At 43.7% G+C, this 138,217-nt stretch overlaps 1 protein-coding gene across 3 annotated transcripts; it reads left to right on the top strand.

Annotated features, from left to right (window-relative positions):
• Nucleotides 1-33,913: 33,913 nt before the first annotated feature.
• cd99 (CD99 molecule) lies at nucleotides 33,914-124,210 on the top strand. 3 transcript variants are annotated; one of them, XM_067985716.1, is made up of 13 exons: nucleotides 33,914-34,232; nucleotides 60,384-60,413; nucleotides 78,582-78,641; nucleotides 84,204-84,230; nucleotides 89,848-89,901; nucleotides 95,331-95,369; nucleotides 98,406-98,459; nucleotides 100,202-100,276; nucleotides 105,406-105,432; nucleotides 114,435-114,458; nucleotides 115,640-115,753; nucleotides 119,651-119,713; nucleotides 121,828-124,210. In XM_067985716.1, exons 1-13 carry the CDS (start codon nucleotides 34,172-34,174, stop codon nucleotides 121,869-121,871), a joined length of 672 nt encoding a protein of 223 aa, XP_067841817.1. In that variant the 5' UTR covers nucleotides 33,914-34,171; the 3' UTR covers nucleotides 121,872-124,210. The 3 variants fall into 3 exon arrangements, with proteins under 3 accessions (XP_067841817.1, XP_067841816.1, XP_067841818.1); XM_067985715.1 differs by having other exon boundaries at nucleotides 33,915-34,232; nucleotides 100,199-100,276; XM_067985717.1 differs by lacking the exon at nucleotides 60,384-60,413 and having other exon boundaries at nucleotides 33,915-34,232; nucleotides 100,199-100,276.
• Nucleotides 124,211-138,217: the final 14,007 nt, after the last annotated feature.

Here is a 138,217-nt window from a genome sequence, read left to right as displayed (position 1 = left end):
CAGACCCACTCAGCTGAACAACAGAGGAGAAGCGTTGGAGGAGGATGGTGTGGTCAACCACGTCGAAGGCTGCAGACAAGATGAGAAGGGCTAGTGCACGACAGAGGATGTTATTTGTGACTTTGATTAGGGCTACAGCGGTTAAGACTATGTTATACTAGTTGAGCTATTTATTAACAAGACGAGTCATTTGGAGCTTGGTACATGAACAAAATGATTACATAATCACAGATGAGAAAGGCCATCTTACTTCATCCATTCTGAAAGCCCCCCCACCCCCACCCCCACCCCAACTCCATTGCAGCATTCAATTATTATCATCTAAAAAACTTAACTCATCTATCTGGCAATCCATTCCATATATTGATCACACTTTGTATGAAGAAGAACTTCTTGATATCAGTCCTAAATTTGCTTTTTACTAATTTGAACCACATATCCTTTTGCCAGTTAGCTTAATGTCGGTGGTAGGAAAGTTAATGGAATCCTTACTCAAAGATGTGATAGAAAAACACTGAGAGAAATGAAGAATAGTCAAGATGGATTTCAGAAGGGTAAATCATGCTTGACCAACCTTATTGAATTCTTTGAAGAAGTAACAGAAAGAGTAGACAAGGGTAATACAGTAGATGTAATATATTTGGATTTTCGAAAGGTCTTCGATAAGATACCGCATTGTAGACTTACGACTAAGGTCAGAGCATGTGGAGTCAGGGGACAGGTAGCAGAATGGATAGCAAGTTGGCTACAAAACAGAAAACAGGGAGTAGGGGTTAAGGGTAGCTACTCAGACTAGCAAAAGGCGAGAAATGGGATCAGTGCTGGGACCACTGTTGTTCACAATTTACATTAACGATTTGGATTCGGGAATCGGAAGTACAATTTCAAAATTTGCGGATGACACCAAATTGAGGGGTGTAGTTAATACAGAGGAAGAATGCATCAAAATGCAAGAGGACATTAATAAACTTGCAGAATGGGCATGTAATTGACAAATGAATTTCTATATATATATATATATATATATATATATAAGTGTGAGGTGGCGCATTTTGGTAGGATGAATAAGGAGGCCTGGACAATAAGAGTCTAAACGGGATAGAGGAGCAAAGGGATCTAGGGGTATAGATACACAAATCACTAAAAGTAGCAACATAGGTTGATAAGGCCATTTTAAAAAAAAGGCAAATCATGCGCTGGGATTCATTTCTAGAGGGGTAGAATTGAAAAGCAGAGAAGCTATGTTAAACTTGTAAAGAACCCTGGTTAGACCACACTTGGAGTACTGTGCACAGTTCTGGTCTCCATATTATAGAAAGGATAAAGAGGCATTGGAGAAGGTGCAAAAAAGATTCACAAGCATATCCTCTCAGTTCTGGTATCCTTATCAGGAAAGGCTGAACAGGCTGGGGCTCTTTTGTCTTGAAAAGGGAAGGCTGAGGGGTGACCTGATAGAGGTCTTTAAGATAATAATCGGGTTTGATAGGGTAGACGTAGAGCAAATGTTTCCACTTGTGGGGGAGTCCAAAACTAGAGGTCATAAATATAAAATAGTCGCTAATAAATCCGATAGCGAATTCAAGAGAAACTTCTTTACCCAAAGAGTGGTAAGAATGTGGAATGCACTACCATGAGGAGTAGCTGAGGCGAATAGCATAGATGCATTTAAGGGGAAGCTAGATAAGCACATGAGGGAGAAAGGAATAGAAGGATATGCTGATAGGGTTAGATGAAGTAGAGACGGAGGAGGCTTGTGTGGAGCATAAACGCTGGCATAGACCAGTTGGGCCGAATGGCCTGTTTCTGTGCTGCAGTTTCAATGAAACCCTACTCACACAATTTAATTTAAGTAATTTTTTGGATTTACAATTTCTATACAATTTACGAGCTGGTATACTTCAATAAGATTACCTCTGCGATGCTTCCTTTCAAGGTTGAAAAGCCTAACTTTATCCAGTTTGTCCTCATAATCCAGACTTGTGACACTTGGGATCAGCCTCTGATCTCTGCTCTTGGGCTGCTTCCGGGGCTTTAAAGTCATCCCTTATGTCTTGGTAATCAGAACTGGATGCAATACTTAAGGTGTGATTTGTCCACAGCACCCTACAACAACAGCAACTTGCATTTATACAGGGCCTTTAATGTAGTAAAACATCCCAAGGTGCTTCACAGGAATGTTATCAAACAATATTTGACACCGAGCCACATCAGGAGATATTAGTACAGGTGACCAAAAGCTTGGTCAAAGAGGTAAAAAAAAGACTTGCATTTATATAGCACCTTTCACAACCTCAGGACATCCCAAAGTGCTTCAGAGTCAATGAAATACTCTTTGAAGCGTTGTAATGTAGGAAATGTGGTAGCCAATTTGCGCACAGCTTGCTCCCACAAACAGCAATGTGATAGTGACCAGATAATCTGTTTTAGTTGTGTTGGTTAAGGGATAAATGTTGGTCAGGACACCGGGGAGAGCTCCCCTGCTTTTCTTCAAAATAGTGCCAAAGGATTTTTTACGTCTACTCGAGAGGGCAGATGGAGCCTTGGTTTAACGTCTTGTCCAAAAGACAGCACCTCTGACAGTGCAACTCCCTCAGTACTGCATTGGAGTATCAGCCTAGATTTTGTGCTCAAGTCTCTGGTGTGGCACTTGAACCCACAAGCTTCTGACTCAGAGACAAGAGTGCTACCCACTGAGCCACAGCTGAGTGTCTTAAAGGAGGAAAGAGAGGTAGGGAGGTGGAGAGGTTTGGGGAGGGAATTCCAAAACTTAGGGCTTAGGGCTGAAGGCACGGCTGCCAATGGTGGGGCAATAGAAATCGGGGATGCACAAAAGGCTAGAATTGGAGGAGCGCAGAGATCTCGGGGAGTTGTACGGCTAGAGGAGGGTACAGAGATAGGGAGGGGCAATAAGAAGAGTGCACAGTGTCTCTTCCACAGAGACCCACTCCACTTACCTAACCCAGAGAACTTAGGTACAGATTGCCAAGAGCCATGTTTTGGAGACCCTCCAGTATGCAAAGGATACTGCTGGAGTTTAACAATCTAAACCACACAGCTTATCAGCACTGTGTTTGTCCAGCTAACTGGCTTGCAGTGATCTGGAGCCACTTGGAAAGAATTCCAGCCCTGAGTGTCAGATCTACTCTCCAGGCATCAACAAAGGAATGGGCTGGCTGACCAATCATAAACAATGCCTTTCATTTATCAACTGCTTCAAAGGATCAACTTGGTTCCACTCTCTCGTTGCCAGACATATATTGGAGCTAATTCCGCCTCAAAGGGGCCCCCAGATAGAATAATCACTAGTTGATCATTAGATATCTGACAAGTATGGGTTTAAGCCCTCATTGGGTGGATAGCAAATACCAGGAACTCTTTCCAAGTGGTATAATGAGCACCACAACTCACAAAAATGAGTGCATTGTCACGAACTTCCTCACACATGGGCTGAAGGAAGTCCTTGCTTTGTTTGCCTAGGAGCTCCAGACTATGAAGGAAAACAGTTTGACATGTGTCTGATAGACCACAAGCCTAACATGCATTGGAACTTTACTGTCATTGAAAAGGAAAAGACAAAAGTGCCCTTCATGTCTTATAAATTTACATCTGAGATAGATAGCTTTTTGGCAACGAAAGGCATTAAGGGATATGGGCCAAAGGCAGGTATATGGAGTTAGATCACAGATCAGCCATGGTCTTATCAAATGGCGGAGCAGGCACGAGGGGCTGAATGGCCTACTCCTGTTCCTATGTACCAACAGGGTCCAAGAAGTGTGTCCAAGTTAAAGCCGACAGCTACAGAACCACCATGCACCAATATGAACCAACAATTGGGACAATGTCCCTTATATCTTCCAATAAATACCTTTAACATACTCTCTTGAATAGAGTCATAAAATTTCACATGGGGCACCCACCCTATGTCCCTTGGGGGAGCCTTGCTCAAAGGGATCTACAATGTTATAGCCCTATCTCTAACCTATATTCCTTTTGAAGGCAGCCTTGCTAGCAGTGCAGGTTCAATGAATTTATCCTTACGTTGTCAAAGACTTGTATTCATTCTTGGCACAGGCTTACCCACTGGCTGGGGCTAACATCAGAAAGCAGGGTAGGAAACAGAGCAGCAGCCAGAAGACCTGGTGGGTTCAAACTAGAAAAAACTGGCCTCCATTGATCTTAGGACATCGTCCAGGACCACAGCAGATTCTCCGGTCCACAGAGGTTCTGGTGCAAGCCCCAACTCCTGGTTTCTTCAGGTGGCCCTTCCGCCGGGGCACTCAACAGTCGGACCATGAGCAAAGTGAGGCGAGAGACTGAGAACACAGTCTCCCCCCTCATTTCCATGCTTATGCTGGGCCTGCAACTTCTTCAGGCACAGGCCCAGTCAGAACCGAATTACGAATTCTTGGGATCCTGGGTAGTAAGAACATTGGGAGCCCTCTTCACAATCCTCGCATAACCCACAAATCCATTAATACACAAATATGTTTTACTAGGGGCTTCATATTTGCACGAGGTCTCTGGGCCTTTGGGCCTAGTGACACATTGGTCTGGATTTTGCTGTAAAAATAACACTGAACCCAACGGCATTCACCGTTATTTCAGTGCAAATGGTAGAGGAACTTCCAGCGACCACACATACGCAGTTAAATGAAGAAATCCGAAAGTTCCTCTACCAGATCCCCTGCAGCTTCAGAAATTTCGCAGAGAGGTCAGCTCGCCGGCTGACTCACTGGTCAAATGAGACTGCAACGGCGTGAAGTTGCTCTCCTGCCCTTTGGGAAACAAACTAATTGTGCCAGGAAAAGGTACGTCAACTTTTTTATGTGTAACCAAAATTTTATCGGCATAGTAAGTCTTAATGACCACTAAACAACCTCTCTGGCACTGAAAAATTACTATTACAAGTATGGAGTCTCATTCCTTTACGTTTTAATTGTTGTTGGACATTTGAAAAAAATGATAATTTTTCTTTTTCTATCTGTCTCTTTTATCTCTGTCTTTTAATTCAATATTTCTTACCCTCTCTTTATTTTGCTTTCTGTAACTGATTTTACATTGAATTCACTATTCTAATTTACATTTCCTGGTTCTGTGTCTGCGCTGCTTATTAACATGCTTCAATCTGGTAGGTTAAGGGGATAGACAGTTCCTTGCCCCGTTCACACAGGTCCCAGATGCCTGGGAGAGGGTGCCGCGCTGGATTAAGGGCCCGATAAGAGGAACTTGCAGTGCAAAAGCCCATGAAAAGTCTATGGGCATCTCCAAGCCTGATGAGCGGCAGGCGCTGCTTGTTCACCGCTCAAAGCAAATTCCGGCCCATTGGAAACGCAAGAAAGTCCTGGCGTTTGCACAGTGGGGGACGGGACCTGATGTACATGTCTCCTCCACTTTTCTCTCTTCACTGTGTGTGGGAACTCAGTCTCTTCCAAATGCAATGAAAAGGAAAATGCACCCTCATATCTAAATTCAGGACTTTTTAAATCCAGAACCCACCCTTGTTACTCGTATAATGGTACTGCCCTTCCAGAATCTTCTTCGTATTAACACTCTCTCTGCTGTTCTTGTTCATGCGTTGAAATAAATTCAAGAGTTTCAATTGCCCCAACCACTCAGAACATACTGCAAAAATAATCAAGCAATGTAAAGTTAACTTGTCAATCAAGTGTCAAAAAAGAACATATTTATCCCTGAGCCATTAGGGTCATGTTGAACTGCTTTTAATGAGGCATCAAGTGTGGGGCATTGCATATTTAAGGTACTCTGGGAGGTAAATTTTCACCTTTTCTGCCAGGCCAGTAATCTGGCAGAGCAGATCGCCCCCGCCATTGTAGAATCCATCTGATTTTCATCCATTTGAAATCAATAGGAGGAGAATCAAGCGGATTCTGCAACAGCCAGGTGATCCATTACACCAGATTACCGTCCAGCAGTGAAGGTAAAGATTAATCACTCCCCTCCTCAGGTATCCAGCAGTAGGAACCAGAAAATTGAGAAATAGAGAAAATGTTTCCACTTGTGGGCAAATCCAAAACTAGGGGTTATAAATATAAGATAGTTCACTAATAAATCCAATAAGGAACTCAAGAGAAACTTCTTTACCCAAAGAGCAATTAGAATGTGGAAGTCGTCACCACAAGAAGTGGTTGAGGCAAATAGCATAGATGTATTTAAGGGGAAGCTAGATAAATAAATGAGGGAGAAAAGAATATAAGGTTATGCTGATAGGGTTTGATGAAGAGGGGTTGAAGGAGGCTCATGTACAGCATAAAAACAGGAAGCAAAGGGTAATGGTCGACGGGTGTTTTTGTGACTGGAAGGCTGTTTCCAGTGGGGTTCCGCAGGGCTCAGTTCTAGCTTTTTGTGGTATAATGTAGGGAGCATGATTAAGAATTTGCAGGTGGTTGATAGTGAGGAAGGATGCTACAGACTACAGGAAGATATTAATGGTCAAGTAAATTATTAAGGAAGTAGTAGCAGGACATATAGAGACTCATAATACAAGCAAGGAGAGTCAACATGGTTTTATGAAGGGGAAATCGTGTCTGACAAATTTATTAGAGTTCTTTGAGAAAGTAACGGGCAGGGTGGAAAAAGGGGAACCAATGGATGCTGTATATCTGGATTTCCAAAAGGCATTCGATAAGGTGCCACATTAAAGGATACTCATCAAGATAAGAGCTCATGATGTTGGGAGTAATATACTGGCATGGATAGAGGATTGGCTAATTAACAGAAAACAAAGAGTCGGGATAAAAGATCCAAAGAGGAGTCATATAAAGTTGCCAGAAAAAGTAGCAAGCCTGAGGATTGGGAGCAGTTTAGAATTCAGCTAAAAAGGACCAAGAGATTGAGTAAGAGGGGAAAAATAGAGTATGAGAGTAAACTAGCTGGGAACATAAAAGTGGACTGTAAAAGCTTCTACAAGTATGTAAAAAGAAAAAGATTAGTGAAGGCATTTGTAGGTCCCTTACAGTCAGAAACGGGAGAATTTATAATGGGGAACTAGGAAATGGCAGAGCAATTAAACAAATACTTTGATTCTGTCTTCATGGAAGAGGACTCAAATAACTTCCCAGAAAAGCTAGGGAACCAAGGGACTAGTGAGAAGGAGGAATTAAAGGAAATTAGTATAAGTAAAAAATTGTGCTGGAGAAATTAATGGGAATGAAAGCCAATAAATCCCCAGGACCTGATAATCTGCATCCCAGAGTACTAAAAGAGGTAGTCATGGAAATAGTGGATGCATTAGTTGTCATCTTCCAAAATTCTACAGATTATGGAACAGTTCCTACAGTTTGGAGGGTGGAAAATGTAACCCCACTATTTAAAAAAGGAGAGAGAGAGAAAATATGGAACTACAGACCTGTTAGTCTAACATCAGTAGCAGGGAAAATGCTAGAATCTATTATAAAGGATGTGATAACAGGACACTTAGAAAATATCAACGGGATTAGACAAAGTTAACATGGATTTATGAAAGGGAAATCATGTTCGACAAACCTTCTGGAGTTTTTTGAGGATGTAACTGGTAGAATAGATAAGGGAGAACCAGTGGATGTGGTTTATTTAGATTTTCAGAAGGCCTTTGATAAAGTCCCACATAAGAGGTTAGTGTGCAAAATTAAAGCACATGGGATTGGGGGTAATATACTGGCATGGATTGAAAATTGGTTAACAGACAGAAAACAGAGATCAGGAATAAATGGGTCTTTTTCGGGGTGGCAGGCAGTGACTAGTGGGGTACCGCAGGAATTAGTGCTTGGGCCCCAGCTATTCACAATATATATCAATGATTTGAATGAGGGAACCAAATGTAATATTTCCAAGTTTACTGACGACACAAAACTAGGTGGGATTGTGAGTTGTGAGGAGGATGCAAAGTGGCTTCAAGGCGATTTAGACAAGTTGAGTGAGTGGGCAAATACATGTCAGATGCAGTATAATGTGGATAAATGTGAAGTTATCCACTTCAGAAGGAAAAATAGAAAGGCAGAGTATTATTTAAATGGTGATAGATTGGGGAATGTTGATGTACAAAGGGACCTGGGTGTCTTTGTACACCAGTCACTGAAAGCAAACATGCAGGTGCAGCAAGCAGTTAGGAAGGTAAATGGTATGTTGGCCTTCATTGCAAGAGGATGTGAGTACAGGAGCAAGGATGTCTTACTGCAGTTATACAGGGCCTTGGTGAGACCACACCTGGAGTATTGTGTGCAGTTTTGGTCTCCTTACCTAAGAAACGATATACTTGCCATAGAGGGAGTGCAGTGAAGGTTCACCAGACTGATTCCTGAGATGGCAGGACTGTCGTATGAGGAGAGATTGGGTCGACTCGGCCTGTATTCACTCGAATTTAGAAGAATGAGAGGGGATTTCATTGAAACGTATAAAATTATGACAGGTCTAGACAGACTGGATGCAGGGAGGATGTTTCCCCTGGCTGGCGGGTCCAGAACGAGGGGTCAGAGTCTCAGGATACGGGGTAGGACATTTAGGACTGAGATGAGGAGAAGTTTATTCACTCAGAGGGTGGTGAACCTGTGGAATTCTCTACCACAGAAGGCTGTGGAAGCCAAGTCACTGAATATATTTAAGAAGGAGCTAGATAGATTTCTAGACACAAACGGCATCAAGGGGTATGAGGAGAAAAGGTGGGAAAGTGGAGTTGAGGTAAAAATCAGATCAGCCATGATCTCATTAAATGGTGGAGCAGGCTCGAAAGGCCAAATGGCCTACTCCTGCTCCTATCTCTTATGGGCTTATGGTCAGGTGGGCAGAAAAGTGGCAAATGGAAGTCAATCCGGAGAAGTGTAAGGTAATGCATTTGGGGAGGGCAAACAAGGCAAGGGAATACACAATAAATGGTAGGATACTGAAAAGTGTAGCTGAACCTTGGAGTGCGTGTCCACAGATCCCTGAAGGTAGCAGGGCAGGTTGATAAGGTGGTTAAGAAGGCAAACAGGATACTTTCCTTTATTAGCCAAGGCATAGAATTTGAGAGCAGGGAGGTTATGCTACAACTGTATAAAACAGTAGTCAGGCCACAGCTAGAGTACCGCGTACAGTTCAGGACATCACATTACAGAAAAGATGTGATTGCACTAGAGAGGATACAGAGGAGATTTACGAAGATGTTGCCAAGACTGGAGAATTTTAGCTATGAGAAAGATTGGTTAGGCTGGGGTTGTTTACTTTGGAACAGAGGAGGCTGAGTGGAGATTTAATTGAGGTGTATAAAATTATGAGGGGCCTAGATAGAGTGGATAGGAAGGACCTATTTGCCTTAGCCGAGAGGTCAATAACCAGTGGGCGTAGATTTAAAGCAATTGGTAGATGGATTAGAGGGGAGTTGAGGAGATATTTTTTCACCCAGATGGTGATGGGGGTCTGGAGCTCACTGCCTGAAAGGGTAGTAGAAGCAGAAACCCTCATCACTTTTAAAAGGTGCTTGGATATGCACTTGAAGTGTCATAACCTACAAGGCAACGGACCAAGAGCTGGAAAGTGGAATTAGGCTGGATAGCCCTTTTTGGGCCGGCACAGGCATGATGGGCCAAATGGCCTCCTTCTGTGCCGTAAATTTCTATGATTCTATGAAAAACACTTGTAAACAATTTTACAACACCAAGTTATAGTCCAGCAATTTTATTTTAAATTCACAAGCTTTCGGAGACTTCCTCCTTCCTCAGGAGGAAGTCTCCGAAAGCTTGTGAATTTAAAATACAATTGCTGGACTATAACTTGGTGTTGTAAAATTGTTTACAATTGTCAACCCCAGTCCATCACCGGCATCTCCACATCATGAAAAACACTGGCATAGACCAGTTGGGCCGAATGGCCTGTTTCTGTGCTGTAAATTCTATGTAGTTTTGGCTCCAGAGTGAATTACTGTTCTCAGACTTAAGGAGGCTTAACTACTTACAGATGCCAGCAAATACAAACTGGAACACCCTGCTGGGATGGTCTCAGAATGTAATTTAACTTGTTTCGTGTGAGAGCCAGCGATTGTTTTCTTCCTACGAAGGGGAAGAGTCAAGAGTTATCCTCCATGTCAGGAAGCAGTGAGTTTCGAGGTCAGTTCAAGCAGTACGCCCGAGTTGATTCAAATGTAAAGAATTGCCACAACGTTTTGTGACTTGGTAAAATTGAAGTGGTGAAACAATATTCAGGCCTTCCATACCTAAAGATTTTCTGTGATTTTTGCATGTCAAGTAATGAGGGTGATTCAGGCTGTTGTGGGGTTGGAGGTTGCTTAGCCAATCTCTCCACTTTAAAAGATAGGAAAGTTAGGGTGGGGTGATGTTAATTTGTTTCAGCTTAACACCAAGCATATAGCTTTCTAGATCACATGCCTGTTATTCTGCTAGTGATAAATTCCTTTCTCCTGCCTCAGACAGCTATTCTAAACAGAGTTTTTTTTATATAAAGCCCTGGTTGCCTATTCGCCTTTGCAGTGAGCGAGACAGTGCAGTTTGATTGTCTTTCTTTTCTTAATTAGGTATCCGCTCCCAGAAAAAAAATCACCCAAGGTTCCTGTTCCCAATCATTTTCCAGCAAATACTTTTGGACAGTGTGTGTGCTGGGGGGGGGGGGGGGTGCGGGGGGCGCAGAGTATTTAGAAAGGACATGATTGGGCTGGGCTATTGTGCCATCCATAGCCAGATAGTCCCCTGGCATTTGTAAGAACATTAGGATCAGTAAATTATTATATTAATCCCATTACTTTTATCAAGGAACAATTTAGGGTTTACTGTCAGTCTATTTCCGGGAATTACTAGATGTCTAAATTTGGCTTGACGAACTATCTTACATTAACCTGATCGGATTATATTAACATTTATATGATCAAACCCCTATTAGGACATACATAAGCTATTTGAGTGAAAGGGCGGTGGAAGCAGATTCAATAGTAACTTTCAAAAGAGAATTAGATATATACTTGAAAAGGAAAAATTTACAGGGCTGTGATGAAGGCGTGGTGTGAGGTGGGGGGTTTGGGGAGTGGGACTAATTGGCTAGCTCTTTCAAAGAGGTGGCACAGGCATGATGGGCCGAATGGCCTCCTTCTGTGCTGTATTATTCTATGATTCTATTAACCCATTCTTGCCAAAACATCAATATTGAAGTCAGACCATGAGGTAATAAACTACATTTCTTTATTAACAGCTTTCAATGGGAGGGGAGGGACTTGTTTATCACAGGGTAGACGGGAAGGCTGATTTTATGTTCGGGAGCTTGTCTTCAGTGTGTGGGGGCCTACGTTTTTCTTTGACGCAGAGGGCAAGGTTTTCTTTGACCTCAGTGAGGAGGTGGTGGAAGGCAGTGTTTGTTCTCACTGGTGATGGCGGGGTGGTAGGGCCTCTTGTTCCTCAGTAGTAGACACGGGGAAGGCTGAGTTTGCCTTTAGTGGAGCAAGGAACGTTCAAAGTTCTACTAAGTGGGGCAGATGGAGGGGTTGTTATCCAGATTTCTGCTCAGTGAGATGCAGTGTTTGCTGGCAGCATTTCTGTTCCGTTGGGGAGGGGGAGTGAGGGGATTCTGTTCAGTGGGACAGAATTTCGAAGGCCTACTCTCAAGGTGGGGGGCTGTTTATGTACTGATTTATGCTCAGCAGGGTGGAGCTGGAATGTCCCTGTTTTCTACTCAGTGAGGAGGGGAGAATTACCTACATGCTGCTGAAAGAAGGGAAGAACTTGCATTTATATAACGACCTCAGGACATCCCAATTGCGCTGTACAGCCAATGAAGTAATTGTGATGTATAGCCACTGTTATAATGTAGGAAATGGGGCAGCCAATTTGTGCACAGCAAGGTCCCACAAACAGGAATGAGACACATGAGCAGATCATCTGTTTTACGTGTTGGTTGAAGGATAAATGTTGGCCAAGACACCTGGAGAAACTCCCCTGCTCTTCTTCAAATAGTGCCTCGGGATCTTTTACAGCCACCTGAGAGGACAGACGGGGGCCTCAGTTTAACGTCTCAACTAAAAGATGGCATCTCTGACAGTGCAGCACTCCTTCAGTATTGCACTCACATCTCAGCCTGGATTATGGCCTCAAGCCTCAGGAGTGGGGCTTGTAACCACAACCTTCTGACTCAAAGGCGAGAGTGCTACCACTAAGCACAGCTGACAGTTGAGTGGGAGAGGTTGGTGTCATTGCTTCAGCTTAGTAGTTGAAAGTAGACAGGTATATTTCAGCTCAACTAGAGGGTGGGGGATGACTGAATTTCTGTTCATGGGGTGGAAGGAGTGGTCCATGCTTCCTTTTTAGTGGAGTGGTGGGGGAGGGGATGATGCTCGTTACAAGTTTTTCTTCAAGTCACATAACATCCTGGCTTGGACATATCATTCATCATCACTGAGTCAATATCCTGGAATTCCCTACCTAACACCATTATAGGAGCACCATTACTACAATGACTACAGCGGTTCAAAGAGAAGACCCATCACCATTTTCTCAGGGTGACTAGGGATGGGCAATAAATGTAGCCATGGCAGTGTTGCCCACATCCACAGAACATTTTTTTTTTAAATGTTGGATGAAGAATAAAGGTCTCTCTGCTCCCCCCAGCAACAGGCCTCAACCCCAGCTTTAGAAAAGCACCCTCTACTGCATCATTGTGATATTTTTCCATTTTTGAGTTAACTTGTGGACTCTTTGAGCAAGATTGGCAATCAGGGTCGGATTATGGGCAGTTTTGTGCTACGGGCAGACTCAGAGGTGGTTTTTGCCTTCCAGGGACCCTGGGCACAGGTTTGGTTTGTAGGGGGGGGGGGCGGGGTTTGGGGGTGGCCCCTATATTTTACTCGACAAACTCATCATTGGATCTGCTCAGGGTCCCTGATTGGCTCGGGACCCCGTGCAATTCCATGCGTTGCACGGTCTTAATGCCGTCCCTGACCAGACTAGGAATTCAATTGAGACTTGGCGAACTCATTTAAGAGAAATTCAGCGCAGGTCATGAAACAAACCTGTGACCTTCCTGATCTGAATGCCTCAGGTCCACACAGGGCAATGGATTTAACAAATGAGCCAACTGATGGAGTTTTATTTTAATCTGGTTTGAGGTGGGGTTCTTGTTAAATACCCATTTCCCACTTAGCTTCCTTGCACCATTTTCAGGCTGAGATTCCTTAATCTCTATAGGTACTTGTGTATTTCAGCTCAGGTTTTGGGAGAATGGCACTATACCAGCCTCCATTCTTCCCTACTTATATTGCCACTAGGCTTTAGCCAGCAAATCTGGCAAGAGCTCCTAAGACCCATTAAAAAGAGAATTGCCAGAACAAGACAAGTAAGATACGTAACATTTATGCTACTTATTCTAGCCAATGCTGAGAAAATTGTGTGAATGCCATCAAATGCAGCTTTGAAATGTAATCAAGCCTTGTCAGTCTCCTCGGTAACCAACTGCTGGGAGTTCCCAGTAGATGACTCAACTTCCCTTCCCGTGGGGAGGTGACTCATCACTACTTGGTATTCCACCGCCCAACTGAGACTGGAATTTGATTTCGTAGAGACAAGCACAAACTTGGATGCTATCATTCTGAGGCCCACTCTGTTATATTATCAATGCAGTGTGTGACTGGACCGTATTCTGGAGGGATGGTAGACTCTTTTTTTTTTAAAAAACAGGTTTTTGCAATGCTGCTGGATTTGCTAGCGCCACATCTGTCTGGTGTGTAATGGAAAATGGCAATGGGTGGGAATACACATGGGAGAGACTGACGTCTGGAGACAGGTGTACAGTCCCCACCGCTTTCAGTGGGCAGGTTGGCTTCAACGCAATTTGCCCGTTATAGGCGGTGGACGGTAAAGCCAAAAAGCAAAGTAACCAAAATATATATTTTTTTAAAGTCTCCATTTAACAACTGTCTCTCCTAATCATTAGAAGGAATCTTACAACACCAGGTTATAGTCCAACAGTTTTATTTGAAAATCACAAGCTTTCGGAGGCTTTCTCCTTCGTCAGGTGATGATATAACCTGGTGGTGTAAGATTCCTTACATTTGTCCACCCCAGTCCATCACCGGCATCTCCACATCATGTCTCCTGATCATTAGCAGTTGCATCCGAAACCTCATCATTAAGGTAATCGCAGTTTAATGAGGTGCGAACAACTGACTGAAACTGCTTGAAGATCCGACTGTGCCTGAGATCAGCAGAGCCTTTTTAAAGTGGTGAGTACAGGGTAAGCGCTTATTGAACTGCCCGAAATTGTCGACACGTTATAAGCAGTGCCTTTGTAATTGCCTCCTATGGTAATGGTAAATGGTTAGTGCCGTTTGCCAGATATAGGCAGTTGCCTGTGATAAGCGTGGATGATGTAACTGGTGGGGACTGCATTGCCAAGTAAAGAAATATCATTAGTTGCTCTCAGCTAGAGTAGTGGTGCTATAAGGGATGCTACAATTGAACTCAGCAACCCAGGCTACGGCGAGGTAAATAATCAGATCCACTTTGGGCTTTGAATTCAACAACTGAGCCAGCAGGGAAGCACCCTGGAATGGCATTCTGTCGTCTAGAAGTAACATCCCTTCACTTGATGGGCATAAATAGACAGCTTCTATCCCATAGAATCCCAATTGCCTGCACTTAGCCCATATCCCTCTATACCCATCTTACCCATGTAACTGTCCAAATGCTTTTTAAAAGACAAAATTGTACCCGCCTCTACTACTGCCTCTGGCAGCTCGTTCCAGACACTCACCACCCTTTGAGTGAAAAAATTGCCCCTCTGGACCCTTTTGTATCTCTCCCCTCTCACCTTAAATCTATGTCCCCTCGTTATAGACTCCTCTACCTTTGGGAAAAGATTTTGACTATCTACCTTATCTATGTCCCTCATTATTTTATAGACTTCTATAAGATCACCCCGAAACCTCCTACTCTCCAGGGAAAAAAGTCTCAGCCTATCCAACCTCTCCCTATAAGTCAAACCATCAAGTCCCGGTAGCATCCTAGTAAATCTTTTCTGCACTCTTTCTAGTTTAATAATATCCTTTCTATAATAGGGTGACCAGAAATGTACACAGTAATAATTTTATGTATAGAAAGAAAGAACTAACATTTATTTTGTACCTTTCATGTCTTCAGGGAACCCCAAAGTATCAATTAATTACTTTTGAAGTCACGATTGTCACATAGGCAAATGCAGAAGCCTTTTTGTGCAAAGAATGGCACCTCCAACAATGCAGCACTCCCTCTGTACAGCACTATATTTGAGTGTGGGCATTGATTATGCACGCAAATCCTGGAGTGGGGCTTGAACACACAACCTTCTAACTCAGGAGCTGAAGTGGCAAGCTGAAACAACCTAGTGGGCCAAGGCCCTATAGTGGAGGACATCATTAGGGTTAAAAAGAGTAGGAAACGAGATAAGGGAATGACTCATTACGATTACCAGGTGTTTGTTCTTTCTCTTCAAAGCCGCTGCTGTTTCTCAAAGTAATTCTCAGCTTAAAACCTCCCCCCCCCAGGTGCCATAAAAAGCAATGAAATGAATCACAAGCTAACCTGTTTTGGTTGACTGGCAACGCCTCGATTTTAAAATTCTCATCCTTGTTTTCAAACTCTTCCATGGCGTCGCCTCTCCCTATCTCTGTAACCTCCTCCAGCTCTACAACCCTCCAAGATCTCTGCACTCCTGCAATTCTGGCCTCTTGCACATCCCCAATTTTAATCGCTCCACCATTGGTGGCCGGGCCTTCAACTGCTCAGGCCCTAAGCTCTGGAATTCCCTCCCTATACCTCTCCGCCTTTGAGAAGCTCCTTAAAACCTACCTCTTTGACCAAGCTCTTGGTCACCTGTTCTAATAGCTCCTTATGTGGCTTGGTGTCAAATTTTGTTTGATAATTGCTCCCATGAAGCACCTTGGCATGTTTCACTATGTTAAAGGCACAATATAAATGCAAGTTTTATTGTTGGTCGAGGGATGAAGGTTGGCCTGATCATGGGAAGGGCTCCCCATTCTTCTTCAAAATAATGTCACGGGATCTTTTAGATCCAACTGAACAAACAGGTAGGAACTCAATTTAACGTTTCATCTGAAAGACGGCACTGGAGCATTTTACCCAGATTATATGGTCAAGTCCTGAAGTGGGGCTTAAATCCACAATTGTTGACACAGCGATAGGATTGCTACCACTGAGGCAAGTTGACACCGTTACAACAATGGGGTGGAGATATCACCTGTGTGTAAGCTGTTGCAAAATCATAGAGAGCAGGCTCAGTTCATTGACAGAGAGGGTATCTGCCCCCCAGCATGAGAGAAATGTGGCTGACCCTTTTAAGTTAAACACGTTACAGGTAATTTCATGGGACTCAGCTGAGGGCGTGGAGCCTTGCTATTGGTGAGCACGGGTTGGTGAATCAGGTCTTTCATGTTCGGCCCAATCTCTGACCCATACCTTCAGCTAGCGAGGCTCTGCGCCTTCAGCATAAACTCACCCTTGTAGTATTAACGTCAAGAAGGGAACTTTCAATAACTCCACTACTAGGAGAAGAAACTATAAAACAGGTGAATTATAAAAGAAACTGACAAAGAAAATAATAGGATATTACTCAGCTCTGACTATGAGGCAGCCCACACCCTGTGCTGAACACAGACCTTTGCAAAATCAGACTTGTCCTCATTTCCCTCCCTCTTTGAGGGGACTATCCAAGTGCACACAGCAATGATGTCCTGCCAAAGAGTAGGAAATCTACGAAAACCCTAGAAAGACTAAGGGTTTTCAGGAGAAAATGCTTATTTGTAAAATATGCAAAAGATAGGTTTGCCCTCACAAAGTAGGTATTATTTCTGGTTTATGCAATTATTTCCTCTGGATACTGGTTGGAGTAGCACATTGCAGCAACTCGCCAAGGCTTCTTCAACAGCACCTCCCAAACCTGCAACCTCCACCACCCAGAAGGACAAGGCGACAGGTACATGAGAACACCACCACCTGCACATTCCCCTCCAAGTCACATACCATCCTGACTTGGAAATATATCGGCTGTTCCTTCATCATCACTGGGTCAAGGGAAAGGCAACCGTTTAGAGCCTTCCCGCCATTGTACACAGAGGGGCTGCAATCAGGGAAAAACCCCCTCGGGCAGAATGTAAAATTCAAGTTGCTGCAATGTACCTGTAATGAATCTGTAAGCAATAATCTGTATTGAGTATAATGCAATGAGACACCCCAGAGTGTGATGAGCTGTAATTATGTACAGTGTGTTCACTGAACTGTACTTGATGTAACCGGCAAGTTGTGTGATCTGTGTTGTGTATGTTTGATATGTGATAGGACAACTGTGTTGTATGTTTTTTGCTACAAATTTTATGAATAAAGTATATTTTTTGAATAAAAATCATCACTGGGTCAAAATCCTGGAACTCCCTACCGAACAGCACTGTGGGAGAACCTTCACCACACGGACTGCAGTGGTTCAAGGTGGCAGCTCTCCACCACCTTCTCAAGGGCAATTAGGGATGGGCAATAAATGCTGGCCTTGCCAGCGACGCCCACATCCCATGAATGAATAAAAAAATTGCTAGCACACTGACCTCCAGCTACATTACACCTCCGCTAGCTGGGAACACAGTGACAACTATTAAACCAGCATGTGTACTGCTGAGAGTTTGGCATTGAAGCGATACGGAAAGGGTCAAAGGTTTAATTTAAAAACTACTGAAGGATCAAAGGCTTTAGTATGATTTGAGTTGCACCTATCCGTACACAGTAGAATTTCTAATATGCTCTCCTTTTACAGGGGTAGTTTTTGTCTTTGCTGCTTATGTGGTAAACCAGGTTGCCTGCCCATTATAGAACTCACCGATTTTCATTCCATTGATTTCAATGGAAGGACAATTGGGCGCGTTCTTTAACAGCTCCGTCGCTTTACCGCCCAAGCAGTTAAGTTGGATATTACCCCCACTGACTCATACAGGCCCACAGCTCCTATTGCACTCCAATATCTTCCCCAAGTAGCCATTCTTCATATGTGAACGTACACCTCCAGAGTGCCACTGGACCGGTGTTGTCCAATATGTTAGCCACTAGCCACATGTGGCTAATTGGGAATCCAGATGTGGCTAATTGCATTTCTCATTAGTAAATAACTAATGAGTAACAGACACCGTCGTTGGGCATGTGATCTCAATACTCATTTTTGCACGGCATTGCATATGCACTTTAACCCTTTTGTGCGTTTGTTCGTAAAATGGTAAGACAAAAAGCAGAGTGTGCAAGTGTTTTTTTGATTGTTGTGAGTGCTTTACTTCCTTTACTGAATGGTGGTAGATTTTTTTTAAAAGTGTGTATATGGATATATATATTATATATATGTGAAGTGCATTTACCGATATTGTGTGAGCGTTTGTAAGGTGTTTTCTACTAAAATTAGTGCATGGGGCTAAAACAGTGTCACCATAGCCACACCTGTGGCTGGTCAGCAATTTCTATTGGTCAACAGTGAACTAGACTATCTGACAATGGAGAGGAGGCCCAAGCCTGATTTTGTCCTCTGCTTACAGCTGCACGCATAAACTTTCCAGAAGGGATCATTGGAAAGTGATCAGGAGCAGAAACTGTAAATGCTTTTACACCTCCTTGGTTCAGGCACATGGAGGTCAATCATAACACCCAACTCCTACCCGATATGAGATTACCTTAAGAATAGCCTTGGCTCAGTGGTAGCACTCTTGCCTTTGAGTTAGAAGGTTATGGGTTCAAGCCCCACTCCAGAGTCTTGGGCACATCATCTAATCTGACGCTTCATTGCATTATTGAGGGATTGCTGCACTGTCGGAGGTGCCAGCTTTCTGATGAGATGTTAAACTGAGACCACATCTGCCCTATCAGATAAAGGTGTGGCTGAGTACAGAGAAACATGAGGACATTTAAAAAAACACCATGGCACTAATTGAAAAAGAGCAAGGCAGTTTTTCCCCAGTGTTCTGGCCAACATTTATCCCTCAACCACGATCACCAAAGCAGATTATCTAATCACGCATGACACTGTGTTTGTGGGACCTTGCTGTGTGCATTACATTTACCTACAGTACAACAGTGACTACATTTCAAAAGTACGAAGGAGATGAAGGGTGCTGTATGAATACAAGTCCTTTCAGTACCTATTCAGGACAAGCTAACAATCACACTTCGGGCTCATCTTGGTCTGTAGGCAATGCACTTACAATTAGAGGTTTATTTGCACTAAATACCACTCACCTATCACTCCTGACCTCCATCGGATCCCTGGCCCATAATGCGGTGGATTTACAAATCCCATCATATCTTTTCATCGTCCTCCAGGCCTACATGCCAGTATTTACTCTCTGGTCTCTTTCGCATCTGCCCTTCCCTAAGTCTACCTTTTGGTGCCATAGCCATTCAGCCATCTTCGACACCACACTCTGGAACTCTCTCTCTACACCCCACCTGTCTTCAAAAGCTTCCTCATCACCTACCTCTTTGACCATATCTTTTATCAACCTTCTCTAACTCTTCTACTGCTGCACAGTGTCCTTCCTCACGTTTGTGATAAGTCCTCCTCCATGTTGAGCACCACTTGGAGGAAGCACTGAGGGTAGCAAGGGCACAGAATGTACTCTGAGTAAGGGGACTTCAATGTCCATCAGCAAGAGTGGCTCGGTAGCACCACGACTGACCGAACTGGCTGAGTCCTGAAGGACATAGCTGCCAGACTGGGCCTGCGGCAGGTGGTGAGCGAACCAACACAAGGGAAAAACCTACTTGTCGCAGATGCATCTGTCCATGACAGTACTGGTAGGAGCGACCACCGCACAGTCCTCGTGGAGATGAAGTCCCGTCTTTGCACTGAGGACACAATCCAACGTGTTGTGTGGCACTACCACTGTGCTAAATGGGATGGATTCAGAACAGATCTAGCAGCACAAAACTGGGCATCCATGAGGCACTGTGGGCCATCAGCAGCAGCAGAATTGTATTCCAGCACAACCCGTAACCTCATGGCCCGGCATATTCCTCACTACCATTACCAACAAGCCATGGGATCAACCCTGGTTCAATGAGGAGTGTAGAAGAGCATGCCAGGAGCAGCACCAGGCGTACCTAAAAATGAAGTGCCAACCTGGTGAAGCTGCAACACAGGACTACATGCATGCTAAACAGCGGAAGCAACATGCTAGACAGAGCTAAGCGATTCCACAACCAACGGATCAGATCAAAGCTCTGCAGTCCTGCCACATCCAGTCGTGAATGGTGGTAGACAGTTAAACAACTAATGGGAGGAGGTTGTTGTGTAAACATCCCCATCCTCAAATATGGCAGAGTCCAGCATGTGAGTTCAAAAGACAAGGCATTTGCAACCATCTTCAGCCAGAAGTGCCGAGTGGATGATCCATCTCGGCCTCCTCCCGATATCCCCACCATCACAGAAGCCAGTCTTCAGCCAATTCGATTCACTCCATGTGATATCAAGAAACGGCTGAGTGCACTGGACACAACAAAGGCTATGGGCCCCGACAACATCCCAGCTGTAGTGCTGAAGACTTGTGCTCCAGAACTAGCCGCGCCTCTAGCCAAACTTTTCCAGTACAGTTACAACAATGGCATCTATCCGATAATGTGGAAAATTGCCCAGGTACGTCCTGTCCACAAAAAGCGGGACAAATCCAATCCGGCCAATTACCGCCCCATCAGCCTACTCTCAATCATCAGCAAAGTGATGGAAGGTGTCGTCGACAGTGCTGTCAAGTGGCACTGACTCACCAATAACCTGCTCACCGATGCTCAGTTTGGGTTCCGCCACGGCCACTCGGCTCCAGACCTCATTACAGCCTTGGTCCAAACATGGACAAAAGAGCTGAATTCCAGAGGTGAGGCGAGAGTGACTGCCCTTGACATCAAGGCAGCATTTGACCGAGTGTGGCATCAAGGAGCCCTAGTAAAATTGAAGTCAATGGGAATCAGGGGGAAAACTCTCCAGTGGCTGGAGTCATACCTAGCACAAAGGAAGATGGTAGTGGTTGTTGAAGCCCAATCATCTCAGCCCCAGTTCATTGCTGCAGGAGTTCCTCAGGGCAGTATCCTAGGCACAACCATCTTCAGCTGCTTCATCAATGACCTTCCCTCCGTCATAAGGTCAGAAATGGGGATGTTTGCTGATGATTGCTCAGTGTTCAGTTCCATTCGCAACCCCTCAGATAATGAGGCAGTCCGTGCCCGCATGCAGCAATATCTGGACAACATCCAGGCTTGGGCTGATAAGTGGCAAATAACATTCGCCCAGACAAGTGCCAGGCAATGACCACCTCCCCTTGACATTCAACAGCATTACTATCGCCGAATCCCTCACCATCAACATCCTCAAGGTCACCATTGACCAGAAACTTAACTGGACCAGCCACATAAATACTGTGGCTGCAAGAGCAGGTCAGAGGCTGGGTATTCTGCAGCGAGTGTCTCACCTCCCAACTCCTCAAAGCCTTTCCACCATCTACAAGGCACAAGACAGGAGTGTGATGGAATACTCTCCACTTGCCTGGATGGGTGCAGCTCCAACAGCAGCAAGAAGCTTGACACCATCCAGGACAAAGCAGCCCGCTTGACTGGCACCCCATGGATCACCCTAAACATTCACTCCCTCGACCACCAGTGCACAGTGGCTGCAGTGTGTACCATCCACAGAAATGCACTGCAGCAACTCGCCAAGGCTTCTTCGACAGCACCTCCCAAACCCACGACCTCTATCATCTAGAAGGCAGCAGGCACATGGGAACAACAACACCTGCACGTTCCCCTCCAAGTCACACACCATCCCGACTTGGAAATATATCACCGTTACTTCATCGTCGCTGGGTCAAAATCCTGGAACTCCCTACCTAACAGCACTGTGGGAGAACCTTCACCACACGGACTGCAGCGATTCAAGAAAGTGGTTCATCACCACCTTCTCAAGGGCAATTAGGGATGGGCAATAAATGCCGGCCTCGCCAGCAATGCCCACATCCCATGAACAAATTTAAAAAGTACTTCAAAACTGAGGAACTCCTTATTTCATCCTCTTCTCCCTCCTACAATATTCATGCTTTTAACACTCAATCTTAGTGCCACACTATTTAATTCTCCCGCATTTACCATGTTTCAATCTTGGTAGAGTCCTGCACTAAAATGAACAATAATTATATTCATATCGATACAGCATCTTATCATGTTGAAATGTTTCAAAGTACTTCACGCGGAGATTTATTTTTGGAATAAGTACTGTATTGTTTTAACTGCTGTTGTGTCGGCTTAATGGGAACTATAGCCCCTGGCCCTCCACCTACATTCTTCAAGAAAAACTACACTTCATGGTATGCAATGCAGACCAGGAAGATTCCAGGTTTAATTCTTTACCTGTGTTCAATTAGCTAATCGCAGGTTGGGGTTGGGTGAGCTGTGGGCGTGGAGATACAGTTGGCTTTTGCATTTCAACATTCCTGGACTAGGAAGGAGAAAACCAACCAGGGTTCCCACTTCTGATTCTCAAGCAAGAAAAAAAAAACACCTTTCCTGAAAATCCGTGCATGTGTCTAAGCACAGGAATTAAAAATAACTGCAGACTGATATATTCTCCGTGGATTACGAATGGCATGAATGGGTGCGATAAAGCTGCTTTGTAAAGATGCAGCGGCTCTGACAATCCCCACCCACTGCATCCTTCTATTTTTGCGCCACTGAGAAATAGGTCTAAATTTGCCTCAGACAGAGATTCTGCTTCTGATCATTATCTTCCTGTTTGAGAGTCCCATGTGAATATTACTTGAAGTCAGGGCCAGGCTCAGTCGAATCCTAAAAATCGTCTGGCCTAATATAAAAAGAGTGGCCACTTGGGCAGATGACCAGAGGGCTGACAGTGCATGTGGAAATGCCCAGTCAAACTCATCACTATCAAAAGCACATGGATTGAAAATTGGGAGAAAATTTTACTTTTGATTTGTCCATTCAAAGGAATGAACACAAAAAAAGACTTGCATTTATAGGAAACATAGGAACATAGGAAGAGGAGTAGGCCATTTAGCCCCTCGTGCCTGCTCCACTATTTGATAAGATCATGGCTGATCTGTGATCTAACTCCATATACCCGCCTTTGGCCCATATCCCTGAATACGTTTGGTTGCCAAAAAGCTATCTATCTCAGATTTAAATTTAGCAATTGAGCTAGTATCAATTGCCGTTTGCGGAAGAGTGTTCCAAACTTCTACCACCCTTTGTGTGTAGAAATGTTTTCTAATCTCGCTCCTGAAAGGCCTGGCTCTAATTTTTAGACTGTGTCCCCTACTCCTCGAATCCCCAACCAGCGGAAATAGTTTCTCTCTTTCCACCCTATCTGTTCCCCTTAATATCTTATAAACTTCGATCAGATCACCCCTTAAACTTCGAAACTCCAGAGAATACAATCCCAATTTGTGTAATCTCTCCTTGTAACTTAAACCTTGAAGTCCGGGTATCATTCTAGTAAACCAACACTGCACTCCCTCCAAGGCCAATATGTCCTTCCGAAGGTGCGGTGCCCAGAACAGCTCACAGTACTCCAGGTGCGGTCTAACCAGGGTTTTGTATAGCTTCTGCATAACTTCTGCCCCCTTGTACTCTAGATATAAAGGCCAGCATTCCATTAGCCTTATTGATTATTTTCTGCACCTGTTCATGACACTTCAATGATCGATGTACCTGTACCCCTAAGTCCCTTTGGACATCCACTGTTTTTAACTTTTTACCATTTAGAAAGTACCCTGTTCTATTCTTTTTTGATCCAAAGTGGATGACCTCACATTTGTCTACATTGAATTCCATTTGCCACAGTTCTGCCCATTCACCTAATCTATCAATATCGCTTTGTAATTTTATGTTTTCATCTACACTGCTTACAATGCCACCAATCTTTGTGTCATCGGCAAATTTAGATATGAGACTTTCATCTAAGTCGTTAATAAATATTGTGAATAATTGAGGCCCCAAGACAGATCCCTGCGGGACTCCACTAGTCACATCCTGCCAATGTGAGTACCTACCCATTATCCCTACTCTGTCGCCTTTCGCTCAGCCAACTTCCTAACCAAGTCCGTACTTTTCCCTCGATTCCATGGGCTTCTATCTTAGCTAACAGTCTCTTTTATATATATTATTTATATAGCATCTTTTACTAACCTCAGGACATTCCGAAGCACTTTACAAACAATTAAATACTTTTGTAGTTTAGTCACTGTTGTGTGTATTTTGGCTGCCACATTTCCTACAAGGTCCAAAGAAACAGCAATGTGATAACGATCAAATAATCTGTTTTTAGTGATGTTGATTGAGGGATATACATTGTTCAGGACACTGGGGCGATGTACCCTGCTCTTCTTTGAAATAGTGCCATGAGATCTTTTACGTCCACCTGAGAGGGCAAACAGGGTTAATGTCTCATCCAAAACACAGCACCTCTGACAGTGCAGCGCTCCCTCAGTACTGCACTGGGATGTCAGCTGAGATTTTGTACTCAAGTCTGTGCGGTCGGACTTGAACCCACAACCTTCTGAATCAGAGTTGAGACTGCTACCCACTGAGCCATGGCTGGCATCAAACAATTGGACACAGTTGGACCAGTGAAGGTGAAATCCTGCCCCAACAGTTCTGGAATTCCAGTGCAACAATGTTAAAAAAAAATGCTGGAAATCTTTTTAAATGAGTTAGTTTCAATGCTCAAGGCCAAATGGAATTAATGAGTCACTGTGAGCTGGACTGCAAAGGAATAGGTTCAGCACTTTATATTTAACAGGCTTTAAAATAATGTAACTTGTTCTGGGACCATACATTCGTCCATTCCAAAAGTCCCAGGATGGACGTTTGAGTAATAAGTACATTCGACCTCTCACAAGGGATCAGTGGGTAAAGGCACCCGTGTTCAGAACAAAGTCGTACAGACCAGAAGCTATCAGGTTGCATTTCTGAATTAGTTGATCTCAGCTGAGGCAGCAGTTTGCCGGGGACCGTCGGCTTCAGTGTTCTCGGCTAGGGAAAGAAAAAAAAACTGACCACATCCCCGTTACTAACCAATAATATGAGAAATGCCCACTTGTGCAAACTACTGGAGGGTTGCTGGCCCCTTTGAATCTCACCCCAACATTATTTTAGCTACAATCGACACTAACTGATCATCGGCTGTGAAGCACTTTGGGACATCCTGAGGTCATGAAAAGCGCTTTATAAATGCCAATTATTTTCTCCCTTTCTTTCCTCCTTTCTTCTTTACAGATTCCATAAACTGGTGAGCTCTGACCATTGTCTTTTACTAAGATTTGCAAACGTGCCTTCCAGCAGGAAAGCTGCAAAGCTTGTCACATGATGACTTGTTCCAGCCTGATGCAGCTGTCTTTGTTTTGTGTTGAGCATTTGGTAAAATGCCATGGTCCATATTCTATGTACCTGTACTGTACGTCTGGGAGACATCTGCCAGCACCAGGGAAACAAAAAAACTTCACAATTTACAGATGATCTCTCTTTTGTTTACCTGGCTATACATTAATTAAAGGTGTTACAAGTCATGGAGAAGCTTCCTACCCTCCCCCACATTGATTGATACTTTTATTATATGCAGGTCTGGATTAAGAATTTATTTGACTATTTCCACAATTGAGGCCCCATGCCCCGGATTAAAATTTATCAACTGTGCCTTGGAGGAATTTTACTGCTCCCGGTGTTATTAGGACTTGTGGAATGCTCCGAGGTTTAACAAACAGATTAACGACTGCGTTAAAATAATGGGAAAAGGAATTTTTATACAAACACATTAATCACTGTGCTACGAGATTAAATTAAATCCTTCTTCAGGTGAGTCACAAACCAAATGACACCAATGAAAATGATGGGTCCGAAATTGCTCGACCCTTTTTGGCTCACAGCAGAAGGGCCTAGAAATAGGCTAGGATAGGTTGGGTCCCGGCTGACTTTTGGAATTCCTGCTTGGCTTCATAAGAGGTAAAAGGTTGAGTGTTGCCCATCTCTTACAAGGCTTGTGATGCAAAGGAGGACAGAGTCTAGGGTGGGGGCTCCCTACACTGGCAGTTTCTGCCTCCCAGACCTCAGTGCGACCTGGCGTAAAGTTGGAGGCTGGTACGCCCAGTGAGATGAGGTGCAGTTGGGCCCCACATGGAATGTCTAGACCAAGTGAGTGGCCTGGATCTCCAAATGATGTGAAGCAGGGATCAAGGCTGTGGGTGGAGACAGTGCAGGTAGTTTTAAATGCCTATTACATTTTTATTTCCCAATTTTCTCCCTCCCCCTCTCTTCTAAAGGTACGGAATGCTGCAGGGGTACAGTTCCAAACACACCAGGTGGCCTTCAAGTACCATGTCCAAGTTCCCAGAAAGTGTTGGCAGGTTATTGACAATAGAGGGCATCACAGCAGAGCCTGAATCTGTCCTTGCCCAATGTTCACACACCCACATTTCCAGAAAGGATCAATGGATAGAAATCAGCAGGGATATTGGTTCACATTGGATTCTGGGGTTTTTGCAATGATTCCAAGATTACATGCCACAATCGCAGTCTAGTTAAAATTAGGTTGACTGGCTAGTGGTGACCGATTAAGTCAAATTCTGTTTTTACAATATGGAATTACAGGATTTCCTGGATCTTTACCATCTATTTTTACCATGAAAATGGCAAATCAGTGGCGTTACTGATCAGAAGCAAGAATCGTAGAGTATTTCTCCCTTCCCTCAGCCAGGTGCACTGCGATCATTTGTAGAGTACCCAGTGCTGCCTCAGCTGTTATAATGTTACGCAAACCAAATCAGGAATCAAACCTGGGACCTTGCTGAACTGTACAGCTCAGTTCCACACCGGATTACATTTATAACAGTGTCATCGGGATGCACTGGATCAAACAAAAGAAATCCAAATGAACTGCTAATTTATTAATAAGTCGAACATTATGCGAGTCCCTTTTCTTGCCTTAAACAAACGACATTGCCTGAAACTTGACCCTCAGAGAATGTGTTGGGATTGGTAATCTCATGCAAGTTCTTGAACAATATCGCCGTACTGAGATGGCTGAAGTACCATCGGTCAGGAACGAAAGTGTTCCAGTGAAGTTTTGTCTCAGTTTTTTTTTTACAAAGGTATAACATATACCTGAGAATATTTAACCATTGTTGGGGAGGAAGCAGGGGGGAGCAACCATTCCCCAATGGTCAGTATTTCCGGTGAAATTGTAAATGCTTTGTTTTCAAAAAGAGCAATTCTTCCCCCATAGTGAATGGTTGATGGCTCTGTTGCTCTGTTTGTACTGAGAATTATTTAGTGAAAAATTGAATGGCAATTATTAATATTACTCTCTGGTATAAAGCAAGAAGCCCTGGACCAATCAGAAAGAGTAGAATCACTGGACCAATCAGAAAGAGTAGAATCACTGGACCAATCAGAAAGAGTAGAATCACTGGACCAATCAGAAAGAGTAGAATCACTGGACCAATCAGAAAGAGTAGAATCACTGGACTAATCAGTATTCAGGTATGAGCTTTGACTGCGAATGTTGGTAGGCTCTTTTGTCGTCGGTGGGGGCCGGTGGTGGGGGTTAGGGTTGGGATGCAGGAATCAGCTATGCACAATCCTCCATGTGTCTGCCCATTTCACCAGTCTGTCTATGTCCTCCTTAGTCTGTTACTATCCTCTACATTGTTTACTGCATTTCCAAGTTTTGTGTCGTCTGCAAACTTTGAAATTATAACCTGTATACCTAAGTCCAGGTCATTAATATATATCAAGAGCATAAGCCGAAGATCACAGGTCATCCTGTAATGCCAAGTCTCTATGTGAACATGGATGGTGAGTGGTAGCTGTTCACTTGAGTGTGGAGGCCATGAGTGCCTTGCCTGACCTTGTTCTCATTTGATGTCTACACATGCTTCCAGCAGGTTAGGATAATCAGGAACTGTAGCCTTACTTCCACTGCCCCTGCACCCCCGCTAACATCTCCCTTTCCCCCTCCCCTAGCTCAGTTATAGAACATAAGAACATAAGAAATAGGAGCAGGAGTAGGCCAATCGGCCCCTCGAGCCTGCTCCGCCATTCAATAAGATCATGGCTGATCTGATCCTAATCTCAAATCTAAATTCATGTCCAATTTCCTGCCCGCTCCCCGTAACCCCGAATTCCCTTTACTTCTAGGAAACTGTCCATTTCTGTTTTAAATTTATTTAATGATGTAGCTTCCACAGCTTCCTGGGGCAGCAAATTCCACAGACCTACTACCCTCTGAGTGAAGAAGTTTCTCCTCATCTCAGTTTTGAAAGAGCAGCCCCTTATTCTAAGATTATGCCCCTTAGTTCTAGTTTCACCCATCCTTGGGAACATCCTTACCGCATCCACTCGATCAAGCCCCTTCACAATCTTATGTTTCAATAAGATCACCTCTCATTCTTCTGAACTCCAATGAGTAGAGTCCCAATCTACTCAACCTCTCCTCACATGTCCGCCCCCTCATCCCCGGGATTAACCGAGTGAACCTTCTTTGTACTGCCTCGAGAGCAAGTATGTCTTTTCTTAAGTATGGAGACCAAAACTGTATGCAGTATTCCAGGTGCGGTCTCACCAATACCTTATATAACTGCAGCAATACCTCCCTGTTTTTATATTCTATCCCCCGAGCAATAAAAGCCAACATTCCGTTGGCCTTCTTGATCACCTGCTGCACCTGCATACTAACTTTTTGATCTTCTTGCACTAGGACCCCCAGATCCCTTTGTACTGCAGTACTTTCCAGTTTCTCGCCTTTAAGAAAATAACTTGCTCTCTGATTTTTCCTGCCAAAGTGCATAACCTCACATTTTCCAATATTGTATTGCATCTGCCAAATCTCCACCCATTCACCCAGCCTGTCTGTATCCCCCTGTAGGTTTTTTATGTCCTCCTCACTCTCCACTTTCCCTCCCATCTTTGTATCATCTGCAAACTTTGATACGTTACACTCGGTCCCCTCCTCCAAATTGTTAATATAGATTGTAAAGAGTTGGGGACCCAGCACCGACCCCTGCGGAACACCACTGGCCACTGGTTGCCAGTCCGAGAATGAACCATTTATCCCAACTCTCTGCTTCCTGTTAGATAACCAATCCTCCACCCATGCCAGAATATTACCCCCAATCCAGTGATTCTTTATCTTGAGCAATAATCTTTTATGTGGCACCTTGTCGAATGCCTTCTGGAAGTCTAAATACACTACGTCCACTGGTTCCCCTTTATCCACCCTGTACGTTATGTCCTCAAAGAACTCAAGCAAATTTGTCAGACTTGACCTCCCCTTCGTAAAGCCATGCTGACTTTGTCCTATTAAATTATGTTTATAGAGCCCTGGGTGAGATCAGAACACCTGAAATGCCGTAATCTATGAGGCTACGGACCAAGAGCTGGAAAGTGGGATTAGGCCGAAGAGCTCACTTTCGGCCGGCACAGACACGATGGGTCGAATGGCCTCCTTTTGTGCTGTAAGTTTGTGTGATTCTTTCATCATCCAATGTCCATGTAGAAGTAATTTCCAGTAGGTGTCACTAAATGAGTGGGAACCCTGGCTGATTTATTTCCCACCCTTGGGCAGCAGACAAACGTCACACTCCGAACACCATTGTGGCTGAAATCAGTTAACTTAACACACAGTTTGAATCTTGGAACTTTTTGAAAATGTAGCATTTGAAGTAATATATTAATCGTAGTATGACTTACAATTATTGTATTGAAGATTATTACATTGTACCAGGACTGAATGACATTGTTTATTTATACTAGATCTTATGATATTGTGTGTGAATGACACACATAATATTTGATACCATGCTCATACAGTCTATTCAAACTTGCAATGTCAGCATCCTTTGTAGTGACACGCACGCTCTTCTAAGGCTCCAAGACTTCTAATTTTCTCCTTCTCCTCTCCTGCGGCTGCTAATTCCTTCCTTTGGTATCATTCCATGGGTGTTGGGAACCCTTCTAGTAGTTCACCAAAGTGGCTATTATTCATGTGTGAATCTTAATAGCAAATGTTGGCAGGCTTTTTGAGTTTTAGCAGAATTTTAGCCTACTCCGTCCCGAGTTCTCAAACATCCCCTTCCAGCGGAGGTTGCTGGATGACGATCTGGAGCAAGAAGCCGGCTGATTTTCCCTTCCCTAACCCATGAGGACTAAGGCTAGTTTTCCTCGCCCTACTGCCACCCTGGCTGAGATCAGCAAACTCAGTACACACCAGAGAATTGAACCTGGGATGCAATGACTGTTTGTTCAGCAGAATAACATATCAGATTTAATTCCATGGCCAAAATTATGAATCACTTTACCTCAAGTTTCTCACCACCTTTCTGAAAGCAGTGGTTTGGCTGGAGTATGGCTCCACAGATACCACCAGCCCTCCCACACCTTATCCAAATGGGCATATTCTTGCTCAGTGGGCCTAAACATTGAGCTTCAAAAGGCTATTTGACCGTGCGGTACCATAGCCTCCTCCTATCCTCGCTCAGTATTTACAGACAAAACCTTTCCAACTGGACAGCAATTAGAAGCAAGAACCCTGGTTATCTCACCGTCTTACCCCAGCACCCCATCACCAACCAGAGTGTCAGCCGTGGCTCAGTGGCAGCACTCTTGTCTCTGAGTCAAAAAGTTGTGAGTTCAAGCCCAACTCCGGAGACGAGAGTACACAATCTCGGCAGACACGTCAGGGCAGTCCTGAGGGAGTGCTCATTGAGATCTTGCATGTGCACATATTGGTTGGAGCATTTAAAAAAAAAATTCGTTCATGGGATGTGGGCGTCGCTGGCAAGGCCAGCATTTATTGCCCATCCCTAATTACTCGAGAACATTTGCCAACATTCCAACAGTGACTATACTTCAAAAGTATTTAATTGTCTGTGAAGTGCTTTGGGGCGTCCTGAGGATGTGATAGGAGCTATATAAATATAAGTATCTTTGAGTGGACCCGTAGAATAACACCTGGTTGCCCCAGGGTCATGAACCCCGAAAAACTAACGAAGTGTCACCATAACTTTTTTTTTTGGTCACATGTAATAAACACCCAATTGTACAAATTAAATCAGAATACAACTATCCTCACCAACTATGCACTCCAGTCCCTGTGGTACCCGCCAGTCACGGAAAGCTTCAAGCGTACCGGCAGACATCGCATGCTCCTTCTTAAGGGCCACCCAGGCGCGGAGAATGTCATGGAAGAGAGGCAGATAGTCGGAGCAGCACCCCCCCCCCCCCCACCATGTGCCGCCTCTAGCTATATTAATCTAAGTTATTTCTTTTCTTTCTGCAAATGCCAGGAGTGCTGTGGCCAATTGGAGTACGCCTCCCACTATCCTGGCTGAGAACAGTTAATTCAGCACAGACCAGGGAATGAACCCGGGATGTGTTTTCCTACAATGTCGCCATTCAGCTCAGCATCCCTACAGGAGCTCTGGCAAGCATCTCTTTTTTTTAATCTCCAGACGATGGTCCCACAATTGAAGCTGTCGAAAAGAACCTTGATCGTGAGTTGCTGCCAACTCCGTTTGTCTGCCACCATCTTTTCCATCACTAAACCTACAGTTGAACGACCAATTCGAATTCTTTATATTTAAGTACTTACTGCTGTCTTCTTATTCAGGCATTAAGTGGAAATTAAAAGTAGCAGGAAATAAATTACTGATGTACGGAACAAGTTGATTATATGTTCCAGATTCTCCTTTGATAAAATAACTGCAATACAAATTTTTTTTAATGTAATTGTGCCACTTTCCCATTCACACTCATCTCTTTGTCTTACACCACTGAGGTTTTCTGTTTGAACTGTAACTTCCACGTTGACAACATGCATGCTCTTTGTCCTTGATGCATGATGCCGTTCATGCCAATGAACAATCATGCTGAAATTACAGCAAATTCATAGAGAGTGATAATCTGCAATTAATAACTGAGAAATGACACATTCAGCCCAGATTACAAATTATAACTGGCTCTGTCGCAGACATTTGCGGGATGGAGAAGGGAAGGCAAAACAGTGTGACAACAGTGCTACACAACCTCTGCGTTTATTCTCAATACATTAAAACAAGGCGTGCACTGTAGTCAGCACAGGCTTGTTATCTACCTGATCTGGTCTGTTTTCTGAACAGGCTCTCTGTAGATTTCTGTTATCTAAACTTGCCACTAAATATCTGACTTTTAAAGTATAAATGTATTTTTTTCCTGACTTAATTGAATGCCATATGAAACAGAGGCATTATTTATTAAGGTTTTCAAAAACTTTTCATCAGCAAAGAGAAAACAGCAGCTAGGGGTCAATTTTAATATTGTCACCCCTCCCCCCACTTTCCTCTGGCACTGCACCTCTTTAAGAGCTGTTCATCTCTAACATGAAAGGTCATCGAATTGAAACCTTAACTCTGTTTCTCTCTGCACAGATGCTGCATGACCTGCTGAGTGTTACAACAACACCAACAACTACTTGCATTTATACAGCACTTTAACGTAGTAAATCATCCCAAGGCGCTTTATGGGAGCGATTATCAAACAAAATTTGACATCGAGCCACATAAGGAGCTATTAGGACAGGTGACCAAAAGCTTGGTTAAAGAGGTAGGTTTTAAGGAGCGTCTTAAAGCTGGAGAGAGAGGTAGAGAGGTTTAGGGAGGGAATTCCAAAGCTAAGGGCCGAGGCAGCTTAAGGCAAGGCCGCCAGTGGTGGAGCGATTAAAATCAGGGATGCGCAAGAGGCAAGAATTGGAGGCGCGCAGAGATCTCAGAGGGTTGTAGGGCTGGAGGAGGTTATAGAGATAGGGAAGGGCGAGGCCATGGAGGGATTTGAAAGCCCTTTGCAACTTTCTGCTCCCACTGTGCCATCACAGGCACGATGGGCTGAATGGCCTTCTCTGTGCTATATGTTTGTTTGATTCTATGTTGGCAGCTTGCTGGAGTAGAGTTCCACAGACACTGATTGCTCTCCGTTACCTTGCCCAAATGGCAAGGTCAGGAAAGGGAAGCAAGAAAACAACCATTAAAATCATCAGAAAAGTACTGTACAGAATTCTAAAAAATTCTAGGCTTCCTTTCCTGAACCAAATGACAGCAAGGCCTTCTCTCAGTTGGTAGCACTCTCACCTCTGAGTCAGAAGGTTGTGGGTTCAAGTCCTGCTCCAGAGACTAGAGCACAAAATATAGGCTGACACTCCAGTGCAGTACTGAGGGAGTGCTGCACTGTTGGAGGTGCCCTCTTTCAGATGAGATGGTAAACCGAGCCTCCGTCTGCCCCCTCAGGTGGACGTAAAAGATGCTACGGCACTATTTCTAAGAAGAGCAGGATCCTCAGTGTTCTGGCCAATATTTATCTCTCAACCATCATCACAAAAAACAGATTATCTGATCATTATCACATTGCTGTTTGTGGGACCTTGTGTGCAAATTGGATTCCTACATTACAACAGTGACTACACTTCAAATGTACTTCACTGGCTGTAAAGCACTTTGGGATATCCTAAGGTTGCAAAAGGCACTTTCTAAATTCAAGTCTTTTTTTTCCCCCCTCTGGTGAAGAAGTATCCATCCCAAAGGTTATTACGCCTTTTTTCTTTAAGGTACTACCTAATTCAAGTACTTTTTTTTTTGGAGTGGGCGTTGATATTTCAGACTTCCTGCATTCGTAGTTCTCTCACTTTTACCTCTGCATCCTTGATGTTTGTATTTCTCCAGCAGGCAAGCATGAGCTTCGACAGGGTGGGGTTTGGCTGGAGGCCATTATCAAAAGAGCAGCCAGTCGAGGCCCCGCCCGCTGGCCCGCCAATCTTAACTTCTGCACCGATAGAACTAACGATTGGCCAATTGATTGAGTCGAGAAGTCCCTTATTGGAAAACGGGGCTGTCAGTCAGATGCATTGCCAGGAGCTGGTGACTCACGCTGCGGGACGAGCCTTTCAGCAACAGTACTGCATTTTGCGCTTCGCTTGCATGCAAATTGTACGCAATAGTTACTCTATAAATAGGTTTTTATTCCGCCAAAATTCTCTTTAGGAATTTTCTGTGGTAGAAGTAAGTGTTCGTTGTTCCGCGCCTTTGGTTGAGGGGAAAAGTTATTTACCTCGCGCTTTTTGCTTACCTGAGAAAAAAAACTTTTGTTTGAAAAAAAAACTTTAGGAAACCATGTTGCCTTCAAGAACTATCCTCTTCATCTGTTTGGCTTTTTTCTTTGTTGAAACGCAAGGTAAGAATTTCTTTTGTTGCTTCTCCAGTCGTGTATGTATGTTTTCGAAGTTGTACAACAGCCTCTTCTGGGTGGATTTGATCCAATGCCCATGAAAGGAATCTTCTGCGTCCTGAACCTTACCGTTTTACGTGTTGCTCCCTTTTTCTTTTGCGTAAGGCTTTCCAATTCATCACGCGTACTCGCCCCACTGTGCTACTGATTGTTTTCCTAAAGTTGAAGTTCAGATCCAACATCCCAATGAAAAGTGAAACAAAAGATCAATCTTTTCGGCACCCGCTAATAAGCACTCGGGTAAATTGGAATCAAAGATTGGCAGGCAAAACTGTAATTGAACAGATGGTTTGGGTACAGTCTAGGCACATTCCCACCAGGCAGAAAGGTAGGGCAGCTAAAGCCAGAGCTCCCTGGATGACAAAGGAGATAGTGAGTAAGATGAAATGGAAAAAAGGGGCGTATGACAGATGTCAGGTTGATAACACAAATGAGAACCAGGTAGCATATAGAAAGTTCAGCGGGGAAGTGCAAAAGGAAATAACAGGGGCAAAGTGAGAATAGACTGGGGGCCAACATAAAAGGGAATCCAAAAGTCTTCTACAGGCATATAAACAGTAAAAGGGTAGCAAGAGGAGGGGTGGGGGCCGATTAGGGACCATAAAGGAGATCTACTCATGGAGGCAGCGGGGATGGCCGAGGTATTAAATGACTACTTTGCATCTGCCTTTACTAAGGAATAAGATGCTGCCAGAGTCTCAGTAAAGGAAGATTATAGTTGAGATACTGGATGGGCTAAAAATTGATAAAGAGGAGGTACTAGAAAGGCTAGCTGTACTTAAAGTAGATAAGTCACCTGGTCCAGATGGGATGCATCCTAGGTTACTGATGGAAGTAAGGGTGGAAATTGCAGAGGTACTGGCCATAATATTCCAAACATCCGTAGATAGAGGACTGGAGAATTGTAAATGTTGCACCCTTGTTCAAAAAAGGGTGTAAGGAAAAACCTAGCAACTATAGGCCAGTCAGTTTAACCTCAGTGGTGGGGAAACTTTTAGAAACGATAATCCAGAACAGAATTAAGTCACTTGGACGAGGGTGGATTGATTAGGGAAAGCCAGCACAGATTTGTTAAAGACAAATCGTGTTTAACTAACCTGATAGTTTTTTGATGAGGTAACAGAGAGGGTAGATGAGCCAATGCAGTTGATGTGGTGTATATGGACTTTCAAAAGGCATTTGATGGGCTTATCATCAAGATTGCGGCTCATGGACTAAAGGGGGCAGTAGCAACATAGATACAGAATTGGCTAAGGGTCAGGAAACAGAGAATAGTGGTGAGCGGTTGTTTTTCGGACTGTACAGTGGTGGTCCCCAGGGGTCAGTGCTGGGACCACTGCTTTGATTAGTTCCATACCGCACAACATAAACTGGAAAAATAATTTGATCAGTTTACCTTTTAAAACATTGCTGGATAGCCACTGAAAAAATGACCAGCCTGTTCCAAACCAGATAAGTTGTAATCTAGGTATGAATCCACAAATTATTTGCCTAACTTTGGTGGAAAAAATGCTTGAGTATTTTTACAGGATGCCATCAACTGTCTGAAGAAATCTGAAGCCACAAGGAATAGTTATTTCCAAAACCATGTTATTGTGATGTGCGTCACAAGTATCTACTGTAATTCACAAGCCATTTGATAATGTACCATATGTGAGGGTTGAGCACAGGGAATTAATGAAAAATTAGCTAATTCAGTTAGAAAGGTTTATTTTAGCAATGAAAAGCTGTCCGTGACTATTGTGATTTTGCAGGATGTGTTGATTTCCTGTACCCATTAGTCATACTTTTATTATACTTCGCTGATGAGAGCATTCAAAGGAAACTGGACCAATTAAGTTGATGGGCTAGAAATGCAGATTGATTTTAATGTGGAATAAACATCTGTTCGAATGTGAAACGATGAAGTGATGTCCTTTAGTAAACGATGGGGGAGGATTTTGAAGGTTTGTGAAGTTGATCCTACAGTATAGTTTTGACCCCTTCATCTTGGTTTCTTATTAGCAACAAAATCTTTTCAAGGTAGCATCTTGAGGATATTTGGTTGCACTTTGAAACAAGATATTCTAATTTGTATAGTTCAGTGATGAGATCACACTTGGGACTATTGTTCAGCACCATCAGAGTGTTCAGACAAGTGATGGGAAGGATTCCAGGCTTCAGAGAGTTGCGTGAATGTCTGGCTAGCAATGGGATTGAGAGTTATAATAAGTACGCATAAAAGAGATTGTATTTTTTTATTCGTTCGTGGGATGTGGGCGTCACTGGCGAGGCCGGCATTTATTGCCTATCCCTAATTGCCCTTGAGAAGCTGGTGGTGAGCTGCCTTCTTGAACCGCTGCAGTCCGTGTGGTGAAGGTTCTCCCACAGTGCTGTTAGGAAGGGAGTTCCAGGATTTTGACCCAGTGACGATGAAGGAACGGCGATATATTTCCAAGTCGGGATGGTGTGTGACTTGGAGGGCAACGTGCAGGTGGTGTTGTTCCCACGTGCCTGCTGCTCTTGTCCTTCTAGGTGGTAGAGGTCGTGGGTTTGGGAGGTGCTGTCGAAGAAGCCTTGGCGAGTTGCTGCAGTGCATCCTGTGGATGGTACACACTGCAGGCACTGTGCGCCGGTGGTGAAGGGAGTGAATGTTTAGGGTGGTGGATGGTGTGCCAATCAAGCGGGCTGCTTTATCCTGGATGGTGTCCAGCTTCTTGAGTGTTATTGGAGCTGCACTCATCCAGGCAAGTGGAGAGTATTCCACCACACTCCTGACTTGTGCTTTGTAGATGGTGGAAAGGCTTTGGGGAGTGAAGAGGTGAGTCACTCGCCGCAGAATACCCAGCCTCTGACCTGCTCTGTGAACTGCAGGGCCTTGGATTGGAATGGGCAAAGACCTATAGTGCAAAGTTTAGATATGAGTTTTGCATGATTTGTCTTTGGAGGCAGGGAGAAGACTTCCTGACTTCAAAATTCCTGTCCTTGTTTGTGTTTTTCTCCATGGCTCCATCTTTATTGCCCAGCTTGAATCCTTCACTCTGAACTGCTGCAATGTTGGCAATCGGGCTTCCTGCATTACGGCTCTGCATTCCAGAATTCTCTCTAAACCCCACTGCCATGCTGCATTTCTCTCCCTTGTTTAATAGCCTCCTCAGAACCCACTTCTTTGGTCACCTCCACTTTCTGCTCCCTGTCCATACCGCCCCTCTGTACATTTTGCTCTGTTGAAGGTGCAATGCAAGTGTGAGTTGTTGTGGAACTTTATATAATCCTTCCTTGGGAGATTTCAGTGGCTATAAACAAGTCCATAATCAATTGAGTTATACGCAGCATGTAGGAGGAATGGACTTGATGGGCCAAATGGTCTTTTCTTCCATGTTTTCTTGCTTGTTGTGGAAAATCCAAGCACAACTATCTTTGGGAAGACCTTTGGCTGGATATCAGCCTGTATACTGAGCCATCGAGATATTACTAAAGCTCTATAGCACAAGCTTTTGTTTTACTTAAAATATTAGAAGATAGATGGACCAGTGCTGTAGACATTTGAAGGATTTGGTGTTGGGATGTAAATAAATTGGTTGCTCTGTCCCTTATTTGAGCTGATGATTGCATTGTAGTCTTAATCTATGATCATGTCCCAATTAGACTGATATGGAACTTGCAGATCCTAGCAGAAAACACATCAGCAATATCTCTGAAAATAATGCACACATGAGAGTTTAATTTTTAACCTCGCACCTCAATTTAAAAAAAAAACATTCAAATGCATTTCATGTAGGATCACTTCTGTGATTTATGTAGGAATACTCATTTAAACTGGTGAGTGTAGCATAGAGCGGACATGAAATGTGAAGCTGATAACTGAAGTAGAATTCTGATATGGCTGGAATAATGAATTCCTTTGATGTCTTGTATTTTTTTTTCTCTCTCTCAACATGGATAGTCGCTGGATAGAAATTAGGATTGGAAGCCCTGGTCCTTTTTTTTTTGTCCTACTTGTGCTGGTAGCCCCATGGTAAATGGCTAATACCTCAAGTGATGGTTTAGATAGTGAGTGGCAAAAGACTGACCTTGGAGGCGATCATAGCCAAGCCAAGCTCATTCTTGTCCACAGCCACACACTTTCTAGCAGGGTTCTGGATAAGGATTAGCAGTGGGCATCTTTATTGAGCTTAGATTGGGATTCTGAAGCTAGCTGTAGTTAACCTGGCACCTGTACCAGGAGTTTCTGATCTTTTGAGTAGTTTAGCATCAGACTGGATTAAATGGTATATGTTTGAAAATTAGTCAAGGAATGGGAAATTGAGTACCGCCAAGGTCATGGCTCCTCTGGGAAGAACAGCTGAACTGATCCTTTGAGCATTTACATTTATTCTAGGTCAGGCAAAATTGTTTCTCGCATCTCATGAGTTTCCTGTGTAGAAAGATTTATACTTTCTTTCAAAATACATTTTCTCACAATGTCCTTATTTCAAAAAGTACATGTAATTTTCACGTTCTGCAGCACACTCAAATGTGTAAACCTTTCAGTTTTTGGACAAGCCTGTTGTACATTTGTAATTTTTGGTGCTGAGACATCGATTTTAAAAACTCAGAGCACTTTGTATGGCATTGAGGAAAGAAATTCCGTGCGCTAAAAATTGATTTTTTTTTTCTCTCTCGCTATTTCAGCGCCATCTTCTAGTTGCATTTGTAGATAAGGAAACCACGAAGTTATTATTGCCGAAAGAAGATTACTAACAGGATTTGCTGTGCATGTGTATCATACAGATACCTAACCATCAGTGTGAATAGCAAAAGAACAAGAAAAAAAGCAATTTGCCACATTGAATGCTCCTTCCTGAAGTTGTTTTATGCGATTTGGATCATTGAGCTGGCTCTACCACTTTGTTAGTCATGACAGCTGTTTATCTCTTTAATCCCAATTTCTCCCCCTCCCTTTTGTCTTTTTGACCTGTGATTGTGGGTGCTCGACAGATTGCCTCGCCATACAACGTGACGGTTTCTGTCGTAGCTGGTTCCACTTTTCAATACCTGCATGTGCAGATGTTTTGAAGTTGATCGTAACTGTTAACGGTGATGGTATCTTTGCCCATTGGCTGGTAAAGGTCTGTGCAAACCAGAGATGGTGAAAGGATCTCACTGTCCTATGGGACATGAGTCCTTCGCAGTGTTTTTTATCAACTATAACACTTAAAATTGTCAGGGGGAAAGTCAGCAGCATGCAATCTTGTAAAATAGTTTTGAATTCCAGACCAACTATCCTTAGGGGTAAATGAAATACACCTATTCCTTAATAACTTGCTTGTGCCTTACTGGGCGTTTCATGCCCTTGAGAGAACAATGACAGCACAGTCATCAGTGCAAAGTTTCTTAATCTGTAACACAGACAGTAAATGTCAACTTTTGAATGACTCCAACTCAAAGTTCTGCAGCTTTTTGTTTGTTCAGTCAGCTATAAATTCACTGGGTTGTAGGAACTCCTTTTTAATGTTCCAGAAGCAGAATGTGATCTAGTTAGGCACGTTCTAAATTTTTGCTATGTATCGAGCAAGCAGGTCTACGGACTGTTGTGACAAAGATATTTATGCCACTGGCTCTTCAAGGGTGCGCCTTGCATTGTCAGTGGTCACCCCAACATCACCCTGCCAGGCATGCAACATCTGGCTCCCAGGACGACCGGTTTTAAAAAAAAAAACCAGGTGTATTTCTGGCAGTCGGATTTAATGGATTGTGTTGGGGGGTCTGCTGTTGGCTCGGAAGTCTGTGCTTCAGGAATCAGCAGTGCAGCCTCCCACTGAAAACAGCAACATCAGAGATGCATGGCAGCACTAGGACGAGATTAGTGTATGTACAGTTGCTGTTGAATTTTGCCACTTTGCCAGCAGACCTCCCCATCTCACCCCAACCCCCCACCCACCCACCTGCTTGCAGAAAGAACAGAATTGCCTTCGAGCCGAAGGCGGGTAGCCTTTTACATTTGCTGCTGGCTGTGCTTCGTCCCCAAAAGCAAAGGAGAAAGTCGCCTCCATTTATATTGCAGCGTTGCCTCTTGCCGCAATATAAATTGGACTGGACCAGCAAGCCACTACTCATGAGTTCAGATCCTACCATGGCAATTTGTGAAACTGAATTCAACAAAACTGGTAATTTGTGGGCTGGCACTAAGTGGGATGGGGGGGGGGGGGGGGTGGTGAATGGCCATGAAAAGTGCTGGATAAAAACCCAACTGGTTCACTCATATCCTTGAGCGAAGGGTGCCTGCCACCCCTACCTGCTCTGGCCTACACGTAATGTCAGTCCCACAATACGCGGTTGACTCTTTAATGTCCTCGGGTCTACTAGTTGAGATTAAGTGAAGCAGGGTTAGAAGCTGGGAAACGTTTAGACCAGGGCGTGGAGATGTAATGCAGCCCCCAAGGAAAGTTGACAGGAAAGGTACACCGATATTAGACGATTGGCTTGCGAGTTGGCCTGTTTTTGTTTCGAGGCCATTTAACCTTTTAACTCCCAGTCCTCCAGCAGTAAATTTATAATTTTGTATTGAATCTGGGAATGATTGTGCTAGGATGTAGTATTTCTGGATGTTGACAAATGAAGTGTAAAAGTTTCCTTAATGTCTCGATGTTGCGGCATATTGATTGGGGAGATTCCAGATTCCCTATGCTGGAGTTGGCCTCAGTCCTCCTGGGCTATGGAGGTGAAATGGGGAGGGAAAGCAAATTCCGAGTATTACATCCATACGGTTAATATACAAGAACTCCTTAGCTCCTGGGTTTGAGATTATGGGGAGAAGTTGGCTTAACCTGAATATGGAAACATGAGGTTGTGGAATATGTTGATATCAACTGGATGGGGAGGTCTGTTCACTCCATGAATAACTTGAGGTTCCTCCTCTTTAACTGTACCTGTAGCCCTTGAGTTGTGTTTGTGTAAATACAAACCTCAGTCCTCTGCTCTGTAGATTCTAGTAAGTCCACTTGATTACATTGGTAATTGGAAAGTGCACTGGTTCTTTGGAAGGCTTACAACAACAATTTGCATTTATATAGCGCCTTTAACATAGTAAAACATCCCAAGGTGCTTCTCAGGAACATTATCAAACAAAGTTTGACACCAAGCCATATAAGGGGATATTAGGCCAGGTAGTTAGGTTTTCCAAGGAAGCATCTTAAAGGAGCAGAGAAGTTTAGGGAGGGAATTTGAGCTTGGGGCCTAGACAGCTGAAGGTATGGCCAACAATGGTGGAACGATGAAAATCGGGGATGTGCAAGAGGCCAGAATTGGAGGAGTGCCGAGATCTCGGAGGGTTATAGGACTGGAGAAGGTTGCAGAGGTAGGAAAGGGCAAGGCCATGAAGGGATTTGAAAACAAGGATGAAAATTTTAAAATCGAGACGTTGCTGGGCCTGGAGCCACTGTAGGTCAGCGAGCACAGGGGTGATGGGTGAACGGGACTTTGTGCAAGTTAGGCTATGGGCAGTAGAGTTTTGGATGAGCTCACGTTTACGGAGGGTGCAAATTGGGAGGCCAACTTGGAAAGGTACACCGATATTGGACGATTGGCTTGCGAGTTGGCCTGTTTTTGTTTCGAGGCCATTTAACCTTTTAACTCCCAGTCCTCCAGCAGTAAATTTATAATTTTGTATTGAATCTGGGGATGATTGTGCTAGGATGTAGTATTTCTGGATGTTGACAAATGAAGAGTAAAAGTTTCCTTAATGCCTTGTTACCTCTAGACTCAATAGTTGAGTCTAGAGGTAACAAGGCACGGATGAGGGTTTCAGCACCAGGTTAGCTGAGGTGGGGCAGAGACGGGTGATGATACGGAAGTGGAAATAGGCGGCCTTGGTGATGGAGTGGTTACGGGGCGGGGAGCTCATCTCGGGGTCAAAAAAGAGTGCCGAGATTGCAAACGGTCTGGTTCAGCCTCGTAGTGGCTAGGGAGAAGGATGGAGTCGGTGGTAGCGAACAACGTTTGTGCTGGTGACAGCAGACAATGGCTTCGGTCTTCCCTATATTTAGTTGGAGGAAATTTCTGCTCATCCAGTACTGGTTGTCAGACAAGCAGTGTGACAAATCAGGCAGTAGAGGGGGTCGAGAGGTGGTGGTGATGGGAACGTACGTGTGGAACCTGACGTTTTTGAATGATGTTACCAAGGGGCAGCATGTAGATGAGAAATAGGAGGGGGCCAAGGATAGATCATTGGTGGACTCCAGAGGTAACGGAACGGAAAGTGAAGCCATTGCTGGTGATTCTTACACAGAACTATGAAAGAAGGAATCCCCTAATGTAAAGTAATGTCGCTGGAAATGAGTATGGACTCCAATGGTACCACTACAAGTTGGTTTTCAATTGAATGGCCTTCTAGATCACATCAGAAGACAGTTAAGCATCAACCACATTGGAGTGGGACTGGATCCATTATAAGCCAGACCAGGCAAGGACAGCAGGTTTCCTTCCCAGTTGGGTTTTAACAACAATCCGAGAGCTACATGGTCACTTACTTACACTTTTTTTATTTCCAAATTTTTAAAAACTGAATTCAAATTCTCAAACTGCCATGGTGGGATATAAACTGCTGTTCTCTGGATTATTAGTCCAGTACTCTGGATTACTAACCCCATTACGCTACTATACCTATAGTATAGTAATGTCATCAGTGCCCAATGTAAACAGCTCGGTAGACATGCCATTTGAGGTAGAGCTGACCATAATGGCGGTTACTGGGTCCAGTGACTCTTGTATGCCCATGTTGCTGTCAATAGGCAGTGATGAATTCTTCTATGCGCAGTTGTTAATCTGGCTACTGCAAAATAAAAATTCCCTGCAGTGTTGCTGAGAGTTTTGGGTATTGGTGTTGGAGAATTCCTAATTCTATCATTAATATGTAGTCATGTGCTGCTGCTGTTAATAAGAGGGATCTGGAATATACATATGGCATGTGTTATGGGATTTGCATTCTTTTTGCTTCTGTTTATTTTTGACTTGGGAAGTAACTTCTCATTGAATTTTGGCAGCTGTTAAATCTTGGCATGTTTTTATACCTTCCAAGAGTGAAGTGTTTGTGTACAAGTGTCATAATCATTATTTTTAAAACTTTTTTTAAATCTGTGGTAAAGGTATGGTTAAGATTTGTATTTCAGCTTTCTACTTGATAGCAAATTATAGCATATACGAACATATGAATTAAGAGCAGGAGTAGGCCATTCGGCCCCTCGAGCCTGCTCTGCCATTTGATAAGATCATGGCAGATTTGATTGTGACCTCAACCCTACTTTCCTGTCTATAATCTTTGACTCCCTTGTTAATCAGGAATCTATTTAACTCAGCCTTAAAAATATTCAGTGACCCTGCCTCCACCGCTCTCTGGGGAAGGGAGTTCCACAGACTCACGACCCTCAGAGAAAAAATTTCTCCTCATGTCCGTCCTAAATGGGAGACCCCTTTTTTTAAATTGTGTCCCCTAGTTATAGTCTGTCCCACAAGGGGAAACATCCTCTCAGCATCTACGTCTTCATGTGCTACATAAATGGATACATTGTAATTAAGAATCTATTGAGGGGCTACTGTATTATCAGAAGGTCACATTTGTTACTAGATTTTTTTTTTAACATTACGCTAAGTTGTATTTTAATGGACAATGTTAGTACATAAGGTTAAAGCATTTAGGTAGTGAGCTGATCTTGTAAATTTTAATGTTTTTTTTCTGTTCCAAAAGTGCTGTCTCGTATGGAACCACAATCCAGCAACCAGGTGGCTGTTCTCATGTGTTCGCTTAGATAGTGAGTGTCAGTAGGTTAATTGATCATAGAAAGCATCGCTGCCAAACCTGGTGCTATTCTCGTAAAGTCAGTTTGCATGTGTACTTCAGCTGGAGATTCTGCATAGAGCACTAGTGAGACCAATTGTAGCTTGTCACGGTAGCTACTAAGCACAGACTGGGTGGGGATCTAGCCTGGAAACGTCTGATTTTTGTAGCTTGGTGCTTATCTGGGTGGTGCCTTTTTGGGAGGCCATATAATTTTTAGTCAGTTGCTTGTTTAGTGGAGTAAATCATGAGTTATAAAACTCAAAGAAAAATATTTCACTGAGGTTGTAACTTCTATCTGTGTGCACTTTGGCTTTTTAATACTGATAGCAACAAAATCCTATTTAAGAGAATCTTAAATAAAGACTTAAGAAACTTGCATTTTAAAAAGCACCTTTTTAATGTAGAAAAACGCCCCAAGGCACTTCAGAGGCATATTGGGGGAGTGGGGTGGAGGAGGCTGAGCCTAGGAAGATGATATTAGGAAAAGTGACCAAATGTTTGTTTTTTTAAAAAAAAAGAGGGCCCAAAGAGGCAGAGGGAGGTGGAGAGGGAATTCCAGAGCGTGGGTCTAAGCGGCTAAAGGCACAGCCACCAGTGGTGATGCCAATTCGCATTTGCCTGTTTTGCACTAATGCCCAAGACTAATTTATAATCCCTGGAAGTTAACAAATGAATAGGCTAACATATACTTTTTGAGGCCCATTTTTGTTTGGAAGATGCCGGAGAATGTGTTTTTAAAATCTTGATGAAGACCACACTTCTCCAATGGCTGATCAAATTTATTCGATGACTAAATGAGTCACACAAACTGGGAAAGGCCCAGAAATGATTACTACGTCTACTGCCCTGGCTGAGATTGGTTAACAGCCACAAATGGAAGAACCTGGAACCTTTCTGGTCTGTGTGGGCTGAGCTATATTCACTGGATAAAGTTGCAGAACTATCAGTGGAGCTATGAGCTTTGCTACTTTTGAAAGGAAACTGCGTTTGATGAGGGGACAATTAATTAAAAAAAATTTGGGAGGTATATTTGTGGGAGAATATTGTCTATATGTACAGGAGACATAAATTCTCTTCCCCTGTTTTTCCCCCACAACAACAACTTGCATTTTATATAGTGCCTTTAACATAGAACATCTGAAAGTGCTTCACAGGAGCATAATCAAACAAAATTTGACACCAGGCCACGTAAGGGGATATTAGGAGAGGTGGTCAAAGAGGTAGGTTTTAAGGAGCGTCTTTAAAGGAGGAGAGAGAACTCTACCCACAACTCTAGTTAAGATTGAGAAAGACATAAAGGACAAAATGAGGGGCTGTTAATTCAGTAGGTACAGTTTTTGGTCAGGGTTTCCTCTTATGTGCTTGGCAGCCCACAATTCATCTATTCATTTTAGTGAGCAGGAAACTTGTGGACTGGTGAATGCAGAGTGCTAAACCCCAGCCTTCAAGTGTAACTTACAACCTAACAAAGGGACACATGCAAAAGGAAATTACTTTCCAAGAGGCAGGAAGCTTTAATTAACTGACCCACAAGGAATAACCAACAGCAACAATTTTTTTTTAAGAAGAGTTATAAGTTTAACAGCACATGCAAATTGTGCCCTATTTTGTTTTGTAAGAATATAGCATTGTCTCCAACCTAGCAGGGCTCACAACCCTGTTTGAAGCTGCCGATTCATTCAGTCCCATCACCAGGCAGCCGTTTGCACCACCATAACTCTTGGCCCTCTTGTGCTCTTTCACTCCCCTTTTTTTTCTCTCCTCTCTCTTTTCTCTTCTCCCCCCCCCCCCCCCCTCTTTTCTCTTCTCCTCCCCCCCCCCCCCCCCCCCCCCCGACTCCAACAAGACAATAAATACCATTCAAAAAGTTTTCCCCTCACTCTCATTTCTGTAATAAGCAAGCCCCAGAAAGGACAAAGCTGGTCTCTTGGTTGCTCTTCATGGTTAAATGAAAGATTTCATACTCATTATCTGAAGACACTGTAATGGAGTTTAAAAACAACCCATGCAACAGAGATGAGCTGCCTTTTACTGAGAACGAATAGCTTCATGCTGGAGGCAGATCATTTAACAATTGATCAAGTATTTCCCTGTGTCTAAAAGAAACAGTGTGATGAATCAGATTCCAAAAACAAAATCGGAAGCAGTTATAGCTGCATACAAATACAGAAAGTGGGAGGCACACGGGAGACTGTTACAACTTAAATATATATTTTGAGTTGATCTGAATTGCAGCTGAGTCGATTTTGCTCCAATGGACTCTTGAGACCAAGGTTTCCGAAGCTTCATCCAGATTTATTTTATCAGCGCAACTAGGATGAGAAGGGGAGAAAAGCCATCTCAATTCCTTAGCAGCTGACCCTGCAGCATGGAGGGAGAACCTTGTTTGCCCCCATCTTTTTGGGGGCAAGGGGGAAAGGCGAAGAAGCCAAGGATACAAGGCTAGTGCTGCACTTTGCTGGAAAGTGCTACTACTATGTATTAGCTTGATTATAATGCCCACGTGGACAAATAGCCTAGTTACACATTCTCTTTGCTCCCATATGAAGGATGGTCACTAGGGTGATGTACTGAAGTATTGCAGGCACCTATGGAACTCAATTGTGGTAATAATACTTTCAGGAGAGGAGGAGAGAAAATTGGGGCAAGATGCTAGGAAATATTTTTGTTTGGGGAGAAGAGGGATAGAAAAAGGGAACTGGGGGAGGAGAGGGGATGGGAAGAAAAGATTGGAGAAGTCAGGAAGCTATACCAGAATTTTATAGCTTCTCTGCTAATTCTGCTTAACCACAGACGAAATGAGTCTGTTTCATTCTGCATCTTGGATGACTAATAAAGAGTGAGAGCTTCTTTTCAGAAAGTAAAATCAAAACAAATGTTCCTTTTTTTACTTTAAGATGTGTGTTGCTAATCATTTCTGTCCTCCTTAGCTAAAGGCATTGAATCCTAATGCGGTATAGTTCAATGGTTACCATTTGCCCTTTAGTATCTTGGGCAAGTGGCCAGTATTCATATGTGAGCCTAGGCAGCGAGTGTTGGCAGCAGCAACATCATCTTGTGTTTTATATACGCCTTCAGCATAGAAAAACGTACTGAGGTACTTAACAGAGGCATACTCCGAAAAAAAACCAGACACCAAGCTGATGGAGATTTCAGGAGCGGTGGTGGGGGGGAACACAAAAGGTTGGTCAAAGAGGTGGGTTTAAGTCGATTTGAGGTGGGGAGGCGCATTACAGTTGAACCCAACTGTATTCTCGCCCCCACCAGTACACGTTCACTTTCCGAGGGTGACATTGGATACTAAACAGTAGTGGGGATCCTGGCTTTCTCCCCGCACCCACCCCACGTTGCCCTTTTCAAGCTTAGGAGTCCCAAAGTCAATTGTAGCCCTGCTGTCACCGTGGCTGAGATTAGTTGACTCTGCAGCCTGGGAATCAAACCTGGCGGCCTCTGGTCTGTATGGTTGGGCTTCTTGATTTTACTAAGTGAAGTATTTGCGTAGATAATAGACAGCTGGGTGTCTACGTCTGAGACAACACAACTAAGAGCTAGAACAGCAGTCTCTAACCAGCATTTATGTTAATAAGTATCTTTTTGTGACATGTGTGAAAAGCTAACGTAGGATTTATGTAGCACTGAAGTTGTAAATTTCAAATACTACCACACCATAGGAAAAATTACACTTCAGCTGAAATGCTTTAATGTTGTAGCAACTCAAATTGCTCCCACCAATAACACCACCAGTGATGCACCTGATTGGTTACGTCCAAAAATAACATTTTGATCTAAGGTTGGAAGAATAAAATTTATAATCGCAGCTGAGCCTCATTCTGCCCTCACCTATGTCCGCTAATTCATGTTTTCTAGCAGGTTTCATTGGGTAGTAGTGAGGAGCAGAAACTCTGGCTGGGTGACATTAACAGTTTAAGTGAACATTATATAAAGGTAAATTCAACAATCACCTGTTCCCAGTAGGGAGGGGAGTTGAGTTGAAAGGGAATGTAAGTCAGGCTGGACCATAACACTGGAGCAAGTTTTCTGGTTTGTGACTCCTTTTCAGGGCAGTTTCTCGCTGGCAGATGGGATCAGTGATTTTAATCCTATGTACAGTACAAAAATTTCACAGGCCAACTTCCGTGCTTCATAAAGATCCTAATGATGTCACGAGTGACTCTGCATTTACAAACGAGCATATCAAAGTTCACTATCAGAAACCATTTTGCACTAGTATCAGTCGCATAAGAAACTTAGTGCTGACCCCATCCTGAATATTTGAGCAACTGCTTTTTAAAAAAATTCGTTCATGGGATGTGGGCGTCGCTGGCGAGGCCGGCATTTATTGCCCATCGCTAATTGCCCTTGAGAAGGTGGTGGTGAGCCGCCGCCTTGAACCGCTGCAGTCCGTGTGGTGAAGGTTCTCCCACAGTGCTGTTAGGAAGGGAGTTCAGGATTTTGACCCAGCGACGATGAAGGAACGGTGATATATTTCCAAGTCGGGATGGTGTGTGATTTGGAGGGGAACGTGCAGGTGGTGGTGTTCCCATGTACCTGCTGCTCTTGTCCTTCTAGGTGGTGGAGGTCACGGGTTTGAGAGGTGCTGTTGAAGAAGCCTTGGCGAGTTGCTGCAGTGCATCCTGTGGATAGTACACACTGCAGCCACTGTACACTGGTGGTGAAAGGAATGAATGTTTAGGGTGGTGGATGGGGTGCCAGTCAAGCGGGCTGCTTTGTCCTGGATGGTGTTGAGCTTCTTGAGTGTTGTTGGAGCTGCAAGTGGAGAGTATTCCATCACACTCCCGACTTGTGCCTTGCAGTTGGTGGAAAGGCTTTGGGGAGTCAGGAGGTGAGTCACTCGCCGCAGAATACCCAGCCTCTGACCTGCTCTTGTAGCCACAGTATTTATAGAATCATAGAAGTTTACAACATGGAAACAGGCCCTTCGGCCCAACATGTCCATGTCGCCCAGTTTATACCACTAAGCTAGTCCCAATTGCCTGCACTTGGCCCATATCCCTCTATACCCATCTTACCCATGTAACTGTCTAAATGCTTTTTAAAAGAGAAAATTGTACCCGCCTCTACTACTGCCTCTGGCAGCTCGTTCCAGACACTCACCACCCTTTGAGTGAAAAAATTGCTCCTCTGGACCCTTTTGTATCTCTCCCCTCTCACCTTAAATCTATGTCCCCTCGTTATAGACTCCCCTACCTTTGGGAAAAGATTTTGACTATCTACCTTATCTATGCCCCTCGTTATTTTATAGACTTCTATAAGATCACCCCTTAACCTCCTACTCTCCAGGGAAAAAAGTCCCAGTCTATCTAACCTCTCCCTATAAGTCAAACCATCAAGTCCTGGTAGCATCCTAGTAAATCTTTTCTGCACTCTTTCTAGTTTAATAATATCCTTTCTATAATAGGGTGACCAGAACTGTACACAGTATTCCAAGTGTGGCCTTACTAATGTCTTGTACAACTTCAACAAGACATCTCAACTCCTGTATTCAATGTTCTGACCAATGAAACCAAGCATGCCGAATGCCTTCTTCACCACCCTATCCACCTGTGACTCCACTTTCAAGGAGCTATGAACCTGTACTCCTAGATCTCTTTGTTCTATAACTCTCCCCAACGCCCTACCATTAATGGAGGCTGGTCCAGTTAAGTTTCTGGTCAATGGTGACCCCCCAGGATGTTGATGGTGGGGGAGGTGGTTAGACCCTCTCTTGTTGGAGATGGTCATTGCCTGGCACTTGTCTGGCGCGAATGTTACTTGCCACTTATGAGCCCAAGCCTGGAAGTTGTCCAGGTCTTGCTGCATGCGGGCTCGGACTGCTTCATTATCTGAGGGGTTGCGAATGGAACTGAACACTGTGCAATCATCAGTGAACATCCCCATTTCTGACCTTATGATGGAGGGAAGGTCATTGATGAAGCAGGTGAAGATGGTTGGGCCTAGGACACTGCCTTGAGGAACTCCTGCAGCAATGTCCTGGGGCTGAGATGATTGGACACCAACAACCACTACCATCTTCCTTTGTGCTGGGTATGACTCCAGCCACTGGAGAGTTTTCCCCTTGATTCACATTGACTTCAATTTTATTAGGGCTCGTTGATGCCACACTCGGTCAAATGCTGCCTTGATGTCAAGGGCAGTCACTCTCACCTCACCTCTGGAATTCAGTTCTTTTGTCCATGTTTGGACCAAGGCTGTAATGAGTTCTGGAGCTGAGTGGCCCTGGCGGAACCCAAACTGAGCATCGGTGAGCAGGTTATTGGTGAGTAAGTGCCGCTTGATAGCACTGTCGACAACACCTTCCATCACTTTGCTGATGATTGAGAGTAGACTGATGGGGTGGTAATTGGCCGGATTGGATTTGTCCTGCTTTTTGTGGACGAGACATACCTGGGCAATTTTCCACATTGTCTGGTAGATGCCAGTGTTGTAGCTGTACTGGAACAGCTTGGCTAGAGGCGCAGCTAGTTCTGGAGCACAAGTCTTCAGCACTACAGCTGGGATGTTGTCGGGGCCCATAGCCTTTGCTGTATCCAATGCACTCGGCCGTTTCTTGATATCACGTGGAATGAATCGAATTGGCCGAAGACTGGCTTCTGTGATGGTGGGGATGTTGGGAGGCGGCCGAGATGGATCATCCACTCGGCACTTTTGGCTGAAGATGGTTGCAAACGCTTCAGCCTTGTCCTTCGCACTCACGTGCTGGACTCTGCCATCGTTGAGGATGGGGATATTTACAGAGCCTCCTCCTCCCCCCGTTAGTTGTTTAATTGTCCACCACCATTCACGACTGGATGTGGCAGGAGTGCAGAGCTTTGATATGATCCGTTGGTTGTGGAATCGCTTAGCTCTGTCCATAGCATGTTGCTTCTGCAGTTTAGCATGCATGTAGTCCTGAGTTGCAGCTTCACCAGGTTGGCACCTCATTTTTAGGTACGCCTGTTGCTACTCCTGGCATGCTCTTCTACACTCCTCATTGAACCAGACGGGCATAACAAAGTTCACTATCAGAAACCATTTTGCAGTCGTATAAGAAACTTAGTGCTGACCCCATCCTGAATATTTGAGCAACTGCTTGAGGAAGCCACTTGGTACAAGTGGTTGCAGGCTATCATCTTAAACATGTATTGCTTTCCTCTGTACTATTTTTTAACATTTACAGAACATCAAATATTTCATGATTAGTAAGAATATCTTATCTAATTCCCATTCTTTGAGTGTGAGTCAGTCAATATGGGCATAGTACTGTCTTGGAGAACTGAAAATGTAATTGCAAGTGACTCATGCCAGCTCCCCTGGATGTATTGATTCAGCTAATGTGATGCCCTATCCTGTAGTCTTGCATTGCCATAAGATGCTGCTATAAAGTATCCTTGGAATTATAGAATTTCACAGTACAGAAGGTAGCCGTTTGGCCCAACATGTCCGTGCTGGTTCTCTGAAAAGTCACCTGCTTAGTGCCATTCCCTTGCCCTTTTCCAATAATCTTTTTATCTACTTTTTAAAAGCTATTAAGGATTCTGCTTCCACTGTTGTTTCTGATGGGGCATTCTGTGTCCTAACAACCGTACATTTAAAAAAAAATCTAACCTCTCCTTGCGTTCTTGTGATTATCCTAAATTTATGCCCTCACTACAGACTCTCCAGCTGGTGGAAATAGCCTTGCCCTACTTACCTTCATAATTTTGAATATCTTTATCAGGTCACCTCTTAATCCTCTTGTTCCAATGGAAAGAGCCCCAGTTGCTTGAGTCTCTCCTTTTTAACGAAAGTATCCCATTCTTGTATCATCTTCTCTGCACCTCCTCCATGGCCATGTCATCCTTCCTAAAGCAGGGTTCCTAAAACTGGACATAGTATTCTAATTGTGGCCTAGCCACTGATTTGTAACTCATGTTACACATGCAAACAATGGAGGTCTTTATCAATTACAAGGCAACAATTCAATCGAGCTTAAGAATTTCATCTGAAGCCCAAGCTAGTGAAGCTGGAACAATTTACGATAGTTACTGTGAGCCACCAGATTAGATAAATGTCCTCAGTTCACTTCGAGCTACTTTCTGGTAAGTTCTTTTGTTGTAACTTTCTAGAACTTTTTTGTTGTGTGCCAGCCTGCCCTGGCTGAGAGATAGTCTTTTTGGAAATTTTTGGTTGCTGTACAAATGATCTTCACTGAGACCCATCGCCTGTAATTCCTGCACCATGTGGGAGCTTTAGGATGCTTCATGTGTCCTGGAGGGCCACATGTGCAGGAGATGACTCCAGTTGCTCGAGCTCAAGCTGAGGGCTTCTGAGCTTGAGGGGCAGCTGGAGTCACCGCAGAGCATAATGGAGGCTGACTGTTTCCTGAATCGTACGTTCCAGGAGGTGGTCACCCCGCAGCCACAGAGAGTTCAGGATAACAAGTGGGTGGCCACCCGACAGGGTAGGAAGAGGCAGGCAGTGCAGTGATCTTCTGGGTGTGTGGCACTCTCGAACCGGCATTCAGCATTGAATCCCAGGGAGGGTGATTACACAGTGAAGGAGTGCAGTCCTGAGCATGGCACCATGGGGCATAGCACTGCGCAAGGGGGGTAGAGTGAAGTGTAGAAATGCAGTAGTCATAGGGGATAAGATAGCTAGGGGGACAGGCGGGTGTTTGTGACCGCCGACTTGAGTCCCACATGGTGTGTTGCCTCCCTGGTGCCAGGGTAAAGGACATTCTGCGGGGGGAAGGGGAACAGCCAGAAGTCGTGGTCATTGTGCGTACCAACAATATAGGAAAGAAAAGGGATGAGGTCCTGCGGTCAGAGTTTCGGGAGCTAGGGAGGAAGTTAAAAAGCAGGACCTCAAAGGTCGGAATCTCTGGATTACTCCCACTGCTATGTGCTAATGAGTACAAAAATAGGAAGATAAGGCAGGTTAATATGTGGCTAGAGACATAGTGCAGGAGGGAGGGCTTCAGATTCTTGGGCATTGGGACCAGTTGTGGGGCAGGAGGGACCTGTTCAAGACAGTCGGGTTGCACCTCAATAGAGGTGGGACCAATATCCTTGCGGGGGGAGTTCATTGGTGCTGTAGGGGAGGGTTTAAACTAATTTGGCAGGGGGATGGGCATCAGGATGTAGCATTAGAAAGGAGAATAAGGTACACAAAGGATTGGGAGAGAAAGATAGCACTAGAGTAAGAAATGGTACAGTATTAGGTGGGCTCAGACTGAGAGAATACAAGAAGGTCTAAGATAGGTTTAGAGTGCATGTGTGTGAGCTGCAGGTGATGTAGTGGTGATACTGGAAACCTGGCTCAAAAAAGGACAGGATTGGTTACTAAATATTCCTCGAAAGATAGGGAGGGAAAAAAGGAGGGGTTGGGGAGGAGGAAGGTGGCAGTATTGATTGAAGGAGAATATTGCAGTGCTGGAGAGAGAGGATGTCTTTGAGGGATCAAGGACGGGATCTATTTGGTTAGAGTTGAGACACAATAGAGGCGCCATTACACTACTGTATGTATTCTATAGGCCACCAACTAGTGGGAAGGATATAGAGGAGCAAATTTGAGGGGAAATTAGAGTGGTGCAAGAATTATAGAGTAGTGAAAATGGGGGACTTAAAATATCCTCATATAGACTGGGATATTAATAGTGTAAAAGACAGAGAGGGAGGAATTTCTGAAGTGTGTTCAGGAGAACTTTCTTGATCATTATGTTTCTGGCCCAACGAGGAAGGAGACATTGCTGGATTCTAGTTCTGGGCAATGAAATGAGTCAAGTGGAACAAGTGTTTGGGGGAACATTTAGGGAACAGTGATCATAGTATCAAGGTTTAGATTAATTATGGAAAAGGACAAGGAGCAATCTATAGTAAAAATACTTAATTGGAGGAGGGCCAATTTCAGTGGGTTGAGAACAGATCTGGCCCAGTTAAATTGGAATCAAAGATTGGCAGGCAAAACTGTAATCGAACAATGGGCGGCCTTTAAAGAGGAGATGGTTTGGGTACAGTCTAGGTATATTCCCACGAGCGAGAAAGGTAGGGCAACCAAAGCCAGAGCTCCCTGGATGACAAAAGAGAGAGAGTAAGATGAAGCAGAAAAAAGATGTCAAGTTGATAATACAAGTGAGAACCAGGCTGAATATAGAAAGTACAGAGGAGAAGTGAAAAGGGAAGTAAGAGGGGCAAAGAGAGGGTTTGAGAATAGACTGGCGGCTCACATAAAAGGGAATCCAAAAGTCTTCTGCAGGCATATAAATAGTAAACAGGTAGTAAGAGGAGAGGTGGGGCCGAATAGGGACCAAACAGGAGATCTACGCATGGAGGTGTGATTGGTAAAACCAGAAGGTGACGTGAGGAGAAACTTTTTTACGCAGCAAGCAGTTATGATCTGGAATGTGCAGCCTGAAAGGGTGGTGGATGCAAATTCAATCATGGCTTTCAAAAAGGAATTGGATAAATATTTGAGAATAAATTTGCAGGGCTATGGGGAAAGAACGGGGGAATGGGATTAACTGGATTGCTCTTACGAAGAGCCAGTACAGGCTCGATGGGCCATATGGCCTCCTCCTTCTGTGCTGTAATGATTGTAAGATTCCAGGCAGAGCGCATGGCTGAGGTACTAAATAGATACTTTACATCTGTCTTTACCAAGGAAGAAGATGCTGCCAAAGTTGCAGTAAAAGAGGAGGTAGTTGAGATACTGGATGTGCTAAAAATTGATAGAGGAGGTACTGGAAAGGCTGGCTGTACTTTAAAGTAGATAAGTCACCAAGTCTGAATGGGATGCATCCTAGGTTGCTGAGGGAAGGATGGAAACTTGCAGAGGTGCTGGCCATAATCTTTCAATCCCACTTAGACATGGGGGTGATGTCAGAGGACTGGAGAATTGCAAATGTTACACCCTTGATCAAAAAAGGGTGCAAGCATAAACCCAGCAACTACAGGCCAGTCAGTTTAACCTCGGTGGTGGGGAAGCTTTCAGAAACAACAATCTGGGACAAAATTAATAGTCTCTTGGACAAGTGTGGATTAATAAAGGAAAGGCAGCATGGATTTGTTAAAGGCAAATCGTGTTTAACTAACTTGATTGAGTTTTTTAATGAGGTCACCAAGAGGGTTGATGAGGGTAATGCGGTTGATGTGTGTATATAAACTTTCAAAAAGCATTTGATAAAGTGCCACACAACAGGTTTGTCAGCAAAAGTGAAGCCCGTGGAATAAAAGGGGCAGTGGCAGCATAGGTATGAAATTGGTTAAGTGACAGGAAACAGAGTAGTGGCGACTGGTTGTTTTTCAGACTGGAGGAAAGTCTACAGTGGTGTTCCCCAGGGGTCGGTACTAGGATCACTGCTTTTCTTGATATATATTAATGACTTGGACTTGGATGCACAGGGCATAATTTCAAAATTTGCAGATGATACAAAACTTGGAAGTGTAGTAAACAGTGAGGAGGATAGTAATAGACTTCATGAGGACATAGACAGGCTGGTGGAATGGGCGGACACGTGGCAGATGAAATTTAACGCAGAGAAGTACGAAGCGATACTTTTTGGCAGGAAGAATGAGGAGAAACAATATAAACTAAATGGTACAATTCTAAATTGCAGGAACAGAGAGACCTGGGGGTATACGTGCACAAATCTTTGAAGGTGGCAGGACAGGTTGACAAAAGTTTTTTTTTAAAAAAAAGCATACGGGATCCTGGGCTTTCTAAATAGAGGCAGAGTACAAAAATCAAGGAAGATATGTTGAACCTTCATAAAACACTGGTTCGGCCACAGCTGGAGTATTGTGTCCAATTCTGGGCACTGCACTTTAGGAAGGATGTGAATGCCTTAGAGAAGGTGCAGAAAAGATTTACTAGAATGGTTCCAGGGATGAGGGACTTCAGTTATGTGGATAGACTGGAGAAGCTGGGGTTGTTCTCCTTAGAGCAGAGAAGGTTAAGAGGAGATTCGGTAGAATTATTCAAAATCGTGAAGGGTTTAGATAAAGTAAATAAAGAGAAACTGTTCCCATTGGCGGAAGGGTCGAGAAGCAGAGGACACAGATTTAAGGAGTTTGGCAAAAGCACCACAGGCCACATGAAAAACTTTGTTTACACAGCGAGTAGTTATGATCTGGAATGCGCTGCATGAAAGGATGTTGGAAGCAGATTCAGTTGTGGCTTTCAAAAAGGAATTGGATAAATACTTGAAGGGGGAAAAAATTTGTAGGGCTACGGGAAAGAGCGGGGGGATGGGACTAACTGGATTGCTCTTACGAAGAGCTGGCACAGGCTTGATGGGCTGAATGGCTTCCTTCTGTGCCGTAACCATACTGTGATTCTTTCTCTGTTCTACTCTCTCCATCCTCAATCTGTTGAAGTTGAGACTCATTACACTGTTTTCTACTCCCGACTCATTCCCAAAACCTCAAAACTAAAATTCCTTGCCTCCATCAGTCTTCCCTTCCTCCCACAATCTGCAGCCGTTTAAAATTCAAGTGGTCACCTAATTGCTATGTTCTGATTTGTGGCTGTGCCTTCAGCTGTCTAGGCCCTAAGCTTTGGAATTCCCTCTCTATACCTCTCTCTCCTCCTTTTAATATGCTCCTTAAAACCTACCACTTTGACCTCTCCTAATTTCATCTTATGTGGCTCGGTGTCAAATATTGGCTGTTAATGCACCAGGGCAATTCGAGATGGGGAATAAATCTCGGCCTCGCCAGCGACGCCCACATCCCATGAACGAATTGTTTTTTTAAAAGTGAAATGCCTTCGAACCTTTTACCAAGTTAAAGGCGCTATATAAATGCAAGTTGTTTTATTTTTTAACCACTTCATTATCTCTTCTGCTCAATGCAACCTTGATATGCTGCAATATGGACCTTGTTCTCCACATTCAATTCTCCTTGGAGGGTGATTGGGGGGTGAGGGGGAGGTGAAAGAATACTGATTTCCTGTAGATATTACGGAGTCCTTTAAATAAATTAATTACTTTATTTCGCTCCCTGAAGGAAGTGTCTTGGCACCTCTCCATGGTGGTATGGTTGTGATTAGGAGCTTAGTGGATGTAGAATTCTAAGTGGAACATGCAAACCTCTGGACCACCAACCCATGTCTCCAGCGAGATGTGTCACGGCTCTGCTACATTTTTCTTGCTGTTAGATTGTTTTTTTGTAGGTTTTCCAATGTCATTTTGAAGTACCATATAATTACAGTACATTTATATTTCCAACGATGACTCGTGCTGGGTGACATCTTCTGTGCTACTGGCAGCTTTCGGATAATTGACCAAGTTGGCAATCTTAAATGTGTGAACCTAGGCAGCATGTATTGGTAGCCTAGTTGACTGTGGCGGGCACTGCAGCCCAGCCAAATTCTGTTGTTACCTGTCCATGTTCACTTTCCAGCGTTAGATTAGGAACAGGAATTTGGTTACTTCCTTTTCTTCTCTCTTCTCCCTGCCACCTCCCCCAGCCAAGAGATTACGAGGTCACTTGTACCATGGAGGCAGTAGGAGGAGGAGTATATGTCTCCATTTCTGCTTCTCGTCAGACTAATTTCTATTCTAATTTTTGATCTCCTTGGCAGTGCACACTATTAAAGAATTCTTCTTGCTCCCTACATTTTCCATTTTTGTTTGCTTTGTGGTTTTAAGTGCTTATTTTCATCCATATGCAATAATTTTTGGCTTCTGTTTTATTGAAATCTGATGCTATCACATTACTATCCTATCTTCCCATTAAAGTTGGAGTTTAGCACCCTTTCTTTAGTCCATGCCATTTATCCCTCTGTTATGTAGTCCTTTATAACAACAGCTTGCATTTATATAGCACCTTTTAACATAGTAAAACGTCCCAAGGCGCTTCACAGGAGTGTTATCAGACAAAATTTGATTGCGAGCCATATAAGGAGATATTAGGACAGGTGACCAAAAGCTTTGTCAAAGAGGCAAGCTTGGAGGAAGAGAGAGAGAGAGAGAGAGAGAGAAGTGGAGAGGTTTAGGGACGGAATTCCAGAGCTTAGGGCCGAGGCAGCTGAAGGCACGACCGCCAATTGTGGGATGATGGAAATCGGGGATGCGCAAGAGGCCAGAATTGAAGGAGTGCCGAGAACTCGGAGGGTTGTTGGTCTGGTGGAGGTTCAAGAGATGGGGAATGGTGAGACCATGGAGGGATTTGAACACTAGGTTGAGAATTTTATATTCGAGGTGTTGCCAGACCAGGAGCCAATGAAAGTCAGCAAGCACAGGGGTGATGGCTGAACAGGACTTGGTGCGAGTTAGGACACGGGCAGCAGAGTTTTGGATGACCTGAAGTTTACGGACGGTGGGAGGCAGGCCAGGAGAACACTGGAATTATGACCAGCCTTCACTGTGGGTGCATCAGTTTCTTTATACTTGAGTTGAGTGTTCTACGATTATAAAACATTTCTTAATCTAAATGTATCTTCGAGGCACTGTTTTAGAAACATTTTCCTAAATTAAAGTTAACCAGCTTTTCCTCAGACTGTCCTTTTTAATACAAGAAGTTACCATATTTGAGTTGGAAGGAATGTGGCCACTTATTGGTTTTACATTGATAATTGGTAGTCAGTGACACTCACGTACTTCAGATGCTATTGGGACCCTGAATCTCTGGCAGTGTCCAGGACCTCAATTTTTGTGGATCCAGAGAGCTACGATTAGAACTCTAAAATGTAGTCCTCCAATGGCATAAATGGGAACAGTGACAAGATGATAAGAAAATAGGTTGACTATTTTTGTCTCCGGTAGACGTGTAGTTCCTGTAACCCAATTTAATAAGTGACGTGTTGAAATTCCTTTGCTTTTTTGCTTTGTGGTTTTAAGTGCTTATTTCCATCTATTCATAATTTCTGGCATATATTCTGTTTTAATAGTATCTGATGCTATCCTAGCATGTCCTATTCTATCCCGTATTATCCTATCCTACTTTACCTTTAAGTTTGAGTTTAGCACTGCATCTTTGGCCCATGCGATCTGTCCTTCTGTTATGCAATCCTTTTATAACCAGGCTTCACTGAGTACATCAGCTGATCTGGCCATTTATCTCATTACTATTTGTAAGAGTTCATTGTGTACAAATTGGCTGCTGCATTTCTGTACATTGCAACAGTGGCTACGCTGCAAAAACTTCACTGGCTGTGAAATGAGCTAGAAAGTCCTGAGGTCGTGAAAAGCTCCATATAAAATGCATGTTCTTCATTTATAGTTCTTTCTTTCTATTTTTTTAATTTCTATTTCCTTTGTTTGTGTCTGTGTGCACACTCCGTCCCTCCCTTCCCCCTGCCCGTCCGTCCGTCCCCCCCCCCCCCCCACGTTGTGTGTATATGTAAAGGCAAGTTCTTTCATATAGTGCCTTTCACAACCTCAGGATGTCTCAAAGTGCTTCACAGCCAATTAAGTGCTTTTTTGAAATGCCGTCACTGTCATAATGTAGGGAAATGTGGCAGACAATTTGCACACAGCAAAGTCCCACAAACAGCAATTAGATAATGACTAGATAATCTGTTTTAGTGATGATTGTTGAGGGATAAATATTGATCAGGACCTGGGAGAATTCTGCTCCTCTTCTTCGAATGGTGGTCGTGGGACCTTTTTATACCGACTTGGCAGACCTGGTTTAGTTTTTAATGACAAATGTATGAAAATTCCTTACTTGTTGTGAAATCCTTTTTAACGTACAGTAATAGAAATCATTCCTCGTAATATTGTATGCTAGCTGAGTGGCCTGGCTGATAGGGCACTATAGTCAGCCGTGGGCATTGCCAGTATATATAAACTGACACAGCTTCCCCAGTGCCTTAATGGCAGCGCCTGGTGTGTTTCTAAGTTGTACAGTTCAAGGAGCTGTAAGTTAGCTGATTTGGTTGGAGTGGCAATAGGAAAGCTGCATCAGGACCCCTGAGACACCTTTCTCATTCCAGATCACTATCCAGTGAATTATGCTGGAAAGTGTGTTTGAGCATGGATATGCGGTAAGACCAAGATTGCCTTGGACATTAAACTCCCTGCTTGAATAATCTGATCCCCCACCCCCCCCCACCGTGTGTTTTCCAAAAACAACGGCCACTTAGGTGAGATATAGTAAACACGAGCAAACTGTGACTAAAATGGTGAGACAACAAAACTTACCTTTAGTGCTTCAGCTGCTTCTGCTTAGCCATTTTAATTATGCTTGGTGTTTCTTTGCATGTCTGCCGATTCACACTCGTGCAGAACTGTTGGGCTTAAAAGTTTTGGTGTTAACTGCTTGCTTTCGCACTTAACAGTAATGGCTTTTCCTATTTTTTTTTCTATCCTTTTTCTGCAGCTGCTCCTATGCTGGGTATTAATGACACCGGTGAGTATGGGAACCTGATACGCATGTAAATTATTTTGATTTGTGTGTGCATGTCTGCAGATATACACTACGTTGTTTTGATACTTTGTGTGCGAGAGATGGTTTAATCATTATAGCTTTGTTTTTTAAAACAATACTTCACACTAGGTGTGGAATGAGAACCCATGAGTCACGAATTGCTGTCTAGTCCAGTTCAGAGCAAGTAAAATGCAGCAGGAATGTGACTCTGCCACTTGTTTGTAAAGATGTAATTTTAATTCACTGAAGAGGTTTTACTTTTAGTGGCATCCAGCTCAGGCTCTCTGAGTGAAAGATATTGGAGCAGACTGTATGCTGGTGTTGGCACAGGAACCAGACGTCCTTGACCACTGTACACCTTTAAAACCACGCACTGCATCATATATTCAAACCCAAAAGTTTCCACTGAGTCCTCGCTCTTTATTCTGCATCACTGTGATTTTCAAGGGAAAGAGGTGGAATCACAGAATGTAATCCCCTCCCCCCCTGCCCCCCAAAAAAACTTTGAAAAATGCTGGAATTGTTAATAAAAATTGCATTTGACCCAATTGCTAAGGCATTTCTAACATCCGTGAACTTAACTCAGCAGCGATGGGATTTTCCTTCTCTATCTAAATTTGACCTTCAAAATAAAACCACTTCACAACATTTTACTTCACAAAAAGTGAAGTAAGCAGGCAATTTTAAAATTTGAAGGGAAACGAAAATGTGCACAAAATGAGATTCGTGTTTAAAAATTGTGTAGATATTCTGGTCCAATGCTTTCAAAAGATCGAGGAGCTGATTTTTGTCATCGTTATGCCTAGGGAACACTCAGTTCCCAGGTGCTGTGGAGAGACAAAGAGGAAGGAGACCCAGCATTGCTATGGAAATGAGGTGAGATGGGTCGTCACTAAAAGCTAGCGCTCAGGTACAAAAAGTTCATCAAAAAGATTAGTGTAATGCTGGCCTTTTTCTCAAGGGGATTGGAATGCAAAAGTGAGGAAGCGATGCATCAGTTATGCAGAGCTTTTGGTCAGACCCCATCTGGAGTACTGCGCTCAGTTTCTGGGCACAGAACCTCAGGAAAGATATTTAGGCCTTGGAAACGCTGATTCACAAGAACGATACCAGGGACTAAAGGGTTAAATTGAGGCAAGGTTGCATAATCTTGCCGTATTCCCTTTGAGTTTAGAAGGTTGAGGGGTGATCTACAAGGTGTTTAAAATGAGAAAGGGATTCGATAGATACAAAGAAACTATATCCTTTGCTGGGGGAAATCCAGATCAAGTGGTCATAATCTTAAAATTAGAGCTAGGCCATTCAAGAGCGAAATCGGGAAACGCTTTTTCTCAAACAGGGCCGTGGAAATTTTGAACTCGCTTTCCCCCCCCAAAAGGCTGTGGATGCTAGGACAATTGGAGATTGATTTTCTTTTGGTTAGGTAAGGGTACTGAAGGATATGGAAAAATGGTGGATAAGTGGAGTTGAGTTACAGATCAGCCATGATCTGATTGAATGGTGGAATGGGCTTGAGGGACCGAATGGCCTACTCATGTTCCTAGCCCTCCTTCAATTTCCTCACATGTATGCCAATGGCCCCCAAATGCAAGGGTGTCCCAAAGAAGCTAATGGGAGGGCTCGAGCTGGGACCCTCTGACTGGTGAGTCTGAAAAGGACCTGGGTGTGCCCTGAAGAGGAAAACATTATTAGGTAAGCATTATTAGATAACCTGGTGTTGTAAGATTCCTTACCTTATTAGGTAAGTTAATTTTCTCCTCTACCAGCAGGATCCTCAGGCCTTGGGGCTTCCTGGATGTATCTACACTCTTGTATCCTCCCACGTTTCCCAGCACAAGGCCCTACCTAGGGCAGGGGTATGCCTGGGCCCGGTTAGCGGCCAAGGGTAGCAAATTATAGGTGATCTGCACCTTTCGCGTTTTGGGAGCACTGCACCTTTCTGCTGTTTGGGATGAGGAGGAGGAGGTGGAAGGAAAAAAGGGTGGAAGAGGAAAATTTCCCTTTCTAGATCAGTCGTGTACTGTTGTAGTATGCCATTTTACCACTAGAGGCTGCTAGCAATTTCGGCAAATACAACAGAAGGCCTCCACTGGCCTATTTAGGATGGCAAGCTGTGTTACCAGGAGTGTCTGCACAAACAAAGCCACGAATACAAGTTGACCTTGAACTAACTAATTTGTAACTTGAGAAAGCTGCAGCTGGCTTATGTCTGCTTCTCTCCCTTTCACAACCTCCTTCCCTGCTACCCCGCACTTATCTGTAAAAGAAAATCTTTGAGGGAGTCGGCTATACCAAAAGGCAACAACTTGTAAACTGGAAAAAAAACATTCCTGCTAACATTCCAGTGCTGTGCCAACTCTAATAGGTAACGGTGAGAAAACTGGTTTGCTTTTGCCCTGTGTAAGTGGAATTTGCTCATTAGTAATAGATTATTTATGCTGAAATCAGGTCAGTGTTAATTAATCAAGGGTGAAATTGTAACCTGTCATTTTACTCAACAGCTACTTTCAGGCATGCTGCAGACTGCACATAGTGGAATGCAAGTCTGCAGCTATGATTTCCTGCACACACTTAAGAGTCATACCTCTGTGGATAGTTACCAAGTAAAGGCTTGCTCTTCCCCATGTGAAGAACAATCATCATGTGACCAGATGTTCGCTATTACTAACTCCTTTTCACTTGCTGTATGGTGGATGGATGGATAATCCTGCCTCCAAGTAGCATTCCCTTAACTCATGTTTTAATGTCCAGCAAAAGGAGACATTGTGCCCCACAGATGGGCTAATGGTGGGTAGCAAATCTACACTCGGCTGCAAGAGAAGGTGGGCATGTCACGGAGGCCTCTGGGCCTTTTACGTGTCTCACTAGACTCAACTATTCCAATTCCCTCCATAAATTTGAGCTCATCAAAACTCTGCTGGCAGTATCCTAACATGCTCCAAGTCCCGCTCACCCATCACCCATGTGCTCGCTGACATACACTGGCTCTCGGTCCACCAATGACTCCATTTTAAAATCCTCCATGGCCTTACCCCTCCCTATCTCTGCCATCTCCTCCAGTCCTACAACCCTCCCAAGAACTCTGCGTTCCTCCAACTCTAGCGTTTTGTGCATCCCCACAACACTTCGCCCCACCATTGGTCTCCGTACCTTCAGTCATAGAGGCCTAAACTCTAGAATTCCCTCCCGAAACCTCTCCATCTCTCTCTCCTTCAAGGCCCTCCTTTTAAAACCTAACTTTTAGTCACCCATCCTAATATCTCCTTTGGCTCGGTGTTAATTTATGTCTGATTACACTCCTGTGAAGCTCTTCGGAACGTTTTCCTATGTTAAAGGCACTATATAATTGCAAGTTGCTGGTGCCGTAATGAGGATTCAGTATTTCAATAGCGTGCCAATATAATGAGTTATGCCAGCTGTACCTTGGGCTACCTCCCCCAGTGATTGTAATATTTCAAGCTAAGCTACATTGCCAAACCAGTTGAGTGCAAGTACGCGGCTATCATCATGAAGCTGTATTGCACTCTGCTCAGGCAACACCTTTAAACTGAATGCAGTATTTGTCACTGACATTTGGAGCTGTACAAAACCTGAAGGGCTGTGCTCCTTATGCTCAGTATACTTGAATATGCCAATCTATGCTGAATCTGACTTAACCTAAACCATGGGGCATTGAGGGTAGGAGATGGTTGCACTCTTAATCTTTCTTCGCAAGATTGTTTGAATGTTGTAGAGAGCCTGAACAAAATACTTAGCAAGTAATGTTAAAGTAACTTGGCGGGAGGGAAACCCACAGGATCAGGTGGGACGCTGGTTTTACACCCTGACCGATATTACTTGCCATTGACTAAAATCAGGCGGGGTGTAAAACCAGCACCCGAACCAGTCAGTTTCCCGATGGGCGGGTTAGGTTTACATTGCCCCCTTAGTCCCAAACTGTGTTTTTCTCTTGACATAGTATTTGATGTATGTACTGTTGGGATTCCCGCCAGGGCCTACACTCAATGTACTTTTGGGATTCCTGCCAGGATCTGGTGGTTGTGTCAAATTCTAGCAGCAATGTTGCATTTTGCCTTTATTTCAAATTTGTGCTATTTCCAACGTTTTTTTTTTTGCCTTTTGATCTGATTTTCTTATAAACCAATTGCTTGGACCCTGCAGTAGCCTCCACTCTGGCCTTGCCCCATCCCACTCCATTGTTAATTACTTGGCTTGTACAAGTGTATATTGTTAGAAAAAATATCTTAAGGCATTGGTAGGATGCAATAATTACTCTGGCTGAAGTTTCCTAACTTAAGTTTCTCGTGGTAATGTTTATGCAGGGAATTTTCTCTTTTTTTTAAAAAAGGATGTTGAGGGAAGGGCATCGCACAGATTTATTAGAGACCTGTTAATAGCTCTTTGTGTTTTCTAGTTTCTACAGTAAAGAAACAGTTGGAAAGGTGCAGCAGATTGATTGGAAGTTAAACATTTTGGGATTAATTTTTATCACTAACTTTTTTTCTTCAGATTCTGATTATCCTTTGTTGAGTATTTTCATTTCCTGACCCCTAGATTTTTGCATAGATTACAGCACAGAAACTGGCCATTCGGCCCATCAGGTCCAGTGTTTATGCTCCACACGAGCTACCTCCCTCCCTACTTCATCTTATCTTGTCGGCATATCCTTCTATTCCTTTCTCCCCTGTGTTTATCTAGATTCCCCTTAATTGCATCTATGCTAGTCGCCTCAACTACACCTTGTGGTAGCGAGTTCCTCTCTCTGGGTAAAGAAACTTCTCCTGAATTCGCTTTTGGATGGGGCATGTAATTGGCAAATTACTTTCTTATAATTATCCCCTAGTTCTGGTATCACCAGCAAATGGAAACATCTTTACTATGTGTACCTTATTGAACCCTTTCATAATCTTAGACCTCTGCCAGGTCACCCCTCATTCTACTCTTTTTTTTCTAGAGAGAAAAGCCCCAGCATGCTCAATCTATCCTGATAGGTATAACTTCTCAGTTCTGGTATCATCCTTGTAAATATTTTTTGCACCTTCCCCATTGCCTGTTTCCTTTTTACAATATGGAGACTAGAACTGTTCACAGTACTCCAAGTCTGGTCTAACCAAGGTTCTATACAAGCTTAACATAACTTCCCTGCTTTTCAATTCTATACCTCTAGAAATGAATCACAGTGCTTGGTTTGCCTTTATGGCCTTACGAACCTGCATTGCTACTTTTAGTGATTTGTGCATCTGTACCCCCAGATTCTTCTGCTGCTCTACCCCCATTTAGACTTATTCAAGCAGTATGTGCCCCCCTTATTCTTCCTACCAAAATGTAATACCTCGCACCTAGTCTATATTGAAATTCATTTGCCAATTACAAGTTTATTAATGCCTTCCTGTATTTTGTCGCAGTCCTTCTCGGAATTAACTATACCTCCCAGTTTGGTGGTCCGCAATTTTTGAAATTGTACTTCAGATTCCCGAGTCCAAATCTTTTGCGTAAATGGTGAACAACAGTGGTCCGAGCACTGATCCTTGTGGTACACCAATTCCCACCTTTTGTTGGTCTGAGTAACTACCTTTAAACCCCAACTCTGTTTTCTGTTTTGCTACTTGTCCCATTACTCCACATGCTCTGACCTTACTCATGAGTCTACAATGCAGTACCTAATCAAAGGCCTTTTGAAAATCCAAATATATTACATCTACCACATTACCCTTGTCTACTCTTTCTGTTAATTCTTCAAAGAATTCAATAAGGTTGGTCAAGCATTTCCTTCCCTTTTGAAATTCATGCTGACTATTTATTAGATTTCCAGTTTCTAGATATTTTTCTATTACATCTTTGAATAAGGATTCCATTATCTTTCCTACCATGTTAAGCTAATTGGTCTGTAGTTCCCTGGACTGGTTCTGTCTCTGTTCTTAAATATAGGAATCACATTAGCTGTCCGCCAGTCCTCTGGCACTATTCCCTTTTCTAATGATTTTTTATATATATGTAATAGTGTCTCTGCTATCTCTCCCCTAACTTCTTTTAATATGTGCAGATGCAATCCATCCAGATCAGGGGTTTTATCCTCTCTGTTTGATTAGTTTATCAATTATCTTCCCCACCCCCCCCCCCCTCTATCTTAAATGTCTTTGTATCTTTTTTGATCTGTTCTAATGTCATACCTACCATGTTGGTCTCCCTGGTAAATGCTGAGGCAAAGTAATTATTTAATAATTCTGTTATTTCTTTGTCATTACCTGTGAGTTTATCATGTGTATCCTTTAGTGGCCCTAACCCTAGCCTAGAACATAACATAAGAAATAGGAGTAGGGCCACCATTCAATAAAATCATGGCTGATCTTCAACCTCAACTCCACTTTTCCTCCCTATCCCTTGATTCCCTTAGTGTCCAAAAATTTTATGAATCTCAGTCTTGAACGTACTCAGTGACTGAACATCCACAGCCCTCTGGGGTAGAGAATTTCTAAGATTCAAAATCCTTTTACGTTTACTTTTCACCCAGCTCAATTTTGCTGTCTTACTTTTGAAATTTTGTTTAAGAATATGAGGAATGGGTCCCCACAGATATAAGTTCTGGGTTAATGGTTTTCTAGTTTTTAATGTGATGTTGTGAAATGGGATTTTAAGAACCTGATAAAGTTGGTATGTTAATATTTTATGGTGGGCATTGTACAATTTGCTCTGGATGAGTATTGTGCCATAATATTTCCAAACTATTATAGGTTGTTTTTGATGCAACACAGGAAAGCTTCAGAAGCTAAGTACTTGTCCATTAGTTAAATGTCCATATTAACAATATACTGTACAATTAACTGAGGAATCACTAGTTTATTGCTCTGAGTATTTAGTCCCTGGTTGTTCTTTTCCTCATTTCTACTCCTGAATTCTCAATGGTGTCTTTCACTGGGCCTTGATTTTGCAAATTTGTAATCTATTATCAGAGGCTGATCTTTCAATTAGATTAAAATTTACCATACAAAAAGTTTTAATGCAAATTTCACCATCTGGACAGGGTTGTCTCTGTTAGTCCATGTTGTAAACTGGTATAGCATTAATGGGATATTTTCTTGCCTTTTCCCTGCTCTCCTTCACTTCCTATAAGTTTTGTTTGTGAGTGCAGCAGCATTTGAACCATCTCGATCTCTTGCGTAAACGGAAGTTGGTTCACATGACGGTGATTCAATTTTCAATTTTTTTTTCTTTTAATGGAGCAGTGCCTTTCTCTGCCAATGCTGCCCTCCCCCTCCTGAAGATGTTGACTGTTAAGAGATTTTCTTGCTGCTGTTCTGTTTGAGCAATATCAACGGATAATGATTTTAGCCAAATATGGGATAGTGGATGTTTGTTTCTTAGACGCCTCTGCAGCATAACTGATAGTGATTTATGTACTACTTGTATAGTTTGGATCAAGCGAGAGCAGCATCTGTGCTTTGGCCACCATGTTTGCATTGCATACAAAGTAATTAAAAGCAAAACACTGCGGATGCTGGAAATCGGAAATAGAGAGAATGCTGGAAACATGCTTCCCTTCTCCCCTGCTATTATGCTGTAATCATTTGCACCTCTTCTGGAGCCATCTTTTGTTTCTGTTGTCTCATTGTGCCCTGGATACAGCAAAGGCAATGGGCCCCGACAGCATCCTGGCTGAAACCAAGGAGCCCTCGTAAAATTGAAGTCAATGGGAATCAGGGGTAAACTCTCCAGTGGCTGGAGTCATACCTAGCACCAAGGAAGATTGTAGTGATTGTTGGAGGCCAATCATTTCAGCCCGAAGACATTGCTGCAGGAGTTCCTCAAGGCAGTGTCCTCGGCCCAACCATCTTCAGCTGCTTCATCAATGACCTTCCCTCCATCATAAGGTCAGAAATGGGGATGTTCGCTGATGATTGCACAGTGTTTAGCTTCATTCGCAACCCCTCAGATAATGAAGCAGTCCATGCCTTCATGCAGCAAGACCTGGACAACATCCAGGCTTGGGCTCATAAGTGGCAAGTAACTTTTGTGCCAGGCAATGACCATCTCCAACAAGAGAGAATCTAACCACCTCCCCATGACATTCAACGGCATTACCATTGCTGAATCCTCCACCATCAACATCCTGGGGGTCACCATTGACCAGAAATGTAACTGGACCAGCCACATCAATACAGTGGCTACATAGCAGGTCAGAGGCTGGGTATTCTGCGGCGAGTGACTCACCTCCTGACTCCCCAAAGCCTTTCCACCATCTACAAGGCACAAGTCAGGAGTGCGATGGAATACTCTCCACTTGCCTGGATGAGTGCAGCTCCATCAACACTCGAAGCTCGACACCATCCAGGACAAAGCAGCCTGCTTGATTGGCACCCCATCCACCACCTTAAACGTTCACTCCCTTCACCACCGGCACACCGTGGCTGCAGTGTGTACCCTCTACAAGATGCACTGCAGCAATTTGCCAAGGCTTCTTTGACATCACCTCCCAAACCTGCAACCTCTACCACCTAGAAGGACAAGGGCAGCAGGCGCATGTGAACAACAGTATCTGCATGTTCCCCTCCAAGTCACGCACCATCCTGACTTGGAATTACATCGCCGTTACTTCATCGTCGCTGGGTCAAAATCCTGGAACTCCCTTCCTAACAGCACTGTGGGAGAACCTTCACCACACGGACTGCAGCGGTTCAAGAAGGCGGCTCACCACCACCTTCTTGAGGGCAATTAGGGATGGGCAATAAATGCTGGCCTTGCCAGTGATGCCCACATTCCATGAATGAATGAATTTAAAAAATGTTGATCTTATTTTGCCTTGTACCATTACTGTTTGTCATTTAATTACTCCTGCCCTCCACTCTATTGCAGACATCTCTCTTTTTGTTCTGTTCCTGAACTCCCCTACTTTTCTTAGAAATAGTGCCGTGGGATCATTTACATCCACCTGAGAGGGCAGCCAGGACCTCGTTTTAACGTCTCATCCGAAATATGGCACCTCCAACAATGCAGCACTCCCTCAGTACTGCTCTGGAATGTCAGCCTAGATTTTGTGCTCATGTCTCTAGATGGATATGCTGTTGGGGTTAGATGAAGTAGGGTGAGAAGAGGCTCGTGTGGAGAGTAAATACCAGCATTCCAGTTGGGCTGAATGGCCTGTTTCTGTGCTGTAAATTCTCTATAATATAAAAAGTCATTTTGGTAACCGTGAGAGTACTAGAATATCCTTGTAAGACTTAACGCTGTCTATGGAATGGCACCTGATCGTTCCTGATCTCACCTGCATTGTTTCAGATACTCCGACTACTTCTGTCTTATGAGGTGAAATGGAGGGAAGTGCCTAACTAAAGATGGGTTTTGGAACCTTTCAGATAAAGCAGAAACCAGTCAGCTGATGTAAAACAGGGAGGAAAAAAACACCAATGCTGAGAATACACAGCAGGTCTGAAAAGAAAAGACGGGGCAATTTTCGGACAGACGCCTTGTGAGAACTGCTGTTCCATCTTTTCGCTTCACAAATGCTGACCGACTTATTGGGGGCAATTCTAGCCGTGGCCGCCTGGTGGGCCACACCCCCTATACACACTGAAGTCAATGGGAAATAAAATCAGGCATGGGTGCAAAACAGGCAACTGAACCGTTAGTTTCCCACCAGGCGGGTTAGATTATTACGACCCCCATTGTGTATTTCCAGAATTTTTTTGTTGGCCCACTAGTACTATACCACATGCTTGTGGAAGTCTTCTAAGTCACTGCCCTTCTGTGCCTGTAAGGGCAGTGAAATGAAAAATTTACTAAGTGATGTGACTCCCACTAGCTCATAAATTCTTAAAATTATTCAGAGAGAGAGAGAGATAGAGTGGGCAAAATAAAAGTTGAACTAGAGATCTGTGAGGTCTGATATCTAATAATACTCCATATGAGCTTGGAGATATCTGATGGGTAAGAGATTTTAAAATGCAGTTGTTACTTTACCCGAACAAAACAAATTTGAATTTATATAGTGCCTTTTACTGTAGTAAAATATCCCAAGGCAACACTCGGGAGCGTTATCAGACAAAATTTGACACCGAGCCTCATGCGATATTTGAGGGCAGGTTACAGAGCTTGGTTGCAGAGGTAGATTTTAAGGAGTATCTTAAAGGAGAAGGAAGTGATTTAGGGAGGGAATTTAAGAGCTTAGGGCCCAGGCAGCTGAAGGCACGGCTACCAATGGTGGGGCGACAGAAATTGGTGATGCGCTAGGGGCCAAAATTGGAGGATCACAGAGATCTTGGAGCGCTGTAGGGCTGGAGGAGGATACAGAGATAGGTAGGGGCGAGGCCATGGAGGGATTTGAAAAACAGGATGAGAATTTTAAATTCGAGGCATTGCCAGACCGGGAACCAGCGTAGGTCAGTGAGCACAAGGGTGAATGGGACTTGGTGCAAGTTACGATACGGGCAGCAGAGTTTTGGATAAGCTGAAGTTTAGACGGTGGGAGGCTGGCCAGGAGAGCATTAGAACGGTCAAGTCTAGAGGTAGCAAAAGCATGTTTTTTTCAAAAAAATTTATTATTTTATGAACACATGAATCGTTACAAATTCCAATTAGAAAGCTGTCAAACAATTTCATGAGGCAATTGTTATAAATCCAAAGGAATGCAGTGAAACAAGTTGAGAAAGAAGCACACACTTTATTTATTCGTTAATGGGATGTGGGCGTCGCTGGCGAGGCCGGCATTTATTGCCCATCCCTAATTGCCCTTGAGAAAGTGGTGGTGAGCCGCCTTCTTGAACCGCTGCAGTCCGTGTGGTGACGGTTCTCCCACAGTGCTGTTAGGAAGGAAGTTCCAGGATTTTGACCCAGCGACGATGAAGGAACGGCGATATATTTCCAAGTTGGGATGGTGTGTGACTTGGAGGGGAACGTGCAGGTGGTGTTGTTCCCATGTGCCTGTTGCTCTTGTCCTTCTAAGTGGTGGAGGTCGCGGGTTTGGGAGGTGCTGTCGAAGAAGCTTTGGCGAGTTGCTGCAGTGCATCCTGTGGATGGTACACACTGCAGGCACTGTGCGCTGGTGGTGAAGGGAGTGAATGTTTAGGGTGGTGGATGGGGTGCCAATCAAGCGGGCTGCTTTATCTTGGATGGTGTTGAGCTTCTTGAGTGTTGTTGGAGCTGCACTCATCCAGGCAAGTGGAGAGTATTCCATCACACTCCTGACTTGTGCCTTGTAGATGGTGGAAAGGCTTTGGGGAGTCAGGAGGTGAGTCACTCACCACAGAATACCCAGCCTCTGACCTGCTCTCGTAGCCACAGTATTTATATGGCTGGTCCAGTTAAGTTTCTGGTCAATGGTGACCCCCAGAATGTTGATGGTGGGGGATTCGGCGATGGTAATGCCGTTGAATGTCAAGGGGAGGTGGTTAGACTCTTGTTGGAGATGGTCATTGCCTGGCTTATCTGGTGCGAATGTTACTTGCCACACATGAGCCCAAGACTGGATGTTGTCCATGCTGCATGCGGGCTCAGACTGCTTCGTTATTTGAGGGGTTGCGAATGGAACTGAACACTGTGCAATCATCAGCGAACATCCCCATTTCTGACCTTATGATGGAGGGAAGTTCATTGATGAAGCAGCTGAAGATGGTTGGGCCTCGGACACTGCCCTGAGGAACTCCTGCAGCAATGTCCTGGGGCTGAGATGACTGGCCTCCAACAACCACTACCATCTTCCTTTGTGCCAGGTATGATTCCAGCCACTGGAGAGTTTTCCCCCTGATTCCCATTGACTTCAATTTTACCAGGGCTCCTTGGTGCCACACTCGGTCAAATGCTGCCTTGATGTCAAGGGCAGTCACTCTCACCTCACCTTGAATTTATATAACACCTTTCAGGACCTCGGGATGTCCCAAAGCTCTTCACGGCCAGTGAAGTACTTTTGAAGTCTAGTCTTTGTTGTAATGTAGGGAGGGGTATGAACAGCTACTACAGTCATTAGTGTCCCATTGTGCAAATGTTCTGCAACTGCAGCAATATGTAAACCAAATCTTTTTCTTAGAATTTTCTACACTTCAATGTTTTAAATTTAATTTTCAAAAATGGGTCCATGTTGGCCCATCTCCCCCTTGGTGTTCACCTCCCTCCTAGATAATTGGTTGGAAAGGGAAAGGAAAATGAACTGGAAGTTAACAGATTTTAATTTTAGCTAACTGGGACAAAAATGCTTTTATGCTTGGCTTTTATCGCCTCATTAAACACAATTGTATGTTCCTCAGACTTTTTTGTGAATATATATTCCACTTTTGTTTCTATGAAGTGCATACCTATCTTAAAATAAATCAGTGTCAGTTTCCAGATTAATCTACTTATATGGGGAGCTCATTCAAAATCTGACAGCTGAATGGATGCGTTCTAATCCCAGTGTAATTCTAATGCTGATCTTGAGTCACTTCCTAGGAGATGCCAACAGTGGCTTTTGGGGTCCTGACCAATTTACGATCACGTTGCCACTTCTGCCGCCTCCTGTGTGCTAAATAAATTTCATGTTAAAATCCCAATGAAATTTTTTTTTTTCTGGAGAAATTTCCACACATGCCAGAAACCCAGTTAATGGTACCTCATCTGCAGTGAGCTGAAGCTTTCTGCTTGCTTCACATTTTTTTTTTGAAGTAAACTTTTTAGCTTGGGATCATCCACTTTGTTTGTTGCCAAGCTACTCAGATAAAAGAAGTTGATCATTGTTCAACCCTCTAATGATTGGCAAAACAAGCCGTGAAGCAGTTGTGTGTATATATAATCTATTTATTTAACTGACTTGGATGTGGAATAGAACACTTTCCTGGGATTCATCTCAAAACCTGTTTGCTTCCGTGTTCATTTTGCCTTTGCATCACTGGTCCATGATTTCAGTATTTTAACAAGGTTCATCATCTTCCCTTCCTTTCCTTCTTTTAAACTATTGGCGTCCACATGTGATTTCTGATTTTCATTTCTCCCTGCAGAAATCTATAGGTTCATGGGGGTGGGAATTGCTGAACTGTTGAGGTTTTTTTCTCTACCTCTGTCTCTTAATGAAATTAAACCAGCCTACTGGTTGGTTGGTAGGTGAACACCCAAAAAGTGACCACCTTTGCTGCGTTTGTTTTAGAATGGTGCTGTCACCAGAGGCCCTGACTTTACCACTGTCAAGTAAATGAGGTATTGCTGTTGCCTTTTGGAGGGTCTGAGATTCATGTGAAAGAAACAATGCAATTAGAAGCAAGGACAACCATTTTTTCTTGACACTGGTATGCGATGCGGTTTTGGGCTCGCTGGATATTTCTTCCCCACCTCCCCCCCCCGCCTCCAACCCCAGGGGAGTTCTCCCCGGTGTCCTGGCCAATATTTATCCCAACATCACTAAAATAGATGATCTGGTCATATATCTCATTTAGGTTTGTGGGACCTTGCTGTGTACGAATTGGCAGCTGCGTTTCCTACATCACAACAGTGACTGCACTCCAAAAGTACTTCATTGCCTGTAAGCTGCTTTGGGAACATCCTGAGGTCGCGAAAGGTGCCATATAAATGAGAGTTTGTTCTTCAAGCTTTTAAAACCACAGTGCACATGCAAGCAAGGATGCACAGAATTTTTTTTTGTTCTAATTCCTGTTCTGCTGCACAATATAATCTGGAAAATTTCCACAGGCAATATTGCAGAACACTTCTGGAAATGGTTCGACAACATAATATATCATTACTTTAAAATTAAGTTATTAAATGAAAGTTTAGAATTTGCAAGCGGCTTTTTTTTTCTCCGATTCTTTTCGAATCGATTTAAGATACCACCCACATTTAATTTGCATAAAAGTAATTCCAACAATCAAGTGGGTTGGGGTTGTTTATGGAAGGCATACATCAAAAGAGGGGGAAAGTAGAGACTTTTGAAGGGCAGAGATCAGGGAGGAGGAGAATGAATGGCAGAATTCTGGGAGTGAAATGGACTCATCAGTTTGAGGGACAAACGTATTAGCAAGGATATACATAAAGTGACAGAGCATAGATGCAATTCCAGCAATTTGCTGACTATCAAAGTAGGAGAGATAAACTAAGGAGAACATGGGAGAATGCAGGAGCATCGGTCAGGGGAGGTGGGTAATTTTGTGGCCACTTTATTTAAATGTGAAGTGCTTTCTGATAGGAAAGGTAGAGAGAATCGTAGGTTACAGCGCGGAAGGAGGTCATTCGGCCCATTGAGTCCACGCTGGCTCTATGCAAGAGCAATCCAGCTAGTCCCACTTGCCCCGCCCTATCCTCGTAGCCCTGCAAATTTTTTTATTTTCAAGTACTTATCCAGTTCGCTTTTTGAAGGCCATGATTGAATCTGCCTCCACCACCCCCTCGGGCAGTGCATTCCAGATCCTAAACACTCGCTGTGTAAAAAAGTTTTTCCTCATGTCACCTTTGGTTCTTTTGCCAATCACCTTAAATCTGTGTCCTCTGGTTCTTGACCCTTCTACCAATGGGAACAGTTTCTCTCTATCTACTCTGTCTAGACCCTTCATGATTCTGAATACCTCCATCAAATCTCCTTGCAACCGTCTCTGTTCCAGCTTCTCCAGTTTATCCACAAAATTAAAATCCCTCATCCCTGGAATCATTCTAGTAAATCTCCTCTGCACCCTCTCTAAGGCCTTCACATCTTTCCTGAAGTGCAGTGCCCAGAACTGGACACAATACTCCAGTTGTGGCCGAACCAGTGTGTTATAAAGATTCATCATGACTTCCATCCTTTTGTGCTCTATGCCTCTATTTATAAAGCCCAGGATCCCGTATGCTTTTTTAAATGCTTTCTCAACCTGCCCTGCCACCTTCAACAATTTGTGCACGTATATCCCCAGATTTCTCTGTTCCAGTACCCCTTTTAGAGTTGTGCCTTCTAATTGATATTGCTTCTCCTCATTCTTCCTACCGAAATATATCACTTCGCATTTTTCTGCGTTAAATTTCATCTGCCGTATGTCCGCCCATTCCACCAGCCTGTCTATATTCTCTTGAAGTCTATCACTATCCTCCTCACTGTTCACTACATTTCCAAGTTTTGTGTCATCTGCAAATTTGGAAATTGTGCCCTGTACATCCAAGTCATTAATATATAATCAAGAAAATCATTGGTCCCAGCATTGACCCCTGGGGAACACCACTGTACACCTCCCTCCAGTCCAATAAACAGCCATTCACCACTACTGTTTTCCGTCACTTAGCCAATTCAGTATCTATGTTGCTACTGCTCCATGGGCCTCAATCTTGATGACAAGCCTACCATGCGGCACTTTATCAAACGCCTTTTGAAAGTCCATATATACACCACATCAACTGCATTGCCCTCATCGACCTTCTCTATTATCTCATCAAAAAACTCTATCAGGTTAGTTAAACACTATTTGCCTTTAGGGAAAGCCAGCATGGAATTGTTAATCAATCCACCCTCATCCAAGTGACCGCTAATTCTGTCCCAGATTATCGTTTCTAAAAGTTTCCCCATCACTGAGGTTATACTGACTGGCCTATAGTTGTTGGGTTTATCCTTGCATCCTTTTTTGAACAAGGGTGTAACATTTGCAATTCTCCAGTCCTCTGGCACCAACCCCGTATCTAAGGGTGTTTGGAAGATTATGGCCAGCACCTCCACAATTTCCACTCTTACTTCGCTGAGCAACCTAGGATGCATCCCATCCAGACCGGGTGACTTATAGAAAGATTAGAAATAAAAGAAAAAGATGCATTTATATAGCGCTTTTCATGACCTCAAGATGTCCCAAAGTGCTTTACAACCAGTGAAGTACTTTTTGAAGTGTAGCCACTGTTGTAATGTAGGATACGTGGCTGCCAATTTGCACATAGCAAAGTCCCACAAACAGTAATTAAATAAATGACCAGATCATCTGTTTCAGGTGTTGGTTGAGGGATAAATGTTGCCCAAGACGCAGGGAGAACTCCTATGCTGTTCTTCAAATAGTGCCATGGGATTTTTTTATACCCTAAATGATTTTTGTTAAAAAATCTCTTGCACAGAACTGTGAAAAGGGTGTGACAGAAATGGGGCTTTTTTGTCTTGCTACATAAAACCAAAGGTGACTGAAGTTATAAAGTGGAGGCTGCAGCTATGCTAAGATAAAAATGGTTGAGATGCTGAGCCTGAGGATAAACATGGTTTATTTGTTCAAGATCTAATTAAGATAAAGCACATCTTGGAAAAGGAAGGGATATTTAAAATGCTAGTTCTGTTATCTTTAGTGAAGAGACAGGAATGTTTTGGAGGCTGGTGCTACAAAACATACTCATTTCAAATACCTGGGCTATTGTTTCACTTGCCTGGGCCACTTATCAACCAAATACCTTGGTAGTTGTGGGTATGTTTTTTTTTTGTCATGCTTATGTGAATTGGCTGACAAGAACCATCACGAGATTGCTCCTATATCAAAAATGCTATATGAATGCAAGTTCTTTCTTTCAAAAGGGATCTGATGTATAAACGTCAAGCTAAACACCAGTTCTATTCATCGTGCTGATGCACTTTGAAAGATGGGCTGAATTTTGAAAATGGCTGCTTCTGTATTAATGGTCAGAGACTGCGGCCTCAATTTTAACTACCCCTGACTGACTCTCTCTTTCATAACCAGTTCTAATATGTACACGTGTCTGTGGAGAGCGGATGGATAGATTTTTAAATATGCTTTTTCCTCGTCCTTTCAGGATTATTCATAGAAAATCATGGAAAATTTACGGCACAGAAGGAGGCCGTTCGGCCCATCGTGTCCGCGTCTGGCAAAAATGAGCCACCCAGCCTAATCCCACTTTTCACGCACTTGGTCCGTAGCTTTGTAGGTTATGGCACTTTAGATGCATATCCAGGTGCTTTTTAAATGTGATGAGGGTTTCTGTCTCTACCACCCTTTCCGGCAGTGAGTTCCAGACCCCCACCACCCTCTGTGTGAAAAAATTTTTCTTCAGCTCCCCTCTAATCCTTCTACCAATCTCTAAATCTATGCCCCTTGGTTATTGACCTCGCTAAGGAAAATAGGTCCTTCCTATCCACTCTAGGCCCCTCTTAATTTTATACACCTCAATTAAATCACCCCTTAGCCTCCTCTGTTCTAAAGAAAACAACCCCAGCCTATCTGATCTTTCCTTATAGATAAAATTCTCCAGTCCTGGCAACATCCTCGTAAATCTCCTCTGTACCCTCTCTAGTGCAATTACATCCTTCCTGTAATGTGGTGACCAGAACTGCACGCAGTACTCAAGCTGTGGCCTAACTAGTGTTTTATACAGTTCTAGCATAACCTTCCTGCTTTTATATTCCATGCCTTGGCTAATAAAGGAAAGTATCCCGTATGCCTTTGTAACCATCTTATCTACCTGTCCTGCTATCTTCAGGGATCTGTGGACATGCACTCCAAGGTCCCTCACTTCCTCTACACCTCTCAGTATCCTCCCGTTTATTGTGTATTCCCTTGCCTTGTTTGCCCTCCCCAAATGCATTACTTCACATTTTTCTGGATTGAATTCGATTTGCCACTTTTCTACTCATCTGACCAGTCCTTTGATATCTTCCTGCAGTCTACGGCTTTCCTCCTCGCTATCAACCACACGGCCAATTTTTGTATCATCTGCAAATTTCTTAATCATGCCCCTTATATTTAAGTCCAAATCATTAATATATACCACAAAAAGCAAGGGACCTAGTACTGAGCCCTGCAGAACCCCACTGGAAACAGCTTTCCAGTCACAAAAACACCCGTTGACCATTACCTTTTGCTTCCTGCCTCTGAGCCAATTTTGGATCCAACTTGCCACTTTCCCTTGGATCCCATGGGCTTTTACTTTTTTGACCAGTCTGCCATGTGGTACCTTGTCAAAAGCCTTGCTAAAATCCGTGTAGATTATTGTATTGGCTCTCTAATTTATGCTTTGTGTCCAGTGTCCAGTGAGGCGTTCAATTGGTACATGCAGGGATTTTATTCCCAGGATAAAATGGCTAGGAAACTTTGTATCCAGCTAATCACTCTGCATTGTATTTATATCTGATCAAGAACTGGTTTGGCGGGTGGATTACACTACTTTTTGGAGGCAAGAGTTGAGATCATGAATCCTAATTTAAGTAATAAGTTCGGGATATTGAGATTTCAACACTTGTGTTTTATCTTGCAGGGGACGACAATTTATTTGACCTTGCTGATGCTATGAAAGATATTCCTACAAAACCCCCAGGTATGTATTGATGATTAATTTTATTTATACGATTTAGATTGTGAGTTCATGATTTAATATTCGCATTTATGTAGCATCTTTTCAGATTGAAATGTCCTGGAAGATTTCACACAATGAATTATTCTTGTAGTGCAGTGACTGTTGTGCAGGAGGGGGTTACTTGTGACGGTGGCTTGTTCAGTTATCTGATAGACCTGTGCAAGACTTACTGTTTATGCAGGGCCATTAAGGGAAACACTGAGGGCATGTTTTCATGTCCTTCCTGCCCTGTTTGCAATTCATATTGGGGCATTAGCAGGACTAAATAACAAAGGAAATGGACGCAACACTTCATCGCTCTCAGTTATCATTCTGACTTTTAGATGGATGCCAAATGAGGAGTCGCCAGAAACAGGCATCGGGATAATACCGGATTACCGTTAGTTCCTGTCCTTGCCCACCAAACATGGGTGATAGAAGTTGGGGCGGCCATTTTGAGTGTCCATTAAAGGGATCCTTGGATGTGGTCAGGGAAAGCAGGAAGCAGATTTGGTGCATGTTTTAGTTTTTGCAGTCTCTTGTGGATTTTGAGCCCTAAAGGCATCCATGTTTAATCTCGGTCCTGCAAATAAATTTTGCCTGCTGCTGTAAACTGGTGCCTCCTTTCAGTCCAGTCACTTCCACCCCTCCCCTTTTTACGTTCTGCTGATGGCTCGTCAAATTCAGCCTCCCTGCCAGATATCCCGCCTGCCACATCAGCAAGCTGCCTCTTGGGAGCGTGTTTCGTGCTGGCAGCTCATAGAATTCATTTAAAATTGCGTCGTACCGTGAAAAGGGCATCAGATGGCTCCTTTTGGGTGGCGCTTTTGAGCGATCGGTCTGCCTGCCTGATATGGACTCAAATATGGAAAATTGCCCCATCTGTTTTCATTCAAAAGCTTTCACTTGGCTCTCAAATAGGCAGTGTGATGTAGCTTCAGCATTTGAAGCATTCTTAAAATGTGCATACCTTACTGTAATTATTTTAACTTTTCTCCCTCCCCTTATTTCCTCCTCTTCTAAATGTACTTATTTGCGCTGAGATATGAGGGCTGATTTACCAGTCTTGTGCGCCATGAGAACTGTGATGTGTGCAACTAGTGCAGAGGGAACGCTGAATTGGAAAAACAATTCAGCATGCTTTTTTAATTGTGTTCGCATTGATGTAAGGTTCCAGATTGACTGACTCAAAAATACATCCGGCACCATTTAATGGCATTTCTGCTGGGTTTCCTTTTCCTTTTGTCCGCAGCTCTTCAATAACCTTTGTCTTTTTTACATAATGTTTACAGTTTTTTTTGGAGCCTTGCTTTGTTTTAAATTTTCCATATTTCCGATTTTAATTAATCAGAAAGAGGCCATTCGGCCCATTGTGCATGTGCCGGCCCTCTGAAAGAGCTATTCAATTAGTTTCACTCCCCTGTTCTCTCCCTGTAGCCCTGCAAATTATTACTTTTAAAAAAAATATATATATATTTTCCAATTCCCTTTTGAAAGTTACTGTTGAATATGCTTCCATCACCCTTTCAGGCAATGTAGTTTTTTTAAAATCAAGACAAGTTTGCAGCAAGTTCCGTATTTTGCCGTTCAGGTGGTATAAGATGATAGCAGGCATGTCCGGGAGATTACCAGGCCTCTGACTGTTCTGCAGATCTTTGCACACCTATGCCAATAACCAGGAAAAATGCCTCCACTTGCTAGTTAGTCAGACATGACCTCCCCATAATAAATCCATGCTGACTGTCCTTGATTAATACGTGCCTTTCTAAATGACTTAATATTGTCCCTCAGAATTTTTTCCAATAGTTTGCCCACCACTGAGATTAGGCTGACTGGCCTGTAGTTACTCGGCCTATCTCTCTCTCCCTTTTTAAACAACGGTTACGATGTTAGCAGTCCTCCTGTCCTCTGGCACCATACCTGTAGCCAGAGAGGATTGGAAAATGATGGTCAGAACCTCCGCTATTTCCACCTTTGCTTCTCTTAACAACCTGGGACACATTTAATCCGGGCCCGGCAATTTATCTACTTCAAAGGATGCTAATCCCCTTTAATACTTCCTCTCTCACTATGTTTATCCCATCCAATATTTCACACTCCTCCTTAACTGCAATGTCTGCATTGTCCCCCTCTTTTGTGAAGACTGACGCAAAGAATTCATTAAGAACCATACCCACATCTTCCGCCTCCACACATAGGTTACCTTTTTGGTCTCTTAATAGGCCCTACTCTTTCCTTAGTTATCCTCTTGCTCTTTATGTATCAATAAAACATCTTTGGGTTTTCCTTGATTTTACTTGCCAATATTTTTTCATGCCCTCTCTTTGCTTTCCTAATTTCCTTTTTAATTTCACCCCTGCACTTTCTATACTCTTCTAGGCTTTCTGCAGTATTGAGCTCTTGGTGTCTGACAAATTTCCCTTTTTTGCATTATCTTACCCGGTATGCTCCTTGACATCCAAGGGGGCTCTAGATTTGGGAGTCCCACCCTTTTTCTTGTGGAAAAGGTATTTGCTCTGAACCCTCACTATCTCCTCCTCGAATGCTTCCCTCTGCTCCGACACTAATTTACCTTCAAGTACCCGTTTCTAGTCCACTCTTGCTAAATCACATCTCAGCTTAGTAAAATTGGCCTTTCCTCAAATGAGAACTTTTACTCCTGGTCTATCTTTGCCCTTTTCCATAATTGCACTAAATCTAACTGAATTATGATCACTACCATCAAAATGCTCTCCCACTAATACCCCTTCCACCTGCCCAGCTTCATTCCCTAAAACTAAGTCCAGAATTGCCCCCTCTCTTGTTGGACTTGCTACGTACTGGCTAAAAAGGTTCTACTGAATGCATTTTAAGAATTCTGCGCCCTCTAACGTTTACACTGATTCTATTCCAGTTAATGTTAGAGTAGTTGAAATCCCCTATTGTTGCCCTATTGTTTTTGCACTTCAGAAACTTGCATACATATTTGCTCCTCTTCTCCCTCTGACTGTTCGGGGATCTATAGTACACTCCCCATTTTTTGTTCTTCAGTTCAACCCATATGACCTCATTTGATGATCCTCCTCACAGCTGTAATTGTTCCTTTAACCGATATTGCAACCCCCGACCCCCACCCTCTTTTTTATCCCCTTCTCTATCATGTCTGGAAACCATGCAACCAGGAATGTTGAGCTGCCATTCCTGCCCTCTAAGCTATGTTTCAGTAATAGCTATGATATCATACTTTCACGTGTCTATCTGTGCTGTCAGCTCATCTGCCTTATTCACTAGACTTCTTGCATTGAAGTATATAACATTAAGCACTGCCAACTCCTTTTTGTTTATTTTCTAGCCTTTGTTTCCTCTGCCTTCCAAACTTGCTTACTAATTTTCTGCTGTACATTTCTAGCTCTGCTTTTCTCCCTTCTGAATCTACGCTCAGGTTCCCATCCCCTGCCAAGCTAGTTTAAACCCTCCCTAACAGCACTAGCGAACCTCCCCGCAACAATATTGGCCCCGGCCCTGTTGAGATGTAACCTATTTGGCTTGTACGGATCGCACCTTCCCCCAATGCCCCAGGACCAGAAATCTGCAATAAAAACAGAAACTGCTGGAAATCACTCAGCAGATCAGGCAGCATGTGTGGAGAGAGAAACAGAGATAAAATTTCAGGTCGATGACCTTTCATTAGAACTGGAAGAAGTTATAGTATTTCTAACATCTTCCAGTTCAGATGAAAAATCATTGACCTGAAACGTTAACTCTGTTTCACTGCCCACAGATGCAGCCTGACCTTCACCGTTAGATATGATGCTATCCACATAAATATTCAGATTGTGCTGTGGTACTGGAGAGTGGCAAATGTAGTACATTTGTTAAACGAGGGGAGAGAAGGATAATCTGGGTAACTAAAGACCAATTGGTGTAAAGTCAGTTATGGGCAAATTCCTAGAATCCATAATACAAAATTAAATTAGTGAACTTTCAGAAATAAATGGGTTAATCAAGGACAGTCCCCACGAATTTGTTGAAGGCAAGTCATGTTTGATAAATAAGTTTTTTCTTAAATGAACAATTGGATAGATAAACGGAATACTGTAAATGTAGGCATATGGACTTTTGGAAGGCATTTGATCACAGGCTTGTTTAAAAAAGAAATTTAGATGTAATGCCGAAGAGAAAATGTAACAGCATGGATAGAAAGTTGGTTTATGAACTGGAAAAAGAGTTGGGTCAAATGAATGTTGCTCAGACTGGAGAAGGGTTGGAAGTGCTGTGACCTCGGGAGTCAGTGGTGAATTCACTTGCTCTCTGTGTGACTACACCGATGATTTGGACTTGGGCACAGGGAACTTAATCTTGGAATTTACTGATCACACAAAAGTAGATCAGTTGGCTGTTGAGGCAGACTAATGGCTGGAGAAAGCATAGAACTTAGTCTTGTGCAGTGATCCTGGTGACTTTTTCCAGTGGGCATATAATATACGAGTTACTATATGGTAGTATTGCCTGTAGGTCAGAGTCCTGGATTCAAGCTCCATTCCCAAGATTTGAGCACACCATCTGAGATGACTGTCCTGGTGTAGACCACAGGGAGTGCTTTCAGATGAGATGTTCAATCAAGTCCTTGTTTACTTGTTGCAGTTGTTCAAATGGATGTTAAGGCTCCCAGGATGCTATTTGCACAATTGAGTGCTCTTGTAAACTGGACAGCAGTCCTCCCTCACCAACACCACTAGAAACTGATTAACTGGTCATTTATCTCAGCTTTGTTTGTGGGATCTTACTGTGAACAAAATGGCAGCCTAATTTGCTTACAAAGTCCCTGCATTTCGAAGCAACTGTGGGGTGTTAAAATGTTTTGAGCTATGATCAGGCACAATATGAGTGTCGGTCTGTCTTGCGTGAATGTGGACAGCGAATGTTGGAAGGGTGCTACTTGACTCCTGTCATCCTGTCCTCAACCGATGCCTTGCAGAGAGGTATTGCGATGGCAATTAGTGGTAGGAGCCTGAGCTGATATTCCACATTTTTTTTAAACCCCTGATGCCCAGCCACACACAGGTTACTTGTAGCTCCAAATGTTTGCTCTAGCTGAGATAAGCGAACACAAAATTGAGACCCTCCAAGTTGACATGCAACAGCACCTTGTCGAGCAATGCGTGTGCCCGCCATGCCATTAGAGGGCCTACATTAAGATATACTTCCATTTTTATTTTACTTAAAATGTTAATCAGTGTCATATAATCCTTTTTTTAAAAAAAAATGAAAACTATACTTGGAAGAAATGATGGAATGGGAGGGAGATTCCTGTTTTGCAGTGTCTCTTTTTTTGGAAACAGCTTGGAGCATTACTGAGTAAGTGAAACATTACCCGTCTGTAAATCTTATTGCCTGTTATTCTGCTTCCTTCCACCCCATCAGTCATCTGCAATGGGAGAACACGTTCCAAACCTATTTATACAGTAGCTATAACATTTGACAATATTTTCTGTAGAAGAACTTGGGGGAGGTTATTGAACACCGTAAACATCTGTTCTAATTGCATATTATTTTCCTCTGCAGCTGTGGATCCCGATTTGCCTGATATCGGTAAGTATTTTTTTAAATAAGTGTTTTGCACAGTAAGAGTTTGATTAGAAATGTAACTCTTCAGATTATGGTTCTACAAAATAGGCTATTTCAAAAAGATTTTGCTTTTAGTGTTGTTTTAGAACACAGCCCATTTATTGACAGGATTCTGACCCCTGCTGAATATCTTCCCCGAAGAGGGAGTGCTGTTTATATATTTTTTTTTAAAATATTTTTTTTTAAGAGGAGGAAACTTGAGATCATTCATTAGGTGTGTTGGTGTTAATGCTGCTTAATTCTATTAATTATAATTAATTGAATTTTGAATTATTAATTCTATTAATGATTCTAATGCTTTTTTCTTTCACCCAGTATGCAGCACATATGTCAGTAATAAAATGTAATTTCCCATTTTTCTACCCAATTGCATGTGTATCAAAACCTTCCACAAATTGTTACCTGCATCCTCTATCACTACTGCACTCCCATTTTTTTTTAGTGTATTTGCAAATTGAACCAGTTTACCAATTGGTTTCTGTCAATTAGAAACAGGGGTCATAGGAACAATTATTCAGTCCCTCGAGCCTGTTCCGCCATTCAGTTAGATCATGGCTGATCTGTATCTTTACTCCATCTACCTGCCTTGGTTCCTTAAACCTTAGCAAGCAAAAATCTATCAATCTCAGTCTTGAAATTTTCAATTGAACCAGCCTCAACAGCTTTTTTTTTTGGTGGGGGGGGAGGAAGGAGTATTCCAAACTTCTACCACCCTTTGTGTGAGGAAGTGCTTTCTGACATCACACCTGAACGGCCTAGCTCTAATTTTAAGGTTATGCCCCCTTGTTCTCGACTCTCCCACCAGAGGAAACAGTTTCTCTCTATCTACCCTAATAAATCCTTTAATCATCATAGACACCTCAATTAGATCATCCCTTAATCTTCTACACTCAAGGGAATACAAGCCTAGTTTATGCAACCTGTCCTCATAATTTAACCCTTTTAGCCCCGGTATCATTCTAGTGAATCTGTGCTGCACCCCTTCTTGAGGTGAGGTGCGGTGCCCAGAACTGAACGCAGGACTCCAGATGGGGTCTAACCAGAGCTCTGTACAGTTGTAACATAACTTCCACCCCTTTGTATTCCAGCCCCCTTGAGATAAAGGCCAACATTCCATTAGCCTTTCTAATTATTTTTTGTACCTGTCCACTAGCTTTTAGTGACTTCTGTACTTGGTCCTCTAAATCTCTCTGCTCATCCACAATTCCTAGCTTCTCACCATTTAGAAAATACTCTGATCGATCTTTCTTATGTCCACAGTGGATGACCTCACACCTTCCCACATTGAACTCCATCTGCCACAGTTTTGCCCACTCATTTTAATCTGTCAATGTCTCTTTGCAACTTTCTACTCCCATCTACACTATTTACTGTGCCACCTAACTTAGTGTCATCAGCAAACTTAGATATATGGCTCCCTGTTCCTTCATGTGTTATCACCCTGTCATCAAGTACAGATGTCAGGTTGATAACACAAGTGAGAACCAGGCAGAATATAGAAAGTTCAGAAGAGAGGTGAAAAAAGGAAATAAGAGGGGCAGTATGAAAATAGACTGGCAGCCAACATAAAAGGGAATCCAAAAGTCTTCTACAGGCATGTAAATAGTAAACGGGTAGTAAGAGGAGGGGTGGGGCCGATTAGGGACCATAAAGGAGATCGACTCATTGAGGCAGAGGGGATGGCCGAGGTACTAAATGAGTACTTTGCATCTGTCTTTACCAAGGAAGAAGATGCTGCCAAGTAAAGGAAGATATAGTTGAGATACTGGATGGGCTAAAAATTGATAAAGAAGAGGTACTGGAAAGGATGGCTGTACTTAAGGTAGATAAGTCACCCGGTCCAGATGAGATGCATCCTAGATTGCTGAGGGAAGTAAGGGTGGAAATTGCGGAGGTACTGGCCATAATCTTCCAAACATCCGTAGATACGGGGGGTGGTGCCAGAGGACTGGAGAATTGCAAATGTTACACCCTTGTTCAAAAAAAAGGTTGTAAGGATAAACCCAGCAACTATAGGCCAGTCAGTTTAACCTCAGTGGTGGGGAAACTTTTAGAAACAATAATCCGGGACAGAATTAACAGTCACTTGGACAAGTGTGGATTGATTATGGAAAGCCGGCACGGATTTGTTAAATGCAAATCGTGGTTAACTAACGTGATTGATTTTTTTGATGAGGTAACAGGGAGGGTAGATGAGGGCAATGAAGTTAATGTGGTGTATATGGACTTTCAAAAGGTGTTTGATAAAGTGCCACATGGTAGGCTTATCATCAAGATTGTGGCCCACGGAATAAAGGGGGCAGTAGTAACATGGTTACAGAATTGGCTAAGGGAACACAGAGTAGTGGTGAACGGTGTTTTTCGGACTGAAGGGAGGTGTACAGTGGTGTTCCCCAGGGGTCAGTGCTGGGACCACTGCATTTCTTGATATATATTAATGACTTGGACTTGGGTGTACAGGGCACAATTTCAAAATTTGCAGATGACACAAAAGTCGGAAGGGTAGTAAACAGTGAGGAGGATAGTGATAGACTTCAAGAGGGTATAGACAGGCTGGTGGCATGGGCGGACACGTGACAGATGAAACTTATCGCAGAAAAATGCGAAGTGATACATTTTGGTAGGAAGAACAAGGAGAGGCAATATAAATTAGAGGGCACAACTCAAAGGGGTACTGGAACAGAGAGATCTGGGGGTATATATGCACAAATTGTTGAAGGTGGCAGGGCAGGTTGAGAAAGCGGTTAAAAAAAACATATGGGATCCTGGGCTTTATAAAGAGGCATAGAGAACATAAGTATGGAAGTCAAAGTATAAAACACTGGTTCAGCCACAACTGGAGTATTGTGTCCAGTTCTGGGCATCGCACTTTAGGAAAGGTGTGAAGGCCTTGGAGAGGGTGCAGAAGAGATTTACTGGAATGATTCCAGGGATGAGGGTCTTTAGTTACGTGGATAGACTGGAGAAGCTGGGGTTGTTCTCCTTGGAACAGAGACTGTTGCAAGGAGATTTGATAGAGGTATTCAAAATCATGAAGGGTCTAGACAGAGTAGATAGCAAGAAACCGTTCCCATTGGCGGAAGGGTCAAGGACCAAAGGACATAGATTTAAAGTGATTGGCAAAAGAACCAAAGGTGAGATGAGGAAAAACTTTTTTACATAGCGAGTGGCTAGGATCTAGAATGCACTGTCTGAGGGGGGGGTGGAGGCAGATTCAATCGTGGCCTTCAAAAGGGAACTGGATAAGTACTTGAAAGGAAGAAAATTTGCAGGGCTATGGGGAAAGAGCAGGGAGTGGGACTAGCTGGATTGCTCTTGCATAGAGCCGGCACGGACTCAATGGGCCGAATGCCCCCTATCCATGCTGTAACCTTTCTATGATTCTGTGATTCATCCAGGTCATTTATAAATATAGTGTGAAGCTGTGGCCCCAATACAGATCACTGGGGGACACCACTAGTTACATCCTGCCAATTTGATAAATGCCCATTATCCCCACTCACTGTCTCGTACCTCCTAACCAATTCCCTATCCAAGCAAAATAGGTTGCCTCCAATTCCATGTGCTCTTATTTGTTGTTGACTGTCACTTGTGTGGAACCTTGTCAAATGCCTTCTGGAAGTCCCTGTAAATAACATCGTAGACGCTCCCTTATCTACCACGGGTCCAAGCACAAACTCCTGCGGTACTGCAACTCCACACCGCTCCCCTTCCGTTTACAGTCTGTCGCATTACACCACTTGCAAAAGGAGTTTTGGTTTCCCATTTTATCCTACCGCACACAGAGTAGTGGAAATCTGGAACACTCTTTCCCCCAAGAGGCTGGGGGTTAATTGAAAATTTCAAAACTTTAGTTGATAAGATTTTTGTTAGGCGAGGATAGTGAGGGTTACGGAACCAAGGCGGTTGAGTGGAGTTAAGATACAGATAAGCCATGATCTAATTGAATGGCGGAACAGGCTCCAGGGACTGAATGGCCTACCCCTGATCCGATGATGCAGGCCCATTTTCTACCTGGTGTTCCTTTTTTAAAAAATTTACTTCGAGCCGTTTCTCTTGTATGGAAATTTGTCAAAGGCTTTCTGGAAGTCCAAATTATTTTGTAGTGTTCCCCTATGTACTCATCGATTCTTATTTGTAACATTAATTGTGTTTGTTGAGCAACATCGCCCTCTCATAAATCCATTCTAGCTGTTAAACTATGCGTACATTATTCCTCCATTCTAGTATTTAGAATCTTTTCCATTGTTTTACATACTCTTAACAAGCCTGCAGGAGCCGGAATTAGATTTGTCCCCATTTTTAAAATGTCTGCAATATATTAAGAAGTGTGCATATATGCAAAACTTTTATGACGACTGTCACACTGATGTAACTCTGGGTGGGGGCAGGGCGAGTGTGAAACGCAACTCGCTGTAGGAAAATTTTGAGACCTGGGCTATTTTAACACTTGTGCCTCGTTAATATCGTGCCAGCCTGGGCAGGAAATGGCTGGCAGCCTCCGGAAAATCAGGCAGCCCTTCGCCACCCGAAAAGGGGGTTCTGGGAGAGTCTTGCGAGAGGGAAGTGGGGGGGGGTGGGGTGGGGTGCGAGTCCGGGACAGGGGAGGCCACAACTTTCCTTGTGGGGCTTGGAGGAGCACCTCTGGCCCCACACAGGAAAGTTTTTACCTGTTTGAGCATCTTCACCTTCCCGGGCAGATCGCGACGCTCTTCAGCCTGCTGGGGAAGCTGCGGCGATTTCCCTGCTCAGGCTTGAGTTAAAATTGCATTCAGGGCCTGACTATGTCATCCGACCCCAATCTGCACGTTTAAAGAGGGACCCCGCCGGCTTTGGGTGGGCCTGAGTGAAAATTGCGTTCAGCGGGGCCCAGGAGGTTTTCCGGCGGATATGTAACCCACTTTAACCTCCCACCTGCTCCGTTTCTGGCAGGCGATTAAGGTTAAAATCCACCCCCCCCCAACGGACTTGTGCTTGAATACTTTTCCACTGACACCATCTGTCCTGCAGTACCTTGCACCTAGTGGCTATTCATCACTTGTAACCTTAAGATGGCAGCAAAGGGAACCTGCTACCCCAACCTAGTCTGGCTTATATGTGACTCCAGTTGCACACTATGTGGTTAACCCTTAATGCTCTGAGCAACGAGGGATGGGCAATAAATGCTACCGTGCTGCTGTTGCCCACATCCCAAGAACAATATTATCCAAAAAAGCTGCTGCTCCTTGTGGGCATTCCAGCCAAACCTGATCATGTCCGTGCCCAACCTGCACACTTCCCAGCAAGGGTTACTGGATAGATTTCAGGAGTGGGCACCCTGCTTCTTCCCAGTGCACCCTCCCTCTTCCCCCCCCCCCCCCCCCCTGCACCCTCCTAGGTCAGGGGCACTAAAGCTAATCGTAGCGCTCCTGCTGCTGAGATCGGCTAACTCTACACAGAGCAGGGCTTTGAATTTGGGGCCGCCTTGATGGATGTGATCCACTTCTACAGTGGGCAAGTGTCTTTAACAACTTTAACGTTTCAGGCCGATGACCTTTCATCGTGCTAATGGTTTCATTCAGATGTTCTAACTTTGTTTCAGATTTAGATTTTGAAGATAAGGCACCTGTCAACCCAAAGAAGCCGAACAGTGATTGTAAGTTTGTGCATGTGTCTGTCTCATATTTAAGGCATCAATAACGCTTTCATGGTTAATCTGTGTTCCTTTTTCTTAACATGAATGTTTAAAGGAAGAGGAGTAGGCCATTCAGCCCCTCGAACCCATACATTGAGATCTTGACTGATCTGTATCTTTGCTCCATATCCCTTAATACCCTTGACTAGCAAAAATCTATCGCTCTCCGATTTAAAAATATTAATTGAGCTAGCATCTACTGCTTTTTGTGGGAGAGTGTTCTACACTTTTACCACCCTTTTGCTTGAAGAAGTGTTTCCTAACTTCTCTCCCGAATGGCCTACCTCTGATTTTAAGGTTATGTCTCCTTGTCCTAGTCTCCCCACCAACCAAAAAAATTTCTCCCTATCAATTCCTTTCAAAATCCAAAAAACCTCAATGAACTCACTCCTTAACCTTCTACATTCCAAGGAATACAAGCCTAGTTTATGTAATCGCTCATAATTTAACCCTTAGAGCCCTGTTAATGTTCTGGTGAATCTGCACTGCACTCCTTCCAAGGCCAATATATCCTTTCTCAAGTGAGGTGCCAGAAATGTACACAGTACTTCAGATGTGGTCTAACCAGGGCTTTGTATAGCTGCAGCAAAACTTCCTGCCCTTTATGTTCTAGCCCTGAAGATATAAAAAGCTAACATTCAATTAGCCTTTTTTTTAATAACTGACCTCTACATTTTAGTGATCTCTTTGGATCTCCACTATTTCTAGCTTTTCACCATTTAAAAAAATACTCTGATCTGTCCCTTTTTGGTCCAAAATGGATAATCTCACACTTGCCTGCATTGAAATCCATCTAAAGAAAGAACTTGCATTTATATATTTATGTGTTTCACAACCTCAGGATGCCCCAAAGCGCTTTACAGCCAACAAAGTACTTTTGAAATGTAGTCTCTGTTGTAATGTAGGAAATGCGGCAGCTATTTTGCACACAGCAAGGTCCCACAAACAGCAATGAGATAATGACCAGATCATTTGTTTTAGTGATGTTGATTGAGGGATAAATATTGGCCAGGACACTGGGGAGAACTCCCCTGCTCTTCAAAATAGTGCCATGGGATCTTTTACATCCACCCGAGAGGACAGACGGGGCCTCAATTTAATGTCTTATCTGAAAGACTGTGCTTCCGACCGTGTAACACTCCCTGGAGTGTCAATCCAGATCTTGTGCTCAAGTCTCTTGAGTGGGGCTTGAACCCATGACCGTCTAACTCAAGTGAAAATACTATCACTGTTCCACAGCTGACACTTTACTAAGAAGCTCCTTTGCTTTGTAGAAAATGGACTGACTAAATGTCGTTCGCCTCACTCCTGGACTTCAGCACATAGTTTTGTCTGACATTCTTGTGCAGCAGTGAGGGAGTGCGGCACTATTGGAGCCATCCTTTGCGTGAGACATTAAACCAAGTCTACTTGTTCTGGTATTCAGCCGGCTGTTTAGGATCTCGTGGCACTTTTCAAAGAAAAGAAAGCAAGGAATTCTGGTTTCCTGGCCAATGTTTTTCCCTCAATTAACAACCCCAAAGACAGACTAACTCATTAATTGCAGTTAGTGGCATCTTAGTTAGTTAGTCAGGCGAACGACATTTAGTCAGTCCATTTTCTACAAAGCAAAGGAGCTTCTTAATAAAGTGTCAGCTGTGGAACGGTGATAGTACTTTCACTCGAGTCAGAAGGTCATGGGTTCAAGCCCCACTCAAGAGACTTGAGCACAAGATCGAGATTGACACACTCCAGGGAGTGTTAGTGGCGTATGCAAAATGGCTGCCGCATTTTCCTACTTGGTGTCAGCCGTGCCTCAGTAGTAGCACTGTCTCCTCTGAGTCAGAAGTTCGCGGGTTCAAACTCCACTCCAGAGATTCCAGGCCGACGCTTCAGTGCAGCAAGGAGGGAGGTGTCATCTTTTGGATGAGGTGTTAATGTGAGGTCCTGTCTGCCCTCTTAGGTGGATGTAAAAGATCCCATGGCACTATTTCAAGAAGAGCATGGGAGTTCTCCTGGTGTCCTGGCCAATATTTATCCCTCAACCGACATCACTTAAACAGATGATCTGGTCATTTATCTCACCGCTGTTTGTGGGACCTCGCTGTACGACAATTGGCTGCAGTGTTTCCTACTTTACAATAGTGACTGCACTTCAAGAAGTACTCCGTTGGCTGGAAAGTGGTTTGGGACTTAATGAAGTCATGAAAGGTGCTTTATAAATGCAAATCCTTTGATTCTTTACTCTAAAGTCACTACATTTCAAAGTAACTTATGTGAAGTATAAATACTTGGCACTTTTTTCTAGTTTTGGGGTTTCAATTTGAGTTTGTCTTGTACAATTTAGTGACCAAAAAGTTTAGGTCTGGAATTTGTTTTAGGTGCTGGAAGTAAAGAAGAAAAAATATAGCTGGACAATCCTGGTGTTTGGAAATGCGACTTTTATTAATAATCTATAATTTCGTATGGTCTCCCAGAAAGCTTTGCAGCACTAGGATCGAACATCCCAACAGTGGGAACTTCAGTTAATTTATTCTTGTGCTCGAGAGGGCGGTAGCGCTGTCACTGTAACAACACCTTTCGGATGTTCCCTTTATTTTTACGGTGCATCTGCTTATGGCATCTCTCACATCAGCCCCTGAGTGCTGCAGTGCAACTGAGGCGGCCCTGGTGCTGTTAAAGGAGCAGCAAACAACCCTCGGCTAATTCAGGGGCAGCAGTGCTGGTGGTGCTAAATTAAAGCATGCTGCCAATTTTCTGGCTGGTTTTTGCATACTGAGCTTCCTAGCCATTGGAATGCAGTCCCAGTCTGAAATAAGAGTCACCGTTTGCATGTGTACATTTTCCTCTGTTCCATTATAGCATCTGCTCTGTGACATGAATTCTTTAGATCTCACAACATTGGCAGCTCCCCAGTAACAGAGGACTGTAGCTTCTGACCAACGCGCATAAAAAGAAACTCTTTCACGTCTTTCTTTTAATGCACACAAGAGATTGTGGATTTAAAAAGAAAAATAACTAGTGACTGTAAAGGCTAAAAATCTGAGATGAAAGTACGGGTTCGGTATTTGGTAAGTGCGGTTCATGATTTGGGTAGAGACTCTTCATCAAATGCTGACTGACTTTTTGTATAGTTCTAAGAGTAGATGGCTTTGACAAATTGAAGGTTATGCAGTGCTTTCATTGCCATCACAGGAAAGGCATCACAAAACAATCCAAAATCAGCAATATCACTGACCCTCTTCAATATTACTGACTGTCTATATAAGGAAATCTTGATTACGTTGGATTTCTGGGAAGCGGGGTGGGGGGAGGGCCCACAGAAGGGCAGCCATCTGAAGTAGTCTACATTTGCCTTGTTTTTACTCTTGGCTAAAATTAACTTGAATATTTACAACTAGATACATACAAATTAAGAGCAGGAGTAGGCCATTCGGCCCCTTAAGCCTGCTCTGCCATTTGATAAGATCATTGCTGATCTGATTGTGACCTCAACTCGACTTTCCCGTCTACCTACTGTAACCTTTAATCAGGAATCTATCTAACTCAACCTTAAAAATATTCAATGACCCTGCCTCCACTGCTTTCTGGGGAAGGGAGTTCCACAGACACACGACCCTCAGAGAAAAAAATTCTCCTCATCCAAGTCTTAAATGGAAGACCCCTTATTTTTAAACTGTGGCCCCTAGTTCTAGTCTCTCCCACAAGGGGAAACATCCTCTCAGCATCTGCCCCTTCTAGTCCCCTCAGGATCTTAAATGTTTCAATAAGATCCTGAGGGGACTAAACTCCAATGTATACAGGCCCAACTTGTCCAACCTTTCCTCATATGATAACCCCTTCATCCCAGGAATCAGTCGAGTGAACCTTCTCTGAACCGCCTCCAAAGCCATTATGTCCTTCCTTAAATAAGGAGACCAAAACTGCACACAGTATTCTAGATGTGGTCTCACCATTGCCCTATACAACTGTAGTAAAATATCTCTACTTTTATAGTCCATTCCTCTTGCAATAAATGACAACATTCCATTTGCCTTCCTAATCACTTGCTGTACCTGCATACTAACTTTGTGATTCATGTACCAGGACACCCAGATCCCTCCGTATCTCAGAATTCTGCAATCTCTCTCCATTTAAATAATATACTGCTTTTCTATTCCTCCTGCCAAAGTGGACAAGTTCACATTTTCCCACATTATATTCCATCTGCCAAATTTTTGCACACTCACTTAACCTATCTATATCCCTTTGCAGACTCCTTATGTCCTCTTCACAACTTACTTTCCTACCTACCTTTGTGTCATCAGCAAATTTAACAACCATACATTCGGTCCCTTCATCCAAGTCATTGACATAGATTGTAAATAGCTGAGGCCCAAGTACTGATCCTTGTGGCACTCCAGATAGGAATTGGTGAGAAAATGTCACAGAACCAGGCTGCACCATCAACAGAATTTGAAGCTAATTTGCACTTTAATGGTTTTTATAACTCTGGGCTGTTTGTGGGGGACGGGGAGGGTGGGAAGGAGGAATGGAATGTACAAACAAGGACACTCCTCTGAAAACAAATTGCTGAGTGCAACAGATCAATCAATGTCCAAAAGAGAAAGGACTGGTTAACGTTTCAACAGTTTTTAAAAAAATCTCTTATAGAACCATAGATGTTACAGCACAGGAGGGGGCCATTTGGCTGGTTATTTTTGTGCCAGCTCCTTGCTGCAGCAATGTAAAACCAATCCCAAGTACAAATCTAGAACTCTGTTCCCCCAAAAGACTGTGGATGCTGGGTAAAGACTTGGGATCGCTAGATTTTTTTTGTTAGGTATGAGTATCAAGGGATATGGGTCAAAGGCGGTTAAAGCCATGATCTAATCGAATGGTGGAACAGGCTCGAGGGGCTGAATGGCCTCCTCCCATTCTTATGTTCCCACGGCTCTGCTTTCCCTGTCAAGCCCTGTATCTTCCACTGTTTCAAATACGTATCTACTTTTTTTTTTAAAAAGGTGCAGTGGTGTCGGCCTCTATCTCAGTGGCGGAGCATTCCATACCCTAATGACTCCACATAAAGCTCTGATGGAGGATCCCAGCTGACGTGTTGACCTGTTTTTTTTCTTCTGGGCTTTCTTGTTATCTTCCAAATGCTGACTGGCCTACTGTACATTTCTAGGATGTTCAGGTTTTTTTTTGTGAACCGTTTTTATTTCAGATTCTAGCATTTGCAGATCTTTTTCCCCCCCCCTAATTTGTACAGATCTAGAAAAGTTATAATTCAGTCTGGTTGAAGGAAGTTGAGTGTATTTAGTAACTTGAAAGCATAACCCAGTGCTTGTTTTGTATGTGTGTGTCAAAGTCTGATCACTAGCGTGAATATTCCAAGATTCCGCTAACTTCACATTTTTCCCTTTCTTTAGCGAAAGATTTTGATCTAGATGTTGCCGTTGATGGTGAAGGTAAGTACATCCATTTCATCTACTTCTGCATGCACACGATTACAGACTGTAATTCATTCATCCCATTAGTACACTAATAACTTAACCTTGAGCAAACTATTAAATTGTGAAATATATTAAAATGGAGACAGTTGGACGGTTGTACTTTCAATCTGAAATGCGCCCTTTCTGTGTGAAGATGTACAACATTCAATAGCTTAGTCTTATGTGCCATGTAATTGGTGCACGGGTATTTATTGCTGAAATGATGTAATTTCACTCCCTCCAATTAATTCACTATTTATTATGAGCTTCAAATATTTAATGGGATGGATAGAACTCTAAATAATTTTGCCAAAAAAAACTCCCTGACCCCCCTCCCCCCAGCACCAAATCCTGAAGGTGCAGACTTGTGCAGTTCCACAGGCTCTGAGAGCTCTCCAGTATCTCACCCTAGTTGCCATTCTTCATGAGTTCAGTGAACTAGTGGGCATCATTTTAGCACCCGCTATCGGGTGCGTTCCTGGCGGGGGGGCCCCGAAAATCGGGAAATCCCGGAGCGGGATCAGAGCCCGCCTCGAACCCGCGCACTTCCGGGTTCCCCACTGACGCGCCGGCGTGCGCGCGCAACCCCCGCTGGTGGGAATCCCGCAGGCGATTAAAGCCAGCGGGATGCCACTTGACGCTATTTACTTTTTGTTCAGGTCATTAACTGACCTGATTAAGGGATTATGTGAGGAGGGGTGGGATTTTAAAGCAAACTGGGATTGCTTCCCACACTGGGGGAAACACTCCCAGTTCAAATGGACCTGTTGCAGCTGTCAGCCTGTGGCAGCTGCAAAGGTCCATTTGACAGGTGGCGGGGGGAGACCCTCACTCATTGCAGGAGGCCACTCTGTCACTTGGGACAAAGTTTGGCCTCCACCACCCTCCTCCTGACAATCAAAGTCACCAACTTGCACACTTACCCCGGGGTCCAGAGACATGGACCTACCTTGCGGACCCCCTCAGATGTACATCTTCCGGATGGGGGCCGCCGTAGCTGCAGTCATGACCTCCTCGGAGGGCGAACAGCATCACCAGCCTCGCCATCCACGCCGTCCACCTCTGACATGTGGAGCTCCACATCAGAGCGCTGTGACACATCCACCTGTACAGCGGGAGGGAGAGCTACCGCAGAGAGAGATGCGTCGCAGAGGGCACTACCCTCGCCACAGGGTCCACAGACCGAGGCTCAGCTTTCTGGACCTCTCTGAGCAGCAGTGCACACGGAGGCTCAGAGTCACTCGACATGTAGTCGTGGACACCTGCAGCCTCCTTCATGCCAAGCTGCTCCCGGCTGGCCCGAGCACCATCTTCTTACCTGTCACTGTCAAAGTCACCGCTGCCCTCAACAACTTCTCCTCCACATCCTTCCAGGGTGCCACCGGAGACATCGCCGACGTCTCTCAGTCGTCTGCACAAAAGAGCCCTGCAAATACACCTACACCCACTCTGCAGTGACACAATGGGTGGCATCAGGTGTGGGTCTTCATCGTGATCCTCAGGAAAGGGCATTATTGCACAAACCAGACAAGATTCGTGGAGACATGGCAGTGGTGGTGCCAATATAATATGTGATGCGAGTTGCTTGGAAATTCAATATAAGTAAAAACCATGACAAACCCTCAAACACCCTTGTGCATCCCCTTCATGCTCACGACACGTTTGCCTTACGCTGCCTACTGCACATATGTGATGCATGCCCTGTGGCTGCAGCACAGGTAGTGGCAGGTTGAGTGAGGCTGACCGTGAAAGAGATGCACGAGAGGGTGAGTATGAGATAGAGCCATGAGATTGTATGAGGATTGGGTTGAGTGGTAGTGGCAGGATGAGTACTGGCGAGGTGAGTAGGTGCAGGTAAGATGAGGATGAGGTTTGAGTGGGTATGAGGGGTGATGTGACAGAGTAGTGTTGGCAGTGCAGAAGGAGATGTGGGGTGGGGGCGGTGATGTGGCAGATGGAGTGTAGGGGAATGAGTAAGTGTACTCACTTTGGCTGACCTACTGAGGTCATTGGAGCGCCTCCTGCATTGTATACAGGTGGGCGATATGTTGGTGGTGCAGATGACCTCTTCTGCCACCTCGAGCCAGGCCTTCCTGGTGGCAGAGGCAGGCCGCTTCCTCCTGCCCACCGGGGGGGGGGGGGAGGATCTCTGTCCTCCCCCCTCCTCCTCACCTCGTGTATTGATACCTGGAGTGAGGCATCATTAAACTGGGAGCAGCCTTCCCCCTGGGCAGCTCCATGCTGTAATTTTTTCTATTTGTTGCAGCATCTGTCAGTGGAGGACTGCCCCTTTAAATAGAGCTCCTCCAACTGACAGATCTTACTGCGCATGCGCAGCCCGCCCGACACGCAGATCAGCAGCGGGGAACCCGGAAGACCAGGTAAGTGGATCCAATTGGGCTGCGATCGCGCGGGGAGCTGACTGATTTCGCTGGGCGCGTTACCCACGCGCCCGATAGCCCCCCCCCCCCTGCCGAGAACCCGCAGCCCTGCTAACATCGGGCCCATTGTAACTTGAAAGGATCACACCTGAGCCTAGTGCTGCTTCCCCCTCCTTCAAAAACAAGGGTAGTTAGAGTGGAGACCATGGCATTTGTCTGTGTCTCTCCTTGCGATCCCAGCTCAGACCAGGATTTCAAGTGGAGTTTTTGGCTTGTATGTAGCTTAGTACAATGCCCGGTGGACCCTTTACTCACTAGATTGTGGGGGAGCTATTGCCTCGATTTTTCTACCTATTCGCATGCCAGTGGGCAGCTAACCTCGCCCCAGGTTTATCGGAACCATTTGGACTATGGAGATCTGTATATATTTCTTTTGTTCAGTAAGTCTTAATAGTTGAGGGATCAATCTTGGCTCCCTTCTGAACTCAAAGATGCATAAAACATTAAAGTTCTTGTTTCTGACTGTTGCGTTAACAAAGTGTGTTGTAGACCACATAATGAGATAATATAATCTGCTCTTGGGCAGTGATGGATTTCAAACCTTAAACTGCAGTTTTTACTTTTCTAACAGACATATACACACCAACAAAGAAGCCTTCTAATAAGCCACATGGAGGTGGTTCAGGTAATGGCACAAGCTTTTAAAGTTTGAAGTAGATGGTTGGTAGTGTAGTGCTGAGCTGAATATCTCCATTCATATTGTGTTTTTTTTTAAAACTTACCTGATCTCTCATAGTAATGTCAAGTTTGCAAATATTTTTGGATTGTAATAATTGCAAATTGAGAGGAATTTTCTAAAGCATAAGTCCAGGAAAATTACACTCACATGTTTATTGGGGGAGGTCACTGGCAGAGTATACCCTCAGCAACAATGGCTTGATTGCATGTGCACTTGATAGATTGATCATTAGTAGGTTTTGTCAACCCCTAGAAGCTCATCATTCCTCTGCTTTCTTTCCCCCATCTTGTGTTACTTATGCTCCTTGTATTACTTATTCCACCAAAATTCAATAGTACTGACTTGAGTGCATGAAGAAAAATTGTATTGTCTAAAATCAAAGTGCTTAAATTGAACTTGGTGCTGTCAACATCAAAACTCCCAGGTCCGCTATAACATGAACGTGGTTTGATGTAGAATAATGCTCCTTCTACGTGCCCCAACAATGTGGGGGTGAAAATCAAATTTGGCAGGGGCACACAATGGGTGTTGGTGGATCGGCTGCACATTATACACCCCGATTTCCATGGAAAAGGAAATGGGTCAGGATATACAACGGGCTGCTGATTGGCGAGGACACAAAACGGACAGTGGCCAAAGTTGAATTTTTCAGCTCCAATGTCTCGGTCTCGAACTCGGCAGAGCAGTTCCAACTATTGTGACGTATTTTCATTTCTCTCACCAACCATCTTGTAGCCTTTTTAATTTGTTCCTGGGACATGGTTGACGCTGGCAGGCTGAATTGATTGCTCTTTCCCCAGTTTCCCTGAGAATGTGTTGGTGGGCCTTCCTCTGAGCTTGCCAATAACTGCTGAATTTAGGGGCTGTTTCACAGGCCTACGCTCATTAGATACAGTATGTGGGTGGGTTTTTTATTTTGACAACCTGATCCAATAATAGAACTATAGAATTTGCAAGTTTGATTGCAGCAGCCCCAAATACTACAATGATAACTTGCATTTATATAGTACCCTTAATGTAGAAAAACACCCCAAGGTGGTTAAATACAGAACCTGACCAAGTCCTGTTGGGATAGGATGTTTTTTTTTGGTGGAGCCAGGAGGAGCAGGTGTGTTCTTCTGAGCCCCACAAGTCTTCAGCCTGCTGCTGACCCAATGTATTCCTGCCCCCCACCCCCCACAATCCCCCAAGCCGGATGAATTTCTCCCTCGCCAGACAGCGGAGCTGCAGTGAGTGCCCATTTGGCATCTGCAGTTCACCGGGAAAACATTAGTGGCCCAAACCCAAAAGTGAAGTAGTTTGAGCCTCTCTACTGTTATGTTGCGCAGGCACCATGGCGCATGCTCTGACCATTCGGTTCCCTGGAAAGTCTGTCACGGGGTGAATGTGCCACGGCAATAGCTGTACCGAAGAGTGCAAAACATTGTTGTAAATTGCACCACTGTTGATTTATAAGTTCTGTAATTGGGTGGGGGGGGACATTTGTCACACTTTCTCCAAGCTAATTGCTGTCTGAAAGATTGTTTTTAACTAATTCTTATTATTTAGTTTGGCTTCCATCCTAGTTTATGATTGATCAACTTTGCTAGAAAATGTTGTAAGCGGAAGTTGCTTTACTTTGCAGAGTAAATGTTTCCTCACTCCATTGTCTATTAATATGTTACTCTCCTTTCCTTTTAATTTAGCAGGTGGTGAATTTGGGGACTCTGATCTCATAAATGCTGCAGGTGATAATTATAACCCTGACCAGACCAATTCTAAAGGTAACACTTTCTTTTAGAGTCTTTATTTGGTTCCTTTTCAATCACCTTGATAGGCAAACAGCATTCTTTGATGTATTACTGAATAAATGGCTAAATGTTGGCTATGGTACGGGCAGAAATTATTCTGACTGAGGTGGACTGGTAGTGCATGGGATTGCTGTGGTAGGATATATGTGTTCAATCCTGGTTTTCCTCCACACAGAAAAGTCAGATGTTAGTTGTCACCATGAGTCTGATTCTGGGAGGGTGGGGGCTCCCTAATATAAACCAAGATTATTACTGGTTAGCTACTCCTGACTGGTGTCCTAGGCCCAACCATTTTCAGCTGCTTCATCAATGACCTTCCCTCCATCATAAAGGTCAGAAATGGGGATGTTCGCTGATGACTGCACAGTGTTCGGTTCCATTCGCAACCCCTCAAATAATGAAGCAGTCCGAGCCCGCATGCAGCAAGCCCTGGACAACATCCAGGCTTGGGCTCGGTGGCAAGTAACATTCGTGCCAGGCAATGACCATCTCCAACAAGAGAGTGTGAAACCACCTCCCCTTGACATGCAATGGCATTACCATCGCCAAATCCCCCACCAACAACATCCTGGGGGTCACCATTGACCAGAAACTTAACTGGACCAGCCATATAAATACTGTGGTTACAAGAGCAGGTCAGAGGCTGCGTATTCTGCGGCGAATGACTCACCGCCTGACTCCCTAAAGCCTTTCCACCATCTACAAGACACCAGTCAGGAGTGTGATGGAATACTCTCCACTTGCCTGGATGAGTACAGCTCCAACAACACTCAAGAAGCTCGACACCATCCAGGACAAAGCAGCCCGCTTGATTGGCACCCCATCCACCACCGGCGCACTGTGACTGCAGTGTGTACCATCCACAGGATGCACTGCAGCAACTCGCCAAGGCTTCTTTGAAAGCATCTCCCAAACCCGCGACCTATACCATCTAGAAGGACAAGAGTAGCAGGCACATGGGAACAACACCACCTGCACGTTCCACACCAAGTCACTCACCATCCCAACTTGGAAATATATCACCGTTCCTTCATCATCGCTGGGTCAAAATCCTGGAACTCCCTTCCTAACAGCACTGTGGGAGAACCTTCACCACACAGACTGCAACGGTTCAAGAAGGTGGCTCACCACCACCTTCTCAAGGGCAATTAGGGATGGGCAATAAATGCTGGCCTCGCCAGCGACACCCTCATACCATGAACGAATTTTTAAAAAAAATATAGCATTTACTGGTGAAGTTAGTAGAAACCTAGGAACTGGTCATCTGCCTGCTATCTTGCCCGTCCACCTCTTCAAAATGTAACTTTTAATGAGCGCGCTCTTGTAGCTTTGTGGATAAAGGTACCACGTTGTATGATACTCTTTTGAAACAGCAAGTTTGATCCTTTGTCTGTGCTGCATTACCTGATCTCAGAGAGCAGTGGTTAGGGTTAGTGACCTTAGGCTAGGGAGGGGAAAATCCACCAGGGTTCCCATTCCCACCTGCTACTCAGTGACCTAAGCCAGGAAGTATGTCCATGGAACGATGTCTGAACAAGACTCCATGCCTTCAGGGGAGAAAATTGAGCCAAAAAAAAAATCTTCACACTGCATTTCATTGTTGATATAAATTATGTGAATCTGTCCCTCTTTTACCTTTGGTTATTAGCTATGTGAGGATACAAACGTCTATAATAAAATAGCTGGCAATTAACAGCTGGGTAGCCAGAAGAAATTAAGGGGGCAATTTTCTGCTTTGCTGCTCCCCACCCAGTGCTCGTTTTGGGTAATTGCCGCCCCTCTGCAGTCTGTGATTTTCCTTCCATCAATTTTAAGGTTGGGGGCACATAGTTTCCCTTTGTGTTGCTGGCAGGTTCTGGTGGAAAACGTCTCCTTGGGTCTCAACCATTTTGTTTGTGTATGAGCTGAATTTAAGTTCCTTCATCAAACACTTTTTTTGAAAGTAAAGGAACTGAAATGTTAGGAGTAACTTTATTACAGTAACGTTTTAACCAATTAAGCTTAAAAGAAAATTTCTCACCTTTTATCTTCCATTTTCTTCCACTTGCCCCATATTATTTTAACTGCGCTTTAATTTTTTTTCGATGTAGTTGAACCTAATTACATAAAATTTAAACCACAGAAACAGGCCATTCAGCCCAACAGATTTGTGTGTTTATGTGCCACACGAACCTCCTCCCACTCTATTTACTTCATCTTACCCTATCAACATATCTTTTTATTCCTTTCTCCCTCATATACTTTTCTCACTTCCCTTTAAATGCATCAATGCTATTCGCCTCAACCACTCTATTTGGTAGTAAGTTCCAAATTCTCTCCACTGAGTTAAGTATAGACCTGTTTTAAAATCCCTCTCTCTCTCTCTACTCTAAGTACGTGTGTGTGTGTGTGTACACACACACACACACACACACACACACTTACTTTTATTGGGTGCGTGGGATCTCACTGTCCATTTTGGAGACTGGAGCCCTGTTGGTGAAAAATAACTTCGACATGAAAATTGGATCCAAGATGCATTTCATCCCTGCACGGGATGAGACTTCCACATGATCATCTGGAGCCTCAGTAACACAGGGTGGGGCTTTATCATCCATCCAGGTCCAATTGCAACACACAGCTATTTAACAATGACTAAAGGTTTACGCAAAACACAACTATCTCGTTGTTGCCACACCTGGCAATTGCCTCTTGTTTAACAATGCTGAATTTATTTTAAAGTTAGTCATTCATTTTGGAGCTGCTATTTTCCTCCCTCCCTTGTGCTATTTTTTGTAAATGCCTTCAATTGATTTTATTGTACTCTTAAGTCTGTGAAATCAACAGATAATGGGGTAGGTTTTCAACAATATGCCACCCAGCAGTGTAAAATTGGCCCATTTTTCAATGGAAATAAAAATTGGGGTGAGGGTGGTGGTGGTGATGGCGGTTCTGTAACATGTGGCTAATCCACAAAGGCGGGCAGGCAAGTTGAAAATCTACCCCAATTATTTAAAAACTGAACTTGTATTGCAAATATCTCAATAAACTTCACTAAGTTGGGAGGCACAATGAATTGCAACGGGACATAGAAAGATTAAGTGAGTGGGCAAAATTGTAGCAAATGGAGTTCAATGGGGGGGATGAGTGAGGTCATCCACTTTGGATCCAAGAAAGACAAATCGGATTTTTTTTTAATATTGAGAAACTAGGAACTGTGGAGGAGCAAAGAGATTTTGTTCTCCGTGTACACAGATCACTAAAAGCCAGTTTAAAGGTACAAAAAGTAATCCAAAAGGCCAATGGAAGGGCTGGCTTCTATCTCAAGGAGGCTGGAATACAAAGAGAAGGAAGTTATGCTTCAGTTGCATAAAGCCTCAGTCAGACCCCATCTGGAATATTGTGTTGAGTTCTGGGCACCGCACCTCAGGAAGGATATATTGGCCTTTGAAAGGGTACAGCGCAGATTTACCCAAATGATACTAGGGCGTAAAGGGTTATATTATGAGTACAGGATGCATAAACTTCGCTCGAGTATAGAAGGTTAAGGGTTGACCTAATCGAGGTGTTTAAAAATGACAAGCGTATTCAGTAGGGTAGTTACAGAGAAACTATTTTCTCTGGTGGGGCAATGGAGAACAAGAGAGCACAATTTTAAAATGAGAGCTCGGCCATTCAGGAGTGAAATCAGGAAGCACTGTTTCAGGGTAGTGGAAATATGGAACTCTTCCCCCAAAAGGATTGAGGATGCTGGGTCAATTGAAATTTTCAAGACTGAGATCAATAGATTTTTTTGTTAGGTAAGGATATCCAGGGATATGGAGTTGAGGTACAGAGCAGCCATGATCTAATTGATTGGCTGATCAGACTTGAGGGGATGAACACTGTTCTTATGTTCCTATTTAAATAAGTGGTGGAATGGAGCTTTCAGGCTGATTTAATTCTCAGCAAGCATTTGCATTAGGTGTCAGCCTTGGCTCAGTGGTAGCACTCTCATCTCTGAGTCAGAAGGTTGTGGGTTCAAGTCCCACTCCAAGACTTGAGCACATAATCCAGGCTGACACTTCAGTGCAGCACTGAGGGAGTGCTGCACCATTGGAGGTGCCGTATTTCGAATATGGTGTCAAAAGCCCTCTCCGGACCTTTTAAGAATGAGCTGTTAGTGTGTGGTACACATATAAATGTGTTGTAATAAAATTTGAAGAATGCAGTTGTTTTAATTGAAATTTGTGCACTGAAATGTTATCCCAGCGGTGCTCATAATAAGAAATAACAAAATGCTGGAAAAGCTCAGCAAGTGAGGCAGCATCTGTGGAGAAAGAAATAGGGTTAACGTTTCAGGTGAAGACTGGAAGATGTTAAAATTTTTAAGCAAGTAAAGAGCCAGGGAAAGGGGCGGGGGGGGGGGGGAGGGAGGGGTGAGGAGGAAAGAACAAAAGGGATGATCTGTGACAGGGGTAGAGGGCACGAGTGATTAAATGACTGAAGGGATGATTGTGCAAGGCAAGACGGGTGGTAATGGGACTAGTTAAGAAATAAAAGATAGGTCTAGAGTAGCTGTAAATGGCAACAGCAGAGCCATGACCAGCACTTGCTGTCCGAAAAAATGGGAGCAATGGTTATGATCTGAAGTTATTGAAATCCATGAATCCAGAAGGTTGTAAAATTCTTCCGGCATCTGCAGTATTTTGCTTTTGACTTAATGTTTATAATAATGTTCAGGTGACATTTGTAGCCCACCTTTCTTTCACATGTGGTATGTGAATCCATTGCCGTTCCCTCCCTTATACAGGAAAGCAAATGCACGCTTTGGGCGGTAAGCATTATCCCAGCAAGTTAAGTGCCCTATTTAAAACATAATGATGTCCTAGAATTATTACTGCTCTTTGTTCCCTCCATTGGGGAAGTGCCAACAGGCCTTCGCTGCATTGTATGGGCCCACTGCTCTTCATTCCATGTTGCAGTATCTTGGAGCATTCCTGAGGATGCTTATTGAAGAAGACAATAGTTGAGATTGTGGCAATTGACAAAAAGTTAGCAAGTAACACTGTGTAAAGCAGTCTTTTGATGGTTGCTTGCTGGACACTGATGGAATGTATATTTGTTTTTGTTTCATTGTGTAGGTCGTTCAGCTGGGGGGCGTTCAGATGGTATGTTCCCTTAATCTCTTGATTTGCCAATTTTGGGCACTCTGTTGTAACTGCTTATAATTGTTCCCTGTGATCACGGAAGACTCTCTTGTTTGTTCTGCCTGTTTAATTAGTGGAATAATTAACAGTTCCTTCCCACACCCTTCCATTTTTCTTTCAAGCATTGCTCTTCGTTTGAGAATGTGAGTAGGTGAACTGTTGCCATGTATCTTCCACTATTCGCATCAAATACAATGCAAATACACAAAGACGCACCAAACTGGCTCTGTGCCTTTTAGCTTGCATGAAAATGTGACTCTGCAATGCCACCTTGTCCTTTATTTGAGAGTGCTGGATAATATCTGGCATCAACGGCACTCTTTCACGGTTAAAAATTGCCTTATTTGGGATTGATAAACATGATGTGGAGATGCCGGTGATGGACTGGGGTTGACAATTGTAAACAATTTTACAACACCAAGTTATAGTCCAGCAATTTTATTTTAAATTCACAAGCTTTCGGAGATTTTCTCCTTCCTCAGGCAAATGTTTCAAGAGCTCCTTGAAGCCTACGCATTTATACATATAGAACAATACATGGTGTTTACAGACTGCCCCTGCAACTGCCCGTTGCCAAGGCAATCACCGTGTTCAGACAGAGAGGTGTCACCTGCAGAACCCCCGAATACACATTCAACAAAAAAACAAACAGGGAAAAAAAACAGAGAAAAAAAACACAGAGAGAGGCAGAAACATCCGGAAGGCAGAGAGAGCCAGCAAATGACCCATTATATTAAAAACAGATAACATTTGTTCGCTGGTGGGGTAACGTGTAGCGTGACATGAACCCAAGATCCCGGTTGAGGCCGTCCTCATGGGTGCGGAACTTGGCTATCAATTTCTGCTCGACGATTTTGCGTTGTCGTGTGTCTCGAAGGCCGCCTTGGAGTACGCTTACCCGAAGGTGGGTGGATGAATGTCCATGACTGCTGAAGTGTTCCCCGACTGGGAGGGAACCCTCCTGTTTGGCGATTGTTGCGCGGTGTCCGTTCATCCGTTGTCGCAGCGTCTGCATGGTCTCGCCAATGTACCATGCTCTGGAGCATCCTTTCCTGCAACGTATGAGGTAGACAACGTTGGCCGAGTCACAGGAGTATGAACCATGCACCTGGTGGGTGGTGTCCTCTCGTGTGATGGTGGTATCTGTGTCGATGATCTGGCATGTCTTGCAGAGGTTACCGTGGCAGGGTTGTGTGGCGTCGTGGACGCTGTTCTCTTGAAAGCTAGGTAGTTTGCTGCGAACGATGGTCTGTTTGAGGTTGGGTGGCTGTTTAAAGGCGAGTAGTGGAGGTGTGGGGATGGCCATAGCGAGGTGTTTGTCCTCATTGATGACATGTTGAAGGCTGCGGAGAACATGGCGTAGTTTCTCCGCTCCGGGGAAGTACTGGACGACAAAGGGTACTCTGTTGGTTGCGTCCCGTGTTAGTCTCCTGAGGAGGTCTATGCGATTTTTTGCTGTGGCCCGTCGGAACTGTCGATCGATGAGTCGAGCGTCATATCCCGTTCTTACTAGGGCGTCTGGACACCTACAGACGCTGAAAGACGCCCTAGTAAGAACGGGATATGACGCTCGACTCATCGATCGACAGTTCCGACGGGCCACAGCAAAAAATCGCATAGACCTCCTCAGGAGACTAACACGGGACGCAACCAACAGAGTACCCTTTGTCGTCCAGTACTTCCCCGGAGCGGAGAAACTACGCCATGTTCTCCGCAGCCTTCAACATGTCATCAATGAGGACAAACACCTCGCTATGGCCATCCCCACACCTCCACTACTCGCCTTTAAACAGCCACCCAACCTCAAACAGACCATCGTTCGCAGCAAATTACCTAGCTTTCAAGAGAACAGCGTCCACGACGCCACACAACCCTGCCACGGTAACCTCTGCAAGACATGCCAGATCATCGACACAGATACCACCATCACACGAGAGGACACCACCCACCAGGTGCATGGTTCATACTCCTGTGACTCGGCCAACGTTGTCTACCTCATACGTTGCAGGAAAGGATGCCCCAGAGCATGGTACATTGGCGAGACCATGCAGACGCTGCGACAACGGATGAACGGACACCGCGCAACAATCGCCAAACAGGAGGGTTCCCTCCCAGTCGGGGAACACTTCAGCAGTCATGGACATTCATCCACCCACCTTCGGGTAAGCGTACTCCAAGGCGGCCTTCGAGACACACGACAACGCAAAATCGTCGAGCAGAAATTGATAGCCAAGTTCCGCACCCATGAGGACGGCCTCAACCGGGATCTTGGGTTCATGTCACGCTACACGTTACCCCACCAGCGAACAAATGTTATCTGTTTTTAATATAATGGGTCATTTGCTGGCTCTCTCTGCCTTCCGGATGTTTCTGCCTCTCTCTGTGTTTTTTTTCTCTTTTTTTTCCCTGTTTGTTTTTTTGTTGAATGTGTATTCGGGGGTTCTGCAGGTGACACCTCTCTGTCTGAACACGGTGATTGCCTTGGCAACGGGCAGTTGCAGGGGCAGTCTGTAAACACCATGTATTGTTCTATATGTATAAATGCGTAGGCTTCAAGGAGCTCTTGAAACATTTGCCTGAGGAAGGAGAAAATCTCCGAAAGCTTGTGAATTTAAAATAAAATTGCTGGACTATAACTTGGTGTTGTAAAATTGTTTACATTTGGGATTGATAAAGAAGTTGATTGCACCGGAGACCAAGGTGGAATTCACTAAGAACTGTTGTGCACTTCGGACTCTCAACTTTTTTCACAAACAATCTCCAAAGCATGAGGGTGGTGTAGATATGTTGGGGATCGTTTATGCTGCCACTTTCTTATGGATGGGAAGCAGATAGGGACAGGAGGAGGCCATTCACCCCTTCACATTTGTTCTGCCATTCAATTAGTTCATGGCTGATCTGTACCTCGACTCCATTTTCCTGCCTTTGATCCATATCCCTTGATCCATATCTTGCCCAATAAAAAATCTGTCAATCTCAGTCTTGCAAATTTCAATTCACCCAGCATCCACGGGAATAGAGTTCCATATTTTCATCGCCGTTTGGGTGAAAAATTGCTTCCAGATTTCGCTTGTTAGTAGCCCAGCTCTCATTTTAAGGTTATGCTCCCTTGTTTTTGGATTCCCCCACCAGAGGAAATAGTTTCTCTCTATCAGCTCCATTGAATCCTTTATCATTTTACAGACCTCAGTTAGATCGCCCCTGAACCTGCTGAACTCGAGCCTGATTTATGCGGCCTGTCCTCATATTTAACCCTTTAAGCCCAGGTATCCGTCTGGCGAATCTGCTTTTTGGGGCACACATCATTGCAATCTAGTTTAGGGGATTATCAAACGCACTTGAGGAGTAAAACTGCTCCAGAGGCTGTGCCGGGTCTCTGGTAGGTGGGTATCAGTCAGTGTCACTGGGTTTATTTTATGTATAGATCCTAGTATATCAAAGGGGGGTGGGGGGGGGGGGGGTGGGGTGGTGGAGTAGTGTCAAGAACAGTATTGGCTTTACATTAAAGTTATCATCTTAAGTGGCTTCCCCCCGCCCCCCCCACAGTAACTGCTGTGTCGGTGCTACTGGTAAATTCCAGGGGTGCATATTGGCAAGAAAATTGTGCATAGAAACTTAGAAAATAGGAGCAAGAGTAGGCCATTCGGCCCTTCGGGCCTGCTCCGCCATTCAAAATGATCATGGCTGATCGTCTAACTCAGTACCCTGTTCCCGCTTTTTCCCCATATCCCTTGATCCCTTTAGCATTAAGAAATATATCTATCTCCTTGAATATATTTAATGACTTGGCCTCCACTGCCTTGTGTTGTAGAGAATTCCACAGGTTCACCACCCTCCTGAGTGAAGAAATTTCTCCTCATCTCGGTTTTAAATGGCATACCCCGTATCCTGAGACTGTGACCCCTGGTTCTGGACTCCCCAGCCATCAGAAACATCCTCCCTGCATCCAGTCTGTCTAGTCCTGTTAGAATTTTGTATGTTTCGATGAGATCCCCTCTCATTCTTCCAAACTCTAGTGAATATAGGCCTAGTCGACCCAATCTCTCCTCATACGTCAGTCCTGCCATCCCAGGAATCAGTCTGGTAAACCTTTGTTGCACTCCCTCCATGGCAAGGACATCCTTCCTCAGATACGGAGATCAAAACTGCACACAATACTCCAGATGTGGTCTCACCAAGGCCCTGTAAAACTGCAGTAAGACACCCCTGCTCCTGTACTCAAATCCTCTTGCAATGAAGGCCAACATACCATTCACCTTCCTAACTGCTTGCTGCACCTGAATGCTCGCTTTCAGCGACTGGTGTACAAGGACACCCAGGTCTCGTTGCACCTCCCCTTTTCCCAATCTATCACCATTCAGATAATAATCTGCTTTTCTGTTTTTACAACCAAAGTGGATAACCTCACATTTATCCACATTATACTGCGCCTGCCATGTTCTTGCCCACTCACCCAACTTGTTGAAATCACATTGGAGCCCCTTTGCATCCTCCTCACAGCTCACATTCCACCCCAGCTTTGTGTCGTCTGCAAACTTGGAAATGTTACGTTTAGTTCCCTCATCCAAATCATTGATATATATATTGTGAATAGCTGGGGCCCAAGCACTGATCCCTGCGGTACCCCACTAGTTACTGCCTGCCACCTGGAAAAAGACCCGTTTATTCCCGCACTCTGTTTCCTGTCTGTCAACCAATTCTCAATCCATGCCAGTATATTTCCCCCAATCCCATATGCTTTAATTTTGCACACTAACCTCTTGTGTGGGACCTTTATCAAAAGCCTTCTGAAAATCCAAATGCACCACATCCATTGGTTCTCCCCTATCTATTCTACTAGTTACAGCCTGATTTAAGCATGATTTCCCGTTGATAAACCCATGCTGACTTTGTCCAATTCCATTAATGCCCTCCAAGTGTTCTGTTATCACATCTTTTATAATAGACTCGAACATTTTCCCCACTACTGATGTTAGGCTAACTGGTCTGTAATTCCCTGTATTTTCTCTCCCTCCTTTTTTAAATAGTGGGGTTACATTTGCCACCCTCCAATCTGTAGGAACTGTTCCAGAGTCTATAGAATTTTGGAAGATGATCACCAATGCATCCACTATTTCCAGGGCCACTTCCTTTTGTACTCTGGGATGTAGATTATCAGGCCCTGGGGATTTGTCAGCCTTTAGCCCCATTAATTTCCCTAGCACTTCTTTTACTAATACAGGTTTCCTTCAGTTCCTCCCTCTCACTAGACCCTTGGTTCCCTAACATTTCTGGCAGGTTATTTGTGTCCTCCTTTGTGAAGACAAACCAAAGTATGTGTTTAATTGTTCTGCCATTTTTGTTCCCCATTATAATTTCCCCCATTTCTGACTGTAAGGGACCTACATTTGTCTTCACTAATCTTTTTCTCTTGACATATTTATAGAAGCTTTTACAGTCAGTTTTTATGTTCCCTGCTAGTTTACTCTCATACTCTGTTTTTCCCCTCTTAATCAATCTCTTTTTCCTCCTTTGCTGAATTCTGAACTGCTCCCAATCCTCAGGCTTACCGCTTTTTCTGGCAATTTTATATGTCTCCTCTGTGGGTCTAATACTATCTCTAATTTCTAAGCCATGGTTGAGCCACCTTTCCTGTTTTATTTTTGCGCCAGACAGGAATGAATAATTGTTGTAATTCCTGCACATGTTCTTTAAATATTAGCCATTGCCTATCCACCGTCATCCCTTTTAGTAAAGTTCCCCAATCTATCACAGCCAACTCGCACCTCATACTTTTGTAATTTCCTTTATTTAGATTCAGGACCCTAGTTTCGGATTCAGCTACTTAATGAGGAATTCTGTCATGTTCTGGTCACTCTTCCCTAAGGGACCCCGCACAACAAGATTGTTAATTAATCCTTTCTCATTGCACAGTACCCAGTCTAGGATCGCCTGTTCTCGAGTTGGTTCCTCAATGTATTGGTCTAGAAAACCATCACGTACACACTCCAGGAATTCCTCCCCCACAGTATTATTGCTAATTTGGTTTGACCAATCTATATGTAGATTAAAGTCACCCATGATTATAGTTGTACCCTTCTTGCATGCATCTCTAATTCCCTGTTTAATGCCCTCCCCTACATCTCCACTACTGTTTGGGGTCCAATAGACAACACCCACCAACGTTTTCTGCCCCATGGTGTTTCTTAGCTCCACCCATACAGATGCCACATCATGATTTTCCGAGCCTCCTTGCATTGATTTCCTCCTTTATTAACAACGCTACCCCACCTCCTTTCCCTTTTTGCCTGTCCTTCCTAAATATTGAATACCCCTGGATGTTCAGTTCCCATCCTTGGTCACCCTGCAGCCATGTCTCCGTAATCGCAACGATATCTATCTGCGCTGTTAATTCATCTACCTTATTGTGAATGCTCTGCGCATTAAGACACAAATGCCTTTAGACTTGTCTTTTTAAGATTGCTAATCATCTTAGTTTTATTTTGCACTATGGCTCTATTTGTTTTTCGCCCTTTTTTCTCTGCCTTCCACTATTGCTTCTTCCCTTTTGTTTCTATCCTTGTTTCCCCCTCCTCTGTCTCCCTGCTCAGGTTCCCATCCCCCTGCGATTCTAGTTTAAACCTTCCCCAACAGCACTAGCAAACACCCCTGCGAGGACATCGGTCCTGGTCCTGCTCGGGTGTAACCCGTCCCGCTTGTACAGGTCCCATCTTCCCCAGAACCGGTCCCAATGTCCCAAGAATCTGAATCCCTCCCTCCTACACCATTCCTGCAGCCGTGCATTCATCTGGTCTATTCTCCTGTTCCTATACTCACTAGCACGTGGCACTGGTAGTAATCCTGAGATCACTACCTTTTGAGGTCCTGCTTTTTAATTTACCTCCTAACTCCTTAAATTCACCTTGCAGGACCTCATCCCTTTTTTTAACCTATGTCATTGGTACCGATATGGACCACGACTACTGGCTGTTCACCCTCCCCCTCCAGAATGCCCTGCAGCCGCTCCGTGACATCCTTGACCCTAGCACCAGGGAAGTAACATACCATCCTGGAGTCATGTTTGCGGCCGCAGAAACGCCTATCTGTTCCCCTTACAATTGAATCCCCCATCAATATAGCCCTGCCACTCTTTTATTCCTCCCCTTTGCAGCAGAGCCACCCGTGGTGCCACGAACTTGGCTCTTGCTGCTTTCCCCTGATAAGCCATCTCCCCCACCAGTATCCATAGCGGTATATCTGTTTGAGAGGGAGATGGCCCCAGGGGACTCCTGCTCTACCTGCCTAGTCCTTTTACTCTGCCTGGCGGTCACCCATTTCCTTCCTGCCTGCGTAATCTTTACCTGCGGTGTGACTACCTCACTGAACGTGCTATCCACGATAATCTAAGCATTGCGGATGCTCCACAGTGAATCCATCCGCAGCTCCAGCTCCGAAATGTGGTTTGCCGTTAGCTGCAGCTGGACACACTTCCTGCACACATGGTTGCCAGGGGCACCTGTAGTGTCCATGACTTCCCATATAGGCAGGAGGAGCATATCATGGGTGCGAGCTCTGCTGCCATAACTTGCCTTAGATTTACACTGCGTTCACCTCTCGGAACTCTCCTGCATACCCCAGCCCGTAATGGTCTGTCCAAATGGATGGAAAATGAAGCACTGGTGGAGCTCAATTTCAAGTTGTGCACTCTCGGCACGAGCACAGAAGCAAAAAAGAAACTTGACTTTCCCACCAAAAAAACATTGATATTTATCTAAGAAGCCGACTCCGACAGGCCAGGCCTCCACATACTGCTGCACCTGTTTGAAATGGATGAACAATGCAACAAGTGGGAAATCTTTAAGCTCCAATTAGGGACCAAATTAAAAGGGAGATTAAAAGAGAAATTAAAAGTGAAGAATTAAATGTGAAATATTCAAGGAACCTCTTGCACTGGATTGCTGCTTGTTCCTTATTCCCTTTGCTCCACCATCAAAGACCATTGTTCCTCTGCACCGAAAGGTGTTTGCCAAGCCACTCTGTTTTGCTGCCCCTCTACCAAACTTCATATGCCTTCTTAAAACTTCTTTAACTGTACATTTGGATCGACAAGTGACCCTGGAGTGCATGTCCACAGATCCTTGAAGGTAGCAGAGCGGGTAGATAGGGTGATTAAGAAGGCATATGGGATACTTTCCTTTATTAGCCGAGGCATCGAATATAAGAGCAGGGAGGTTATGCTAGAACTGTATAAAACACTGGTTAGGCCACAGCTTGAGTACTGCGTACAGTTCTGGTCACCACATTACAGGAAAGATATGATTGCACTAGAGAGGGTACAGAGGAGATTCACGAGGATGTTGCTAGGACTGGAGAATTTTATCTATGAGGAAAGATTGGATGGGCTGGGGTTGTTTTCTTTGGAACAGAGGAGGCTGAGGGGTGATTTAATTGAGGTGTATAAAATTATGAGGGGCCTAGATAGAGTGGATAGGAAGGACCTATTTCCCTTAGCAGAGAGGTCAATAACCAGGGGGGCATAGATTTAGAGTAATTGGTAGAAGGATTAGAGGGGAGTTGAGGAGAAATATATTCACCCACAGGGTGGTGAAGGTCTGGAACTCACTGCCTAAATGGGGGTAGAGGCAGAAACCCTCAACGCATTTAAAATGTACTTGGACGTGCACTTGAAGTGCCGTAGTCGACAAGGCTACGGACCAAGTGCTGGAAAGTGGGATTTGGCTGGATGGCACGTTTTCGGCCGGCACAGACACAGTGGGCCGAATGGCCTCCTTCTGTGCCATAAATTTCTATGATTCAACCCCTGATCCCTCTCCTCCTCCTGCCCCCCGATCCCCTCATTTCCTGCTTGGTGTCCATTTCTTGGAGACATAAGTTTACTTCAGTGCTGTATCGGTTGGTTGTCTTAAAAAAAATTAATTTCTTACCTAGGAAGATCTAATTTTTATTTATTAAATCTTTTTCAGACACCAATCAGGGAAGTGATCAAGGTATGGCTATAATCATAACTTTGCATAAAAATAAAATAGTCAATGCATATTCCTTTAAGTATGTGATGAAGTTACAAATAGGACAGCCCATTGTGGTACCAAGACTTCTTTTGAATTCAGAATCTATCTGCTGGCAGCCCCCTCCTCCAATTCCGCTAGGCTTATTGAGACATCAACCAGGCCTGCAAGTGAAATGTCTCAAAAGGCAGCACGACTGCAGCTAAATTAATTGCATATTTCAACCACTAGGTCAGGATCACAGCGGTGGCCAATTCAGGTACATCACGTTAAGAAAGTTCATGGAATCACGGGTGCAATTCAACCTAGTGGGCCTTCAAAAATTGCACTGGGGTCCTATGCAAGTCATCAGGTCCTGGTTGGCACAGAACGAACTTGCATTTATATAGCGCTTTTCACAGCCTTGGGACGTCCCAAGGTGCTTTACAGCGCAGATTAATGAGGCTCCCGCCTGATTAAGGCAGTCGCCTGGGACGCCCAGAGGAAGGTGTGCGTTAAAATGGCGGTGGAACGAGAACGGGTTGGTAAGTCAACTACTTCGTCGGGCGGAGGGAGTTAAAATTGCTCCCAAGATCTCTCCCTTCTCAATTGCTTGCCTCTGTCAGCTCTGACTTTCGTCAAATGCCATTGTGAACGACAGCCTGATGTGATTCTGTTTTTATCTGGGTGTGAGGTATCTCCTGCGGTGACTCCGCACCGCTAACTTGTGCTATGAATTGTCGCACCCAACATGTCACCTGCCCCACCAGGCCACAGTTAAATGGCTTTGTTCCATGATGTTGGGATGCAGTCCTTTAGATCTAATATGTGGAGGGGCAGCCCCTTGTATTGTGCTCCGTTATGCAACAACTTGACTGTACCATGACTATTTCGGTACGATTCTGTTGATCTGACTGAGAGACTCTCGGTTCGATCACCTCTAGGGGCTTTCTAGAGCAGCGCATGAGTTTACACAAGATGATCTGAGTTCACTAGAACAAAGCTGCTGTTATAAACAGTGTCGTGCTTGCGAATTTATACTTTGCTGCCACCTTGTGGTTTTTAGACATGCCCACACTGTCCTACAGGAAAGAATCATATGTGAAAAAGTGCTGCACTAGAGAAAATAGGTAGGATCTTCTAAGGAAAAATAATTTAATTGTCTCTCTTCAAAATTCTTTTAGGTCAGGGCACCGGTACCATTGCTGGTATTATCAGTGGTGTGCTGCTGGCTGTAGTAGGTGGAGCTTCTAGTTACATCGCTTACCAAAAGAAGAAGCTGTGTTTCAGTTTGCAAGGTAAGATTATTTGCCGTTTACAAGTAACTTGGAGGATAATCAGTCCAATGGAAAAGGTTTTTTTGAGAGGGAGAGGAGTAGGAAGATCACAGCAGGAAAACTGATAGGAGGATCTCGAATTTAGCAACATCACATAAACTGAGGAGGCCTCCCAAAAGTCTTTACCGCACAGCTATGTTTCAGTATCTGCGTCTGCTTTTACTACCGAGCAGCTCTGATTGTATAACAGTGGGGATGATTTTTATTTTTTATTTTTTTTTGGTTTGTGCCCTGCGTCCATCATTTCCCCAGGCGCAAAGTGTAGGAGAAAAGGATGCAGACACATGATACTGGGAGGCACAAACGTGTCGGTGTCCGCAGTAAATGGACCTCACTGCTCACACCCAGTCTCCTTGGGTCAGAGGATCTGGTCAGGGGCACGCAGCAAACACTTTGAGGCCCCAAAAAGGTTTTTTCCAAAAAAAAAACCAGGATGAGTATTGGTGCTCGCGGTCCTCCAGCTGCTATAAGACCATGAAGCCAGCAGCCATTACATTTCCTCCCCTGCTTTTGGTTGGAAGCCCTTTCCAAGGAGTGTTCCTGCACCAAGGGAGTGTCGGTCATTAAAATGACCAGGGCCCCTAAATATTGGGCCGGTTCGGGTACTGTTGACGGAGTGTAGTTTGGGTGTCCATCCGAATTGTGCCTGGGCCAGAGTTGGAAAGAATCAGCCCCGGTGTTTACTTTTTCCACTCCAACCAGCAATTCCGATCAATACAGAAAAGGGTACTTTTTTTCTTATGTGCTTTGTTTTGATTTTTGAATGTGTAGCTGTTCATAGAATCATAGAAAATTTACGGCACAGAAGGAGGTCATTCGGCCCATCGTGTCCGCACCAGCCAAAAATGAGCCACCCAGCCTAATCCCACTTTCCAGCACTTGGTCCGTAGCCTTGTAGGTTATCGCACTTCACGTGCATATCCAAGTGCTTTTTAAATGTGATGAGGGTTTCTGCCTCTACCACCCTTTCAGGCAGTGAGTTCCAGACCCCCACCACCCTCTGGGTGAAAACATTTTTCCTCAACTCCCCTCTAAACCTTCTACCAATCACTTTTTAAATCCATGCCTCCTGGTTATTGACCCCTCTGCTAAGGGAAATAGGTCCTTCCTATCCACTCTATCTAAGCCCCACATAATTTTGTACACCTCAATTAAATCACCCCTCAGCCTCCAATGTTCCAAAGAAAACAATCTCAGCCTATCTAATCTTTCCTCATAGCTAAAATTATCCTGTCCTGGCAACATCCTGTGGTCTAACTAGTGTTTTATACAGTTCTAGCTTAAGCTCCCTGCTGTTATGTTCTATGTCTCGGCTAATAAAGGACAGTATTCTGTATGCCGCCTTAACCACCTTATCTACCTGTCCCGCTACCTTCAGGGATCTGTTGACATGCACGCCAAGGTCCCTCATTCCCTCTACACCTCTCGGTATCCTCCCATTTATTGTGTATTTCCTTGCCTTGTTTGCCCTCCCCAAATGCATTGCCTCACACTTCTCCGGATTGAATTCCATTTGCCACTTTTCTGCCCACCTGATCAGTCCTTTGATATCTTCCTGCAGTCTACAGCTTTCCTCTTCACTATCAACCACACGGCCAATTTTTGTATCATCTTCAAACTTCTTAATCATGCCCCTTACATTTAGGTCTAAATCATTAGTGTACATATAACAAAAAGCAAGGGACCTATTACTGAGCCCTGTGGAACTCCACTGGAAACAGTCTTCCAGTCACAAAAACACCCGTCAACCATTACCCTTTGCTGAAATGGAGTTAGGTTGCATTGACCATGCTTGTATTCCCTTGAGTATTGTAAACAATTTTACAACACCATGTTATAGTCCAGCAATTTTATTTTAAATTCACAAGCTTTCGGAGGCTACCTCCTTCCTCAGGTGAACGATGTGGAAATGAAATCCTCGAAATGAAGTCGCATTTATAATTCACAGAACAATGTTTGGTGATAACAGACAGTTTTTTCAACTGCCCGTTGCCAAGGCAATCAGTGTGCAGACAGACAGGTGTTACCTGCCAGGTCTCAGAATATACAAATCACCAAAAAAAACAACAAACAAAAAAAAGAGAGATAGAGAGGTAGAAACATAGAAAAGACAGCAACTGACCCGTTATATTAAAAACAGATAACATTTGTTCGCTGGTGGGGTAACGTGTAGCGTGACATGAACCCAAGATCCCGGTTGAGGCCGTCCTCATGGGTGCGGAACTTGGCTATCAATTTCTGCTCGACGATTTTGCGTTGTCGTGTGTCTCGAAGGCCGCCTTGGAGTACGCTTACCCGAAGGTCGGTGGCTGAATGTCCTTGACTGCTGAAGTGTTCCCCGACTGGGAGGGAACCCTCCTGTTTGGCGATTGTTGCGCGGTGTCCGTTCATCCGTTGTCGCAGTGTCTGCATGGTCTCGCCAATGTACCATGCTCTAGGGCATCCTTTCCTGCAACGTATGAGGTAGACAACGTTGGCCGAGTCACAGGAGTATGAACCATGCACCTGGTGGGTGGTGTCCTCTCGTGTGATGGTGGTATCTGTGTCGATGATCTGGCATGTCTTGCAGAGGTTACCGCGGCAGGGTTGTGTGGTGTCGTGGACGCTGTTCTCTTGAAAGCTAGGTAATTTGCTGCGAACGATGGTCTGTTTGAGGTTGGGTGGCTGTTTAAAGGCGAGTAGTGGAGGTGTGGGGATGGCCATAGCGAGGTGTTCGTCGTCATTGATGACATGTTGAAGGCTTCTATATTCCCTTGAGTATAGAAGATTAAGGGGTGATCTAATCGAGTTGTTTAAGATGATTTCCTGTGGTAGGGGAGTCCAGAACAAGGGGGCATAAACTTTAAATTAGAGCTAGGCCGTTCAGGGGTGATGTCAGAAAGCACTTCACATAAAGGGTGTTGGAAATCTGGAACATTTTTCTTTTTTCCTCCTCCCTCCTCCTCACCACCGCGCGCACACACGCTGTTGAGACTAGGTCAATTGAAAATTTCAAAACTCAGATCGAGTTAGGCAAGGACATTAAGGGTTGCGGAACCGAGGTGGGTAGATGGAATTGGGATGCAGATCAGCCGTGATCTAATTGAATGGCGGAACAGGCTTAAGGGGCTGAATGGCCTACTCCTGTTCCTATGTTCTGAGGTAAAATGCAGAGCAGCTTGAAGGTGCTTTCATACTCAGGTAGTGTTGGTGCAAAGTGAGAACCAATGCTAAACTTGGGTGTGCAAATTGGCCGCTGAAGGCTGAACAGACTGAAGTGAAGCGGTGTCCTCTGGGGTGCCTGCCTTCTGGTGTCAGGACAGGGCATGCTGCTGGATTCAGGCTGCGTTAACACTAACCGCAGCATCGGTGTGAAGCCAAACCACCTCACACTGTAAATGCACCCTGAGGGAATCAAGTTTTTATTTTTTAAGACAGTCTCCAGCAGCCAGTGCAGACACATTATTGTTCAATAACAGTTTATGGTTATGTGAATGGGATAGTACCATTGACGTGGTTGTATTATGGTAAGACATCTCTGTCGGGTGCAGCCTTTAGATCACCTGCAGCAGTCATTGAAGCCATTGAATTGATGTCTTCTCCGTTCACCAGGATCTCTCCCAACCATTCCCTTGTGCCCACCAGAGGTGAAAAGATTTGGGTTAGGAACTTTGGTTAGTTTTCGATTAGCTTCGGGTCAAAGCAAACTGGTGTGTCGCACAGGAGGCGGAGCATTTATAGGATGAGAGTAGATCATCTGTGTGGCACGTGATATCACTACGTGACATCTGGTTTCCCCAGAGCCAACCAAGCCCTGGGGGAAATAAAGTAAACTGCATCAAAGCCCTTCCCCACAATTAATCCTGTTTATATTACCAGGGAACTCGACCGAGCAGAGCACAAAGCAGGATAACGTACATGGCCAGAGAGAGGACCCTCAGTGTAAGTATTCAGTTGCGCAATCAAGTATAACCATCTTCACCCCTTGGGAACTCTTTCAAAATCAATTTCAAAATGAAATGAACACAATTACATCGAAACCTGATCCATTCAAGTCGATGTCTTTCCAGCTCGTTGCTGCCTTTCCGTGGGTTACTGCCTGGTCTCCACCTGGTCTCTTGATCTGTAACAAACTGAGATTGAAAGTCAGTGACACAAGGGATTCTAGCCTGGATCCTACTGCTGCATGGGGATCATTTGTTGGAACTCCAGCTCGTTTGTCTTGTATGTTTTTTAAAAAATTCTTTAAAGAGTCAATGCTCAGTCTCACTGGGCGCACTAGTGCGAAGGAGTTGAACCTGACATTGTGATGCTGAAATACCCAGGTTAGCAACTGTGTATTGACTTATTTTCCCTTTTTGTTTCCTCCCCTCTTTTCTGAAGGTGCAAACCTATGTTGGGGTATGTTTCCAAAGACACCAGCCACCCCAATTTGGCCAAGAAGTAATTTTAGGGGTGGAAAAGCACCCTTTTTTTTGTAGGGTCCGGGGATGGAGAAGCTTCATCGCTGGGTGAAAAACTCCCTACCTAACAGCATTGTGGAAGCACATTCACCACATGGATAGCAGGGGTTCAGGAAGACAGCCCACCACCACCTTCTCAGGCCAACTACTCATGGCCAATAATTGCTGGCCTTGCCAGCGAGGCTCACATCCCACAAATGAATATATACATGAAAGAAAATTAGAAGATGTGTGCTAACACTGTGTGCTGTCTCCTGCCCCTCCCTGGAATAAGAGTTTTCCAAGTCGTGCATTTGTCCCTGCCGTTAAACAGACATTCCTGAAGTTGCTGGCTGGCACCTTGCAATATTGTTTCCCCCTCTTGATGCCTTAGTTGCGATCTGCTAACTTGGCACAGATTGGGGATTGAGCCAGGGACCTTTGTAGTCTAAGTCAGGGCATTTTGCCACTAAACTCTGGGTTTCCAATCTCAGAAATGCCACAAGATTGATTGAATGTGGTGAAATGGGAATGGGAAAATCTGGCAAATGGGAGAACATAACCATTCACATTCAGCTTGGAAAGAATGGAACTAAATTTTATAGTTTTTTTTCTCTCCTTGCTTTAGTATTACTGTCAGTCCAGCCTGTGCCTGTTGCTGCTGCTGGAACCAACACTCAGATCAATAAAATGAGGTGTGAAAAAATACTTTGAATTCAGTTCCATTGTAACTTTCAAGCTGAAACGAGCAATTACTTGCTGGCCTCCGCTGGTATTTTACAGACTTAGTTTATTGTTATACGGCAGCAAGAGGGCAGTAGTTCAAAGTTAGTCCCCCGATTCTATTGCTGGGATAAAGGAGACTGATTTAGTTATGCAAATACTGGGAACTGGTGTCCTGGATCTGACCTAAACCAGTGCCAGTATATATTTTTTTAAAAACAGCTGATCAATCAAACCCATCCAGTTTTTACTTGCAGTTCAATCCCTTCATTAACCTGTAGCCTTTGCCTCCTTCCCCAGATATGAGATACTTTTGCTTTAAACGTCTCGAACGATTAAAGTTACGATTAGCTTCTGACCTCTGAAGTCAGAATTTAATCAATCTTTTGTGTTTTTGTTTTTGTTAGTGCACGGTTGAATTTATGGTAAGGGATAGGGATGGCACAATATAACATGGAAACACTAAAATGTAATGTGAAAAGTGGTTTAGTAATTCTGTTCTGCTGATTTTTCTGTTCCAGCCTTTAAACCCAGCAGTGTTTGAGGCCAGCTCCAGCACCCCTGTTGAGATTAGCTGGCTCTGCATAGACCTCGGAGTAAGTGGGGTCTGTTGGCATTTCTCAGTTCCATGCTGGAAGGTGCCATATAATAGCTGAGCCATTGGGAAATGTGCCTTATCGATGAAGCAAACCAAGCAATTTCAGCATGCTGCTTGGGTGTGAAGAGGTGGAAATTCCAATCCTCTGCCTGCCAGCCCTGTGATTTTCTGACCGTTTATGAATGGGTGGATAATCATGGATTAGCAAGCACAGAAGCAGAATTTCTATCCCAAAGTATCTAGTACAAAGCCATTAATCAGTTTCTTTTTTTTTTTAAATCTGTGTTCTTCAGCTTACAGTACTCTTCTGCAATCACAGCCCGTTGGCAGTAACTAGGAGGTGGCCAAGGAAGAGAAGCTGGAAGCAAATGGATGTAGCCCAACCAGACACTTTCAACCTCCTCTTAGATTTGTTTCTTGTGCACTCTTGTCTTTATAATTCAGATGTTTTTGATTTTAATTTTTTTTTTGTTTGGAATAAGCTAACAGGCCTAGTTTTAGTAATGTGGATTTATTTTCATCTTTGCTTTTAAATGAGAAACTCCTTTTAAAGCTGTTTGTAAAGAAATTACAAAGTGCCGGAACAGTTGCCTTTTATACAGTACCAGATAAAAATTTAGAGCGACACAGACACCGTCTTTCTGCTACGGCTGTAAATTAATTCATGTACTTGAGCTTTTTATAGAAATGTTAAGTTTTGAATATAACTGTGCTTATTTTTCAAAGAATGCACCCCTGTGCGCTGAACTACAGTACAACATTGTGAACAGATATTGATCCATTAATTAAAAAATGTTGAGCAAGTCGAAAGCGCGCACACAGTGGTGGGTTTTAAAGGTTTTAGACTTTGGAATAGTTGTAGGTAATGTTTTTAGTTTTGTGTAGTTAATGACTGGTGCAAAAAAAAAACCTGGTGTTTTTACTCTGAGTGATCATACTGATAAACGTCATTCAGAAAGTTTGTATAGTGTTTCATTAAGACTTGCAGTGCTGTGCATTTTATGTTATGGTAATTGAGTAGAAACTAGTTGAGGGATTTATTTTAAAGGAATAATTACTTGTTCTTCCCCCAGTAGCGGAAGGGTGGGGGGGGTCTTCGTTAAGTAAATTAGTAGTGGGGATTATTTTAAGTACCCTTTTCTTCTCTACCCCAACCCTGATTCCCGACCAGAAGAATTCAAATTCCAAATACGGTAAATCAGGACATTTTTACTATGTTTGCACGTTAAAATTTATAATGTCTCAGCAAAATTAATTTTGCAAAGTGCAGGTAGCCTCTGGTTGCTTGAAATGCTTCCTGATTTACAGTATATAACAGGGTTTCATAGCAAATGAGGTAAAAAATGCTATTTTTATTCCAGCCTGCAACTATACAAGAGAAAAAAGTTTATTTTTTTTAAAAAGTAATCAAATTTTGAAAAATGTCAATGACTTGCTGTTTAAATTTGGAAAGCACATGAAAATTTCAATTCCAATCCCGACTCATTCAGAAAACTCAAGATCCCAGTCGCAGAGCGATAGAGTCCCAGTGATTTGCTTGTGGAACTGCAGGTGACCACATGTCATTTTTGGAATCATTTTGTGAAATTGGACCTGTGATCACCTGTTCTTAGCACCCTTCCTGGTGTCAGTCGGGATGTGCAACTCGTGGGGAAATCACGTCAGGGGAGGGGACATCTCTGGCACCAAGGTGGCTCAGGATGAGGTGGGCGTCAATGGAACTTCATAACCTAGTCAGTCAACCCTTTGGCAGATTCTGGCTGCGATACTCTAGGGCATTGGTAACTAAATGGAAACTGGAATGGTAGATCTGGCACCCAGAGTTGGCATTCTTCCTCCTTCTAATCTAGATGACCCTGCCATCTAGTCCTTTAGCTGCACAAGCACTGCAAGGCTTAGCAAAGCTCTGTGCTGGTCAGCTGTGGTTTCAGGTTGTTAACGTCCAGCAGCATCCCCGTGAACAACTGGCTTATTCCTTTTGCTCATCTGTGTCGAGGCTCTCCGAGCTTGTGTAAATGCGGTGTATCTCTACAGGGAGAGAGTGTTCATTCCTCAAGCAAACCGAAATTGCCTGTATGGGATTTCTCAGTAGCTTGGTTTTGAAGATTCTTAAAAGCATGATGGTAGCACATCAAATAGCTGGATCACCAAAAGAAAGCTTCTTTTATGAGCTGGTACATTCCCCTGAACTTCGAGGGAAGACCAATGATCACGTAAGATTAAAGGAAGATTTAGCCCTCACTGGTGGAAAACATTTCCCTGTACCTGACACTGGGTTTTCACTGAAAAAGTATAGGATCTTTTGACTTATTTTTGTTCTATCAGTGATTGCCTTATTTAAAGAAATTAAACTTGACCTCGTAGAAATTGCAATTTTTACAAAATATGTATTTTTTTTTAAAATGGAAAAATCTCAAATTTGAATAGAAGCTTGCTCTTTCAATTCATTCTGATGGGCCTCCAAGAGTTGGCAGGATATTTTTGGATCCGGGGAGGGGTGGTAGCATGGGATAGGAAAGATGGGGGTGTTGAGAAAGGAACAAGACCAGGAGTGACTGTTTTGCAATTACTGTACTTGAAACATGGAACTGTAATAAAATACAATGTTACAATTTGCATACATGTAACTTTGATGCTATAACGTGATTAAAGAACTCACACAGTTTGTGAACTTAATTGTTTGTTCTCAGATTCATGTATCTACTAGACATTACTCTAGGGAAATCTGTATGTGTTGGACGGGTTTCCAGGCTTGAAATCTGTTCAATCGGGAAAGATCTGTGGGTGTAAATTGTTACTTGGCTAAATTTGTACTACGGTGGTAATTGGAAGCTTAATCCATTTGTAATACAAGCATAGATAAATAGCAAAAGAAGTAAGCCATGAAGCCTGTTCTGCCATTTTCATCAAGCCAGAAATATTCAGTGAAAACTATAAAAGGTTCCCAACTAAGTATCACCACCCCTTTTCTAACCACCTCCATTCACTTTGTTTCTCTGGTCTTCTGGGGCAATACATTCCACTTTCCCTCAACCTTTTCGCGTGGTTATTTTTTCTGCATTTTCTTCGAAGTACTTCCATCATCCAGTGGAAATAATTTTCCCTATTCACCTTGTCTGCAAACTGGGATATACTCCCCTCTGTCCTCAAATCCAGGCCATTTATCTTGAGTGAAAAGCTGAGGGTGGATGCATTGATCCTGGTTTGGAGGTGGAGGGGACAGAGGGACCACTTGTCAATACCCACCATTCCAAGAATGTCCCTTTTATCCCAACTCTACCTCCCAACCAGTTTCTTATCCATCCCACTAATAATATCCATTATTACAAATTTGGGTCTGCTGTAAATACCTTCTTTGATTCAATGGCATCAATTGTTCCCTTAAGTGGTCTGAGCATCTTTTGTGGGATTTGACTTGCATAGCCCTATAATCTACCTGTATAGTCACATAACCAGTGTACGTAATAATAGCATCCCCTGCCGATCTGGACTAATTAGTCATGTATTTTTTTTTGCACGTATATCTCTTCAATCTCTAAAGGAGGACCCATTTAAACTAGGTGAGGCAAAATTTGGTTTGAATCATTAAGCTAGAAGCCAAACATACAGAGCAATAGTTGTGATCTGATTTGCTTGGTTCAATCAAACTGGCTTTGTTAGTGTGTGTGGTTGGTTTGTGTGTGTGTGTTTTTTTAAATGAATACGCATCCCTGTCCCCTCGTAAACAGAAAGCCTCCTTTGCGTTCTGTCTTAGTGCCGGGCACAGACTGCCTTTTTTGGTCTCTTCTGTTAAAAGCCTGTAAGTCTGTCAAAACACCAGCCCCTTTTGCAGACCAACAGAGATCAAAGGAGTTTTCAATAAAGTAGTGAGATGTCTTTCCAAATAGCCAAACTAACAAATTGCTCATTGTTTAGTTTGTAGGAGAATCATCTTCCAATTAGCATATAGATCACCTTTTGCTTGGGTGTCTTTTTTTTTAAATTTGAGAATACTTACTGCTTTTAAAAACCTAACATTAAAAGTAACCTCCTTCCAACTCTTGTGTGGCAAGCTGGTCAAAAAATTCAGAAACATGTCTATACATCTCAATTTTAGCTGAATGTAAGAACTTGATCAACACCAGGTTATAGTCCAACAGTTTTATTTTAAATCACCAAGCTTTCGGAGCTTGTGATACAATCTCTTGTATATGAAACCTTATTACATGCCATCTGAAAATCTCTGTACATGACATCCATTCAGATTTCTCTATTCACCACCTCAGTAACCCTGTCAGAGAGCTCCAATTAGCTTAGGCATGTCCTACCTTCCACAAAACCATGCTGATTTGCTTGTAGTTTCTCCAGATACTCACTCGGAAAGCTACTAAGAAAACTTCTTCACATAGAGAGTCGTGAGGCTGTGGCATTTACTTCCAGGTTAGTGGTTGAGGCAGAAACTATGTTAACATTGAAGATTAGATTGGATAGGGGGATGGAAGGATACGGGAGTAGGGTGGGTAAATGTGATTCGAACTATTATGCTCGCTTGGAGTATAAAAACTGACATTGGCTTGTTTGTGGTGTAATTTCTATGTACTTGGAATACTAATGATGATGATGGATTATAGTAATTTTCTCACTACCTCCCTGGCCTGTAGTTACTTGGTTTGTTCCTTCCTCCTCCTTTTGAATAAACCTTTGCTACGTTACAATCTTCTGAAACTATTCCTGAATCCAGGGGCCTTGGAAGATTATATCATTATGCATTCTCAATTTCCTTGCTCCTCCTGGTTGGAAATTGTTACTAATAAATGTTTGGATTAATTTCCCAGGCAAAATGGTGGAGAAAAAGACATTAGGGCCCCGATTATTGGATCTGGCTTTGTCTCCATCCATCTCCCTCCACCTTGATCCTAGCAGATCTTCTCAGGTCAAGCTAATTATAATTGTAGCAAAAGCAAAATACTGCGGATGCTGGAAATTGGAAATAAAAACAAAATGCTGGACACACTCAGCAGGTCAGAACAGCATCTGTGGAGAGTGAAACTTTTCAGGTCAATGACCTTTTCATGAGAATTGGAAGATGTTAGAGATTTAACAGTTTGTAAGCAAGTACAGAGCCAGGGAAAAGGGAGGGGAGGAAAGAACAAAAGGGAAGGTGATTCAAACTATTTGCTTGGTTGGGGGGGGTGGGAGGAGGTAAACACTGACAGACTGGTTGGGTCAAATTGTCTGTTTCCGTGTTGTAATTTCTATGTACTCTGAATACTATTGTTGATTTTGGATTATAGCAATTTTCTCACTACCTCCCTGGCCTGTAGTTAATTGATTTGTCCCTTCCTCCTCCTCCTCCTCTTGAAATGAGTAACAGCCTTTTAGCTGGGTTCTTCAATTTTAATATGCAGTTGAGATGAAGAGCCTTCTGTTCATATAACTTTTGATACAGATGAAGGTTTATGCTGAAGAGGAGCCAGCTGCTGATGAACTGAACTCCACACCCACATACCCAGCCTCTCAGGAAATTAATAACCACTTGTGATAGGGTGGAGGGCAGGAGTGATTAAATGGCCAAAGGGGGTGGTAATGGGATAAATACACAAACAATAAATGAGTCCAGAGAAGGTGTAAACAGTAACAGTGGAACCATGACCTGCACCTTGTGTTCAATGTTATACAATTTATAATTGTAGCATGCACCCAGTGATATTTCTCATTGGGCTGGGTCGCCTGCCTCGAATGGGGTGAGTTTCAACAGTGATGACCTTCCAATTAAATCGTTAGGAACTACTGTACTACAGCTTTTCTTTCCCTATTTATTCTCAACACCATGGACCTTTGCGATAGTTTCTTGGGAGATAACTAGCTTGGTTTGAAGTGTTCCAACTGCTGGTGGGCTGTGAAGTACACTTTCTTTTTTGAGGGGATGATGCAAGTAGTTATTAATTTCCTGTGAATCTGGGTGTGGAGTTCAGTTCATCAGCAGCTGGCCCTCTTTTCAGCATAAACCTTTATCTGTATCAAAAGTTATAGAAGGCTGTTAATCCCTAATTGCATGTTAAAATTGAGGAACCCAGCTAAAAGGCTGTTACACATTTCAAGTTTTGTACTAGATATTCTCTCAGGCTCAGCATCATTGGTCACTGTCGTAAATGGGCCTCGCATCCCGTATACAGTGCACCTTTTCGTACCCAATATCTAGTTGAATGATAGTGTGACCCAGACATCGTAACATAGAATCCTTATTGCATATACCAGCTACTGTAATCCTACATATGCCACCATGTTGTTCTCTTTATGGAAGGGGAACTGAAAAGTACTCTAGCAAGACGGGGCACAATTGTAAACCAACTAAACTGGTTTATTTTATATAAAATACATGAATGAACAGAACAGATTTCCATAGTCAGACCTGTTTCTACTGCACCTCATTCAAAGAAAATAACAAAAACACAAACTCTACTAATGCTTTAGAGGAAAGCTGCTTTCAAGATAGCTAATCCCAAATTAACTGGCTGTTCTTTTACTCACAAACTGCATGGGTTTGTATGCCCAGTCTGCTGGTACTCGGAGAGAAAAGAAAAGAATCCTTTGCACCGTCTCGAACTCTGTATGTTAGAGAAAAGGTTTAACCTGCCGAGCTGTCGTAGTTACCATTCTGATGGAAATACCTCCTCTTTGATATGGGAGCCCAAGGTACCTGAATGTCTGTTTAGCCACGCCTCTGCTGTCCATTTAGACATCGTGAAGAAACCATTCCATCATAATATGTAATGCTTAAAATTATACAATTGTAAACAATTTTACAACACCAAGTTATAGTCCAGCAATTTTATTTTAAATTCACAAGCTTTCGGAGGCTTCCTCCTTCCTCAGGTAAATGTTCAGGAGCTCCATGAAGCCGACGCATTTATACATATAGAACAATACATGGTGTTTACAGAATGCCCCTGCAACTGCCCGTTGCCAAGGCAATCACCGTGTTCAGACAGAGAGGTGTCACCTGCAGAACCCCCGAATACACATTCAACAAAAAAACAGGAAAAAAAAACAGAGGGGCAGAAACATCCGGACTTCCCCGGAGCGGAGAAACTACGCCATGTTCTCCGCAGCCTTCAACATGTCATCAATGAGGACAAACACCTCGCTATGGCCATCCCCACACCTCCACTACTCGCCTTTAAACAGCCACCCAACCTCAAACAGACCATCGTTCGCAGCAAATTACCTAGCTTTCAAGAGAACAGCGTCCACGACACCACACAACCCTGCCACGGTAACCTCTGCAAGACATGCCAGATCATCGACACAGATACCACCATCACACGAGAGGACACCACCCACCAGGTGCATGGTTCATACTCCTGTGACTCGGCCAATGTTGTCTACCTCATACGTTGCAGGAAAGGATGCCCCAGAGCATGGTACATTGGCGAGACCATGCAGATGCTGCGACAACGGATGAACGGACACCGCGCAACAATCGCCAAACAGGAGGGTTCCCTCCCAGTCGGGGAACACTTCAGCAGTCATGGACATTCATCCACCGACCTTCGGGTAAGCGTACTCCAAGGCGGCCTTCGAGACACACGACAACGCAAAATCGTCGAGCAGAAATTGATAGCCAAGTTCCGCACCCATGAGGACGGCCTCAACCGGGATCTTGGGTTCATGTCACGCTACACGTTACCCCACCAGCGAACAAATGTTATCTGTTTTTAATATAATGGGTCATTTGCTGGCTTCTCTGCCTTCCGGATGTTTCTGCCTCTCTCTGTTTTTTTTTCCATCACTGGCATCTCCACATTAAAATTATACACAATGACATCCATTATTTCCTTATTAATATTCCCAATTATTACAGCAATAGTCTGGAGTCCATAACAACTGGTTTTAATGATATAACAACATGGCACTGCCCTGGGAGATAACCCCTTATAAGGTTAAATTGATATTCTAGGAATATCAGAACATAAATTTAGAAGAAAACCCATACAGCCAAACATCCAACATGTTAAAATGACCAAGGCCCACAGTGCATGATACTACCTAAATAAGACAGAGATGGATGAGATAAATCACAAAGTAGTGATGCCAAGCATTTCAGGTTCCATTTTTCCACTAATCTTTCGCAGCATCTTTATCCACCCAAAATCTTAAGAACAATCTTTAGAGGTTGGGTTAGTTCTGTAGCTTAGCCCAAGACCATTGTATCTGCAGGATTTTAGCAATAAGGAAGCACATAGCACTCAACTCTTCTATTTAATCATATGGGTGTGTGAGGGGCTTCACAACATGCAAGGAATTTAATTGGAGTTCTAAGATAACGCATGGGTAACGAAATCTAACTTGCGTATAGCCTTGTCCACTTTCCTGGACAGCTTTTGTCTGAGGCAAGTTAAGAATGAGGAACGGATTATTTCTACTGTGCCACAGAATAAAAACAATCAATGAGTTTACTCTTTTGCTCACAGCCTAAACCCTTGAAATGATTTCAGTCCAAAGGGATCTCATTATCACTATAATGATTATTTAAGTTTAGTAACTAAATCCACTGAAGAGCATCCAAGGTTCAAGTGGAAAATAGATAAAATACCAAACTGGATAGCAGAAAACCCTGAAGTTATTTCTAACCCACTATCCTGAATAAAAGCCACCTACCAAGGCGATTGTGGGTTCAAGCTCCATTCTAATACATGAACACGTAATCTCGGCTAACGTTCTGAAAGCAAGGAAGAAAGAACATGCATTTATATAGCGCCTTTCACAACCTGAGGACATCCCAAAGCGCTTTACAGCCAATGAAGTACTTTTGAAGTGTAGTCACTGTTGTAATGTAGGAAACACGGCAGCCAATTTGCACACAGCAAGATCCCACAAACAGCAATAGTGATAATGACCAGATAATGTTTAAGTGATGTTGATTGAGGGATAAATATTGGCCAGGACACCGAATGGAGCGCCCCTGCTCTTCTTCAAAATATTGCCCTGGGATCTTTTACGTCCACCTGAAAGGGCAGATGGGGCCTCGGTTTAATATCTCATCCGAAAGACAGCACCTCTGACAGTGCAGCATTCCCTCAATACTGCTCACGGTGTACAATACTCTGATACAATACAGAGGGAGTGCTGCACCATCAAACGAGATATACTTTCAGGTAAGATTTTATTTAGTAGCGTTGTCCATCTGTTTAAAAGTGTGTTACTGTTTGAAGAGCAGTGGTTATTCATCTCATTGCTGATTGTGGGATCTTGTTGTGCATTGCCTACATTGAATCCATTGTATTTAAAGCACTTTGAGATGTTTCTGAGTGACGTGATAAGGCATTGTATAAATGCAAGTCTTCATTCTTTAAGGACTCACCTTGAGATAATGAGTTAAAACTTCAAAAAATAAAGCTGTGAATTGGATTGAGCTGCTTTCACTCTGCTAGGATACTTAGACACCAGAGTATTTCCATTATTAAACCTCCCTCTGGGCATAACTTGCTGAAGATTATGTGCCTTGTTATCGCAGCCTACTTTTATCTACCGTCAGTGTTTTAAAAATTAGATTCTTTTTTTCTTACTGTCATTTGGAACTGATTTATGATGAGATTTGGATCAAGATTAAATTTCCTTAAAATATATATATTTTTAAATTCTCTCAGGGATGAACTTAGGATCAGTGTGTCACTACACTGTGTAATGGATAATGGAGGCTGACGAGATCCGGACTGCCACAGTTTCATCTTTGGTCTGTGCCAAGTTAGCCGGAGCATCTGTGGAAACAGTTGGCCACTGCACATCTGGGTGAGGGAGGGGGGAAAGAATAACAAGAGTATTTGTTCCTGGTTGCTCTCCTGTGACCGTACTGGAAAATGTGTGTAGGCATTGGATGAAGACAGGATCAAGGTCAGCCATGAAGGCCTCCATTGTTGCAGTGCCGGCGGAGAATGGCCACTTGGATAAGGTACTGAAGGCAGCCAGACTCTGAGACCGGACCCCATCATGTCAAGAGGGGGGGGGGGGAATTGAAAAATACATTTCCCATTAGCCATGGCTCAGTGGTAATACTCTCGCCTCTGAGTCAGAAGGTTGTGGGTTTAAGCCCCACTCCAGAAATTTGAGCGTAAAATCTCAGCTGACACTCCAGTGCAGTACCAAGGGAGTGCTGCACTGTCGGAGATGCCGTCTTTCAGATGAGACGTTAAACTGAGTCCCTGTCTGCCCTTTCAGGTGGACGTAAAAGATCCCATGGCACTATTTCAAAGAAGAAGAGGGGTGTTGTCCCCGGTGTCCTGACCAATATTTATCTCTCAGACAAGATCACTAAAACAGATTATCTGGTCATTGTCTCGTTGCTATTTGTGGGACCTTGCTGTGCGCAAATTGGCTGCCGCGTTTCCTACATTACAACAGTGACTACACTTCAAAAGTACTTAGTTGGCTGTAAAGCGTTTTGGGAAGCCCTGAGGCTGTGACAGACGCTGTATAAATGCAAGTCTTTCTTTCTTCACTAAAAATCTAGATTTCCAGAATGTGTGAGCTTCCATTGTCTGATTCGCCTATTATGACGCCAATTTGACTATGAAGTATTGCAATTCTAATCTCCGGCCTGCACAAAATGTGAATTGTTCCCATTTCCACGTGGGTTTGTGACATCATAATTCTGATACGTGTTAACTGACATCACAATCATCTCCCTGTCAGTCACTATACGTGTGAGCCTTCTTTCTTTTCACCATGTGTTTAATTTTAAATTGCATCCAACTGACATGTTTACCTCAGAGGTACCCACCGACATATATAAAAAATTCAATGGTGCAATGCAAAATAACCCCCAAAAACTCTCTTCTTTTTTGTTGGGGGGGCTGACAAAAGGAGATCAAAGTGTTGAAATATCACCTTATAACTTTTATCAAATCTTTCGAGTAGCTAATTATACCTGATTTCACATTTGTTCCTGACTCTTTAATTACCATAGTGATAGAATGTTCTGACATCAGCTGCTTAGATTTAAACTATAACTATACCTGGTGTTTTCACAGTCTCACCTGATGAAGGGGACTTGTGTGGTCACGAACGCTCATGTCATTCGAAAACGTTTGGTTTAATACTGCAACCCCCGTCAGTGGTGCCTTAAATAAGTTCTTGTTTAAAGGGAGAGGTCTGTGTAAAAAAAAAACGCATTGCTTTTGGATCTTAAAGGGCCCAAGAGCCATTTACGCTTTCAATGAGATCTACACAGGCAGGAAGGTTTCCATTCTAACAAAGGCTGGAGGTCTAAGTGTTGATGATGTCGTGCAGCCAGCCAGAAGCACTGAAGAAATGCAAGGCACTGACGAAGAGCACTTCATTTCAAATTGAAAGGACTGCGTGATGTGTAAGTGGGCTCCTCTGTTTACTGTCATGTGCGTTGATTTTAGTAGGGAAATTAAAATACTTGTTGATTAAAAATCGGAACGCTGCCTGGTGGCCCAGCGCCAGTGCCATGTGCTAGTGAGTCATACAGCCCAGGTTTGACCCCTGGCTTCTGCCGAAAATAACCTATTACATTTAGTGCCCCAAGTGGGGGTTACTACAATTGGCCTCAGCATCCTAGGTTTAGGGAGGGGGAAAGAAATCATGCAGCGTAAAAGCTCCTGATTGCTATCCAATGACTCCACAACAACATCTTGCATTTATATAGCGCCTTTAACATAGTAAAAAGTCCCAAGGCGCTTCACAGGAGCGGAATCAGACACAATTTGATACCGAGCCACATAAGGAGATATTAGGTCAAAAGCTTGGCCAGAGGCAAGTTTTAAGGAGCGTCTTAAAGGAGGAGAGAGAGATCGCAAGAAGGAAAGGTTTAGGGAGGGAATTCCAGTGCTTGGGGCCTAGACAGCTGAAGGCCCGGCCGCCAATGATGGGGGCGAATGAAATCGGGGATACACAAGAGGCCAGAATTGGAGAAACGCAGAGATCTCAGAGGGCTGTAGGGCTGGAGGAAGTTTCAAAGATAGGGAATGGCGAGGGATTTGAACACAAGGATGAGAATTTTAAATTCAAGGCGTTGCTTGAATGTAGGTCAGAAGCACAGGGGTGATGGGTGAGCAAAGTCTTGGTGTGAGTTAGGATACAGGCAGCAGAGTTTTGGATGAGCTGAAGTTAACGGAGGATGGGAGGCCAGCCAGGAGAGCAAGGATTGGATCAGTCTCAACCTCAGCTGCGATGGCCCCGAGAGTTGAATGAGTAGCCTCCTGGCACTCACTGTTCAGACTTAACATGTAAAGCACACCTCTCTTCTGTCAAATGGGTGAAACCCAGCTCAGTGCTTGGGGCAAGAAAGCAGTTTTGTTTTAGAATCAGCAAATCAGATGATTTTGTTGGGTTGGGAGTTTTGTGCACCGTAGTCTGCTTTCCTTGGTGGATGATATCAGGACCTACTGATTGAAATGGGACGGTTAAAAGCCGCGTGGCGTAAACACTAGGCATTTAGATGAGAGGCCAGAAGGCACCTGTAACTCAAAGTCACCTAGGTCACCACTTCCAGGAACAGGGTGTAAGGAAATGGTTGGAAAATTTGATGGGAAGGAGGAAAAAAAAGAGAACAGAACACAAAAATCTTAACAGTTACAGTCAACAATACAGGCTCTATTATTAGTGCAGTAGCTATCAGAGGGAATCTCACGAAGGCACTATTACTGTGCCTTTTAGTGCTGTCATAAAATTACTATAAAGACTATTAAATGTTATGCATGTTGTTGACAATATCATACGCATTTTTTATATATGTCATCTGAACTCTGGGATGAGATTAATCACTTCTTCCCATTATGTTATTGAAAACCTTTGTGTTGTGATAGCACCTTTTAAAATTTAAATCAATGGAAGATTGCAGGAATTCAATCTGCAGTAATATGCTAGGGATTAAAAATGACTGTGCTCTCTGTATATAATGCCATAGTTTATTTGATATCTTTATTAAGATTGTGATGCATGCTCTCCTGGCGGCTCTGTGCACTGCCTGGGGTGGTATTGAGCCATGAAGACCAGGACAGTCTTAGATTCAATCTCTGGCACCCATTGACTTAGCTGATCTCAGCCGGCCTGCCAGGAAGGGCACTACAATTGACCACAGTGCTCAGAGGCTAGAGAGAGTGAAGGAAAATCCAAGGTTCTCACTCCTAACTGCTACCTACTAATGCTAACAAATGAGTCCATGTGAATAGTGGGTGAGGAGAGGACTGCGAACCCTCCCCACAGCTAAACAGCCTGCCAACAAAGCTACATTTGAAGAATGGTCACTTGGGGGAGGTGCGGGAAGGCTGCCAGGATCTGAGAGAACCGTACACCAGCATGAATCAGTCCCTTCAAAAGAGGAGAAAATTGGAAATAAAAAACTGTAAGGCAGTAATCTAATTCAAGGATTCAACATGATATAGAATTAGAGTCAGTGCAGCTCTGACCCATACAGTTACAATTCACAATTTCTTTCTCTGTAGATAGCAACACCTTTTGCACGTTGCAGGGATGCTGTTGACTTGGTTTCTGACAGTCTCCTCACCTTGGAGCAACACCACACTTGTGCTGGTTGTCAATTCATTTAATACCAGAGTTTGAATTGAGTGAGACAGAAAGCAACAATACAAAGGAATTCACAAAAAAAATTACAGTGACATCGAGCTATGTCAAAGAAATCCAATTTTATTTCTACCGAGGGTTATTCCGATGATTTAAACTCTCTGTGCAATTAGCCTGGCTGGATGGATTCACAGATTACTCCTGTGTCCATTTGTCTGAGACAACAGTAACTACAACGAAAATACTGTCGAGAAATCTTTCTTTGTCTATACATAACCATACTGTACATATGCATTTGTTTATGGCTGGTCGGTAGCTAGAGAATCCCACTTCATTTAATCTCTGTGACAACAGGAGGCTTGTCCTTGATTGCGATGCTCCTCCCACTGTTGGTTCAAGCATTCCGTCCCAACTATGTTACTCATTTCAACTACTAGTTTTCTATTCACAGATAACTTGGGTAAATATTTACTATTTACTCTGGGTCTTGGTTCAGAAAGAAAATTGGAACTAGGCTGCCTTCTTCAAAGGCTACCATTACTCCTAAATTACATTACCCTTATAAAAACTCACTATTGCTGTTCTTATGAACATTTTCATTTGTTTTATTTCTTACTGCATTTTTCTACTAACGAGATTATTAACCATACTAGAATAATGTATTGTGTGTATTTATATAAGGGCAACAGCCACAGGTTATGCCTCATTGCAGTTCATTTTGTTTTCCCTCTTTTTTGTAGTCGGCATAGGAACATATGGACAGGAGGAGGCCATTCAGCCCCACCATCCTGTTCTGCCATTCAATTAGATCATGGCTAATCTGCATCTTAACTCCATTTACCTGCCTTGGTTCCATATCCCTTAATAACCTTACCTAACAAAAATCTATCAATCGCAGTTTTGAAATTTTCAATTGACCTAGCCTCAGCAGCTTTTTGGGGAGAGAGTTCCACATTTCCACTACCAGTTACAGGTATCCCCTTATGGTTTTAATTGTTGTCATGGATTCTGCTTGGCAGAGTTCTGCCTACCTCTTTCCCCCTCGTCCATCCTTCCTTATATTGGAGCTCTTGTACACTTCGTGAACTTGAGTTTCTGCCATTCCTAGTTTTCCTTCCCACTGTTCTCTTTTACAGCAGAACCATACAGCACAGACAAGGCCATTTAGCCCCTTGTGCCTGTGCTGGCTCTTTGAAAGAGTTACCAATTAGTCTCACTCTCCTGCTCTTTCCCTGTAGCCCTGCAAATTTTTCCCCTTCAAGTATTTATCCAATTTCCTTTTGAAGGTTATCATTGAATCTGCTTCCACCGCTCTTTCAGGCAGTGCATTCCAGATCATAACAACTCGCTGCGTAAAATTCTTTTTCCTCATGTCGCCTCTGGTTCTTTTGCCAATTACCTCAAATTAGTGTCCTCTGGTTATCGACTCTTCTGCCATTGGAAACAATTTCTCATTATTCACTCGGTTACAAAACTGTTCATGATTTTGAACACTTCTATCAAATTTGTTCTTACCCTTCTCTGCTCTAAGGAGAACCACCCCAACTTCTCCGGTCTCTTCACATGACTGAAGTTCCTCATCCATGGTATCATTCTAGTAAATCTCTTCTGCACCCTCTCTAAGGCCTTGACATCCTTCCTAAAGTGTGGTGCCCAGAATTGAACACAATACACCAGCTGGGGCCGAACCAATGTTTTATAAAGGTTTAGCATAAATTCCTTGCTTTTGTGCTCTATGCCTCTATTATAAAGCCAATGATCCCGTATCCCTTTTTAACAGCCTTCTCAACTTGTCCTGCCACCTTCAAAAACTTGCATACATACACCCCCAGGTCTCTCTGTTCCTGCACCCCCTTTAAAATTGTACCATTTAGTTTATATTGCCTCTCCTCATTATTTCTACCAAAATGCATCACTTCACACTTCCCTGCATTAAATTTCATCTGCCATGTGTCTGTCCATTTCACCAGTTTGTCTACATCCTCCTGAATTCAGTTACGATCCTCCTCACTGTTTACTACATTTCCAAATTTCGTCTCTGAATTTATACCCTGTACACCCAAGTCCAGGTCATTAATAGATATTAAAAAGAGCAGAGGTCCTAACACTGCACACTTCCCTCCAGACTGAAAAACAACTGTTCACCACTACTCTCTGCTTTCTGTTGCTTAGCCAATTTCGTACCCATGCAGCCACTACCCCTTTAATCACATGAGCTTCAATTTTGCTAACAAGTCTATTATGTGGCACTTTATCAAATGCCTTTTGAAAGTCCATATATCAGCTGCACTACCCTCATCAACCCTCTCCGTTACTTCATCAAAAAACTCAATTAAGTTAGTCAAACATGATTTGGCTTTAACAAATCCATGCTGGCTTTCATTTATTAACCAATATTTTTCCAAGTGCCAATTAATTTGGGTTAGGGCTCAACAATGGACCAGGAACATTAATGCCAGGTACCACTCCCATAAGTCCATCTTTTGTACATCTTTCTCTTTGTGCAGGCATTCTTATTAAATTCAGCTCCTTGGCCTCAGCTGCTATACTTCCATCCAGTGGCAATGAACTCAAAAGAATATCTACGGCAGACCCAAAATTTGCAACACATCTACACGTGCAACCAAGATCTGCCACGCAGAGTAGCACACTTCATGAAGATGACCTGTCCAATACTATAGGATATCAACAACTTACATTTAGATAGCACCTTTAATGCAGAAAAATGTCCCACTCACAGCGGTGTAATCAGAAATAAATGGATGCCAAGCCAAAGAAGGAAATATTGGAAGGGGTGACCAGAAGCTTGGAGGTAGGTTTTAAGAAGGACCGTAAAGGAGAAGATGGAGGTGGAGAGGCAGGGTGGCGTAGGCAGGGTATTCAAGAGCGTGGGGCCTAGGTGGCTGAATGCATGGCCGTAAATGGTGGGGTAAAGTGGATGTGATGCATAAAAGGCCAGTTTTTGAGGAACAGAGAATTTGGGAGCGAGTTGTTGGGCTGGTGGAGGTTGCAGAGATCGGGAGCGGTGAGTCTATGAAGGGATATAGATATGAGGTTGAAAATTTTAAATTAGGCATCTCAAAGTCATATAGGATAGCAAGGACAGGGGTGATAGGAGAGCAGCAATTGTTGCAGGATAAGATACGGGCAGCAGCG

Source organism: Heptranchias perlo, chromosome 6 (genome assembly GCF_035084215.1).
Source record: "Heptranchias perlo isolate sHepPer1 chromosome 6, sHepPer1.hap1, whole genome shotgun sequence".
NCBI lineage: Eukaryota > Metazoa > Chordata > Chondrichthyes > Hexanchiformes > Hexanchidae > Heptranchias > Heptranchias perlo.
This window is presented reverse-complemented; position numbering and strand designations above follow the sequence as displayed.

Coding starts and splice junctions, on each gene's coding strand:
- cd99 (XM_067985715.1), top strand. CDS start 34,172: ATGTTGCCTTCAAGAACTATCCTCTTCATCTGTTTGGCTTTTTTCTTT. Junction 100,277..105,405: donor TGACCAGACCAATTCTAAAG/GTAACACTTTCT, acceptor TTCATTGTGTAG/GTCGTTCAGCTGGGGGGCGT. Junction 105,433..114,434: donor AGCTGGGGGGCGTTCAGATG/GTATGTTCCCTT, acceptor AATCTTTTTCAG/ACACCAATCAGGGAAGTGAT.